The sequence below is a fragment of the Polyodon spathula genome, chromosome 34 (assembly GCF_017654505.1).
Source record: "Polyodon spathula isolate WHYD16114869_AA chromosome 34, ASM1765450v1, whole genome shotgun sequence".
NCBI classification, from domain to species: Eukaryota; Metazoa; Chordata; class Actinopteri; order Acipenseriformes; family Polyodontidae; genus Polyodon; species Polyodon spathula.
In genome coordinates this window covers 3,471,405-3,615,583 of record NC_054567.1, presented here as the reverse complement: position 1 = coordinate 3,615,583, position 144,179 = coordinate 3,471,405, and positions in this window count along the sequence as shown.

Here is a 144,179-nt window from a genome sequence, read left to right as displayed (position 1 = left end):
AATATTTTCTACTGGTGTTTTTGTGGATTTTTGCTGCTGCACGATACCTGGTGTTATTTAATCTTGTGTTCTACTGGATCCCCTACAGACAAGCATGCAAGCCGGTGAGATCAAGCTGATTTATTATTATTATTTATTGCATGGTCCAAGAAGAGCATTGTTTTGGATTCTTTGGGTATTTTTTGTTTTGTTTTGTTTCCTGTTTTTTTGTGGATTACAAATACGTTTGGTTATTTTTTGTACCTGTCCAATACGTATATTTTCTGCTGTTGGACTATTTTTTGATGAAAAGGGTACGAGACTATTATATTCGGAACATTGTTTGCATTTGTTTTGCAACGCTTCGGCCTTATTGATTGCATATATGAATTGCTGTATGTAGCGTGGCTAAAGTGTTTTAGCAAATATTGTTTTTTCTTTGACTTTTGTTCTTACCTGTGCCACAAACTTAATGGTCAATTTCCAACCCTCTCCTATTATACACTGATCTATTAGCTTTCTGGGTTTACTGGTGCTTATTGAGTATTCCATTCGTGTGTATGCTTGTGCGTGGAACAGAAATTAAATTGTTTAGCAAGCCTATTATTGCTGTCAAACTGCCTTTCTGCCATATACTTTTTACAATATTATTTAAAGGGTCTTTGGTAGTAACCTATTCTTATTCTGGGAATACCGGTTTGGCCTGGTGGTCAAAGGTTGATTGTTATACTTGGGTGAAGCAAGGTGGGCATCCTTGGGGTGAAGAGAGGCGGGCATCTCAGAGCTATGACATGAAGGCCTCCTTGGGCAGTGTCGTGCAGGCATCCCCGAGCGATGACGGAGTCAGGACAAGCTGGGGTGCGGGCTTTGGCCCTATTCGCAGCCACTGCGGTCGGGCGGTTCTTCCCCATGTTTCCCCATGCAGGGGCTGATGAGGACCACCAGCATCATGTCCTGGTCCTTCCTCTAATGGTAGGGGGGTGAAGCGGTAGGCAGTCTCCCTCTTGTGGTGGAGGTGGGAGCGGTAAGCAGTCTTCCCACGTTGATGGAGGCAGAACCAGCAGGTATTCACCCTCTGCTGGTGGAGGTGGCGGAGGCAGAGGCAGCTCCTGCTGCTCTGTTCCTGGCGGTGGAAGAGGTGGAGGTGGGAGCAGTATGTAGCCTCCTGGCGACGGAGGTGGAAGCAGCGTGTAGTCTACTCTTGATACAGAGGACTGGTGCGGCTCTCCCTCACTTGCAGGGGACTGGTGTGGCACTCCCTCACTTGCAGGGGACTGGTGCGGCTCTCCCTCACTTGCACGGGACGAAACCAGCAGGCATTCTTCTTCTGCTGGTGGAGATGGGTACAGCAGGCATTCTTCCTCTGCTGGTGGAGATGGGTACAGCAGGCATTCTTCCTCTGCTGGTGGAGGTGGAAACAGTAGGCATTCTTCCTCTGCTGGTGAAGGAGGAAAAAGCTGTCCCTTGGACTTTGGATTCCCACGTTCCCCCCGTCTGGGTGCTGGACTCACGCGGTCCTCCCATTTGGGCGCTAGTTCCTCCTCCTCCTCCTCATATAGTGGCGGAAGGGACAGTTGGCAAACAGACGGTCTTAGTCGCAGAGGGGGCACTCCGTAGATGGCTTGTTATATCGCTGTGGATGTCTGGCCAATATTTATTTATTTATTTTTGTAATCCAAAAATCCTTTTTTTTTTTTCCCCCCACACACAAACAAACAGCAGTCCTTTTTTCTTTCCCCAAAACGGAGGTTCCTGGTCTGCGTCTAGGAGGCGCTGGTAATCCCACGATAAAGGTCTCCACACACCAGATGTGATGTGATTTGTCCGGTGATAAAATTGTGTTTTTGCTGCTACACTACCTTTCACATCAGTGGCGATGTCATGGCAAAAAGCGGGTTGGGGATATTTTTATATATTTGTTTGAATAATTATGCATTGCTTGTTGGTCGTGATACCAAACAGACATACTCTGGTTTAATCAATCGATTATTATTGATTCAATACTCATTTTTTGTGTGTGTGTTTATATATAATATAGATATATTATATATACTATCTATACATATATTATAGATATATATATATATATACTACATACATATATATGTATGTGAACAATCTGTTAATTTGTTGGTAGGGGATACCAACCATCCCTATGAAAGAGGAGGCATACAGACAGAAAATAGCAGTCTTTTAACGTGGGCACTTTTTTTTTTAAATTTTGATAAAATATATATAAATATATATATATATATAAAAAAAATTATATATAATTTTATATTTATGACGTAAGCACACAGCAACACATACTTTAGAAAAAGCAAATAAATAAATGAAAACCTGCCCACTTGGGTCCTGTATAAACTTCTTGCAGGCCCTATGCTCGGCCTAGTCTCAATGCAAGTAAAACACTATGCAAAACAGAAATTGTTTTTGTCCACTATGGTCACTCTTCTGAGATCTCCAGGTACAGGTCCACCCAAGGTAAGTATCACGTTAACCAGTATTTTTGTAATCCACAAGGGTCTGTGTAGTAACTGTAGTTTTGTACGTTTCACAAACAAAAGATTTTGCCTACAGACGTCACAGAGATACTGCACTGCTGTACAGCTAACTTCTATAGAGAGGATGACTGTGCTCAGAAGACTTTGTTTTAATCATCTTACCAACAGAATATGTATCAAACTTATATTGTGTGTTTACAAGTAACTGAACTGAAGCCATGGTATTGATATTGTCACAATACGTAATGTGTGTCTGTTCAACTAGATGCTGAACATTGTACATGCGTACTTAGCCACGTGGAAGCTGGCGCTTGTATATGTAATGCGTGACTCAACCAAACAATGCATGTTGAACTATTAAGACTGCTTCACTAATGCAGAACTCTGACCAGAAAGCACAAAGGATTTATTGTGAACATTTAACAATGCATTACTTTTCCTTGAATGTTTTATTTTGTTTTATTTTATTTTATTTTTGTTATTTTGTATGTTTTTATCTATGAAACCTAACCTTGTATTCTTCTTCCGTTGAGAATATGAACAAATGTAATAATTTGGATGGGTGGGTTTATTTTTGTCTTATAACAAATGCACATTTATGATTGATTTGAAATACTTAAACATAAATAATATTAATTGTTAATATCTTTTCATCATGAATCTAGGGATAATTAAGCCAGAATTGCTAGTTCTTATTGAGGTGTTAATTATGGTTAATAATTACATTATGGGCTATAATACGTATTTTCTTTAATGGTAATGAGTGAGGACACAGTTGTGACATAAACCCTAGATATACAACGTAAATATGCACAACATTGCTTGTAGGAGTTACTGACCTCATACCTTGCAAACCACGCCCTGAGATCACAGGATGGGGAGCTGCTGCACATTCCTAGGGTCAACAAAAGCAACACAGGAGGAGGCAGGGCTTTTTCTTGTAGAGCTCCTTCATTATGAAATGCTCTGCCTTTATTTGTCAGGGAAGCTGGGACTGTTACAGTTTTCAAGTCATGACTAAAAACACACTTTAAAAAAAAAAATGGTTTACTTATCTTAGTGGATTTTAATGTAACTTTAAAATTGCTGCTTTTGTATTATGTGTGTACTGTTATTTAAATGGTCTGTATGTGTGACATGCTATACAAATGTATTGTGGTTTGTGTTTTTTATGCTATGTATTGTACAGTGTTTTGCGATACTTTTGTATAAATCACTATATAAATGCAATAAATAAAATAGAACATATAAGACATAGAACATGCAACTCTTTTCATATGGCACATGAGACATCCATCATGGTCCAGCAGTGCTGTAACAATGGATATACATGTACACTTCAACACATACACACCCACATCAGGCTGCAGAGCCATGTTCCTTTACCTTAAATACTACTGTGTCTTTATTTTCTTTACTTTAGATAACATACAGAATACTTAAACATGACAAATATTTGCAGGTACAGTCCTTCATATCTGACTGAAGGAGAAACCCTCCTGGCATTTCGGTAAACAGCATGAGGACAGTCTGTGCTGTGTTTATCTGTTAATTGGTTGTGCACTGTTTTCCTTCTCTCAGTAGCCCCCCCAGGCAATACTGTGTCCATCTCCCTGACTCCTGTAGACACCCTGTCTGTCATTCTCTTTACAGAGTTTCCAGTGCATTTTATTTCTGCTGAAAAGGGCATTGCGTTGTAATGGGGTCAGAGACGGGGGTGGCAGAGGCCAGTAATAAAAACCACACAAGGAGTAGAAAAAGTCTTCAAAGCAGCACACAGATTTGTTTTCAGTGTTTGTGAGGGGTACTACATTCATGTACTTACACTATCTTCTGCAGTATTCACTGAAATATATCATTTATGACTTGACCATGACCTGAATAGAAAACTATACACTGTCAATAGCAGTAAACTTTTTTTCATGTCAAATGTTTATAGCTTTCAGTTGTAGAGCTTTGTAGAGAAACTCAGCTGCTTGAAATGCTTTTTGTGTAAGTTTGTTTAAGAATCAATGTATCAATCTATTATTATTATTATTATTAAATACACCTCATGGGATAGTTAGGACCCATGTAAAATGAAATGTACAGCTCAAGGGTTCTATCTTGGTTAAGTTAAATACATCTGAATTTGGATGGTACAAGCTATTTTATGATGATTGGTAGTTAAAAATAAATAAATAAAAGACCTATTCAATTGTAGTTTATTATTTTAGTTTCAACTTAAATAGTGCAGATGCAACTCAAGTCACTTTTTCAAAGCGAGTATGGGCAGAGAAGACCAATGTAAGCGGAGTAAATGTTCAGAAGAAAAGGTATAAAGCACTTCAGGAATACTGGTAGGTATGAAAGTTTACTTTTGTTATGCTTGTCTTTGTTTTGTGCACCAAAAAAGGTCCCCTAAAGAAACAGTGTTTTTCTCAGAGGAGAGCACATTGTGTCCAGACCAGAGTGATGTGCGCAGCTCTACAAGAACGTATCCCCTCTGACACAAAATACAAGCACTGAGATATCACTATTGTAGAACAGTTTGTTTCCAGTTGTACTTTAAACAGCACTTTGCTGTAGTCATTTTCCACATACATATTGTGTAATTGTAGGGTCATTATGGACATTATTAGCTAGACAGGAAAGTAGATTTTTATTTTATTACGTTGCAGCATTTTTGTTCCTAAAACAAAAATTTTAAATTAAAAAAAAAAAAAAATTCTTTCAAACTACATTGTTGTCTTTTTATTATTTTTTTTTTTATACATCAGAGGTTACTTGTGTTGGCCCCGCCCATTGCTCCAAGGTTCTGAGGCTGAAAACCTGTTGATTTTGCAAGAGCAGGATGATGTATTATCGTTTTAATTTTCAAACTGCAGCCAATAAGCGGTGCATTAGAGTAAAGCTACACTTGCATGCAATAATGGTAAATGCTTTTTTTTTTTTTTTTTTTTTTTTTTTTTTTTAAACTGTCAGAGCTATTTATATTCCCTTTAATGAATGCAAGGAATAGTTTAACAGCAAAGTGTTTGTAGTGCTAACTTAGGACAACCCTCGCAGGAACCAGCAGCCTCTTCTCATTTCAAACATTTCTTGTCTTAATGTACCTGTATATTTAAAGGCTTGTTTGCATTTTAAATGATAATTATCCCCTGATGGGGATGAAAAATGTGGAGACAATTTGATAAAACATGCTATTAAAATTTACCATATGTTAGTAGTATCATTTCAAATCTCTGATTAGTAAATCACATGACCGTGCTTATATATAGCGTATAGCATGGCTTACATACTAATGAGCCGCGTCACACTGAATGAATCACTACGCACCACTGCATTCTAAATAACATGACAAACTGCCAGTTTATTTGTTATTAGTTACAAAACCAGAGCCAAAAATGACTGGCATTTCACCTATTTCCTTTAATATATTTGGGGATGAAACTCCACATAACTAGTACAACACCAGCTTTGAGTGAAGATAGCTGTCCACCTGAAAAAAAAAAATGAGGGCACCAGCAAGAGTAGACACAGAACAGTAGATAAGGAACAGCTAAATGAAATAGAAAAAAACTGCAGCATGGGCTGGTTAATGTACTTAAAGAAAAATATGGGCATTCATTTTATGGAAAAGTCCAAAAAAATCTCACCGACATTAACAAAATGTTATGCCAGTGCAAGAAGGTCAACTGAGGACCAGAATTCAGTCTCCAATTTTTATTAACACTGAGCGGGACTAAATACTGTGCATATTTTAACAGTAGTGAACATCTCTGCTGACAGCAAATTTAAAACCAGAAATAATGTATTCCTGTCAGTCAGGAAAACTCTTAAACAGCACCAGGCGCAGCCACTCGAATTACCGGCCCGGATTTTAGCGTCTCAGGAAACCGAAGTACTGTCCTGACACCGCGGTCGGACTGGTGTGTAAAGACTGGTTCGATCGTCAGCTTAATCTGGCATGACTTGGACGTGAGGGTTTTCGACAACTAACAAAAACATATTTTGAGATCCAAAAGGATGAAAACGTATTAGAATATGTGTGCCTTGCATATAACAGGTTCACAAACTCACTTCAAGATCCGCCTTCAGTCTCCATTGCAGCTGCTCTCCTTACTTCCTTGGTGTCATTTGAAACTCCGCTCATCATCACAGCTTGTATTCAGTCTTCCAGTTTCTAGTGAGATGGCCCTTTTGATGCAGAAATTCACAAAAAACTAACGTTTGCAATTTATTTTTAATAAGCGAACAATTAAATACATTTAACTATATTACACTGAGGCTGTATACACAATAAGTTTCTAATTTTGTTTTAATTTAAATGTGTTTACTTGTTATTTTTCTTCCCACAAGTGACAGGTAGCCGTGGTATAAACCACTTCGGGCCGTGCGGTTCTGATGATATATACCACTTCTAGGGTGCTTATCACCACCCCAGGCGTGGTATATATCGTGGGAACCACACAGCCCGTCATGGTTTATACCTTTCACATATATAATATATATATATATATATATATTATATATATATATATATATATATATATATATATATATATATATATATATATATATATATATATATATATATATATATATATTAGATAGAGAGAGAGAGAGAGAGAGAGAGAGAGAGAGAGAGAGAAACAGGCTGAAATAATTCAAACAAACAAACACCTAGCTCCCTCTGAGCACTAACTAAACTTCCCAGCAACAGTGAGTGGGAGAAGTACAGGTGTGGAAAAGTACAGAGCAGTTTAGAAGCAGTAAGGAGAAATTGCATCTTTAATTGCTTTAATCAGACAACACAGGACATTGGGGAAACACAGCAGCAGCTGCATATGTTTTTCTGATAACAAACAAGCTGAAACTCGGAGCAGATGATTCAAATTCAGCGTCGTTTTGAGACACAGGCGAGGTGAGGAGCCAACAGCACAGCAGAACAACGCAGTTAAACGAGGCAGTCTTCCCAGTGACAGCGAGTGGGAGAAGTACAGGCGTGGAAAAGTACAGAGCAGTTTAGAAGCAGTCTGAAAGCAGGTTGACGGCTGCAGAAGAAACTAAACTTAAAAAAAAAAACCCTCAACATGGTCTTCAAGCCAGTAATCTGTGACACCTGCTTGATGTGGGAAATCCGAGAAAACCCAGCGGAGCTAAACCAAGTGTGCGTAAAGTGCCGCGCGATCCAGGACTTGCATAAACTAGTAAGTATGCTAGAAATGGAGCTGGAAGAAGTGCGACAGCAACAGGATCTTGAGGAACTTGCAGACTTCCATGAATTGTGGGTGTGCATCACCCCTAACAGACTGAACGCCACCAGGGAGATAGAAGGTCAGAACAGCAGGAGTCAGGTAGGCAGAAACAGGGAAAAAAAGAAACTTCCTCAAACACACCCACCAGAAATCAAAACAACCAACAAATTTGAGTCACTTCAGAATTTTGATGAGCAGAACCAACAACAAGAGAACGAAAGGAACAACATCCAGGACCCCATTGACAGTGGTGACCAGACAGCAAAAAGAAGGGAGGTCATGATTGTTAGGGACTCCATATTGAGAAACACAGCAAGTTCAATTCGCAGTTTGGACCCCCTTACTACAACAGTGTGCTGCCTTTCTGGGAGCCTCGGTCAAGCACATCACTGAGAACGTGGACAGGCTCCTAGAACGAACAGGAGACGACCCGGTAGTAGTCGTCCACATCGGTACAAACAACATTGGAAGAGACAGACCAAAATCCCTGCAAAACAAATTCAGAGAGCTAGGAAGGAAATTAAAAGAGAAATCCAAAACTGTGGTATTTTCTGGTATACTACCGGCACCTTGCAAAGGACCATATGGACAGCTGGAAATAATTAATCAAAATGCATGGCTGAAGACATGATGCACAGGGGAAGGCTTCACCTATCTTGATCATTGGACCACATTCTACAACGAGGACTATTTGTATAGACGGGATGGACTGCATTTAAATAACAAGGGAACCAGTCTACTTGGAGAAAAGATCCTCGAGCAGGTTCAGAAGCATTTAAACTAGAAAGGAAGGGGGGAGAAATCAACAACAAAAAAACAGAAGGGAGACTGCATCAAAACAAGAACAACAACTCAGGTAAGACAACCATTAAATGTATTTATCTAAATGCTAGAAGTATCAGAAACAAAATTATAGAACTTGAAGCTACTGCACTAACAGGTAACTATGACGTGATAGGTGTTACAGAAACGTGGTTGTCTGAGAGTGATGGGGATGAATATAATATTTGTGGGTATACACTGTATAGGAAAGACAGGCAGGACAGAAGAGGAGGAGGGGTAGTGCTATACATAAGAAACAGTCTTGAAGCCCAGGTGTTAAACCTGGACAAAGAAAATAAAACCGAATCAATATGGGTCAGAATAACGGACAAAAATTCAAAGGGCATAATAATAGGAGCATGCTATAGACCGCCAGATTCAGATGGTGAGCAAAGTAATCTGTTATACAATGACATTAGAAATGCGTGTAGCAAAGGAGAAGCCATACTAATGGAGGATTTCAACTTTCCCCAAATAAAATGGGAAAACCCGATGGGGAGCACGAAGGATGAAATAGAAATGGTGGAAATGACAAATGACTGCTTCCTAACACAATTTGTCAAGGCACCGACTAAAGGGGAGGCATGCCTTGATTTAGTCTTTTCAAATAACGAAGATAGAATAACTAAAACAGAGGTCAGAGAACCACTAGCAAACTCAGACCACAACATGGTCTCATTTGAAGTGTTTTTTAAAACCCCAAAAGTAATGACTAAAGCTAAGGTTTACAATTTTAGAAAAGCAAACTATGAAGGTATGAAACAGAGACTAACAGAAGTAGATTGGAGTAAAATAGAGAAAACACCCACAGAAGAAGGATGGTTGTTCTTCAAAAATGTAGTACTAGAGGCGCAAAACAATTACATCCCTAAAGTAGACAAATCTAAATGTAAAACTAAATTGCCAAAATGGTTTAATAGATCAATTAAAAAAATATTCAGCAAAAAAAGGCACTTTACAAAGCATTAAAAAAAGGACCAAAAAGAAAGTATGCAGAAAGAGTACACAGAACTGCAAACGCAAGTCAAAAAGGAAGTTAGAAAGGCCAAGAGAGAAATAGAAATGAACATTGCTAAGGGAGCTAAAACCAATTCCAAAATGTTTTTCCAATATTACAATAGCAAGCGAATATTCAAAGAGGAGATTAAATGTTTAAGAGATACAAATGGCAAAATCGTAGATGAAGAAAAAAAATAGCAAATATATTAAATGATTACTTTTCACAAGTTTTTACAAAGGAAGATACTGACAACATGCCCCACATACAATGCACTAGTAAGACCTCATTTTGAATATTGTGTGCAGTTCTGGTCACCTCGCTATAAAAAAAGATATTGCTGCTCTAGAAAGAGTGCAAAGAAGAGCGACCAGAATTATTCCGGGCTTAAAAGGCATGTCATATTCAGACAGGCTAAAAGAATTGAATCTGTTCAGTCTTGAACAAAGAAGACTACGTGGCAACCTAATTCAAGCATTCAAAATTCTGAAAGGTATTGACAGTGTCGACCCAAGGGACTTTTTCAGCCTGAAAAAAGAAACAAGGACCAGGGGTCACAAATGGAGATTAGACAAAGGGGCATTCAGAATAGAAAATAGGAGGCACATTTTTACACAGAGAATTGTGAGGGTCTGGAATCAACTCCACAGTAATGTTGTTGAAGCTGCCACCCTGGGATCCTTCAAGAAGCTGCTTGATGAGATTCTGGGATCAATAAGCTACTAACAACCAAATGAACAAATTGGGCCGAATGGCCTCCTCTCGTTTGTAAACTTTCTTATGGTCTTATGTTCTTATATGCAGGTCCCTGACTAACATGCAGAACAGCTAAGCTGTTTACCTGACATATAACATGACAACAAAACACTAACACTGATTTTTATAAAACCAAACATAGGTTTTAAACAGACCTTACAACTTCCAGTCGGGCTCTTTACTCCACAGCAGCAAGAGTACTGAACAAACTGGCTGCTTTCCTTAAATACCCTGCACCTGGCTCTAATTTACAATGATAGCCAGGTGCAGGGGATAATTAACAATAAAACAATTAACACAATTAATACAATTAAAGAAACAAATTAAACAAAAGCAATTCAATTAAACAAAATGTGCATTTTCACATGTTTTTAGGCAGGGAGGAATCTGACCCTATATATATATATACGTATCGCTCTGTTTGTAAATCTCTGCCTATATATATATATATATATATATATATATATATATATATATATAATATATATATATATATATATATATATATAGATTTTACTTTTTTACATGTATAATTTTTACTTTTTTACATGTTTATTGTGTATATGGTAGTAATGTATTAAGTGTTCTAATAAATCAGCCCTCTTATAAAACACCAGTAGGAATAATACAGAGGTAAAGAGAACCAGTATTAAGATCTGCCACTTAATCGTTATAATAAACCCCATAAACTGATCTAGGTGTAAATCTTATGGTGCTGATACAGTACATGCAGGTTTGTACGTTGCGGATGTGGCCTGCATAAATGTTGATGCAGACATCAAGCTCCTAACGTCTAACCACAACATTATCTTTGATGACTAATTTATTGTTAAGTGAATGACTCCATCAAAACCTAATAGCTAATGTCCTTGATGTCACAAATTGCCTGCATGATTAATCATTAACACACAGTAATGGTAGCATTACACTATTAATGTGATACTTTCACACGCAGTGGTTATCAAATTCACAGTACAGTGCAACTATAATGAATGATGATTGCAAATTAAGTATTTCTGTAGGACCGCTAATGAAACCTAAAGGCAGTTACTGTAGGTCACTTGGGAGAAAACCCTGAATAAAATAAAACCGAAAAACAAATGTGATTCACAGTCTGTCAAGTGTGACATCAAGTTGAGTACTTTAAAGCTGTGCTTGGCATAGCTCTGCTCTCCCACAATAAGCACTTCCTCATAGTTTCAATGCACAATACTTGATTATTACTGTCATATTCAGCCATGGGGTTTTGCAGATCTGGGCAGCACAGTGAAAGACGTGTGTTGCTGGCGGAAGTAAGATTTAAATAAGATGACCATATGGCTCTGTTCAGCAGGACAGTTTGGAACAGTTCAGGCTTTTCAACTCACAACCCAATGCATTCTGGTAGGTGTAGTCCTGCTTCTCTTAAAGGTAAGATTGGTACCTGAGACAGGTAAAACATACCAGAATGCACTGGGTTTGAGATCTGGCTTTTCTGTTCCGTACCACATCCTGGATCGTTATTACTGTGTTACCAGTTTGACAATGTGGGTAATAATCCTGACATTATCAGGGCACTAGAGCGGCCATTTTGAAAAGAGCTTTGAAACAGACTTTAAAGTTTTTAGTGCAAAAAGTTGTCAGGAAGTTCACAATGAAAATGAAAAATTACAGGTCCATTATTTAAACACCTGCAGACATGCAACAAACCCTGTTACTTACTCTTAAGCACACATTCCACTTGATTTCATGGCAACAAAATACAGTAGAATAGAAGTATTGAAATATGTATTTACCATGTATTTTTACCGACCTCACTGTAATTAATACAAACTTATTGAACATTCATCCCAGCTGCTTTTTTTTTTTTGTCCTTAATTATTTTACCCCACTTTTCTCATGAATTTAGAATGTCCCATCATTTTTTCCATTCACTGCAGCAATTCCGCACACAGTTCAGGAGATCTGAAGGTTCTGAGGGTGTCCTCCGATCCCACAACCAAGCCAGCTTCCTCTTTTACACCCAGGAATTTGAAAGAGGTCAACGAGCTACTGGCCTCTGGAGGACAAAGGCCATCCCTGCCGGTGTCCGCTTGAGCTCACTAGGCACCTGGCCAATAGGGTCCGCTGTAGCACCATGAGGAGAAACGGTCCCTGCCGGTTTTGCATCCATAACCCACGGTAGCACCAGAGTCAAGGCCCCAACGGAGACTGATGATTTGCACAGACAGGACTCACCCTGCTATATCGTGCTGCCATCCTTCTACCAGGTGAGCTATTCAGTGACACCCTGGATTTAGTTTTTAGAGTGAACCCCTACTAGACAAAACATATTTAATTCGCCATCAACAGTTTGAAACAGGCTGTTTGTTTTTGATTAAGATTTGAAGTTTAATGTTGAACTTTCTGACTAACACATTACAGCACAGCTAGTGCATTAAAATAGTGGTTTAATTTGGTTTAGATTTCTGTTTCATCAAATGAGAATGTGTAGTACAGCACCATGAAAAAGTATTTGCCCCCTGTCTGATTTTCTGCATTTTTGCATATTTTTGACACTGAATGTTATCAGATCTTCAACCAAAATCTAATATTAGATAAAAGGGACCCTGAGTGAACAAATAACAAAAAATGTTGGTACTTATTTCATTTATTTATTAAAGAAAGTTATGCAACACCCAATGCCTCTGTGTGAAAAAGTAATCGCCCCCTTAGACTCAATAACTGATTATGCCACCTTTAGCAGCAATAACTGCAACCAAACGCTTCCTGTAGTTATTGATCAGTCTCTCACAGCACTGTGTAGGAATTTTGGCCCACTCCTTCATGCAGAACTGCTTCAACTCAGTGACATTTGTGGGTTTTTCGAACATAAACTGTTCGTTTCAGATCCTGACACAACATCTTAATGGGTTTTAGTTCTGGACTTTGACTAGGCCATTCCAAAACGTTAAATTTCTTGTTCTTCAACCATTCTGATGTGGACTGCTTGTGTGTTTAGGATCATAGCCTTGCTGCATGACCCAGCTTTGCTTCAGCTTCAGCTCATGGATGGATGGTCTGACATTCTCCTGTAGAATTCTCTGATACAGAGCAGAATTCACGGTTCCTTCAATGATGGCAAGTTGTCCAGGTCCTGATGCAGCAAAGCATCCCCAAATCATGACACTACCACCACCATTGGTTCTTACTGTGGAATGCAGTGTTTTGGTTTTCTCCAGACATAACTGGGCCCATGTTGGCTAAAAAGTTCCACTTTGGACTCATCTGTCCATAGAACATTGTTCCAGAACTCTTGAGGATCATCCAGGTGCTTTTTGGCAAACTTGAGACAAGCATTCATGTTCTTATTAGTGAGCAGTGGTTTCCACCTTGCTACTCTGCCATGAGTCCCATTTTTGTCCAGTGTCTTTCTGATGGTGGAGTCATGAACACTGACCTTAGCTGAGATGAGTGAGGCCTGCAGATCACTGGATGTTGTTTTATAGTTCTTTGCGACTTCCTGGACAATTTTACACATAGCTCTTGGAGAGATTTTGGGAGGACGGCCACTCTTGGGAAGATTCACTACTGTCACAAACTTTCTCCATTTGGACAATATGGCTCTGACTGTGGTTTAGTGAGCCCCAGAGCCTTAGAAATGGCTTTGTAACCCTTTCCAGACTGATAGGCATCAACAACTTTTTTCCAGAGGTCTTCAGGAATTTCTTTTGATCGTGGAATGATGTGCCTCTAGACCTGTGTGCTGACAACTTCACTGTTGATGGTAAGGGCCAAAGTTAGTCAGATTTATATTGGGTAGGGCTGGCCCAAATCAGGCCTGATTATTAACCAAAGTATTCAAACAGCTGAACCTAACTATCCCTTTAATTGGGTTGGGTTAACTAGGTGGGGCAATAAATTTTTCACACCTGAAGATTGCATGTTTGATTACCTTGCACACCAAACAAATGAAAGAAGCACCAAACTTTGGTGTCATTTTTTCTCTTAGACTCCCTCTATATACTACTTCAACCCATAAAAAGATCTAGCCATTTTGAAAAATGTTAAAAATGCAGAAAATGAGACAGGGGGCAAATACTTTTTCATGGCACTGTAACTTGGTTTAGCTCACGTTCCAAGTATATTACAAATGTGCAGTAACTAGTTTTTGACCCCTACGGAGTAGTAAAGATCGCCTTCCATAGTAACATGATCTTCAGTCTGTGACACCTACTGGTGAGCAGATGTATTTCACATATAATTCTCACAATTTTCTAGCGATGTAGTGCCCTTTATTGTGCAAAACATGTAATGGTTGGTTGCACCAACCTGTAATTGACTAAGCTACTGTAATAATTATATATATATATATATATATATATATATATATATATATATATATATATATATATATATATATATATATATATATATATATATATATATATATATAAAACAACAAAATCTTTACCTGTTATTAGCATGTGCCTGTTTAAACCCTTCCTATAGAAGGACCTTGTTCATACCTCCATGAGGGGTTTAGACACTTTCTGCTGGCATTTATATTGCTATGTGCTGTCTTAAGTAGGCATCTTTTTAGAATGTCTGAAATGGTTTGCCTTGCAATTTAGAATTTTTCACTTAGGTTTGGTAATCATTCAGCTTTTTTATTTCTTAGCAGGCAAATGTAAGATATGTAGATCAGCTGTGAAGAGACAGCTCTTAGTCTCGTCATTCTCGCAGTTTCCATCTGCACCATTCGACCCGGATTTGTAGATTGAAACTCATCTAGTTAAAGAGGCCTCCTCCTTGCAGGTTCAGTATACTGGCAGCTTGCACTCGGCTGGTAGATTTGATCAAAGGATAAGCCAAAGAGACTTAATTCTGCATGAGACAAGGCTGAAGGATTAACTTCTGAAGGACTGCTCCCACCAGACTTATCAGATCCTTTTCTTCATAACCATTCGCTGTTCATATAGAAAGACGAAGCTACATTTCTCAAGTTATTGCTGATTTTTCAACAACAAAAATGTAGATTGCCCCATTGCTTTTCTTGATTTATTTATCCATGCCTATTTTATCAGTTCACTTGCTACCTGAAACATCAAGGTTAGTAATCCTAACATATTGTACATTTATAAGCATCCAGTCACATGCCAAATCAATTTTTAAAACATACTTCAGTTGTTTTTAGGAGAAACACGTAGCTCGCCATTAAAAATGGACACGGGCACAGGTAACTGTTTTATCAGAAAGAATATTCAGTTTTTTGTTCTTTTTTTATTTGCTCCTCACTGAACTGAAAAGTAAAACATGTAGGATGATTACAGTTTTTTTAACAGCATGGAATTGGCATTACAGTGTCAAGACTTTCCCTCCTTTGTTGCTTAATGTCAGTTCTTCAGTTCTGATGCAGATACTTAAATAGATATTTCTAACTTAAAGCATTATTGGAGACCCAAAGACCGAAATGTAGATTTATTTAGAGAAAAAAAAGAAAAAATGGAATGGGAGGAAAGCCGAAATGAGCAGCAGCGTCAGCTGGGGGAAGGAGGGGATCCGTGGTGCCTCACCTGCCTGGAGCATGGTCACCTCACGGATGTGTACCCCTGCGAGGACCCCCTATGGTGGGCCTAGCATTTACACTGCTGGAATTTATAAAGCTAGCAGTTGCCCCTGCTAGAGTGCCCCATACAGATGTCAGCATTGTGGCTGCCAGAGTTTAACCCTAACCCTAACCCTAACCCTGCTGGAAGAGCCAGCCTTGCCACTGTCAGCATTGTCGCTGACAGCATTGCCATTGCAGAAGGAGGATATGAGAAGACCTCCACCACAGCCCCTAGCATCAACCCACTCACAAGAGTCCATGTGGGGAAGGAGGGGGTGGTTCTTTGGAGTGCTGCACACAGGGGAGGTATGGTAGTACGACAGGGTGAAAGCCCTGCTAGTACACAGGTGTGTATGTATTGGGAGTATTGGGTAGCAGAGAGGGGGTTAAATTCCTCACGTGGGGATGGCAGCCACAGGCGTATAAATAGGATGATCACAAGTGGTAGTACAGGTACTGTTGTGATGGTGAAGGCAGTGCGGTTTGTTGATTTGTTGTTTTGTATGTTGTGAATGTAAATAAAATGTGTGTAAACACTTAAACTACAGTGTTTCTGGTCCCTCAGTCTCCTTGTTAATGCGCACCCCTTCACATTTGCCAAATCAACCATCTGCAAATGTTCATATTTTTATATTATTTCAACATTAAGTATATAAATATATCCCTACCTTGTTAACTGATGATGACTTGCGAGCCTGTAGATTTTTAATACCCTTTTGAAATGTGTTCTGATCATCATCATCTTAGTGTAAATAGTACCAGACCAGCCACTCATTTCTTGCTGTAGGGTAAATTGTTCCACTCACAGCTGATCCAGGATCAGTTCCATCCTCATCACCAAATTTACTTTCCCTTTGCTTTTCTTTTGTTCCTTGTTTCAAATACTTACATGTGCCCCTTCCCAGATCCATTTTTCACCACATACCTTTGCATTAAGCTTAAAGAAGTTAAAAGGTAACCCTAGAGACCACCAGTGCCTAGCAACAGCTTCTTCGGCTTCCTCCAGCAGTGCAGTAGTGGACACCTCTGAAGAGTTCAGTGTAAGTGCTGTACTATTCAAATTTGTAAGATTTTAATTTAATGTATTTCAAATCCTCTTTCTTTCGGGAACAAAATTGACAATTGTACGCTCTCCCACCACAAACCCAGTTTACTACTTGACCACCTTGACTCTCCTCCGGTTGCCTCCTGCCCATTCCTCCTTTTCCCCTCTCTCCATTACTGATGTTTCCGGCTTATTGTTGACTGTCAACTACTGCCACATGCCCCCTAGACCCCTGGCCGACTGAACTTGTTCGTCTCTGTGTTTCTGATCTTGCTCCTTTCATTATGCACACTGTCAACCTGTTGCTGGAATCTGGCTCGGTTCCTGCTGCCCTTAAATTACACTGGTACTCAAAAATCCCTCCCTCGTTCCGCTGACTTATCTAATTTCCATCCCATCTCCAAGCTCCCTTTTCTCTCCAAAACCCTTGAAAGGGCTGTAGCATGTCAGCTGATGAAACATCTCATAGATAACAATCTACTTGAATCTCTACAGACTGGCTTCCAGCCGCATCACAGTACTGAAACTGCTCTGCTCCGGATTGTGAATGATCTCCTGCGCAATGCTGATGCTGGTGCTCCCTCTGTGCTTGTCCTCCTTGACTTAACAGCCACTTTTGACACCATAGATCATGGTATTCTTGACCGCCTTCAGAAGTATGCTGGGATCGCTGGAACCTGTCTCTCCTGGATGTCGTCTTAACTATCCGGATGCATGCAGTCTGTTCTCTATGCTGGATGCAGTAGTGAAGCAAACCCAGTCACTTGTGGTATCCCCGAAGGATCTGTTCTTGGGCCCCTTCTCTTCTATATCTACATGCTTCCCGTGGGTCACCTCATCCCCCAACACAGCCTCATGTTTCACTGCTATGCTGACGACACCCAGCATTATTTGAAACTCGACCCAGGAAGCCCTTCTGCCAAGGCTGGCTCTCGGCTTGCATTCAAGACATCGAGGCCTGGATGTCTGCCTTTTTTCTTTAGCTGAACACTAGCAAATCTGAACTCCTTCTAGTAGGATCGAAAACTCAAGAATCTCAATATAGCTGTCCTGAACCTTGGAAACTGTCTGCTGCTGCCTTCCCCCACAGTACGAAGCCTTGGTGTACTTCTTGACAGCAACCTCTCCTTTGATGCCAACATCTCCTCCGTGGTCAAATCTTCCTTCTACCATCTTCAAAACATCTCCAAAGTCCATCCCTACCTTTCCCTCCCAGATGCAGAGATACTTTGTCATGGATATGTCTCTCTCGACTCAACTACTGCGACTCTTTATATGGTGGTCTCCCAGCATGCACCATAAACCCAACACAGCTTGTTCAGAATGCCACTGCCAGGCTCCTTACCAGATGTAAAAAATGTGATCACATCACCCCTGTCTTGCCCAGCTGCACTGGCTACCTGTAAATGTCAGGATTATTTTCAAAACTCTCCTGCTCACCTACAATGCCCTTCATCACACAAGTCCCGTGTACCTCCTCAACCTGCTGACCCGCTGTGTCCTCTGACTCTGGCCTGCTTGTTATCCACTAGGAAAGGCGCTATATAAAATAAAAATTGATTAATTGATTAAAGTGCATTGAAATCTTCAGTTCATTTTAATTACTTATTAAGTATTTTGAAGGTAAAGCATGATGCTTTGGAAACATATGAAAGCAGTGACATTAATAAATCTATTTAAAATGAAGGCAGTGCAACTATCTATAGAAATGTTTCTGAACTCGTCCCAGTGAAGGTCAATCAGAAATAATAGGTCTCGCACAGCTAATACATTAAAGCTGTGTGTTCTCTCTGGTACTAACCAAACTCAATATAATGAAGTCTGATGATCACTTTTCTATGTGGCAGCTATTCTAAATCATAATCACAGACAATCAGCTATTTTGTGATTTCTCCCTCCAACAAACAGATAAACATCTTTCAAGACTTTTGACGTCTGCCAAATAAATTAATAATAATCCACACAAATTTGAAGCAAAATCAAATTCACACATATTAAAAATAAAACTATTTAAATGGTATATAACTAGCAAGAAACTACTATCTACAACTTCTTAGTCCAACAAATGCATTGCTTTTTTTTGTTATTGTTATACTATACAAATGTGTTTATTCCTCTGATAAAGATTGACTTTTAACTCTTTTTTTTTATCGTATTGGGTAGAAGTAAATTCAATCAAAGTTTTTCTACAGGTGTAATTTTAGCCAGTAATTATCTGAGTTGGGAATAGATCTTACTGGACAATTACAGCTTAATCCTCAGTTGCATATTGTATAATATCTTAGATGGCAGACCTACATACTAGTGCTCTTTCCGTCCATAGCAAAGCACAGTGTCTTTCGCAAGCAGATTTAAGTAACCCCAGTTTCCTGTTCTGGAATTGAGGAAACAGCTGTCAGTTTCTGTGTTTCGTTGCTACGGTGGCATCTGTGTGCATTTTTATAAAGTGACCATTCAAAAATGAAGAATTCAAATCTTAAATTGTAAATAAAAGGTTTGTAACATGCATGCAATTATTATATTCAAGAACATAAAATACCAAAAAAAGTAAATTAATAATTTACTCTTGCACCTGTGAAACAGATGTGATCACGAACACATTGGTTAACATGTTAGTAAGACAGTTATTGGCAGGTAATTAACTAAATAAAACAACCAATAAAATGTGTTGTTGACAACGTTTCTTAAGATGTCACTATTTGAAGATATGGGGAGATGTATGACTGCCTGCAGTCCTTTACCGATGCTAACCTGATTTATGTATGTATTTTTATAGAAGACTGGTGAAGTTTTCAACCTGTTTAACCCTTTGCAGTTTTATCACCAAATTCCTCAATAATGCGATCCAAGTCATTATTTTATTGCTATAACATTTCCAAAAAGCTCTGCAAATGTCTGTGATATTCTTTGAGTGCTGGATGCAGAAGCAGCTGTCTCCTTTGTTATGTCTGTGTTATCTCTGTAATGCATGGGGCTACTATACTTGTGGAAAAAAGAATTTTAAGTAAACGAGGATAGCCAAGTAAACCGGTAACTTTCCACAAAGAGACGAAAAAAGGCCTCCTATTTTTTTAAAATCTCTGGACTGTGAGAATACAAAAAAACTACTACAGCCTGTCCCAGACCTTTCCCTTTTAAAATTAAAGCCTGGACCAGACTGTATCTGACTACGTTTTCCCAATTTACACAATGGTAGATCTCCGGTGTATATATTTTAATGAATTTATTATTATTATTATTATTATTATTATTATTATTATTATTATTATTATTATTGTATTATCACTTTGATTTTCTATTTATGCACTGTGTATTTTCACCGTGTATAGTTTTTGCAGGTAATATGAGTATTATGCACCAACAAGTTTTTTTATTTTATTTTTTTTACTTTGTGCCCCATCTACTTGTAACGAATATTCTCTTGCAAATGCGGACTATGGAACCCTTTGCGTGCAGCAGCTTAATTCCCTCATTAAGGCAAGCTGAAGCACTGGAAGGACTTTCAATTAACTGTGTTTCATGACATAAAGGCTTGGCTGTTTCAGAAGGAGAAAAAAAAAAAAACAGTGAAGGAGCGTGGGACAGCGAACCAGACGGTGAAAGGGGTGATCAAGGCCGCTGAACCAAACCTGCTGTTTGTGATTCCAGTGAGGCGCGCCGGGCGGTGTAAAGAATTTTACTTCATGGACAGAGTTGCTACTGGAGGAAGCCTGGTAGACCATTGCTCATGCCGTTGCAGAGGTGGAAGAGAGGACCGAGACTGCAGTGACGAGAGGAGATGCACGGTTTGCATGGGAGATAGCAGGGATCATTCCGATTTCCCCCTTGTTAGTTAAGTAATTTTCTTTCTTTGTTTTTTTTCCTTTTATTTTTTTTTTTTTTTTTTTTTTTTTACTTATTTTGCTTTATTTCTTTGTATTTGGGATTCGACTTTCACTGCAGTTAAGCAGTTGCTGCCCCTCCCCTTTTTCATTTTGTGTTACACTACTGCCTGCTGCTCTGCGCCTGCCCTCCTGCTGTTGGTTCGGATTGCCCCCTAGTGGAGAAACATCTTTGCTCCTGTAAAACTATTTTTTAAACTGTCTTTGTCTTTAAGACAACTTGACGAACTGCTTTTTTGCACACCTTTTACATACATGTATATGAATATTGCTTAATGTCGACATGTTTTAATTGTTTTCACCACTTTTGTGGTTTATATTCTAATGAAATAAATATCTGTAGCCTATTTTTGTGTATTGGCCCAGTTGAATGAGAGTTCTGCTGGTTGGAGTAACTGAGATAAAGAACCTGAGCGTCTTTTGGTACAAATTAATTTCTGAAGGCGCAATACCTTCTGTAGTGTAGTTCGGCTATAAATTAAATTTCCCTTCGCCCCATGACAAATGCTCATGATTCTCTTTCTTCTACTCCACTGAACTAAATTCATTCTCAAAGTAAAAGAAACACAACTGTTCAAGCAGAGGATCCCAGAAGACTCGAGTTATTAAGAATACAGTACGCAAATAAGAAAGGGTTTCCCAAAGCAAAAGTTGTATTCTTTCAACACTTTGCAAAGTTAAGCATACTGTTAGGTGCTGGATACTGTTTGCTGCACTGACTGGGAATTCTTCAATGTAACAACTGTTGTCTGAAGCGATATCCTAAGCCCTGGATTTTGCAGCTCTCAAGTCCATTTCTTCCTTAAAAAAGTCTTTTGAAACTGCTATTGTATGGATTTGGTATTCAAGAAAGCAAACTAAGACAAAAAAAGGTACACTAGCCAAAACAATAGCATACACAACGCAAGCCACATAAGCAAGTTATTTGTCAAATGGCCCATAACAAGGACCAGTTTTAAACAAAATGCAGCCAGGACAACTCACATGATTTAATGAGAATATTTGCTATATTTCTTTGTTTTGTGTTTGTTTTACCTTTTCGTTTGCTGCACATTCATTTAATTGTATATCTCCCTTGAGTCCAAACACCCCAGTTTTCCTTAATAAATGTTGCAGTACACCGCATGCTCTTCCTGTAATGTCATTTCTTGGTGTTTTTCTCTGTCGAGACCAGTGATGCTAGGAGCACTGCAAGATCACATCCGCTCTGCGGTTTACAAAATGATATGCACACAGAAATCATATGGACTATAGAGATGTACTAATCACGTGATATAGTTTTCAAGATGTTTTGCATTGCTTTAGGTTTGTTTTGGCCTGGCTTACACCCACTCCATTCTCACCTGTAAATTAATATGTCCAGCTCCTGTCCTCAATGAATTAAATTACTTGTGCTCATGAACTTGTAACCAGTGGGTCCTCAGAATCACAAAAGAATGTGGGGTGGACTGTGCATACAATATATCTATTTTTAAATCCGTATCCTGACGCTTAAATTGGCTGGGTGGTATGTATGCAACACAATAACTAAAAGACATCGATGCCATTAGGCAGATACTCATAGATCTTTCAGAGAATTCATTGGTGTGTGTATCAGTTTTAGGCCCTCCTGTATATCAGGAACTTGAGAGTGAAGGCCTATGGGAATTGGAGTTTTAAGTAGCACCTTCTTGTTTTTAGTTCACTGTGGAACAGGTTCATTTGTTTGCTGGCTCACACTAGATTGAGAGTGATCGAACCAAGCGTGCAGCCATTAAACACATATTTCCCCACACAGAACACAAAAACACATTTCTGAAGCAGCAAAATGTGATGTAATGTGATTGGCTGAGTTCCCAAGCCATTACAGTGACACACTATGGAAAATAATCCTGTGGTTGAAACAGGTAATTTAATGCCTGTGTTCTTTTCACTGTGAGCTATAGCATGTATGCTTGTTTGCAAGACATGTGATTCTCTGTGAAGTCACACTGGATCTTGTGGTGAGGAGTCTTGGTTAGTGAGTTTGAGCTTGGGTTTAGTGGGTTTAAATATGGGTTAGTGGATTTGAGCTGGGGTTTAGTGGGTCTGAGCTTGGGTTTAGTGGGTTTGAACGTGGGTTAGTGGATTTGAGCTTGGGTTTAGTTGTTCTGAGTTTGGGTTTAGTGGGTCTGAGCTTGGGTTTAGTGGGTTTGAATGTGGGTTAGTGGATTTGAGTTTAGGTTTAGTGGGTCTGAGCTTGGGTTTAGTGGGTTAGTGGGTCTGAGCTTGGGTTTAGTGGGTCTGAGCTTGGGTTTAGTGGATTTGAGCTTGGGTTTAGTGGGTCTGAGCTTGGGTTTGGTGGGTTAGGGGATTTGAGCTTGGGTTTAGTGGGTCTGAGCATGGGTTTAGTGGGTTAGTAGATTTGAGCTTGGGTTTAGTGGGTCTGAGCTTGAGTTTAGTGGGTTTGAATCTCCTCCTTGTCAGACTCTACTATCATTTTTTGTGACTCGGACTCGAGTCGTGGCCTCTCGGACTCAACCTTGCGTGACTCAGACTCTGAAATTTGGGCTTTGTGACTGACATATTAATGATGAGTCCTTTTTTTATTTTCTATTACACAAGAAATTCTACCTTTCCAGTCCCGCTTCCCTTAACACTTCCACTAACAACTACATCCCTCCTTTACTAGGAAACTGCACAATAAAAAAACCCACCAAACAAAACATTCCCTGGTTAGCCTTGTTGTCTTTGCAGCCAATCATAGTAAGAATAAGAGATTGGAAGAGAGTTTGATTGTGGCGTAAACACCCCCCCATTCCAGCTACAAATCTAACTGCAAGCATCTCTTTCACATTACGTTTTAAGGAATAACTAATATTGGCATGGTTAACAAGTAAATAATTATGTGGCTTTTAATGAACTGTGTTCTGTTTTTTAAGCACTGTATAAATACATTTCTTAATGTTAGTCATACATTTAGAGGTTCCTAATTCATGTCAGAAAGTCGCTGTGTGATTAAACATTCTGTGCTTTGCTTCTAATCTCCACTTGTTCCCAACACATGCCATCACTGTTTGCAAGCAGATTAAATTAATTCACCTGTCAAATTCAGTGTAAAACTAGGCACTAAAGTCTCAAATCAAAACTTGTCTACCAGCAAACAGGCAGATATAAGGCACTGATATGACAGAAGGACTGATTTATAGCAAAAAAAAGAACCACAAAATAACTTGATATCACTCCATTTACCAAAATGAAAATAATTTATTAGTTATGGATGTTATGGATGAGGGAAAAACACATTAACAATACGCTGTGTATAAATGCAAAGAGCAAAGGAAAACCAGCAATATGTGAATATCCAAATATAAAGCAATAAAAATAACTAAAAGCACAATTATTGCTGCTTATTAGAAAACGACAAAAGTATAACCCCCTAGAAAGCCTCCTTCCATCGTCATTAAAACCGCTAAAGAATCCTAATGGAATACAAGATAATAAAGAAATATAGAAAAACAGAGACAGAAAGCAAGAGAGCAACAGAAAACCGTTCACACTGGACAATAATAATTAGGAGGAATGGTAGTTCCATATGTCAAGTTTTCAGGGTATTGGCACAGCAAAAGTAAATCATCCAAATGCACCATTTCACTTTTAATTTGTAGTTCCCAACACTTAAGTGAAGTTTAGAAAAAAAAGTTAATACTTTTGTGGCGGAATGTCCCACCCCTTTATGTCTATTAGTGTTTTATGTTGTCTGTAGTGTGTTAATGTTGGTGTTTATGTGTAAAATACATGGGATATAAATATGGGTTGCAACCACAAGTGTTTAAAATATATATTTTGTATTTAGGCACGAGAATTGCACAGCACTTCACATGCAAGTAAAATAATATGTGAGTACGGGGAATTGCACTTTTATTAATTCATGTGCAGTTGTACCGAGACTCCAATTGAATGATTGATTAGCAATCGAGTCTCGGTACAGCTGCATAAAAGCAACATTTTTCACTCACTCACGGTTGTGTGTTCGGTGAGTGGAGAACGGGTGTGGAGAGGAAAAAGCAAAAGCATTAAGTAGATCATAATTTCACTCGCCATGTTCATCTGCCGTTTGTTAGTGTTTCGTTTACTGTTTTGTCGTTTTGTTTGTCTGTTTTGTTTGGCGTCAAGTGCCATGTGCTGTTTTGTTTAAATATCATTTATTTTTTTACTAAATGCTGAGCACAGCAGCTTTACCAAACATCCACGTGTCTGTCCTGTGTTATTGTTCCAGGTCTGACATCACCCACTACAGCCGTCTTTGTCACAACCTGTCATACAGTAAAAAAAATAAGTTGCTAAAGTAAGGTAAAAATGTCGTCCTCTTTTTCTCGCTTTTTTGTAGGTTTGCAGACCCCAGGCACTTTTATCCATGCATATGTATATTACAGGACATCCGAGTTTAATGACAATTAACTTTTTTTGTCAACATGGAAATATACTATGGAACACATTTATTGGGACGTCTGTAACATTTATATTAAACAATTGTTTTCTGTTTTAAAAAAAACAGGTCTGGCATGCATTTTGGGATTTTTATGAAACTATTCTGAGACATTATTTCTGTTTTTACAATGGACAACTTGCCGTAATAACATATAAAAACAACTCTCGATAATTGTCATAAAACATGCTTTTTAATTTCCAAACTTAACTATTGTTTTGCTCATTAGTGCCAAGCACGGTTAGTTGAAAAAAAACATATTTAAAACCCATGAGTCAATCATCTACAATTCTCTGGACTTATTTTTTTGTAACATTTTGGATATGTTAGAGTTTTGAGTCATCAACTGATTGGACTGATATTAATCTCTAAAATGTTGGTCTCCTGCCAGTAATGGTCTTTAAAGATTGTGATTGGTATCATAGGAAGCATGAATATTTCCTCAACTCTACTTCTCCCTATTTGTTAATCCCCGGGTTTTGCATAACTATATATTCGTTTCTTGATTAACGACTGTGCTGCAGTATTTTTTGTTGTAAGTAAGACTTGTAATCTAAATACGACTTCAATAAACATAAAGTTTTATTTATGTTTGTTTGTTAATTATATGACTGTACTTGGATTCTTTTTTTTATGAGTTTCAAAGTAAAACACTGCAACTTAATACTGTACTTTTTAAACAAACATAATGTTACACTAATCATATAAACACTGCCATTTAATACTGTATGAAACAAAAAATAAATACTCAACAGTTCTTGTTCAGTTGTATATTAGTGAAGATTTTTGTGCCGTTTGTTTTTACTTTGGGTTTAAAATATATTGTAACAACCCGGACAATTGCTTTGTTGCAGGACTTGTTGTCAGTTTGTTTGTCTGGAGTTTTTATGTTACATGTATTGTAAGGGGAACAGGTGCCATTACTTAGCATGGGAAGGGGGAGTGAGTGAATGAGTGGGGAGAATGTGTGTTGCTGTTTTCGGGGGTTGCAGAGCATGGATGTGACTGAGTTAATATAAGCACGACAGTGAGCGGGAAATGACAGGAGGTTATATAAGGGGCTGAACTTGAATGAGAAACTCTGGGGACTGGAGACAGTCCAGTGCTGATACTTGAAAAAGACTAAAACTGTTATATTATTTTGGTGCTGAGTGTGTGAGCTTGTGGAAGTAGTTTCAAATAAAACAAACATTTCAAGAATAGTCTTAATTAGGGTTCCAAGACTAAAACATAGGGTGCTGTAAATTGGGTTTTGGTGAGCAATAACAAATTACAATTGCAAAGTTTATATGTGGTTTGTGAAAGCGCCTGAATTTTCTGTAGTTGCAAATATAAGGATTTTAGAATTCACACTGTCTCCTCGTAGTATATTTCATTAAACATGAAAAGTTGCAATATACTATCATTAATGGATCAATCTTACTTTATGAATATCAAAAATCAGTGAATGTATAAGTTACAATGTTTTAATCAATAGCGTGGAGCAACAAAATCTTGTTCACCTCGAAAGTTTTTAAAACTGTGAACTTTTCACTGCTATTTTACTTTCAATGTTTGTAAGGGCAAACTTTCTGACCCGACAAGCTAACGGCGTCTGCACCCAAGCTCTTTTGTGTTCGATTCGCACACAGGATTTATTTGCAAACTATAAAAAAAAAAAGTATGCGTGTATGTGGAGGATAGCTGGGAGGACAGAGACTCGGAGACGTAAAACTGCAGTTAAAACCTGTCAACAAAAATAAATCAAAAAGTCAAACAAAACACTGCTTTTTTGCCAAAAATACAAAGGTCAAACAAAAAACTGTTCAGGCTGGGCAGAGCCTTCATGAACTTTGTAACACAAAACAAATTTAGCAACACAGAAACATTCACCCCAAAACACCTCCAAGTTTTTATAGCATGTGGCTGGAGCCTAATTATCAATTACGGTTACGGACAGCTATCCAGCTACATTCTCACATGTGTTTGAGGGTACACAATTAACCCCATCCTTTCCATTGGGGTAGGACACCAAACACATGTGTTGTTATAAATGTCCTGCCCGGGCCACAGTGTAATAAATGCATTTTTTATGTGAAAAGCACTTTTTAGTCACAAAACATTAAATGACTTGGAACAACAACGTATTTGTCCTTGCATAACGAGGAAAAATTTGAACAAGCTAAACTTGATGATGTTCAAGTTTGGGAAGTTGTCTCTCTTCAACTAGAACAGGAGCAGTTTGATGTTGTCCTCGTCTAGAACCCAGGACACTATCTGACTTGTCTAATTTCTGAAACAGATTAAAGGCTTTGTCCCAAACTAGGTCAAAAAGCATAGTCGTAGTCAAAATCGTGTGTTCGAGTATCAGTTCTGCACACAAGCTCATCTAAGAAATGATTTTGAAAAGAGCTTGGACGTAACTGTTGGGTACCTGTCTGACTTCAACCAGATTGAATTACATTTTCTGAGATGTAAAAGATCTTTTGCTCTTGAAAACCACAAACCTACTGATGTTCTGTATTCAGAGCATAAATATCGTAATTACAGCACGAGAGATGCTCAATTTACTCATCGAGTCCTGGATCCTTTCCTGAAAGGCTACCCATGGTTGTACAAGGTCCACCAAGTTGTGAACTATATACAACATTGGACGTTGTAGCAAACTTTCGCTCTGCTTGATTCCACCTTGAAAGCGTCAGACGAAACGTCTTCAGTCTAAATACTGTGTTAAGATACGTACAAGAAGTCGTCTCTTAAACACGTCTTCTCCTTGCATGTTTGCGAGCAGTCAGGACGATGCAAGCAGAAGAGGACCTACTCATGTAGGGGTCCGTCGTCACAACTGAGAGTGTAAACCTAAAGGCACCTATGTTGGTACTACATTTACGTCGTTTATTCCATGATGTTCAGTCTAAACTTTGAGATGTAAGTCAATTTCCTAAGAACAATTCAGTTGGGTTCTGTTTGTACCCTAACTAAACAGTTGGTTGAATACTGAAGTAATGACACTGGAAAGATAAATCAGTTAGTCAGCTACACATGTCCACAAGAAAAAGCTTTTTTATTGTACAAAAATAACAGCTGCTACCCAAATCAGACATTTGGAAAGTTTTCGTCATGTAAACACTTTCAATTCAGAGAAGGAAATTGGTTTTGACAACAATCTATTAGGGGAGAGATTATAGTATAGTTTATTCTCTATCAGTATCTTTCTAAATCAAACACAAAAAGCAGTTACACAGAATAATTATTCTGTTTGCTTTAGCTGTCAGAGCTCGAAGTCCAGTGGTTCCGGTGCCCCTTTCCAACAGGTAGTCAATCAGGGTGCCTTTTACATGTATCCTCGTCACTCAAGATTAGCAAGTCGTTCATATTATACAAATTGTGTTTACACCAAAGTGTAACACTTGGCCAACCTGATAAGATGCAACATCGATAATGGATAATTGCAAAGCATATGACATGGTTTATTTAGATTTCCAGAAAGCTTTTGACAAAGTCCCGCACAAAAGATTAATTCTCAAACTTTGGGATTACATGTACATGGATTAGGGAGTGGTTAACATGTAGAAAACAGAAAGTACTGATTAGAGGAAAAACCTCAGAATGGAGTGTGGTAACCAGCGGTGTACCACAGGGATCAGTATTAGGTCCTCTGCTATTCCTAATCTACATTAATGATTTAGATTCTGGTATAGTAAGCAAACTTGTTAAATTTGCAGACGACACAAAAGTAGGAGGAGTGGCAAACACTGTTGCAGCAGCAAAGGTCATTCAAAATGATCTAGACAAGATTCAGAACTGGGCAGACGCATGGCAAATGACATTTAATAGACAAGTGTAAGGTACTGCATGCAGGAAATAAAAATGTACATTATAAATATAATATGGGAGATACTGAAATTGGAGAAGGAATCTATGAAAAAGACCTAGGAGTTTTTGTTGACTCAGAAATGTCTTCATCTAGACAATGTCGGCAAGCTATAAAAAATGCTAACAAGATGCTCGGATACATTGTGACAAGTGTTGAATTTAAATCAAGGGAAGTAATGTTAAAACTGTACAATGCACTAGTAAGACCTCATCTTGAATATTGTGTGCAGTTCTGGTCACCTCGCTATAAAAAAGATATTGCTGCTCTAGAAAGAGTGCAAAGAAGAGCGACCAGAATTATTCCAGGCTTAAAAGGCATGTCATATGCAGACAGGCTAAAAGAATTGAATCTGTTCAGTCTTGAACAAAGAAGACTACGTGGCGACCTAATTCAAGCATTCAAAATTCTAAAAGGTATTGACAGTGTCGACCCAAGGGACTTTTTCAGCCTGAAAAAAGAAACAAGGACCAGGGGTCACAAATGGAGATTAGACAAAGGGGCATTCAGAACAGAAAATAGGAGGCACATTTTTACACAGAGAATTGTGAGGGTCTGGAATCAACTCCCCAGTAATGTTGTTGAAGCTGCCACCCTGGGATCCTTCAAGAAGCTGCTTGATGAGATTTTGGGATCAATAAGCTATTAACAACCAAACGAGAAAGATGGGTCGAATGGCCTCCTCTCGTTTGTAAACTTTCTTATGTTCTTATGTTCTTAACCTGATAAATACAGGAAAATGCATTTATGCATTTTTTTCATGCTGGTAATTTACATATTTCCAGTTGAGAAAGTATGATAAAATAAATAAAGAGACCTGGTTACAAATAAGTCATTTGAGCTTTTTCTGAATCCTTCATTAGACAATGCAGTAATATTGTTCATCAGTTTAGTGAAAAATTATTTGAGTTTGTTTCAGGGACTCGGACTCAAGGCTCAAGGACTTTTACTTGAATGATAGTGACTCAGGTTGGGACACGACACCTGGGACTCGGACATGAGGTTTGAGGACTCGAGTACAAGCCTGCCTCCTAGTGATTGATATTAATACTGACATCCTCATAAGACACATATCTTTCGACTAGAGAGCTTGCTCCATTCAATTCAATGGGCCAAGCTATTATAACTGCATTTGCATCACACATAGTAGCTGCGCAGGGGACTTGCATTGGATAAGCTTTATTTAAGTGAAAAAGAAGCTCCCCTGATATAACCTAAAGCATTGATACAGTCCAATAAAAATAATAAAAATGACTGAATAAACAGTAACAATCACACAAGTGGCAATGGCATCTTAGCTTTCCTTTATCCAGGACACATTTTCACAACGTAATTCAAAAATATAAGCTGTCGCCACTAATACATTGCAAACATGTGGCTTTCCTGTGGCAAATCGTTTTGAGTGTATTTGTTTTTGTGTTTTGTATTAAACATGTTTTGAATTGCTTTGTTTGTTTTAATATATCTTTTCTAACACCATATTAAAGCATTAGAAAATGTTCTCTGATGCCACCAGCAAAGCAAAAATGTATTTTCTTGCACACAAACCTAAAAGCACCACTTTGTGACATCAATTATGTTCAAATACATTTTAGTGTTTTAATTTAAAGAGAAAATACTTGATGTTACAGTTAAGGATATGTTTATGTAACACCCCGGGCTTGTTTCAATTAAAAAAAAAAAAAAAAATATATATATATATATATATATATATATATATATATATATATATATATAATATATATATATATACTAGATCACTCGAGCACTGAAGCATTAATTTGCAACATGTAGATTTATGTAAATGTGTTTCTTTTGTACAGAGGTTATGGCGTATGCACATCTAATTATATACATTTAGCTGTATTGCTTTGGAGTGTAAATTATCAATCTGACTTCATTCTATTGTTTAATGTTAAATATTTATAAATTTTAATACAATTCTAATTGTCCCTTGTACCTCATAATTTCCCTGCTGTCCTCTTTTGAAACTTGCACAGACAATGACTTAATGTGATGCAAGAAATCAGAGCAGTTAAGCACTAATGAGTGTTAATGGTGAGAAACTGGGTAAATTAGTTCTAATGATAGTATTCTCATAAGTCAAATTGATGTTTTTGTTTTCAGCAGGTTGAGGTAACAACAAAATACTGTTGGAGTAAATGCACAGCAGTTTTATGTTAATTCTAATTTAATTATTAAAAATTGAAATAAATGTTTTTCAGTTCATGCAGGAGCTGCAGGATATGAATATTACATATGTAGTGTTTATATTATTTACTAAAGTTAAGAGAGAAATGCTGCAAGTTAAATTAAAGAGGGCAATGGGATGTGCTCTTTTTGGTCTTTGTTTACCAGTATTCCCAGCTTAGAGACTTTGTTGTTGTTAGAGACTTTCCATGGGTTCTCTAGCGACAAAATGTTGTCAAAAGAACTAGCAACAAACCTGAGCCATGTGCCAGTGATCAGCATCCTGAGCCATGTGCCAGTGATCAGCATCCTGAGCCATGTGCCAGTGATCAACAATGTGCCATCCAGTGATCAACATCCTGAGCCATGTGCCAGTGATCAACATCCTGAGCCATGTGCCAGTGATCAACATCCTGAGCCATGTGCCAGTGATCAACATCCTGAGCCATGTGCCAGTGATCAACATCCTGAGCCATGTGCCAGTGATCAACATCCTGAGCCATGTGCCAGTGATCAACATCCTGAGTGCCATGCCATGCCAGTGATCAACATCCTGAGCCATGTGCCAGTGATCAACAATCCTGAGCCATGTGCCAGTGATCAACATCCTGAGCCATGTGCCAGTGATCAACATCCTGAGCCATGTGCCAGTGATCAACATCCTGAGCCATGTACCAGTGATCAACATCCTGAGCCATGTGCCAGTGATCAACATCCTGAGCCATGTGCCAGTGATCAACATCCTGAGCCATGTGCCTGATCAACAGCCATGTGCCAGTGATCAACATCCTGAGCCATGTACCAGTGATCAACATCCTGAGCCATGTGAGCCCAGTGATCAACATCCTGAGCCATGTGCCAGTGATCAACATCCTGAGCCATGTGCCAGTGATCAACATCCTGAGCCATGTGCCAGTGATCAACATCCTGAGCCATGTGTGATCAACAGTGATGTGCCAGTGACAACATCCTGAGCCATGTGCCAGTGATCAACATCCTGAGCCAACGTGAGTCACTAGTTGAGCCAGGATCAACTCTTTGAGTACATGTGGCCACTAGTCTTAGGATCCTCGGTACAACCGGTGATCACATCCTGTTGTTCCCGCGTAAACCCATGAGCATACACCTGAGCCATGTGCCAGTGATCAACATCCTGCCATGCCAGTGATCAACATCCTGAGCCATGTGCCAGTGATCAACATCCTGAGCCATGTGCCAGTGATCAACAGCCTGGGCCATGTGCCAGTGATCAACATCCTGAGCCATGTGCCAGTGATCAACATCCTGAGCCATGTGCCAGTGATCAACATCCTGAGCCATGTGCCAGTGATCAACATCCTGAGCCATGTGCCAGTGATCAAGCCATGTCCAGTGATCAACATCCTGAGCCATGTGCCAGTGATCAACATCCTGCCAGTGCCATGTGCCAGTGATCAACATCCTGAGCCATGTGCCAGTGATCAACATCCTGAGCCATGTGCCAGTGATCAACATCCTGCCAGCCCATCCTGAGCCATGTGCCAGTGATCAACATCCTGAGCCATGTGCCAGTGATCAACATCCTGAGCCATGTGCCAGTGATCAACATCCTGAGCCATGTGCCAGTGATCAACATCCTGAGCCATGTGCCAGTGATCAACATCCTGAGCCATGTGCCAGTGATCAACATCCTGAGCCATGTGCCAGTGATCAACATCCTGAGCCATGTACCAGTGATCAACATCCTGAGCCATGTGCCAGTGATCAACATCCTGAGCCATGTGCCAGTGATCAACAACCTGAGCCATGTGCCAGTGATCAACATCCTGCCATGTGCCAGTGATCAACAAACCTGAGCCATGTGCCAGTGATCAACATCCTGAGCCATGTGCCACTGATCAACATCCTGGGCCTTGTACCAGTGATTAGCATTCTGAGCCATGTGCCAGTGGTCAACAAACCTGAGCCATGTGTCAGTGATCAGCATCCTGAGCCATGTGCCAATGATCAACTTCCTGAGCCATGTGCCAGTGATCAACATCCTGAGCCATGTGCCAGTGATCAACATCCTGAGCCATGTGCCAGTGATCAACATCCTGAGCCATGTACCAGTGATCAACAGCCATCTACATCCAAAGAAGGAGAATGGGATTGGTACGAAGACATTTACTTAGATATGCAGATTGAGATTTGGAGTAATTCCAGATCATATGTATTCAGGATCCTGAATCAGTTTGTATGTTTATGGGTAAAGATCCTTTCACACAGGATCAAAAATATTGTAACAAGATGTGCTAAAGCTGCTGGTAATTGCCACATAATTGCTTCAATTTCTTAAGACCTTTTAAACAGTTGCAATTGTTGCTGGCACTTCCCAGTCTGCTTTTCTCGTGTGTTGCCAGTTGTGCTCAATGCATTTTTGAGGCGAACACCCAACTACCTAATTTTCACTAAAGTCAGGGTGTACTTACAAGCCTTGAAAACAAATTTCTATGACATTTCTGATTTTCCCAGCTTGTTGAGAGCAATATACTTCACACATGTGCCACTAACCCTTCCAGCTCATTCTGAACATCTGTATAGGACTACGAGCTATTGTCTAGGCTATTAAGTAGACCAAGTTAATAATAATAATAATAATAATAATAATAATAATAATAATAATAATAATAATAATAATAATAATAATAGCATAATACCAACTGTAAATGTATGTGTGCGATTTTATTGTATTTTTTTTTTAAACTCGACACCTCCTTAAGTCGGACAGACATGTTCGGTTTAGTGAGGCGCTACTGAATGATCATGAAAATGTTTTTGGGGTGAAGGTTCAGGCCTCTTTATAGAATCTGATGAGATTAAACTGATTTTAATTTTGTATATATGGAACAGTATTAAAATAGGTAAAATGAAGACAGAATAGAATGCATTGTAAATATGATGTTTACATTTAACAAAAACAATGTTATTTTGATTCTTGCACCCTTGCATGTATAGATGTTATCCTTCGGGTACCCTCTGCTGCAGCAAACAACAACTCGGGTCCTGCTATTTTATCTGAAAAAAATGTTCACTAAGATGACACACATAATATTTAAATTAGTATATTGCGGCTGTCTTCATTAACATTTTTTCTTAGTACATATGACAAAATGTGCACTTTGCAAATTTTCATAATGAAAATGCAAATTGCGGTATATTTGCACTGCTATTGGCCCATCTTAGTACATCTACTCCTAGGTGCTGTACTATTTCATGATAATTAATTAATCACGTTCTTTGTATTTTGCAGAAATATGTTGAGTATGCATTATACATTTCATCTGTGTTTTGGAGTGCTGTTCTCTTTGCCACACTGTAGAACAGTCTTTCTTTTCCATATTTCTTCCATGTTGAAAGTTAAGGGTCTTCTTATTTGCAGCAGCTGCATTTGTCCCACAGCGGCCCCTTGCAAAGCTTCATTCCCTCCCCTATTCTTACCACTAATGTTACACAATGAACATGACTTTCAAACAGGGCACCAACATATGCTGCATTTTACTACAGCAATCCCCAAAAAACTCAGGCAGCGACAAAGTCTGCAGTTACAGCTGGATAATGTTGTCTTCAGCTAATCTAGTACATGATTGATATCAGCCCTAGTCCAGTCAAACGTTCCTGCATAGGAAGAAAATAATTGTTGATTAATTTCATGTTCAGGCAAGAAAAGCTTCTCTTCCCTGACGTTACTGTGACAGGCACAGTCAAACGCAGGCGCAAGTCAATACTGAGGTCTGGATACACGCCCAGTAAATGTCCCATGTAGATGTATTCTAGTATCGCATGAGACGAGGATGACATATCAGTTGGAAACGCATTTATATTAATTTGTTTCCTGGTTTATTCAAACACGCAGCTCTAGGCATGTGAGACACTTACATATAGTGTGTCAAAATGAGTTCATTTTTAAATGTCTTCCTGTTTTTAGCTGAAGTTGTGGTTTACATGAATCCACAGCACATACTGACAAACTAGGCTTTAAACCCTGCTTATTAAACGACTAATCATTCTGCCATTCATTCTGTTGCGCCCTTCAGGTGAACATCATTTTTCTATAGTAACTGAGCCACAACAACAGGGGGCCCTCTTGCTGCTTCAGGGCTGTATGTGCCTAAAACCGCTATTGCCTATTTGACACCCACACATACACTCGCAGCAATGACTTTATATGAGTTAACAAATTGACTACTTCCTACCTGCTGCTGATCAACTGTTGAAATTCCAAACACAGATTGTATGTTACTGTAACCCCTGGGTGTGATTTTCATACACACAGCACTTGTTAATTGATTTTTTAAACAAAAAAACATAGAGAACTAATGATTAATTAATACTCACACTTTATTACTTGCAACTTATTTTTACACAATACAGGGTACCTCGTGTATCTTTCTAACATTTATTCCCCTGGTCCCACCCCAAGTAGTTTGTTGAAAATAAATACAAATTGTCGCCAACATGAAACATTGCTCAATGAAATACTCTGGTTGGGTGAACATCTTTTTTTGTTTTTTAAACTGTAGATAAGCAAGAGGTTTATCTGCTTTTTAGTATTTTGTCTATTTACTTCTATCTTTCTGAAACACACTGTAGACACTGTAGGGGCCTGCCTGTGTGCTTTGACCTTACTTTTTTTTTTTTTAAGGGGCACTCCTGTAGCCCACTCAGAAACACGGTTTTATTTTGAACACGGTCATACAAACAATTATTTGCCATATTGATGTATATTCTTCATAAATAATTAAATACATTTACGCTGGACGCCCACAGAGAAATAGAAACACAGTCTATTCCTTTACAGTATTCTAAAAAGCAATACTACACTGGACGCTGGAGCTTTGACGCGACACGCTTTGTGTCAAATGACTTTAATACTTGGTAAATTGTCCAGCAACATTTTTGGAGGCTTTGTGGGGTCTACCTGATGACATTTAGTATCTTTTTGAGGTCTGTCTGGCAACGTTTCACTTTCAGGAGTTAGCAACACTGTTGCTTACTAGAACACAGCTCTGTAATAGAACTGATACTGCTGTAACTAAAACGGAAATAAATATATATTTTTAAATTGAACCGGACTCTGCTCTGTGCTGTTATTTCCATGACCACGCTACAGTATATTAATATGATTGCATTTGTAGCACTTCATTCTGATTCTCAGGTTGATTCAATCACCAGGCGTGTTCATTACAAAATGAATAATACAATGTTGACTGTTCTAATATAAATCAAATTCCTTATTCTCTTCAATACTATCACACTGACAATACAGACGAATCGGATGTTCTCTTATTTATCGAATTCAAACCTTAGTGATCATAATAGGAACATCCATCTTGAGGCAGAAGGATTTAATATGTTTCCCTCCTGACTTCTGTTATAGCCATTTGATTTTAATGGCTAAACTGCAGGCATCGTTGCTTTATAGAATTAAAGACTTCAGACCAACATAATACAGTACTGAACTTGAGTTATCTTCAACGGTATTGTTTTTTTCTTGGTTTCGTTAGAGAAGTGAAGCAGCTGTTGCTTCTGCACCGCAGAAGTAAAACAGTTTACGGGACATTTCCCATTTGTGTTTTGACTGATGTTGCCATGGCAGTCATTTATAAAAGTGATGGTCCACCCTGCTGCCTCATTTATAAAATGTATTATAGTTCACAGCAGTGCTCTCCCAGCTCTTAATACAAATTTATTTCATAAAGGTAGAATATTTCACTACAAAACAGATTCCATGGGATACCTTTCTCCATGCAGTACTGTCCATTTTAACAAGCCAAGCCTGTCCTACAGGGAGGTCCTATGGGAACCTACCTCATCACTTCATGAAGAGCTATTGTTGGGTTTATTCTCATCACCAGGCTTACCACTGTGTCGTGCCTGTCTTCTGAGCCACAGTGGTCATATCTCTCGTTATAATGAAGCAACTGCATTCTGCATGAAGGCTACACACAGAAAGATATGATAGGAAAGGGAACTATATTTTATTATAAATTGTATTGATTTGGTGGCGCTGGTTTTAGTTTGGTTTCACACTGACAAACAATGTCTGCTGGTTACGAAATAGTAACAAAGTGTAAGATTGTTTTACTTTGAATGTAGGCAGGCTCTTTCATCAAGGCCAGTGTTTTATATTACATTCTACCACACTGCAGCTGCCTATATTAGGCTATAGTTTTTTAAGGAAATCATCCTATTGGAGAGATTTCATTCACAATGTTCTTCATGGAGAACATTATTACAAGACATACAAGGATAAACACTGAGAAACTGAGATCTAGCAAAACACAATTATCAGCATATCCAGACAAGCAAGGTCCATTGTTGAGTTCTACATGCCTTCTCCCTGGTAAACCTCACTAGGTACATCTGGCTTTGGATGGCTTGCATAAAAGTGGACTAACTGAAGAGCAGCTACTCTCAAAGTAAACAGTAGAGTAAGCTTTCACCACAGCTGACTAAGCTTACTAAAAAAGTAAATCAGAGAGTTAGTTAAACCTGGGTAGAGGCTGATTTAGTAGAGATGTAGGCTACTTTCTTTCATTTAGTATTTGGAATATGGATGAGTATTTATTGGATTTCGAATAAATATTTGATTTTGAAGAGAGAAAAAGACCTGGAAGAGTATTTAGAGATCAGACTAATCCTCTTGACATGTACAGTGAAGAAGAATGTCGTCAATGATATCGTTTTACAAAATATGCAGTCCAGGGATTGGTGGAAATATACAACATCTAAGCAGTTTCAGGTACTTCTAACATTAAGGTTTTTCGCAACTAGAAATGTTCATAAAGTATCTGCTGACCTACAAGGAGTAAGTGAGGCATCAGCCTGCAAAACTGTACATGGGGTTACCAAGGCAATTTCCAGCCTTCACTTCCAGGTAATAAAGTTCCCAAGAGAGGAAGATCTACCTCCTGTGAAAAAGATTTTCCACAGAGCTGCTGGCTTTCCTGAAAAAATAGGGTGCATTGACTGCACAAATGTTAAAATATTCTGCCCCAGTCTTCTTGAAGCAGAACTATAACGCAACAGAAAGGGATATTTCTCCATAAATGTGCAGATAGTTGGTGGGCCAGATATGAAAATACTTGATATTGTTGCCAGATGGCCAGGATCCACTCATGACTCCAGGATATGGCAAAACAGCTCCCTACACGGGAGACTTGAAGCTGGTGAAATTGCTGGAGTGCTACTTGGGGACAATGGGTATGCCTGTACCCCATTTCTTCTCACTCCCTCTTCTAAACCCTAACAGCAGAGCTGAATATCGCTCCAATGTAGCACACTGCAAGACAAAATCAGTGATAGATAGGATGCTCGGAATATTGAAAATAAATTTGTCTGTCTTGGAAATTATTTAGACCAACTCAATTTGCCATAATAGTTGTGGCAGTCATAGTTCTGAACAACATGTCAAAACTAGCAGGAAAAGAGGAATGGGAAGAAGAGGAGCTCCAGGAAGCTGATGAAGATGTCGATGTTCTGGCCCAACAGGATAACAATGTATCTTGGAGAGCTTTCATCATTCAGCACATTTTGTAAAGTGAGTTTAAATATCTTTCCACACATGTTGCTTGAAATAATTCAATACAATGTACAATAAGTCAAAGAAACTTAAGTATTTACAATCAGATTTATATCCTTATGAGGAGCATTTATTTAAAAAAAAAAAAAAAAAAAAAAGAAAATCCTTAGACTCTGGATTGTCTGTAACATTTAAATGAATTTGTAGCACAGAGTATCCATCCAACTTTTTAAAAATGAATTCTAATATCTCAATTTTTAAGCTATGCTTGTTTCTTATTCATTTCTGCCTCTTCATTTAGTTCCTAATGCACAGTTCATGCCCTTTAGGAACACCTACTATACTACCTGGATCCTGAACAGTTAATTGGTCTTGAACTTTAAAACATACACACACACACACACACGCACACACGCACACACGCACGCACGCACGCACGCACGCACGCACGCACACACACACACACACACACACGCACGCACGCACGCACGCACGCACGCACACACACACACACACACACACACATACACGCATGCACGCACGCACGCACGCACGCACGCACAATTTGTATAATCTTAGCTGTTTTAAAATGTGTTGATAAAGATTACAATTTTAATTTTGTTCAGATATTTAAATATTTTTTTTTTAAACCTTTAGCTGACCCCGATTCTAGAGATGAGCATGCTCTTGGTATTTCTTCCTGCCTTATATCGCTAGCTAGTACATCCTGAATATAGGCACAGTTTTGGGGTGTGATCTCTTTAATTGTGAGTGACAGGGGGTCGGTCTGTCTTTCTACAGGTCAGCCTCTAGTTCTGTTTGTTTCTCTTCTTTCTTTTGCTGTTCCTTTTTTGTCTTTTGTTTCAATTCTTTCCATGCAACCTGTAGCTGTTTTACCAACCTTTTTGTAACCCTTTCATCCTCATTAAACTGCTTCTCTATTTCCACCCATGCCTTTTTCATTCTCTCCTCAGTTCTCACGACATGGTGTCTGTCCTCTGTAGTCTGTTCATGGTTTCTGTCCTCTGTAGTCTAATCTGCCTGATCATTTCTGCAAGAAGATTTTTTTCAAAATTGCTATAATTTTTCCCCTTTTGTCTTTTTGTTGCTGTTTCCATAGCTATATGTAGATACAAATAAATAAAGGCTGCTTGCCATGGTTAGCGTAATTCTACTAATTTATCCAAATTTGTATTTGGCAAGTTGATATTTAAATTTTATAGGCTTTGTATGCTACAAAAAGCTTGAAAATATAAAATGGATTTATGTTTTGTTATCGTCGCCTGCATTACAAAGTTTTTAAGATGTTTTCTCTTTATTACGTGTATAATCTCCAAATCGCAAATAGTCAATAAACACTACTTCAGATTACAATATAAAAAAAAACAAAACAAAACAAAGATACTCATCAAAGTGTGAATATAAATGCTAGAAAGTGCTTAGGCTACAGTGTGTCTATTATTAATTATTATTATTATCTATCCTGGTCTCTGGGACTAAGAGACATGTGGAAAAAAAAAGATATTCCTCTCCCTTTTTAAAATTAAACAATAATGAAACTACAGACTGACAGTAATGTTCTGCTTATGGGTCCCGCTGCACTGCTGAAAATAACTCCCACACACAATCATGGCTTCCTCTTGATTGCTCTCAATAACTTCCCATTCAAGAAACACAGAGCAGTAAAATGGTGTGTGTGCTTTCACTTTGCTTTATTACACTTTGCTGTGCTTTTATTATAGTGCACTTGCATATGGGTGGAAGCGGGACATAGTTATCAGATCGCAGTCTAGTGTTTGCCATTGTTCTACTCCCTGTTAAAGTTCTCAACTCCTGTTTACATTGAGAGATGATAGCGTGCATCAGAGAAACTGGGAGGGAGCGCTAGATAAAATGGAAGCTTGCTTGCAATGGTTGTATTGGATGCTTCCAAAGATGTCCTACAGAGGCAGGGTCACCATAATTAATATCCAGTGGCCTCAGGATTGGGGACTGGTTTTATTTGTCTGGAGCCCCACAGTCCCTGTAAGGAGGGGCCTCAATGCAAATAGATAGCATTTACCCTTTTTCATCAGGCTGGGGGTCTGTTTTTACTAGATCGTTGAACAATATGAAGTTTATAACTAAAGTTTGGTGGGGTGGGGGGGTCAGACACTAATCTCTGTCACCAAATTGAATCATTTAATCTACACATCCCGGGTCTGATTTATCAACTCCACGTCAACTTCGATCAGTGGTGTTTACTAATCTGCTGTCTGCTTCACAACAACCGGCTCGATCTCCTGTCCACCACAACAGCAGCTTGGCCACTCATTCCTCTGCAACAAGTCACTCATAACATCTGGAGATGGACAATATACAATACGTTATGTACAATGACAAATGTAACTTCAGTTTGGCTGCAAAAGCAAGACATTAGCCCTCCAACCTGTCTGATGTCTTTCCTTTGCCTTAAAGCCTGACAGGTTAATAGCAAAAGCTTCCCTACACCTTCACCTGCTAATTTCCAAGTAGGCGCTTAGAATGACAGGTGAAGCGCTTGATGATTGACAGTCATTTAAATGAATAAGAGCATTCTAGCACTGCTTCAGTCAAAGAGATCTGTCAGAACAGGATGAAATGACTAACAGTGAAACTACAGTAGCCTACTAAGACCTCTGAGATGACTGACAAAGACCCCTAGTCATTCAGAGTGGAACGGAGATGGGATAGACAGCAAGTACTACACAAACTAGAGATGATTTCAAAATGATTATTATTGGTAAGAAAATTTTAAAAAATAGTGAGTGGTTGTAAATTAATTTCCGTTGAACTCATATTTTTTTCAGAATTCGATGTTTAAAAGCTTTACTGATTAAAATCTAAAAGTAGTAAGCCTAAATATAATGAATTTGCATTGCAGGGTGTCGAAAGAAAAAATAAAGGTTTTGTGAAGTGAAGTTCTGTAGCGTTGAGAACGATTTGTTGACTGTCATGATCCCTTTGCCTGTATGAAAGTGCTATGACATTGTAATGAAAAAATTAAGCTGACAAATGGTTTTTGATTCAAAAACACTTTATATACAAGAAAGGCATACCTCCAATACAATCATATAAGCACGAGATTTAAACTGACTTCGGACAAGGCCTCAGTACAGCTCAGTGCATACCTTTGTATCAGAAAGCATAGGTATCTATGGAGTCATTTCGAAAGAGATGAAAAGACTGACAACACTTTACAATGTTGAGTATTTATACCTTTGCAAACGATTATTGACTCCACTCCCATTTGTCTTACTTCTGTCCAATGAGAGGGGTTTCCAATGTTTCATCATTGCACACTCCCTCTGCGGGGGAAAAAGGGGGGGCTGCATACCACAATGTACCTAGCATGGCGCATCCATCTTGTCTTTCAGTTCCCCTCCCCCATCTCATTCTATCTCTGCTAATCTCCTGCCTTTCGGCGTTTAGCTCAGACAGCTATCTGTGACTAGGTCATGTTAGACTATGCAAAACTGCACGTAGCTGGTTTTGCCAATGGGAAATGAAAACTCAAAAGTGTATAGAAAAAGAAACTTAATATAAAAGCATATTAAAGCAACTGAATTAATAAGCACATTAAAATGCCTATAAAAACACATCAATACAAAATTTAAACATAATGATTAAAAATAACTTAACTATAAAAGACACACATACACATTTTATGGAACTTACAATTAATAACCTAATTAATACCTCATGCAGAAAGCCATCACTACAGTAGTCTATGTCTACGTCTATATCTACCTGTATAGACTGAGCAATTTCATGCTGTGTGAATGGTTATTTAAAATTATTTTTTAACATATCTGAGGTGGCTCTGTAGCGACATTTGTGTGTGAAAGATATATTGGACATGGTGCCAGGATTTCAAGCAACAACAACACAATTCCCCCACAATTATTTGGGTGAGTCTAGTTTTGCATTTCTACAGTTTCCCCTGCCAGCTTGGAAGTCCATGCCGGGGGAGCTACCTAGCCTCCACTGTACAATGTAGCGACTGTGTGCTGGGTTTCCAGTGGTGGTGCAGAAAAGGCAGGACACCAGGGCTGGTTTTAATAGCAGTTAAAATTACTCTTTATTAGCTCTCTCTCCCAAAAAGTTAAAAGTCAAAAAGTCTCGCTCCTCCATAAGGGCAGGCAAACTCGCCACACACAGCTGGGTAAAACTGTCAGGTGCTGTGATGTTTGGCCTTAGCATTGGAAGACAAGCATAACCTGACCAATAAGTTGCCACCAGTTCCATCAAAACATTGCACACAAAAGATAATATTCCTCCGTCCAGGAGAGCAACCACCAAGAAAAGTTGTTAAAACCAAGCCTTGCCCAGGACAACTGAAAACTGCTAGAGACTAAGATGCTAGCAGATGTTGGTCAATGGCTCATTTTTCCACCTGAGATTGCCAATACTAACCTCTTGTGGTCTGGATCAGCATGCCTTGTTCATCTGGTAGAGCTGACAGTGCCGTGGGAGGATGCTGTGGATGAGGCGTATGAGAGGAAGAAACTTTGGTATGCTCAACTAGCTGCTGAAGCGGAACAGCGAAGATGGAGAGTCCGAGTTTACCCAGTGGAGGTGGGTTGTCGAGGATTTGTGGCACACTCTACAACCTGGTTTCTCAGAGTTGTCGGGTTCAGTGGCCAAGAATTGCGTCGCACAGTGAAGAACTTATCTGAAGCAGCAGAAAGGAGCAGCAACTGGCTGTGGTTGAGATGGAAAGATTCTGGATGGGGATCTCAAGTTCAATAGAAAGAAAGCAACGCTGATGTACAGGTAAGTAAGCTGGGCTGAGCTAAGTGGGGGACAGAGGGGGGTGGTGCAGGGATGCCAGAATCACTGTTGAGCCCTCTTGAAAGAAGATTTGAACAATTAGCATATTTCTGTCTCTGGTGTGTGTGTGTGTGTGTGTGTGTGTGTGTGTGTATGTGTGTGTGTGTGTGTGTGTGTGTGTGTGTGTGTGTGTGTGTGTATGTGTGTGTGTGTGGCGAGTTTGCCTGCGTGTATGGAGGAGCGAGACTTTTTGACTGTTAACTTTCTGGGAGAGAGAGCTAATAAAGAGTGGTTTTAACCGCTATTAAAACCAGCCCTGGTGTCCTGCCTTTTCTGCACCACCACTGGAAACCCAGCACACAGTCGCTACATTGTACAATGGAGGCGAGGCAGGTACCCCGACACACACTTGGAAGAAGGGGAGACCGTAGAAATGCAAAACTAGACTTGCACAAATGATTTGCCCAGCATCAGCGTTGAAGCTTTGGACAAAACTAGACTAACCCATATTAATGGCATGGGCAAACCAGATTGGCCCAGCATTGATTTTGAAGCGTAGAACAAAACTAGTCTCGCCCGGGCTACCCCCAAAATTTAATGAAAACTGTTGAAAAGTTCTGGGCGAAAGAAAATGTTAATTTCGGGATTCTCCCAGAAGCCCTTAATGAAACCAGATTGGCCCGGGCAAAACTAAAATTGGTAGACTAATATGTGTGTGTATGTCTCTCTCTCTCTCTCTCTCTCTCTCTCTCTCTCTCTCTCTCTCTCTCTCTCTCTCTATATATATATATATATATATATATATATATATATATATATATATATATATATATATATATATATACAGTGCTGTGAAACAGTATTTGCCCCCTGTCCGATTTTCTGCATATTTCTGACACTAAATGTTATCAGATCTTCAACCAAAATCTAATATTAGATAAAAGGGACCCTGAGTGAACAAAAAACAACATTGTGATACTTATTTCATTTATTTATTAATGAAAGTTATGCAACACCCAATGCCCGGTGTAAAAAAGTCTGGACTTTGACTAGGCCATTGTAAAACTTTAAATTTCTTGTTCTTCAACCATTCTGATGTAGACTTGCTTGTTTGCTTCGGATCATTGTTTTGCTGCATGACCCAGCTGTGCTTCAGCTTCAACATATGGACGGATGGCCTGACATTCTCCTGTAGAATTCTGATACAGAGTAGAATTCATGATTCCTTCAATGATGGTAAGTCGTCCAGGTCCTGTTGAAGCAAAGCATCCCCAAATCATGATACTTCCACCACCATGCTTGACCGTTGGTATGAGGTTCTTACTGTGGAATGCAATGTTTGGTTTTCACCAGACATAACGGGGCCCATGTTGGCTAAAAAAGTTCCACTTTTGACTCATCTGTCCATAGAACATTGTTCCAGAACTCTTGAGGATCATCCAGGTGCTTTTTGGCAAACTTGAGACGAGCATTCATGTTCTTCTCAGTGAGCAGTGGTTTCCGCCTTGCTACTCTGCCATGAATCCAATTTTTGCCCAGTGTCTTTCTGATGTTGGAATCATGAACACTGACTATAGCTAAGGTGGGAGAGGGCTGCAGATCCCGGGATGTTGTTCTAGGGATCTTTGTGACTTCCCGGACGATTTTACGCCTTGCTCTTGGAGAGATTTTGGCAGGATGGCCACTCCTGGAAAGATTCACTACTGTGCCAAACTTTCTTCATTTGGACAATATGGCTCTGACCGTGGTTTGGTGGAGCCCCAGAGCCTTAGAAATGCCTTTGTAAACCTTTCCAGATTGATAGGCATCAACAACTTTTTTTCTGGAAGTCTTCAGGAATTTCATTTAATCGTGGCATGATGTGCCTCTAGAACCTGTGTGCTGACAACTTCACTATGATGGTAAGGGCCAAAGCTAGTCAGATTTATATTGGACTGGGCTGGCCCAAATCAGGCCTGATTTTTAACCAAAGTATTCAAACAGCTGACCCTAATTATCCCTTTAATTGGGTTGAGTTAATTAGGGGGGGCAATAACAAATGAAAGAAGCACCAAACTTTGGGGTCATTTTTTCTCTGACTCCCTCTATATACTACTACAACCCACAAAAAGACCTAATCAAATTCAATGGGAAAATGTGCAAAAATGCAGAAAATCAGACAGGGGGCAAATACTTTTTCACGGCTCTGTATATATAATTTTAGTTTCAGAAATCTCTGTTAAACCCAGTGCAATTCAACAATTTCACATTTATTTTATATCCTGACTGGGTTTTAAGACTAATTATAGGTTTATCTTGCAAAAGAGATACGGTTCCAGGCACACATACTTCTGGAATGAATGTAATTTAAAAGTTAGGAACACTCGTCCATTTACTAAAGATGACTTGACTCTAAAAAGCTGGTGTTAAGATTGTATATCGTGATGCAATTTGCTTCACTCTTCATTTAGAGTATAAATATGATCCAGCATAATTAATGAACGCCTCCTAACAAATTGAGCCACTGTAGGTGATAAACAGGCATCTTTTAACTCAACTCTTTAACATGCATTTAATATATAAGTGGTTTAAAATAGCAGAGCACAAATAAGAAACCATATTAGATACAATCAACAGCAGTAGGTAATTTATAAGCTTTAAGGGAAAAGAAATACAATGGTTAGACAAAATGAATAAACTCATAGCACCTTTTTTATTTGCTCTACTTTTTATAAATGTAGCGTGTCCCCTGTTATTTTACCCCTGATTTTCAACCCAATTTACAATGTAGTGCAGTGAGGAGAAACGGTCCCTGACGATTTTCCTTCCTATGTGGAAGAGTCAGAACCAATGCAAGACTCCCTGTAGAATACCCAGCGAAGGCCAACTACTGTGCATGGCAAGGATGTGTACCTGAGCTCCTCTGTCTTTACCCAGCACTCCGCATGCCCACGCCTTCACCACATTAGCACTTTCAATAGGGTGTAGGACCATTATATCTAGTCAAGAAAGGACTAATTTCTTGTTAGTCTATAATATTGTTCTGGTTCTAGAATGTTAGTCCTCATTGATTGCAACTTCCTTCAGAGAAGTTTGAGATGAAAATTTGCAGCAAAGTTTTTTCTCTAAAATTACTTATAAGGTCATAACTGAAGGCACATACTGCACAGCTTGGATTCAGAGACTTGTACATCTGACAGAAAAAAAAAAAAAAAAACCCAACATATTTTACATTACATTGAATACTGGATATAGGATGGTTCTATGCGAATCAAAGTCAGAAGTTTGTTATGTCTTTCCTCATAAATTGCTGGCTAGGACTAGTCTCACATTTCCTCCTCACTAGCAGCAGTTTTCTGGAAAATAATGTAGGATCAATTGCATTAACACCTAAAACAGATCAATTCTTAAAAGCAAATCCTGGTAAAAGAGAAATTAAATTAAGTTAAGCAGTGTAGTGTATATGCTGAGGAAATGAAATGAATCTTTTTTTTTAATAATTGAAACGTTTAGTGAGAAGTTATTCATCTTCTTTCTGATTCCTCTGGAGTGCTTGGGAGTTCTGTGGTTCATCTTCCAGTCCCCCAAGCCTAAGTGATTGTCTGTTCTTTTTATCAGTAACCTGTAACAAATGAAAAGTGTCTATATTATTGTGGCCAGGGAATACCAGCAACACTATGTGGCAAGATCAGACAGTCAACCTGATTTGCATGCAAGGGTAGATGCACAAAAACACCTCCAATTGACTTAGAACGTTCTCTATAAACTGAAATGTAATTAACAATTCACAGAACTTGCCTCCTGATTTCTAAGCTAGTTCCCTGTCTTTTTGTCGAAACCTTGATTTTATTCTTCTTTAACCATTCTGAAGTAGATTTTGATGTGTTTTGGATAGCTGTTGTAGCGAAGGGTTTCAGATAATTGGTCAATATCTTTTGGTATTTTATGGAATCCAATTTACTATGTATTGGAAGTAAATTGCTGGTGCCATTAGAGGAAAAACAGATCCATAGAAGGATATTACCACCTCCATGCTTGATGGTAGGAATGGTGTTCTTTTCTTTGTACACCTCACAAGACTTTCTCCAAACCTAATGATTATCAAATAGCTTGATTTTTGTTTCATCACTCCACAAAACTTTCAACCAGAACTCATATCCATCATTCAAATGCCATTTTGCAAACTTTAAGCAATTGCCCTTGTGACGTTTTCCTAATACTGTCTTTTTCCTTGACCTGTGACCATTGAGACCTTCACCATGCAATACTCAACCTGTGGTTGAAATGGAAACCTCAGTCCAAATTGCAGTCAATTCACTTTGAATATCTTTGGCAGTCAATCTCGGATTGTTATTAACCTTCCTCACAATTCTTCTACTTGTTCTTGGTGAAAGAACCTTCTTTCTTCCAGACCAAGGGAGCGTTGTGACGGTACATGGGTCTTGTACTTCTTCATAATTGAAACAATAGTTGAAACTGGGATGCTCAAATTCTTCTTGTATCCTTCTCCAGCTTTATGACAATAAATAATTTTCTGCCTAAGGTGTTCAGATAGCTCTTTACTTTTTCCGATATTGACTTATTGGTAATGACAGCAATCATCCTATGCCTAACCCTTTTATACTCTAAAAGAATGTTCACCTACATACAATCTAGCATTTTCTAGTCTTTTCTAGAATTAGGTTTTGCATTATCATCCCGAAATGTCTAGCATACTATCATAGCATAAACGGGTATAAATATTTTTGAATTCGCATTTTTGGAGATTTGCAAAAAAATCTTTAATAAAAAATACATAATAAAAAATACTTTAAAAAAAAAAAAAACTGAAATATTAAGTTGAAAAAAAAGCGAAAAGTTTGTATGGTTTCCCAGAGTGTTCTTTTGAAAAAAGGACACAATTTCAAAGATGCTACTGTAAAAAGTCACCTGGAAACCAGGGGAAGCATCTCACAAAAAATATTCTTCCACTGAAATATTCTTAAGAAATAAAAATAAGTTATTTATCATTTTTATTTGTATTTCATACAAAAAAAAAATCATATTAACAAAACTGTACACTCTGCTGTGTGCCGGTATGTACTTTTCACCATGCACACAGTGCTGTGCATTGATTATGTCATGTGACTGTGCAATTTAGGCGGGAAATTGAAATACTACACACTGTAAACAAGAAAATGGATACCTCTAAAAAGGATAACAATGTGTCTGCAGCAGATTACATAAAAAAGTACCCAGCAGGCATTTAGATTCAAGTATTCACCGAATGAGAAAGGACAGAAATTCAGAGCAGTACCACGACTGCTTTACTTGCAGAAAAAACAAAAAATGGTGACTTCCATGTTCGAAAAGTCCACCAAAAACTATGAAGCACAAAATGTTAGTTTGCTCAAATATCCCTCTAGAAAAATTAAACAACCAAATGGTGGAGCGATTCCTTCATCAGCCCAACTGAGATTTGAATACTTACCAAAAGTTGCCGAGTATCACAAGCAGGAGATTATGGAGCTGGTAAAACAGTCTGGTTGCTTGTCAGTGGTCACTGACGAGTCGACTGATGCCCAAGATCAGTATGGGTTACACATTGTGTTTGTTTTGCAAGACCTAAATGGTGAATATGCATCTGATGTACTGGAACTGAAAGCTATCCTTGCAGATACACTTTACCTACAGGCTGTCAATTACAACAACGTTTGACAAGCTATTGTAAAGTGCTTGAATAACTTGGACACTGATTTTAATGATGTCAGTTTATTTATCTCTCTATTTGCTGTTTAAAAAAAAATAATCTGTACGCATAATTTATAAAATAGGTCTGCATATTCTGTGAAATACAATACTTTATCTGTGACACTGCTGTGAATAAAAAAAAAATAAAAAAAACATCTAAACCAAATGCTGTTACTGCAGTTGATAACCTGCAAAACTGTTTTAAGTTGGTGATCTTGCCTGGGGGCCACAGTGAGTGATACATTGGCCTTTATGTTTCTGTGGGTTGGAGAGAGGCATTTGCTGGGTATCATTTAGCTCATCGCGATCTTGCCTACCAGGCAAAGCCATCAGATTCACACAAATTAGATTGTATAAACATAGCGTTATGAAAACTGAATTCAGCTGATGTAGTAGTCAGTAAAAATTGTAATTTGCTTGTGGAAAACAATGCAGGTTCAGTGACGGTTAAGGGATTAAGGGATAATGCTAGCCTCTTGTGTGGTAGCTTTACACAGGCACTTTGCCCAGGGGCTGTCATGTTCTTCTTGGTCAAGCTTTGAGGCTGGAGGAAAGCTCGTCACTGTTGAGACACTCTCATTTTAACATGAGAATGCTTCAGAGTGCAGTGCAGAAGAACTCAGTAATGATCCTGGTGTTGTTTTACACAGTTGAGTACTAAACCACTCCAGGAATATGCCACTCAAGTGTAACATTAGTAGATAACACAAAGATTGCAGACTAAAAGTTAAATGGCTAATAAAAGACATATAATCTAATATAAGAAAACTTTGCAAGGATATTAAATGATACTCTCATAAAGTTCCTTTATAATTAAACACGCCTCAAACTACATATTTAGCATTCAAATGAGAAATAACAGATTGCAACAAACAAACTAATTAGGCAAAGATTGGGGGGTGCACTCTGAAGGGAAATTATTAGAAAATGTATTGAAATCTGTAGCTTGTAACATGGTGTGCTGGGGGAATAGAATTATTCAGAGTAAATTGGTTATAAATTATAATATTCAGTGTGGTAAACCTTTCTTCCCCTTGTTGATGGCTGAGATCACTGTGAATTGCAATATAACTCAACTGCTAACTAAGTCATGGTGACTGCAGGTTGCTGCAGAGCCCTACTCCTTTCCCTTGGAGTTGTACATTGGATCCTAGCCTAGAGCAAAGTGGCTTCAAATCATTCTGATGTGACTGAGCTGCTCCTGCAAGCAACGAGCGCATCACAAACCCATCACTTAGGCAGGATTTGTCAAGGAAAATTACCCTTTGCCACCACAGCAAGCCACTTAAAAATGTAAGTTTTTATGTTGTATTTTTCCCCTCAGGATGCAACTTTTTTCACAGACAGGGCTTTAAAATGCATTGCTTGTGTTGTAACTATTTCAAGAGGGTGCCCAAGAGGCTGTTTACTCAACAAACAACACAATGCCAAAAACTCATCAGGATCTTTAATTGTGTTTCTGCACCAAGAATATTACAATATTACATATTACAATATGACTTTACATTCATTGTTTCGCATTACAAAATGTAGTTACGATTTAACAAAGACGCTGATAGAATTATTTTTGCGTGTTAGTCTGAATTATTAGTATAGTACTGTAAACAAAACAAACAATCAAACTAGGGGATCTAATTTTTTTAAAGTATGGTAATAATTAATACAAACACATTGGATCAGTTTAGTGAGTTTTATGTACGATATTTCAAAGCCACATTTATTTTTATTTTTTTTTGTTATAGTAGCCTTAATTATATTTATTTTGAACTGCTGTTCTTCATCCTTCATCACACACAGCTCCAAACTCATAGAAGCAAGTTGGTTAATAGAGAGGTGCGACATAATCCCAGAAATGAAAGAGAAATTGTTCAAGGGGAAGATGAATTCCTGTTTTGTTCTCTTTAGCTTTGAAGATGTGGTTGGCGCCAATGCCACACACACTGTGTTTTTATGAATTAGACACAGCCAGTAAAATCAACACATAATCTGTGAGTTGAAACTTTGAATAACTGACTTTCTCTTGCTTGGCTTTTCATTCTCCAGCTCTAATTCTCTGGCTGATACCTACTTTGATGTTTACATAATAGCTGAAAAAACTGGGAACTTTCCAGAATTAAATATAACTAGCTTGTCATAGCCTGCTAATACAAACAGAAAATCAAGTCTTGTGTAGAACACAAATCCTCTTCACAGCAATGTAAAGTTGCTAGCTTAAGCTTCGTGAATATTGAATTGTGTGTCTTAATGGAGTCAAACTGTTTTTTTTTTCTTTTAAGGGTGGGTGAGATTAGTTGTTCCAATTTTATATTAAGTGACATTAATCTGTATCTGCTCTGCTTCCAGTAATATTTGGAATATCCAACAAAGAAAGTATAGGGATATGATCCAATTTTTATTAGCAAGATGACCTAGGAATATACAGTCCAACTCTTAAACCACTATCTGTCTGTCAATTTGGAAACAATATGAATATCTCTCTCTATTAGGACCATCTCTTATTAAGACATTTTACTTAGAAGATATTGACATCCAAAGTCCTGTAAGCAAGTGGCTTCAATGCACAGGTAAACAGTGTAAGTGACTTTTCATCTTTAAGTATCTCACTTTTCCAATCAGTAATACCATGCCTTATCAGAGCCGGAATCTGTTAAACTGTTTTTTAAGATAAGTGTGATTAATCAAGTGCATGAAAAAGTATAACCTACAGCTTTTGAAAGCTCCATAACACCGAGATGGGATTACGGTTTTTGACAAACTAAATTGCTTATCCTTTCCGCCAGGTCCACCTAATACTCAGCTATATCCCAAAGACTATCAATTGTTGTTTAATGACACTCAAATTCACAAGTAAGTTATGAGTGTTCTTCTCAGCCCTAGGAAGACGGGTATGAATGATCTTTTGCTGAATTCAGCTTCTTATGTTGATATATGAAACCTTTACTGGCTGTCGCTATAGGCAGCTGGGATGTATCACTGCAGAAGCAAGTCCGCTAGCTCTCATATATAAATGACACAGTGTACACCAGATCTCAGCCCGGCTGTTCTAAACCTTCCTCATGGTGTGATTTCTCATTAGCAAGCTGACAACACTTTGTATATCTTTCACCAGTCTAGTGCTTCCTGAGAAGCGCAATAGTTTTCATGGCAGAAATGTCATCACCGCGGCATCCATGTTAAAAGCACAATAAGGAGACACTGCAGTTGTTTGCAATGATTCAGTTATACATCTCTCCATGTGAAAACCATTTTGGAACCACCTGGATCCAAGAATACTTACTGAGGAATATGCAGCAGGAGATCTAATGACAATTAAGCTTAAAGACGTGTTCTGGGGGTTTCAAACTGGGTTGAAAAACAGGGGCCTGGAAACTAGTAATTACACTGTAAATACACAACCTCATGTGTAAATACAGCATAACTGAAGAACATGCTGGTAGCATTTTTCATATTGTAACTACACAACATATGTGTAATTACATTTGTATTACAGTGTAATTAGTCATTGTATATATCACAAGTGAATTGTTGCTCATATTTGCAAACCCACCTCAAACCTACTGCACTGTCAAGTGTTTTTTTTTTTGGTATCTATTTTTAAAGGGTAATAAAGGGGGTCAATAATTAGCATGGTGTGTATTTTTTTTTTTTATTCGTATCACATACTGGATTTTTTTTCTGCTAGATTCCAGTCACTCACTAGTGGTGGGTGGTAGAGGTCAAATTGGCAAGTGAGTCCCTTCAACAAAGCATATCTTAAAATGAAAATAAAAAGATTATACCAGCACAAGATTCAATTAGTTAGCCTGTAACCTGACATGTAGTCCTGTTGGGGTGTGCGTGATGACTTCATCCTGTGATCAATAGCATTTGATGCACAAGGACACACATTTCTGTCAGCCTGTTTGTTTTATTTAGAACTCATCATTGCACTGTAGTTGGTGGATGAGGCAATGTGTTTCCTCTGTCTGCAATATATTTCCAAGTCACTTGCGGTGCTGTTAGAAGAACACAGTCACAATCTAAGACCCAGTAGGGAAATTGTAAAGCCAAAACTGATCAGATGTAACAGGATTGAGACTTGATGACATTCTCACACATGAACAGTCAGCACTGTATAAAAAGACATTGTTAATTAGCACCAACGAGGAATGTGCTTGTTTTGATTCGTGAAGCTGGCAGTGTAATACACTGTTGAGGGGATGTTTGGTTATCGTGTGATTATTCTTAGCAAGATTAAATTATGTGCAGCTTTGGCCAAAACTTTTGCATTACCCAATAGAATTAACAAATTTTGATTCATAAAGTCAAATGAAACCCACTGAATAATGTTACGTTAACATATTGAATTACATACGGCTTTGTAGTTTTCCATATACTTAATGAAAAATGAATTAAGAAAATATGACATTTCAAAATCTAACATGAAATACTGTACTACTATTATGGCTTCCGGCAGACTTTTGCGATATTACTTTGTAGTTTCTTTGATTACGTGATGTTAAACAAATATCTACACTATGTTTACATTGTTTTTGAATTTTTTAAATTATGTCTCAGTTTTAACATTCTCGTCGTTGTAAGACTTTTGGCCACAGCTGTACTTTTAAATCAGGCAATTCAAACCCCTTGGTTTGGTGTTAAACATTGTTAAAGTTTGTACATTTTGCTAGGATTGTATTACTCGGCATGCTTATCACATGTTTTCAATTAAGTTTAAGTTGCCAGCCTTTTTACATTATAATATGGTCTAATGAACCGACTCTCACATTTACAACCCCCTGTCACTTCGGTCTCTATTACTAACACAGCATGATGATGATAGAGCTGACACCCATATACTGTCTCTTGTTAAAAGGTCACATTCATTATGGTCTGGACTTGTTTACATGGGCATTCAGTTTAATTGTAATTATAGCATGCTTAACCAGCCAGTCATCAGTAGCTCCTCAGTTTCCTAGAACATGAATTCACTGAAAAGGCAATGGTGTTTCCCCTATGAAAGCATGTAGACTATTCCCCCACAGAGGTGTGTTTGTATACATTATTTCATAAAGCAAGTGAAAGTTAGCGTGTCTGACCTACATTACGCCACCTATAGGCTAAATCCATGTTCCAGTGCAAGAGAATAGTTTTACTTTGGGTTACATTTTCTGGGGAAGGCGTAGTCTCTCAAAGCCTGTTAAGCTGGGTCCAACCTGAGCGATCAGTTGCACAACTCATTTGCATGCTTTTACAGGGCTTTATTTTTTCTTTAGGGAATATGGCATTTAAAATAACAACAGTTGAAAACATAATAATAGCCAACTCGTCCTCATTAATTACTGGACACATTACAACCTGACTGAAAAAAAGTGTCACCTCAGTTATCAAAACCAAAAAAAAATAAATACTTCACCTTGTAGATGGAATAAAAATGTAATAAAAACCTGTCACCTCAGTTATCTTAAACACATGAAACTTGTAGACGCGGGAACCTTGTTGCACATCAATTGCATCAATTGCTCGCAACTGTGTTGCAAGATTTCGGGAGCAATTGGGTTGTGCAACTGATCGCTCAGGAGTGGACCCGGCTTTGCACGTGCCCCCCCCCCTGAACCTCTTCATTTGTTTGGTAATGCACTTCCTTCATTTTGGATTCCAGCCATCGAGAAATGACAGACTAAACCATGACTGGCTAACTAAAAACCTCAGTTCATCCATAATTATAAACACTCAACCCTGAGTCTAACAGGAAGGGAGGCTTAATAGTTGCTCCCATGCCTAAAAATACCTTCACCAAACAGTAGAACACATTAAGGTATACTGGTATTGTTCTCTTCTCCTTTTCGGACGTTAACCCTCGTGTTATTGTTTCCCCTTGCGTGTACCACTGTCCTGTCCTGTCTGGGGTAAGTTTGATGTGTTACCATATAATGTATGTGAGTTTTTTGATGTGACCCCCTGTCTCTCCCCACTGTGTGCTGAATGACCTGACCATGTGTATTAATATTTCAATATGCTAGAAAATATTACAATATAAATCAAGATTTTGTAAAATTATATTATACTGTATATATTTCAAAGTATATAAAAGCATACTTTTAGTATGAAATTTTAATGGACATACCTGTATATATTAAATATATTTTTGACAAATTTATAAAATTTTATATGTAGTTACATCCAGATATAATATATATATATATATATATATATATATATATATATATATATATATATATATATATATATATAGATATATAGATATATATAGATAGATAGAGATAGATAGATATAGATAGATATATTTGCAGCCATTTTTTAAAATATTTCAATTTATGTTTTTGAAATATATTTATTGTATATTTGTTTTTCTCCGTATGGGCAATGCTAGTAGTTTCATACTAAGGTGTTGATTCCTGATCATACAGTTGCATGCTATTGTACACCACTAATAATTTGATACTGAGGTGTTGATTCCTGATCATGCTAGTGCACAATACTAATATTCTGATACTGAAGTGTTGCTTGTGAGCTCAGGTTTGCTGAGGCTGGGACTGAAGGTGTTTCTATGCCTCATGTTCAGCAGTAATGGGTTGTTATCCAGCAGCTTTTACACTGTAATGTGCAGGGCTGTCACCGTGGCAGAGCTGTGCTCTGAAGCAGGGCCTGGAGATGTGATTCTGTGTTAAGAAGTCTCATTCATCATCTTAATGAGCACTCCCCAGTCATATAAACACACTGTGCTTCTAATCGGAAACCAAGTCAAACGAGTTAAGACTGGCCTAATGTTCTGGTGAAACAATACCACTTCATTTAAATGTCACTTTTGTTTTTGTAGATTTTGTCATCCTTTATTTATAAGCAACATATTATTTTAATTTATTTAAAATACATGTATTGTACAGCTATTCAGCAACCTATTTATTACCTATTTATTTATTGCTTTTGTAAAGTTGTGCTATAAACTGTATTATTTCCTGATCTTTGATCTTTGTGATCTTGTTTTTTAAAAAACAAAACAAACAAAAAAACAATAACAATAATAATAATAAAAACAATTTAAAAAACCCAAAGCATGACCAAATTCAGGTCTCATTTGGGGGTTTTCCTTAATAATGACACTACCTCATTCAATGCAGACCTATACGCATTGACCTGTCTGTTGTTTTATCTGCCACACTCTCCATGTTGATGGTTGGCAACCTTCTCCTAACTTTCATCATAGATGCCTGTCTATAGACATTGAGATTGCATTCAGGTATCAGAAAAACTAGAATTATTATTATTATTATTATTATTATTATTATTATTATTATTATTATTATTATTATTATTATTATTTAAGAAGAACACATACAGATACATATATATATATATATATATATATATATATATATATATATATATATATATATATATATATATATATATATATATATATATATATATATATATATATATATATATATAAAGCAAGCAGGAGACAGGAACTATAGGTAATGAGTATATTTCTAAAGCTTTACAGAGTTCAGAATGCTTCCTGGGGGAAGAAAAACCCTGAGAGGGGTTTTGTTTCAATTAAACACTCGGAATGCTGGACCCCCAAGCTCTGAATAGCAGCACAGTCACAGCAGGGCAAACTCGAGATGAGATCACTCTGAGCAGCAGTACAGTCACAGCAGGGCAAACTCGAGATGAGATCACTCTGAGCAGCAGTACAGTCACAGCAGGGCAAACTCGAGACGAGAGCCCTGTGAGCAACAACACAATCACAGCAGGGCCAACTCAAGATGAGAGCCCTCTGACCAGCAGCACAGTCACAGCAGGGCAAACTCGAGATGAGAACACTCTGAGCAGCAGCACAGTCACAGCAGGGCAAACTCGAGATGAGAGCCCTCTGACCAGCAGCACAGTCATAGCAGGACAAACTTGAGGTGAGAGCCCTCTGAGCAGTAGTACAGTCACAGCAAGACAAACTCGAGATGAGATCACTCTGAGCAGCAGTACAGTCACAGCAGGGCAAACTCGAGATGAGATCACTCTGAGCAGCAGTACAGTCACGGCAGGGCAAACTCGAGATGAGATCACTCTGAGAAGTAGCACAGTCACAGAAGGGCAAACTCGAGATGAGATCACTCTGAGCAGCAGCACAGTCACAGCAGGGCAAACTCGAGATGAGATCACTCTGAGCAGTAGCACAGTCACAGCAGGGCAAACTCGAGATGAGATCACTCTGAGCAGCAGCACAGTCACAGCAGGGCAAACTCGAGATGAGATCACTCTGAGCAGCAGCACAGTCACAGCAGGGCAAACTCGAGATGAGAGCCCTCTGACCAGCAGCACAGTCACAGCAGGGCAAACTTGAGATGAGAGCCCTCTGACCAGCAGCACAGTCACAGCAGGGCAAACTTGAGATGAGATCCCTCTGACCAGCAGCACAGTCACAGCAGGGCAAACTCGAGATGAGATCACTCTGAGCAGCAGTACAGTCACAGCAGGGCAAACTCGAGATGAGATCACTCTGAGCAGTAGCACAGTCACAGCAGGGCAAACTCGAGATGAGATCACTCTGAGCAGCAGCACAGTCACAGCAGGGCAAACTCGAGATGAGAGCCCTCTGACCAGCAGCACAGTCACAGCAGGGCAAACTTGAGATGAGAGCCCTCTGACCAGCAGCACAGTCACAGCAGGGCAAACTTGAGATGAGATCCCTCTGACCAGCAGCACAGTCACAGCAGGACAAACTTGAGATGAGATCCCAGCTTAACGAAACTCTCTTTTTGCCTTGCTGCTTATCACCTTTCATTACCAATCTGTTTATCTGAGGTCCCTACACACAATATTGAGCTTATTAGCAACCACTAAATTAATTCACTCTATTATTAAATCCTTGTAACCTTTCGCTAAAGAAGTGACAAATGCAGCCCTTGCTTCCAAACTTGATATGAAACTGCAGTGTGTATCTGACAGACCTAATGGAATGTGTAAGCCTGTTGTTATTTACATAATTTGATTAGAGTGTATTAATGCACTGATGAACCCTATGCTAATGTATACATAAACAGCCCCCAGGGGAGTCTGGATCTAAACACATGTTACAGCTCTGCATGAATGAGAACCCTGATTTGATTTTCATTACATGAGAGTAGATGTTAAACTTCATGCTGATTTAAACTCTGCTCTCGCCAAGAGAAGCACCAACTAAGACATAGCTTTGCAGTCAACTAATGTGATCCATCTGCATCTCCATCCATTTGCTTTGCTTTCCATCTGATGATGTAGATATCCTTCAGTTTGTGTTGATTGCTGAAGTGTAATGCTGGCTCCAGGGATCAGCTCATTTTGCCTCCCCAGTGCATCAGCACACACAACGGCTGCGATGCTAGCTCCGGGAATCAACCCAGTGTGGTCTCCCCAGCGCATCAGCATGACAACCGTCTGGATTGAGCTAAGCAGGGTACATCACTGGTGTCTTCAAGTGGGCACCTTCCATCCTTGGTGTTTCATCGACTAGCCCGTGACACCTCAAGAGGGCTCAACAGTGAGTCTGGCAGCCCAGCATCACCCCCCTCCATCCCCCACAGCTCAGCCAAGTCAGCTTGCTTACTTTACATCAGCATTACTTTCTTTCTATTGTGCTTGAGATCCCCATCCAGGGTCTTTCCATCTCTACCACAGAGAGTTGCTGGTCCTTTCTGCTGCTTCAGATAAGTTCTTCACTGAGTGATGCAACTCTTGGCCACTGAACCCGACGTCTCTGAGAAACATGGTTGTAGAGTGTGCCATAAATCCTCGACAACCCACCTCCACCGGTTAAACTCTCCATCCTTGCTGTTCCGCTTCAGCAGCTAGTTGAGCATGTCGAAGTTTCTTCCTCTCATATGCCTCATCCACAACATCTTCCCATGGCACTGTTAACGCTACCAGATGAAAAAGGCATGCTGATCCAGACCACATGACAATGTCTGGTCGAAGGTTAGTGTTGGCAATCTCAGGTGGAAAAATAAGCCGTTGACCAACATCTGTCAGCATCTTCCAGTCTCTAGCAGCTTCCAGTTATCCTGGGCGAGGCTTGGTTTTAACACCTTTTCTTGGTGGTTGCTCTCCTGGAATATTGTCTTTTGTGTATAATGCTTTGATGGAACTGGTGGCAACTTATTGGTCAGGTTACGCTTGCCTTCCGATGCTAAGGCCAAACATCGCAGCACCTGGTCGTGGCGCCAAGTAAACCATCCTTGGCTAAGACCCACCTTACATCCTGTCAAAATGTGCCTTAATGTTGCAGGTGATGAACACAAAGGACATGAGGGATCCTCACCCACATGGAGGTTTAGCTTCTGTGGTGATGGGAGAACATCATATGCTGATCTGATGAGTAATCTGATCCTGCTCTGTTCCATTGTCCATAGGTCTTGCCAGCCGATGTTGCATTGTTCCACACTTTCCCATCTCATCCATTCTCCCTGCTTGGCCTGGGAAATGGTCTTTAAACACCTGATCCTCTCCTTCTTCTTTTGCACCTCATTGACTACCAGCTTCATCCGTTAAGCTGGGGTTGCCTTGTGCCATGTAGGAGGAGCTGAACTGAGACCAAAACCTCCTTTTCCATGCTGAATTTGCCCCAAAATATCTCTGATTCGAAGGGCAGCCTTAGCATCTTCCACAGCTTTCTTTGCCGTCCATTTTCTTCCAGTTCTCAACACAGGTGCTGCCTCCCTTACGCATTTGTCACCTGAATCTACTAATGTCATTTCCAGTAAGACTTTGGTGCACTTAAACTCCTCGGTTAGAGCAGAGATTGGTAGCTGCAGTATTCCTTTACCATAAAGTCCTACTCTGCTGAGGCAGCATGGAACTCCCAACCATTTCCTGACATATGAACTGATTAAAGCTTCCAGCTTCTCTACTGTTGTCAAGGAAACCTTGTACACAGTCAGTGGCCACAGTAGTCTTGGCAGTAGACCAACCTGAAAGCACCAGAGTTTCAGTTTGCCTGGTAAAGCGCTGCTGTCTATGCTCTTCAACCCTTCCTCTGCTTGCTGTCTAACTTCTCCCACACAGACTGTGTCCTTTAAATCTCCGTCGTACCATCTCCCTAGACTTTTCACAGGCTTCTCGAACACTGTTGGTATTGCTTCACCATTAATGTAGAACCTTTTATCTACTACTATTTTACCTTTAATTATAGAGATGCTCCTTGATTTAGTGGGCTTGAATTGCATTCGTGCCCATTCAATGTTATTGGTTAATTTGCCCAATAACCGATTAGTGCAGGCTACTGTTGTAGTCATTGTTGTCATGTCATCCATGTATGCTCGAATTGGTTGTAGTCGCATTCCAGAAGCCAAGTGCTCGTCTCCCACTACACATTTTGATGCCCTTATAATTACTTCCATTGCCATGGTAAAAGCCAGTGGAGAAATGGTACATCCTGCCATTATTCCAGCTTCTAGGCATTGCCATGTAGTGCTGAATTCTGAAGTTGAAAAATTAAATTGTAAATCTCCAACGTAGGCTTTCACTAAATTTGATATTGTCATCGGTAGAATGAAAAAATCAAATGCCGCCCAAAGAAGTTCATGTGGCACTGAACCATATGCATTAGCCAAATCCAGGAATGTCACATGGAGCTCCTTCCTCTCCTTTGTAGCTGATTGAATTTGTTGCCAGATTACGCTGATGTGTTCTAAGTATGCTGGGAAACCTGCAATGCCCTCTTTTTGTAATGAAGTCTCAATGAAGCAGTTCTTTAACAGGTAGGTTGACAATCTCTGAGCAATAAGCAAAAATCTTACCTTTTACGTTTAATAGGGAAATAGGTCAAAACTGAACGATGCTTGTAGAATCCTTTTCTTTTGGTTTAAAGACTCCACCTGCTCTGCGCCATGCTCTTGGTACAACCTGTTTTTCCCATGTCACTTTCATCAATTTCCACAAGATTCGAAGAATTAGCAAAGAAAAGTTATTTATGTCGGGTTGCACTTTCCATTAAGCGTCTCTAATTACTGTGTATTTACATAGTAGTTACTTAGTAAATACATGTGTACTTACACACAATTACAGTGTTATTATGTATAGTTATAATGTAATGTGTACATTTATTATGCATAATTACATTGTAACTGTGCATAATAACATTGTAATTATGTGGAAATACACATGTATTTACAATGTAAATGCACAGTAATTAGAGACACTTAATGTTAGCTGCAACCCATGTATTTTATGTTCTTAAATGCAGGGATTTTTTTCATGTCTGGTTGTAAGTTCAAAAGTGACCCTACACATTTATATTTAGGATTTATAAAGATTTTTTAAAAAGTTGCTACTTCAGTCTTAAGTAATAAAGCCTTAAAGAGTAAGAACAATATAGTGTTACACATCCCCACGTGCTGCTGTTTAAATAATAACATACCTGTCTTTTTTTTTTTTTTTCATTGTCATTTTTATTTTCAAGTTTCAAAGCTCTTTTCAAAGTGGCCACTCTAGTGCACTGGTAGTGTACGGATTATTGCCCACATTGTCAAACAGGTAGCACAGTAATAACGATCCATGATGTGATATGGAACAGAAAAGCCAGAGCTCTTGTTATGTTTCTTTTTTTTATCGCTCTTCCTGCAGTAATTTAGAGGACAAAGCCCAGTGCACTAGAAAGAGCTCTGAAACACTTTAAATGATAAGTGTAAAAGGTTATCAGGGTGTTGACAATGAAAATAAAAAGTACAGGTACGTTATTTAAGCAGTTGTAGCAACACATGGGGACGTGTAACTCTAGATTTTTCGGAACCCTGCTACTGAGTCTTTAAACAGTCATTACCTCTACCCACATAGTGATTCATTATTCTTGAAGGCTTATACTGGATTATAGTTCTTCAACAAACTGAATGGATACACTATTTTGCTAAACTAATCCTAAGGACCTATTCACAATTTGTTAGGGACTATTTGATAAATTAATGAAATGTACAGTTTAAAAACACTGTTTTACCTAAACTAATGTCTATGCATTAAAAAAATGAATCCAGGAATGTACAGCACTCAAAAGACAAGGAAACACATAATTATAAATGAAAAGAAAATAATTTCTAAGTGAAGTGACAATATGCAAGGACAAGGCTAGGGACTGGCTTGCAAAAAGAAGCTCATTAATAATTTCCATGAGCAGCGAAGCTTAGAGGTGTGACTGTGCACGGCCCACTATAGACAAGGACAGCTTTACTGAGCATAAGGGAGATTATTACCCCCTTCACAACACTCTGTATTGTTCATAGAATGCACTGCACACTGCTGCTGCCCTTTGTTACAATACAAGCATTCCCTGGCAAGCAAGCCTAGTTGTTCTTGAATACCAGTCATGTGGCCAAATCTCAGTAGTTACTTTTAAAATGTCATGAAATGTTAGCAATCGCTTCTTTATTTTTTTTCATTGTGACAAATTGCAAAGGCAAATTAATTACTGATAACACTACATAACACAAATTTTGTTCCTGGGTAGTAAGTGTTATTTCCTAATCGCTTATGCCTCAAAAGTATAGAAAATGGCTATTATTCCCCACAAACTTTGCTTTTGTGACCAGGACAGTGATATTTAGAAATTTACCTATTTCCAATGAGAAAACGAGCGAATTTGTGTCTTTTCGTTCACATAAAGTCAGAAAAAAACAACATATGAATCCAAATTAACATATATTTATACTAAAGTAATATAAAAATGACTACAAAAGATTTAGAAGTGAGTAGTTTTTCGAGATTTACGATTATACTGTAAGTCACTTTCATGAATCAGCCCCCAAATGTAGTCTCCCATCATGTTCTCGTTATACTGTCCTTGGTAGTGGCGTTCAAAGTCCAGTATATCCTGGTGGAAGCGCTCGCCTTGCTCCTCCGAGTAATCTCCCATGTTCTCCTTGAATTTATCAAGATGAGCATCAAGGATATGAACTTTGAGGGACATCCTATAGCTCATTGTGCCATAGTTCTTCACCAGAGTCTCAACCAGATCCACATAGTTTTCGGCCATGTGATTGCCCAGGAAGCCCTGAACCACTGCGACAGAGCTGTTCCAAGCCGCTTTCTCCTTACTAGTGAGCTTCTTGGGGAATTCATTGCACTCCAGGATCTTCTTTATCTGTGGTCCGACGAAGACACCGGCTTTGACCTTTGCCTCAGACAGCTTAGGGAAGAAGTCTTGAAGGTACTTGAAGGCTGCCGACTCCTTAGCTAGAGCTCTGACAAATTGTTTCATAAGGCCCAATTTGATGTGCAGTGGTGGCATCAGCACCTTCCGGGGGTCCACCAGTGGCTCCCACTTGACGTTGTTCCTCCCCACAGAGAACTCTGTCCGCCGTGGCCAGTCCCGCCTGTGGTAGTGCGCCTTGGTGTCCCTGGTGTCACAAAGGCAAAGATAGTAGGGAAACTTGGTAAAACCGCCCTGGAGACCCATCAGGAATGCTACCATTTTTAAGTCTCCTATGACCTCCCAGAAAAATGCAGATATGTATCCACTTAGGCAGCTGGAACTAAACTGAACTGGTGGGCTTAAGGCCCCTGTATTTATACTACTATTTATATTACTGGAAAGTTCTAGAAAGTTCTAGAAGTTACTCCAAGTTTAATCAGCACTGAATCTATCTGGAATGTTCTGAAAAATAGGTAAATTTCAAAATATCACTGTCCTGGTCACAAAAGCAAAGTTTGTGGGGAATAATAGCCATTTTCTATACTTTTGAGGCATAAGCAATTAGGAAAAAACACTTACTACCCAGGAACCAAAAAAAAAAAATAAATAAATTGTTACACGGTGTAATCATATTGCATATCACTGAAAAGAAACTCTGAATCAAACTTTAACAGAGGGATTTCAAAATAACTTTTCAACATCTAGGAGTGCTTTTACACTACCTTGTAAAAAGTAATATATTACTATACAGTACCTTCAAATTTGTTCAGGTATCTACAGTATTTTCTTATTGTAAACATAAACCACGACAATGTGTTTTTATTGTGACATCCCGCTCATACACAAATACAGTATATGTCAATGCCATGGAATCTGCTACATTCTGAATTGCACATAATCCTGCCAATGACACAAATACAGTACTGAATGCAGTGGTCTGCTACATCCTGCCCTATGCATGTTCCATCGTGTCGTGTAGGTGTCAGGTGAGAGTGTCAGATATAATAAGGAATCATAGACACTTGAAACATTAAGAAGGCATACATTTATGTCATGACAACAATGACTACAACAGTAGCCCGCACTAATCGGTTATTGGGCAAATTAACCAATAACATGGAACGGGCACGAATGCAATTCAAGCCCAGCAAATCAAGGCGCATCTCTATAATTAAAGGTAAAATAGTAATAGATAAAAGGTTCTACATTAATGGTGAGGCAACACCAACAGTGTCCGAGAAGCCAGTGAAAAGTCTAGGGAGATGGTACGATGGGGATCTAAAGGACACAGTTCATGTGAGAGAAGTTAGACAACAAGCAGTGGAAGGGTTGAAGATCATAGACAGCAGCGTTTTACCCGACAAACTGAAACTTTAGTGCTTTCAGTTTGGTCTACTGCCAAGAATGTTGTGGCCACTGACTGTGTACGAGGTTTCCTTGACAACAGCTGAGAAGCTGGAAGCTTTAATAAGTTCATATGTCAGAGTTGACTTTATGTTAAAGGAATACGGCAGCTACTAATCTCTGCTCTAACCAAGGAGTTTAAGTGTGCCAAAGTCCGACTGGAACTGACATTAGTAGATTCAGGTGACAAATGCGTAAAGGAGGCAGCACCTGTGTTGAGAACTGGAAGAAAATGGACTGCAAAGAAAGCTGTGGAAGATGCTAAGGCTGCCCTTCGAATCAGAGATATTTTGGGGCAAATTCAGCATGGAAAAGGAGGTTTTGGTCTCAGTTCAGCTCCTGCTACATGGCACAAGGCAACCCCGGCTCAACGGATAAAGCTGGTAGTCAATGAGGCGCAAAAGAAGGAGGAGAGGATCAGGTGTGTAAATGCCATTTCCCAGGCCAAGCAGGGAGAATGGATGAGATGGGAAAGTGTGGAACAATGCAAGATCGGCTGGCAAGACCTATGGACAATGGAACAGAGCAGGATCAGATTACTCATCAGATCAGCATTTCTCCCATCACCACAGAAGCTAAACCTCCATGTGGGTGAGGATCCCTCATGTCGTTTGTGTTCATCACCTGCAACATTAAGGCACATTTTGACAGGATGTAAGGTGGGTCTTAGCCAAGGATGGTTTACTTAGCGCCACGACCAGGTGCTGCGATGTTTGGCCTTAGCATTGGAAGACAAGCGTAACCTGACCAATAAGTTGCCACCAGTTCCATCAAAGCATTATACACAAAAGACAATATTCCAGGAGAGCAACCACCAAGAAAAGGTGTTAAAACCAAGCCTCGCCCAGGACAACTGGAAGTTGCTAGAGACTGGAAGATTCTGACAGATGTTGGTCAACGGCTTATTTTTCCACCTGAGATTGCCAACACTAACCTTCGACCAGACATTATCTTGTGGTCTGGATCAGCATGCCTTGTTCATCTGGTAGAGATAACAGTGTCATGGGAAGATACTGTGGATGAGGCGTATGAGATGAAGAAACTTCGGTATGCACAACTAGCTGCTGAAGCGGAACAGCGAGGATGGAGATTCCGAGGGATCTCAAGCACAGTAGAAAGAAAGGAACCCTGATGTACAGGTAAGTAAGCTGGGCTGGGCTGAGCTGACTGGGGAATGGAGGTGGGTGTTGCTGGGACTCCTGAGTCACTGTTGAGCCCTCTTGAGGTGTCGTGGGCTAGTCAACGAAACACTGAGGATGGAACATGCCCACTTGAAGACCCCAGAGATGTACCCTACTTAGCTCAATCCAAACGGTTGTCATGCTGATGCGCTGGGGAGTCCGCACTGGGTTGATCCCCGGAGCCAGCATCGCAGTCGTTATGTGTGCTGATGCGCTGGGGAGGCAAAATGAGCTGATCCCTGGAGCCAGCATTACACTTCAGCCATCAATAGCAGACAGAAGGATATCTACATTATCAGATGGAAAACAACGCAAATGGATGGAGATGCAGATGGATCACACTAGTTTACTGCAAAGCTACGTCTTAGTTGGTGCTTATCTTGGCGAGAGCCGAGTTCAAATTGGCATGAAGTTCAACATCTACTCTCATGTAATGAAAATCAATCGGCCCCAGTTGACATGGGAATTGACTTACTTGGATCCAGCTTCATGTATATCGGTTACAAGTCAATCAGTTGTGTTGCTGGAAGTTCAAACAGGGTTTAAAATAAGGTATGTTTTTATTTTTTTTTTATACCCATGTTTTGAGCTACAAGTGTCTTGCTGTTACAGTAATTATTTTCTGTAATGTGGGCTCTGACGGTGTTCCACACTCGCTCTAGGATTCCTGGGAGCTGTTTCTATAATGCATGGCTTCCACGTAGTATTGATGCTAAACAGCAACTCGATTCCCACTGACAACACGTTTGGAATTTTGCATTGGATTAAACAGCAACTCGATTCCCATTGACAACACGTTTGGAATTGTGCATTGGATTAAACAGCAACTCGATTCCCACTGACTACATGTTTAGAATTGTGCATTGGATTTATAAATATACAGAAATAAGGGTTTAAACAACGCATTTCATTTCAATGTGCAGGTGCTCCATGAATGAATTTGTTATTCAAGTTGAATCCCTGACATGTATTCTGTAATAATATAAAAAGGATTGTAGAACAGTTTTGTTGTGTATGACCACTATGTTGTAATAAAATACAATACATGCAAGCGCCTCACTTTTTTTTTTTAGCGCTGTAATGAGATTCATATATGTATTTTAGCATGTTGCTAGTTGTAAACGGCACTAGGCTGGGAATAATCAATCAATCAATCATCAATTTTTATTTTATATAGTGCCTTTCTGTGAACAGGCTGGCTGTAGGGTGACATCAGGCCACAAAGGAGTACTCATAGACCAGCAGTACTGGGTAAACTGAGATGCTGTGGCACTCAATGAGTTTATTAACACAGAAAATAAAAGGTTGAACAAACAGCCCACGGCTCTTGACGCCAAAATAAACAGACAAACAAAACGAATAGACACTAACACAGAGGGACGACCACTAAATAAACAAGTACCGTGCTGGTCCTCGAACACCACACAACAATTGCTCATGTATTATTTTCTTTACCTTTTAATTTTACTCTCCTCACTCTCTCCCGTTCTTTTGCCCTGAACACAGAACCCAGAGTGAGTGAAACAAGCACGCTTTTATGCAGCTGTACTGAGGCTCGATTGCTAATCAATCATTCAATTGGAGTCTCGGTACAACTGCACGTGAATTAATAAAGTGCAATTCCCCGTGCTTACATATTATTACATTTTACCTGCCCGTGAAGTGTTGTGCAATCCTCGTGCCTAAATATAAATATACATTTGAAATTCACTCGTGTTACACAGACCCAATTATTTCGCGTGTACCAATGACTATACACCAACATTAACACACAACATGCAACATATAGCACACAAATACACACAGGGGCAGGGCACATTGCCACACTTTCATAATGGAACACCATCACAAAGCGCTTTACAAGATGCAGTAACTAGAAGAAAATCCATAATACTTCAAATAGGGAGAAATACATAATACATGATATACACTAAAAAAAAAAAAAAGCATGATACATAATGCATGATATTATCATAATACATGAAATAGTACACTAAATACAGTGGAAAGTGCAAAACACATGAAATAGTACATTAAATACAGTGAAAAGTTCATAATATGATAGTTACAGTGGCTTGCGAAAGTATTGACCCCCCTTGGCATTTTTCCTATTTTGTTGCCTTACAACCTGGAATTAAAATTGATTTTTTGGGGGTTTGTATCATTTGATATACACAACATGCCTACCACTTTGAAGATGCAAAATATTTTTTATTGTGAAACAAACAAGAAATAAGACAAAAAAACAGAAAACTTGAGCGTTCATAAGTATTCACCCCCCTCCAATTCAATACTTTGTAGAACCACCTTTTGCAGCAATTACAGCTGCAAGTCTCTTGTGGTATGTATCTATAAGCTTGGCACATCTAACCACTGGGGTTTTTGCCCATTCTTCAAGGCAAAACTGCTCCAGCTCCTTCACGTTGGATGGGTTCCGTTGGTGTACAGCAACCTTTAAGTCATACCACAGATTTTCAATTGGCTTGAGGTCTGGGCTTTGACTAGGCCATTCCAAGACATTTAAATGTTTCCCCTTAAACAAATCGAGTGTTTCTTTAGCAGTATGCTTAGGGTCATTGTCCTGCTAGAAGGTGAATCTCCGTCCCAGCCTCAAATCTGTGGAAGACTGAAACAGGTTTCCCTCAAGAATTTCCCTGTATTTAGCACCATCCATCATTCCTTCAATTCTGACCAGTTTCCCAGTCCCTGCCGATGAAAAACATCCCCACAGCTTGATGCTGCCACCACCATGCTTCAATGTGGAGATGGTGTTCTCGGGGTGATGAGAGGTGTTGGGTTTGTGAAAGACATAACGTTTTCCTTGATGGCCAAAAAGCTCAATTTTAGTCTCATCTGACCAGAGTACCTTCTTCCATATGTTTGGGGAGTCTCCCACATGCCTTTTGGCGAACACCAAACGTGTTTGCTTATTTTGTTCTTTAAGCAATGGCTTTTTTTCTGGCCACTCTTCTGTAAAGCCCAGCTCTGTGGAGTGTACGGCTTAAAGTGGTCCTATGGACAGATACTCCAATCTCCGCTGTGGAGCTTTGCAGCTCCTTCAGGGTTATCTTTGGTCTCTTTGTTGTCTCTCTGATTAATGCCCTCCTTGCCTGGACCGTGAGTTTTGGTGGGCGGCCCTCTCTTGCCAGGTTTGTTGTAGTGCCATATTTTTTCCATTTTTTAATAGTGGCTTTAATGGTGCTCCGTGGGATGTTCAAAGTTTCGGATATTTTGTTAGAACCCAACCCTGGTCTGTACTTCTCCACAACTTTGTCCCTGACCTGTTTGGAGAGCTCCTTGGTCTTCATGGTGCTGCTTGCTTGGTGGTGCCCCCTGCTTAGTGGTGTTGCAGACTCTGGGGCCTTTCAGAACAGGTGTATATATACTGAGATCATGTGACACTTAGATTGCACACAGGTGGACTTTATTTAACTAATTATGTGATTTATTTAAGGGCTTAATAGCAAAGGGGGTGAATACATATGCACGCACCACTTTTCCGTTATTTATTTTTTAGAATTTTTTTAAACAAGTTATTTTTTTCATTTCACTTCACCAATTTGGACTATTTTGTGTATGTCCATTACATGAAATCCAAATGAAAATCGATTTTAATTCCAGGTTGTAAGGCAACAAAATAGGAAAAATGGGGGGTTAATACTTTCGCAAGCCACTGTACATACTTAGCACCTGATTGATAAATCTTTAAGAGGGTGCTAGCTGTGTTTTAGCTCATAAAGACATTTGTTAACTCCTTTGATGAAGGTATACCACATATTGTAAGGAAGTGTACTATCCTAACATAATTTAGAGGCTTTAGGACCCTGGGGTTAGGGTAGGACACTCCATTTTGCAAACACAATTGAGATGGATTTATAGTGGGAGGCAGTAAATTGTAAAAACAATATTTCTTATTTTAAAATTGTGTTCTTTAGAATTGATTGTAAGTGCAATACATATTTTATTTATGTTAGCTTTACTCATTGTAAGGACAATTGTAGTACATCGTTGTGAAGTAAACAGCTCTATGTTTGGGTATTTCGTGTTTCTCATGTTAATTTTTGAACGCTGTAATATTTAAAACACATGTATTTCACTGCCGTATTTGTACAACTACAGTATATATTGTTCCATATAAATACACTTGAAAACAGGATTTCGCTTATTGCCAACTTTCAGTTAATGACATCTTTTTATAAAAGTTACTTTCAGTTAATGACAACTTATATATATAAAGGGGTTGGAAAGTGCAGTGACAAAGGTAATTCTATCGTGGCGTTTATTAATTTTATGTTTTACTGTTTTCTTTTTTGTTTGCTGATTAATAGATATTGAGGAGTTTTTAGTTTTTGAAGTCATTTTTGAGACGCCTAGAGCAAGTAAAACTTCATAGAGGCATAAAACTTCTGGAAGTTCTATTTCTTAAACTAGACAGCCATCTCGAAATTATAGCAGCAATTCTTATTTCTTTTTTCTACGCTGATATTCAACATCCAAGTTTGAATTCCATCTTTGAACAAATTCACACAAATCTCAAATGAGCAGTTGAATCTTTATGCATTAATATTGACTCTATACAAGTAAATGCTTGTGACCTACAGGACTGTGGCAGCAAGACAAGGAAAAGTGGGAAGACCAAGGTAAAAAGTATAGCTTTCTTTACAAGGCAACACAAATACTGTATATTAATTTACATACACATATAATTGTATTGTTTTCAGAATTATCATACAGTTTTTGAACAGTACACACCATTATATACAATGTATTAGGATGGGAAAATATAAACATATCCATCAGCATAATTAAGATTAGGACCAGTGTGTATTTGCCCTTACCTTTACACTTACTGTACTATCATTGAGACTAACATTTGGCAAGTTTTAGCCTCTGTCCCTGCCCCGTTTTGTATTGTTTCAAAAAGGCATATTTTTTAAAAAAATCCGAATGTATTTCCGCACACATCTGTCTTTTGTAGATACATCACTCTAATCTGACCACCACTTTTTTCTGTAAAACATTAAAACACTCTTATAGAGGTTTTCTTGTAATACATTATGTAGGTGTAATAAGCATGTATGTTTCCTATCTTTCCTATATGAATGCCTAAGTAGACCTACCTATACAGGCTACATACAAAGCATCAAATCTTGGAACACCTTGTTGGCACAGCAGTAGATTTTTCTTTAAAATGTTAATCCACCCTGCAGAATTGAGACAGCCTTCAATAAACATCTAGTCTTTTGTGACCACAGTATGAGGAGGAATGAAGGCATTGAACCTCTTCCATGGGTGCCTCAAAGCACAGATATGAATACAATTGAGCACCTGTGTATGTGCCTGGATCGTCAGCTGACAGAAACCCATCCACGTCCCACCCACCAATGTGTTGGAGCTAAAGCAAACTCACACAGATCTGGGGAAACCTGGACCAAAGAATGATGCAACATCTAGTCGATTCAATGCAGGTTAGAGGCTGTTTGTACTGCAAATGGTGGCACGACTAAGTACTGCAACAAAGATTATCACTCTTGTTTTTATTAGTCAAATTCAGAACCAAACTAACATTAACTAACAATTCATCACCTGTAAACTGCAGTATGAGCAAATTGTTTAGATAACTAAATTCACAGTGCAAAACAATTATTTTTTAAATAAAACCATACATTTCTGTCCACTTATTGCTTTTGTTAAACTGCAATTGTGGCCAAATGCTTGCAATTGCATAAAAGGTAAATAATGTGATTGACATTGGACATCTATGAAAAAATTGTATTAAAATGAATATCACCATTTGCCTATAAGCAAATTTGTTACATTACAGTTCTTTTTGTTAACAAAAGTTTGCACACCCACATCTATAATTATGGAAATTATCTTTCATTTACAAAAAAAAAAAGAAAAATGTTTTTTTTAATTTGTGTGAATTACATTGTTGACAATATTACATTTTGCAAACAAATGGCCACTATTACACAAATATTTCTACGGTGGCTCATTGAGGACATGAGAATAGTGTAAACCCTTTCTATGAACATGCAACTGCTTTGTAGCTGCAGGTGCCTTATAAAATCAATGAAGATGCTCATTAACTTGCATTTACACTAAACAACCATGTCTTCAAAAACAGATTTACAACCGCATCTTAATAAATTAACTAAAGCAAAAAGAATTGTACAATAGTGTGGTTCTTCCAAGCATTTGCTCTGAACTGTTTTATACTTAGTGACCATATGACTCCATGTTCAGTGGGCCAGTTTGGGACATTCCAGGCTTTTTAACTCACATCTCATTGCATTGTGATAAGTGTGGTCCTGTTTCTCTTAAATAAGTAATGAGGTACCTGAGACAGGTAAAACATGCAAGAATGCATTAAGATGCGAGTTAAAAGGCATTAACTGTCCCAAACTGTTCAACTGAACATGGAGTTTGTAAGAGTATGGAGGATTGCCTCATGGGCGTCCAAAGCCTGGAGAGTTGAGAATAGCAAAATCCATCTGCCTCTTAAAGTCATCAAAGGAATTTAAGATGGGTATCTTTAAAGTATTACAGCACGTGTTAGCTTGTGGAAAGTTGGGAGATATATCCTTCATTATTCTTATGCAGGAACTCAACAGACGGCTGCGGCTGAAAACAAAGAGACACCTCTTTACCTGCTCCTGTAACGAATGCTGAAATCTGTCTTAATGACACCTTGGACTCCACATCTGAAAATAAAAATAGTAAAAAATAAAAGTAAATAATTACATAAATGCATAAACATGTGTTGTGCATCAAAGTAAAACTTGCTTTTGCAAAATAATTTTATACACACATGGATTACATCATATTGTTTAAAATCATACAATTACCACACTGTAAAAAGGGCTGTTAAGGTATTGGTGGTGTTTTTATATTCCAACACTATATCGGAATACCAAAAATGGCTTTATTCATTTTTTTAAATGTTAAATATTCCTAAATATTCCCCAAGATTTGCTGGTGGCTGTGGTACAGAAAACAATGCAGTAAAAATTGATGATGATGCTTTAGGTCTGGCCCCAGCCCTGCAACCGTTACCTTTATGAATACCATAATACAGTAATGTCTTTCAGTAGGTCTGAGCCAGAGTATATGGTGAATGATGAGTCTACAATTCATGGCCATGGCCATTCACCATAGGTGCAACAAACTTGATTCCTTCAATATGAAACTAATTACTTGCTAATTAGCAGGTGTGTATTAATAGGCTGCGTATTTGACTGCAAGCATTTGAGCGTGTTTGACATATTACAGATGGTGATTATGATTTTGGTTTGACAATTTGGTTCCGAAGACAGGTGACAAGTGACTTATCCTAGTATCGAGAAAAAGTTTGTGAAGCCCTTAGGATTTTCATCATATATTTCACATACTTCAAACCTAAAATGTTGTTAGATCTTAATCTAAGTCCTAATAATAGACAAAGATGATTGATTAACCTGATTAAACAAATGACACAAAAACATGATATTTCTTCAACATTTATTTATCCACAAATGATTCAATATTCAATATCCATGTGTGAAAAAGTATGTGAACCTTTAGATTCAGTAACTGGTGGCACCCCCTTGAGCAGCAATGACTTCAACTAAGCATTTCCTGTAACTGTTTGTCAGTCTCTCACATCGGTTTTGAGGAATTTTGGCGCATTCCTCCTTATAGAAGTGCTTCAACTCGGTGACATTTGAGGGCTTCCTTGCATGGACAGTTCGCTTCAGGTCCTGCCATAACATTTCGATGGGATTTAGGTCCTTTTTAGAGAGCAGGGGTTTCCTCCTGGCTATCCTTCCATGAACACCATTCTTGTTCAGTCTTTTTCTGATAGTTGAGTCATGAACACTCACATTAGCCAAGGTGAGAGTGGCCTGCAGATCATTGGATGTTACTCTGGGGTTCTTTGTGACTTCCTTGATGATTTTCCAGTTTGTTCTTGGAGAGATTTTGGTAAGATGATCGCTCCTGGGTACAGTGACTGTGGTCTTGAACTTTCTCCATTTGTAGACTGTCTGACAGTGGATTGGTGGAGCCCCAGATCCTTAGAAATGGTTTTGTAACTCTTTTTAGACTGATGAGCATTTATAAATGTTTTTCTGAGGTCCTCAGAGATTTCTTTTGATAGTGGCATGATGTGTTTCTACACACCTGTATGGTGAAGACCAAACTCACAAAGTTTCTGATCTCTATATAGGGTGAGGCCTCCCAAACTCACCTCTATTTATTCAGTGCTTGTCAGGCATGTCACTGCCAATTTATTTTACCTGTGCTGTTTAATTTTTTTTTCTCAGAGCAAAACAGGTTTAAAATGTATTGAATTGCAAAAGGACACCCAGTACTGTATCTACAGCCAAGCCCCACCTCTTGTTCGCTGTTTTTTTTCACATACCTTCTTATAGACGTGCACACTGATAAATTCTCTCCTGATCACTCATTTTATCACCAAACTCCTCAATAATGTGATCTAAGTCATTATTTTATTACTATAACATCTCCAAAAAGCTCTGCAAATGTCTGTGATATTCTTTGAGCACTGGATGCAGAAGCAGTTACCTCCTTTGTTGTGTCCGTGTTATCTTTGTAGTGGATGGGGCTTTGAGATACACCCTTTTTCGATTTCATTCGGCTCCTATCAGTCTCACTTGGCCATTGAAAGGTTTTCTATGCTTTTCACATATCCTGAATCTTAATTACTCATTGTTTGTCTAATTCATACATCATTTTGTTTCAAAACGCATGGAATTGGTTAATATAGATCCTATTGGATATTTAAGAAAAGACTGGTTTTGATTCAAGAAGGCTATCATGGTAAAATTGTGGAATTTCAATAATTATCATTGGGGTTCACAAACTTTTTTTCGCCACTATAGCTGTAGAGAGGGATTAGGGTGAAGGTAACCTTAAACTTCCTTGCACAAAAAGTACATCCATTACATTTAAACCATATCCACCTTGTCAGCAGCAGTGATCCAGCAGCCCATACACATTGCTGCAAGTAAATTATCCTTACCTTCCATATCCTGTAGGTAATCTCTCCAGCAGCCCACAGTTCTTTGTTCCTCACGTCTTTTATTACTTCCAGCAGTGCTGAATGATATTTTGAACAGTTCTGAAAACTGAGCACTTCCTCCCTCCAGCAAATTGAATTGGCGAAAAGAACAAGATGTGCAACAATGGCGTCAAGCACACCAAGCATCCTCAGTCCCTCTTTTACCCTAGGAGAAATATATCAAATAAATGAAAAACAGAATGGACCGCTTTTTTCATCATGTTAGTGACCGTTCAATTCATACTGTACTAATAAATGAAGTCAGTCATCACTTCAGATATTTCTTACAAAACCACACAGAATATTTTCTTCTCACAGAAACATCCACATACCTTTACCGTGACAGTGTACATAATAACATGTTCATAAATGTAAACCAACTATTACTCACAGTGCAATGTGACTATTGCTAATGTAAGCATTCATTAAATGGTTGAACAGGTATTTGCTACACTCTCACTCCATATTTAATATACTCTCATTTTTGCAATTGATAAGTATAAATATAAAGATCTACTGAAATGCATGACAAAATAAATGTACCTTTCCATTTCTTGTTCGGTCACAAACATACCACTTGATGAAATCTTGTACAAATACATCTCTGTCTTGCAGGTGTTGTAAATAGCGGTTACAGCCTGCCACATGCAGAAGATTGCAGTGCTTGGCTGCAACATCTTTAAGCCCCTCTAGTGTTGACACATTCTCCATCTGAAAAAGTCAACACATGAGCATGAACTCGGAATTCATAAGACAACATCATACAACATTCATGCCAGCCAAACCTTAATAAAAACTAGTGTGGAAAAAAAGGCGTATGAGAATAATATGAAGCATGGCAATCGTCACAAACTGCTCACACACAAACAAATCTGTGTAGAGAGGAATATTTCAATAATAATAATAATAATAATAATAATAATACATAATAATACATACATACATACATACATTAGTATTATTATTAGTGCTAATACACAGATTATCATTAAATGTATTCAAGTTAAAACTTTGAATGCACCTCCAGCTCTCTGCACTATCACAATCACAGATGTCTTTCACAGAAGATGTGAGCTGCTGAGGGTCACAGGCTAGACTGTCATGTAAAGTTTGAAGCTGGTCCTCCATGCACCAAAGATAGGGCTATAATCCTAACAGCCATAAAGTGATCATCAATACGTAATGCTATTGAAATAAATAAAAGAATGAAGCATGTGAAAAAGGTATAGATGAGTGTACTGGAAGAAAATTCAGATTAAAAAGTAAGTACATACCTAAAACTATGTAATTACCTTGGGAATCGCAGGTCAAATTTTTCCAGTCTTCTGAATCTTCAAATACTTTACTGTTCTGTCATGTTTGCATTAATAAAGTTAGAAATTCCCTTGTAGGACTACCTCTGTCCACAGCTCCTTCTGAGTTGCCATCTGAGTCAGTAAAACATTACTGCAATTCTATTTTCAGCATGAAGAATCCGCTTAAATGAATGGCAATGAATGAATGATGATGATAGCGATTGCAATTGCAGATGATTTATGACTGTGAAGGGAGCTCGGGGCCCGAGTGAAATATAAATTTGGTCGGAGGTCTCGTCCGCGGGTGCCCGACGACTACCTGCACAAGGCCGGCTGGAAATACATGAACAGTTACATGCATCCCAGTGCCGCAGATAGGACTTGGCTATGGGCCACCTCCCCCTAAAAGATGAGGCCGCCAAATCATGAACGGAGAATAATAATATATAATTAAAGCACTCCACAATTAGCGGATGAAATTGGCTGAAGGACTCGTCCGTGAGTTCCAGACGGCTACCTGCATGAGGCTGGCTAGAAAAGCATGAACAGTTGCAATCGTCCCAGTGCCGCAGATAGGAAGTGGCTGTAGCCACCTTCCCCCGAAAGACGAGGCCGCCAAACCAGGAATGAATAATAATAAATAATGAACATTCTCCACTGTGGCACTCTGCCACCTATCCCCCAAATAGTGAATTTAATGAAAATCAGCAGCTGAGACACGGCCCATCTCCCAGAGCATGACTGCGCTGGGGGAGAGAGCCCAGCCTCTCCAACCCGACCATGCACCCCACAGAACTAAATACAAACCGCACAGCACTCAGGTAAAGAAAAAAGCCTACTTACATATTTTTTTTTATTTTTTTTAAGGGGAAACCTCGGAAAATCAGTGGCTCAAGGCAGACCTTCCTCCAGGCTGTAAGCGGTCAACGCCTGTTTCGGCTTCCCAGAGCTTGACTGAGCAGCCGAAACAAAAACAAGCGACAAGAAAGAATAATACACAGATATTTTATTCTCCTTCCAAAAAAGCAACCAAGTTTACAATTCTGACTGTTGAATCCACGAAGTGCACCATCCGATATATTTATTCTATCAATATTGAACTTTGAAACTGCATCTACTTATAGGGCAAGAGTTACTTTGCAAAAAAAAAATTTGTGAGGGAAAAATGCAATCATTCTGACGCATTAGAAATAGTTTTAAAAAATACCCCTTGTGAGCAGACAGATGAATTCTCAGCAAACTGCACTCCTTCTTCATCACTTGAATTAAGCTCAATACAATCATACATAAGTGATGTATACTGCCTAAAATAAATAAAAAATAAAACTGATTTTATTGAAATTCTTCTGCTTGCATACACATTCCTCCTAAATTCAGTGGTAACAGAGCTGGTGACAAAATGAGAAAAATGAAGCAATATCTTACTTGTTACAATCTGCAACTTCTTTCTCAAGAACATTTGTTTCCAAAGTCATGGCAGATGAAGACTGAAACAATGAAGTAGTGTGTATTCTAGATGCCTCTACCCCAATTGATACCGGTGTCTGTGTTAGTACTGAGTCTGCAGAAACACAAACATCCTGTACTGCATGAAGATCACTACTATCGAAGCCTAGATAGTTTGGAAATGAGATTCCAGCATTATGTAGTCCATGTGGATTGGAAGCCACAATATTGTAATAACGTAGCTCACAATGAAACTAAAATATTAACTTTTTTCCATTACAAGCCTGTTATTAATGACCATTTTCGATGTGCATGCATGCACCAGGTTTATAGTGCCTAGGTGTAAAATAGGACACTACCATGTAACTTACAGGCCTATACACAAAATACTTGTTATTAAATGTAAAACATACTTGAAAATAATTAAAAATATATCTAGGTAATGCTTACTTTTTGGTTGGATGGGTTAATCTTTATGATAGTCGTACCGTTGACCTTCTGAAATAAGATGATGCAACACTCGAGGTTTTTAGGCCCAGCAACCAAAGAAGCAGGTCTCAAAAAAATAGTTTTTAATTCCTTTTCGACATTATTTTCATTTATGACTTCATGCATCCTGTTACCCCCGTTTTCGAAACCATTTACTAAAGATGTTAACAGGCTCCTATCACCTGCCAGTCTGTCGACAAAAGCCGGGCTTACACTGCATGACCCACTCATACTTATCAACTGAGCTACGATTTCTCACTGTAGATCAGGGATTGCAAGCTACACACACTACACAAGATATTTTATCAGGGACTGCGTCTATTTTCATTGCAGAATCGTAGACATCATTCGGGAGAAAGAAGAAAACGCGGAGAAGATCTATTTGGTTCCATTTGGAAATATTTATTTCCTTGACGTCTGTGCTGTGAACCAACTCGAGTCGAGGTGCATCCAAAATAATAAAAGCTAACCTGTTCAAAAAGTGCAACACTCGCTCGTAGTACAAAATATTTATTAGATTAAAAGAACAGCGTGGGAGATTTTCCATCAAGCGATCTTCATCAGAATACCAAATTCTAATGAATAATTTGAAGACTTTTAAACTAATAAATATTTTGTACTATGAGCGAGTGTTGCGCTTTTGAAAAGACTAGAATACAACTTTAATAGTAGGCTACTACAAGTTTGTCATAGGTTTAATTATGCAACAATGTAATCTACATTCTCTCTGTTTCTCAGACACACAGACACACACCCATCATATTTTGAATAAATTAGCAATACAAGCATACTGTAGGGGTTTGAAAGGGATATCGAACACAAGTGACTGTAGAAATTGATTGCCAGGAGAGCACACACTACCACACACAGTATGCTTCAGAGTTAACAAGTTATAACAATTATTTACTTACCAGGTACTTGAAGTTCCAAAGCAATTTCCCTCCGTCTTTGTTCCTTCAATGAGCGATCATAATAGGAAATGTTACTTATGTCAAAGAGACACGTGTGTTCCTGCCACATCTCCACCATTCTTTCCTCAATTTCGAGACTCCACACTTTGATGGGCACAACCTTTCCCTTCGTCGCTATTGTTGCTAGCTTGTCCTACTGGCTGCTGGCATCATTCGTCAAGAAACTGGCCCGTAGCCCCTCACACACCTCACGAATTGCTTTGTCAGGGACTAAAGTTTTCTGACCTGTTAGAAATTTGTCAGGATGTTGTAAGAGCGTCGGGAGATCACAGAAGCTATTAACGGGGCATCGTAGACCCTGTCACACTTTTCGACCATTTTGTCCCCAACAACCTAATTTTGTCCCAGATTTTAAGAAATTAGTCACCGACTCCTCAGCTCGTCAGCGATCAGCAAAACTTGGGCAGTGTAAGCCCGGCATAAATCAATTACAGATTTCGCAGACTCCGCTATTACTGAAGACAAGTATGAAGTGACGATTACAGACATGCATACGTTTGTTGCTGTGTCATGTTTCAATTCTTAAACAAAAAAAAAAAAAAGGTTGATGTACTGTGACAGAAATATAATTAGTTCTGGTGATAAATCCCCCCCCACCTGTGAGGGCACTAAAGAACGGGAGGAGAAGTATCGGAAGGGCTGGCCTGACAGTTCGTTTCCGGGACCGGGAAGTTGGTCAGCCTGGAAAGAAGCGAGACTCTGTTGTAAGACCGTATTGACATGAAAGGTAAATGAGGGGCAGCTACAAGTAATAAGGCAGCTACAACCGTTTACCAAGATGTCATGCAGGATGACATATAGGGACCAGGGTAACGCTGATCTTTTCATTCGTTTGGGTAAACGTTTGGAGAGAGAAGGATCGAGAGAGGAGCTCTCATTGTTTAAAAGAATTACATGTTGTGTATTGTGGTCTGTCTTGTTAAATGTTTGTGTTTTCACCACTCTAGATAGTTAAGCACACCTCCGGAGCTGTCGACAAGGGTCAGCTTTGTCCGGAGCACCACTCCACAGCACACAACCTGTGTTTGCAGTGAACACCAGCACGTCTGCACTCACCCAGGACTGGTGACCGTGTGTTTGTTTTTTGTTCGGGACTGTGCCCTGCTTTGTTATCCCCGCGCTTTACACATTGTTGTGTATAGCCGGGGATTTATTATTTTACGGTCACCAGACCTGGATTACAAATAAAGCACTTTTTCACCGGATTATAATTGTCTGCCTGTCACTCCTGCACCGCATCACTGCTACACCTGTTCCCCTTCACCGGCCACTTTGCCACATGTATGTAGTTTGCTGTAAATCCACACAAGTTTGATGTATCCAGTTTGCTGTATATAGACAAAGGTTTGATATGTTATACCCATTCTGTTACATGCTATATCCATTCTGTTATATGTTATACTCATTCTGATATATGCTATATCCATTCTGTTATATGTTATACTCATTCTGATATATGCTATATCCATTCTGTTATATGTTATACTCATTCTGATATATGCTATATCCATTCTGTTATATGGTATATTCATTCTGATATATGTTACATCCATTCTGTTATGTTATACTCATTCTGATATATGCTATATCCATTCTGTTATATGTTATACTCATTCTGATATATGCTATATCCATTCTGTTATATGTTATACTCATTCTGATATATGCTATATCCATTCTGATATATGTTATACCAATTCTGATATACGTTATATCCATTCTGTTATATGTTATACTCATTCTGATATATGCTATATCCATTCTGTTATATGTTATATACACATTCTGATATATGCTATATCCATTCTGTTATATGTTATATACACATTCTAACATAGGCTATATCCATTCTGATATATCTTATACCAATTCTGATATACGTTATACCCAGAAAGTTGAAATTTTGAATTGAATGGCCTCCCATACTGCTGGAGTATTATATAGAAACCATTAGGGGAAGATTGATGCATCATTCATTTCCTTGTATGTAAGACTCTTGCAGCAAAACTAAGCTGTTCAAATGTTCCTGCAAAAACTTGGGAAAACATTATGGCCATTTGCATTGCAATGGAAATTTAAAGAAAGCAATGCAGTACATGTAGAAGATACAATTTGATTAGATATGTCTCTTAATCTTGCCCTTAACAATACTGCTGATTTATCAAGTCATTTGAGGCACTGCTTTATTAAATAATACAGTTAAAGTTGTGTAGTGTGTTCAACAATGTGGACAAGGAGAGATAAGACAAAAAGGGTAAACGCTTGACTATAATGTTCAGATTTTATTTACAGAAAAGCAAAAAATCTTTATTTTATAGGGAGCCTTTCATAGTGGACCACCATCACAAAGCGCTTTACAAGATGCAGTAAAAACAAGCAAATCCATTGTACTTTAAATACAGAGAAATACATAATACGTGCTGTACGGTAAAAAAAAAAAAAAAAAAACAATGCATAATACAATACAGTAAAAAATGCATAAATATGTTTCAATTGTGGATCTCCTTATAGATGGGTTTAGACAGTACATGTTATCGTTACATACTTGGACACAGTTATCATAGCTAGCATTTTTTTGGTATTTTTTAAAAGCTGTTGTAAAGCCATAATTACCATAATGAAAATGCATTCCCTTTGTCAGTACATGTGCAATATGGTGGTTAAGTTAATTGGCTAAGGGTGATTTCTTATCGACGGTTTTACACCAAAATGCAATTTGTACCATTGTTGAAGAACAATGTGCTTCTACATCTTACACAATTTGCAGAATGCAATGCAGATTGTTAATTTAAGGTAGCATGTTGTTTTCTTTTGAGATAACAGTTACCTTTTTCCATTAGTCCTTTAAAAACGTGGCCCTTATTTAGGGGCTCAAGCATCTCTGTTTATTAAAAGTATTGTAGACTATAGACTAGTCCCTATAAGACCCTGTAAACAGGATAAGAAGTTGTTCAAACTGAATAGCTTTTTTTAAGGTATCTTCTGCAAGGTTGTCTTTTCTCTGTATAGAGAAGCTATTGATAGAATGCACACAGCAACACATCTCCAGGGTATCCAGCACGTGAATTGGAAAAACAATTCTCACTTGAGCGCTCGTACACATTTATTATAAAAACTAAATTATCTTCTAAAGCACAGCAGCACGCTGGCTAGTTGAAACACTACATTTCCAGTGAAGCAGAAGGGAATTCGGCAAATATTAAAATAGGACAAAGATAAGAAAAACGACAGAGATTACTATGCAATATTTAGATTTCCCATTAACAGTCTGATTTTGCTTGGGGTTTTCTTTCTGTTTGGCTAAACAACAGAGAGCACAGATGAGTGATTTATGTTTTTAAGAAACCAATATTTTAAATCCTATCAGACTGTGATATGAAGAAAAACTAAATATTAAAAAAAGAGGAACCGCATTCATTAAAATTGAAGAAAACAATTTAGCAACTTTGTATATGTCTATACATACAGTATAAAATATCAAAAGCAATTTGTTGAACTTGCTCACTGTTGTGCTAGATGGCACTGCCTGGAGCCTCAGCACATTCGGTTACAAAGTCAGTGGCAGAGGAAAGATGATGATGCCTTCAGTTGTCACTCTGCAGACCGGCAACTGACTCTGAAGGTACAGATTGTCACAGTGTTTGATGTTCTGTGCGCTGTGTTCCCTTTGAAGTGGTCTAGACCACTTAAACATGACACAGGCCTTGGATACTGCCGCAGGAGAAGCTAGTAAGCTATATCTGTCAAGCCTGGATTGTTATGTAACCACAGGGTCCCAAGGGCTCCTCATCAGGGTTTTAGTGTATTACTCCATTGCAATCTCCATTCTGGATGCGCGAGTGTTGTTCCCCTCTCCTCCGCTGAGCCAGCAGCAAGGGGATTCAATGATAGCGTCCTTTGTGCCTCCATTCTCTAAACTCGGAAACAAAAGTAATCTGCAGTTAATTCCAACAGTGCAGGTTTTGACCGTGGGCACTTTGTTTCATGTGTGCTTCTAAGGCCTCATTATTGGGTCAGCTGAAGTCACCCTCCTTTGAGCTTTACCCAGGTGATCTGGAACTATAAGTGACAGTTATGTAACACCATAATTTGGTCTGTTTGGATATTCATGCTTTGGCAGTTAAACATTTAATATTGTACTGGCTAATATTATCGACTTTTAAACTTCTTATTTGTCTGCGTTTGCTTTTTAGGGTCCTCAATCAATCCTTGTTCACTGGTTGTGTCCTTCCCTCCGTCTGTCTGTCTGCCTGTCACTCTTTTCATGGTGAACACAATAACTGCCTTCATTTTGTTGAAATCTTCAGCAAACTATAAACATTTTGGTTTGCATTTGGCTGTAATCTGATATACTTTCAATTTTACCTTGAATGTGTCTGAAATTATATTCCATTTCTTTGTAAGGGTTTAATTAATATTCATTAAGGGAATCTTTCCCTTTTAAAGATAATTAACCAAAGAGAATACCTGAAATACATGCTGCCTGATATACAGCATACATATTAACATATTTTTAAACTCAGTTTTTTCTCAAGATTATATTCGTAACTCATCAAAAAACAATTGGTATATGAGAGCTGACCAGTTGTGGTGCAGCACTTACAAAAGTGCTCCTTTGTTTCATGCAGAAGTTGGCTAGGAACACAAAATGAAAGGAAGGGAAACTTTTTTTAATGGCTGCACCCTGGCACTGCTGTTAAGTTTTCTGCTTTGATCAGTCAGTAATCAGATGAAAATGAAAGTTTAAAAATATTTTGGACTTGTGGTATAGAAGGATCTTAATAGATTCAGCCAGGTGTCTGGGGAATCCCTTTCTGAGTGATATAAAGCACAAGTCCTGCATATCATTCAACATCACTGTATATCCATTTAGATCCCATTACCTCCTACTGATGTCCTTAACATATGCGTCAAAGTCAACACCTCATTTAGCACAGGCCTTTCAGAAAGCTACCTAACAAGCCTTGCAGCAATATGTCAAAGCTTTGCTGTGTGATATTTAAACTATACTGGAACACATTCTAATCAGGAATACTGAAAAGGTTAGCTAGCTAATAAGAGTGTCAGCAGAGTCATGGCATTGCATTCCACGTGAAACACTGGCGATGCACAATGAGGATCTGACACAGAATTGGCATGTCGGTTTCAGGGCATGTCTAATACAGATTTGGCCTTTAAATTTCATTGCATTAATTGCCATTTCTTACTTAGTTATTGGTAAGGTCTGTCAAGCCAAACAAGTTAGCATGGATTCATTTCATTGAAAGGTCTTGTCCATCTAATCAAGAAAATGGAAACTAATGTTCACCTCACTTATGTTTGTTATAATCTTTTGACAAACTAAAACAATAGTGGTGTGCCAGGGACCCATTATTTGTATATGTGTCCATAGTTACCAGTTTGAGTCAAACAGAATGGAAGTGACACATGAAGTAGACTTTTTTTAAAAATTAAAACCAGGATATAAAACAGAAAGACCAACGTGCTTGTCAAATATTAACTATAAAACCTGGACCCATCTGGTTGCATACCTTAACTGCTGTGCACTGCATCAGTGTTCAACATTGTTGGAGTATATGGGTAGTGATATGCCAGGTGTGTGTCCAGGTGCAAATTTACTTGAAAATAACTAGAAAACATATTGTTACCCATATAATATTATATTGGAAGCGAAGTGTTATATAATTCATTTGACATTGTGTATATTAGGCACATTTTTTGTGCCTGTAAAATTACATTCACATCAAGACAAAAAAGTTATTTTTACTAAATGTATTGGATACAAACCCTGGCTTGGTGAAGAGTTTTCAATTCATACTTGTATACAGGGCAGAGTGTGCAATTTTGGAAAAGAAACTTGTTGTCCAAGAGACAAAATGGTAGAAAAATCTACTTGCTTCCCTCCCCATCGCACAAAACCATCCAGAAAGTACATTCTTCAAGATACACAAAAGGTTCACTGCAACCCCACCTCACCTCAACTAATTTATAACCTATTGTGCCATACCACAGTTTCTGCAGGGGCTTCTCACTGGGGCAGATGGGACAAGAATCCAGGACCTCCCAGTGTGAAGCATAGCACTGATACCACTGAACCAAACAGCTGACTCACTTACAGGAATAGATATGGGTCTTTTAGATTGTGTCACCTACCAGCCTGGCCCCCCTACTGTGCACGCTACAATACTTTAAGGAAATGTTCCTTTCAGTGCAGTTTGGAACACATTTGCTAGTAAATCTAAGTAACATACTAAGGGGCTCATTCACCTGCAGGGTGTCCCATCTGTTAGGCAACATAGGCATAATTGTCAATATTGGTTGTGTCTTTATTTTTTCATTCATTCATTGGTATGAATTCAGATCATTTGAATACATGGTGCAAATAGTGAATGGAGTGTGGTCGCCCATTTTAACAGAGAACATCCTAATTGGCATAATAAGTGGTACAGTATTTCTATGATGCCTGACTTATTGGACACCCTGTTGATCTAGCTTAGCAGTGCTTAAAAAGGAAACGTTGCAATTCTTAACATCCCAGATTTCAGTCACTGTCTTTCAGTGGTGGGTTCAAGGCAGCCTATTTGTGTGGACTGGCACAGCTTCTCTGTGTTTATCTCTTTGTTTGCACTTTCAATTGTGCACCAGTATTTTAGAAGATGTGTTTAAAATCTACTTGCTACGCAAGGGAGAAATCTTGAGCAAGAATACAGGGTGGGTGGAGGGCATGATTACTACTGTCCATATGAACATATTATACATTTTATATTTGATTTTCATTAAGAACACCACTTCAATAAAACAGGCTTGAAGTGTGTTTGAGGAAAACATGCTACTATGCTCCTAAAGCTCTTTTAACTTTTCTACCGGTACAGTTACTCCGTTGGTACTTTGCATGTTTTTTTTTTTTCTTCTTTCCACTCTGTGAACCAAACAGGCTTGCAAAAACAAAAAGGACCTGCCTTATTTTTTTACTTTGACATTATGGACTTTTTTTGTGTTGATCAGTGGCAAAAAACTCCTAATAAATTCATTTTGATTCCATGTTGTAACACAATAAAATGTGGAAAAGTCTAATACTTGTGAATATTTTTGAGAGCCACTGTGCCATCCTATGCTGATAACGACTCGCCATGCTGAAAAGTGTTTCAGCCAATCAGAGTGCTTATTTCTGTTGGCTTTCACGCACCTACACTGTCACCTTAGAAAATTGCAATCAAATTGCATCACTGTTTCCCTTTCTAAAAATACATAAATAGCGCACAGCCATCGAGACAAAACAGCAACAACACTGACAACCGCCTAATAGTCCACAAGAACAATATAATCTATTTGAAATACAGACTTAAACTAGGGGGAAAACTAGCTAACAAATATTTTATACTCTCACAATCACTACAACTAATGTAATCATTACTCACCCCGTAACCATGGTGTATGAAAAAAAAAAAATTGTGACAAAAAAGGCAGTAAAAAAATAAACCAATAATAATAATAATAATAATAATAATAATAATAATAATAATAATAATAATAGAACTTAGAATGTATGTGTTAATTATTAGGAAAATCTGTAATTAGTTTTAATATAAGAAAGACACTAATAAAATTTAAATACAAATAAAATAAAATTTAAATACAAGAGGAGCAGAATTCAAATAATGCAGTAGTAACTTTCAACACTGCCAGCATATTTCTAGTGCTTAAAACTCCACTGCCATTATTGCCAAAAACACAATTAGGTGCTTTTGTTTTTTTTTTTTCCCCCTCTGACATTCTTTCAGGATCATCAGAAGAGAGATTTTTGCTTTTTTTGAAGGCTTCAACCAAACTTATCTGCTTCCGTTTGCACATTTCTACCAATAAATGAACAGTACAATTCCATAAGACTAAAATGTCTGTTCTGTGTCATCCGATCGCACAAGGTTCCATGCAAGTTTCATGAAGCCAAAATTTAACAAACCAATGGTACTCACGGTGCGTAATGTGCATACGGCTTCGGGAGCCATTGGTCATGTGAGGAGTCCAGACCCAATGAGAAACTAAAATGAAGCATGTCTACTGGCGGCAGAATATAATGTTGATGGCGCTATATGAGGTAACCTGGTGCTAGAATCTAGCGCCATAGCATCAAATTTGCACCCCTGTCAGCAGATGTTGGCCACAACCTGCAGGTGTCTGCTTGAGTTCAACAGGCACCTGGCCAACAAGGGCAGCTGACAGTGAGGTACTTTTGCCTGCTAATCTGCAGGAACACAATGCGACTCTACCTGTGGAATCCCTTGACTGTGTTACACACCCTGTATACCATGCAGTCATGCCTCAATCAGATGAGCCAGTCTGGGGCCCTAGAAACACAATGCTCTGAGTGCAGCTATACTGTAGGACTACATTATTTATGAGCCTAGAATAGTGAAAGCAGATATAATAACAGGAACAAAGGTGCCCTTTTTGAGCAGTTAGTAAATAATCCAAAGAATGACAACCATTCAATGACATGCTAAATTAAAAGTGGATTTACAGTATATCAGACATTGTTAGAGTAAGCTAAATCACAAAAATGGAATGCACTTTCCTATCTGCTGGAATGGCACCACTCATTCTGCCTTATCTTTACATCTGACTGGAATGAAAATAGTATGATTGAAAGATTGGTGCTTTTTTGACATGTGCTTTTCAGTAAGCTCTGAAGTTGCAACAAACAATTTAACAGCAGCCTAAACTGGAATTAAACTGAATTTCCCTCACATTGAAGTTACGAAACGTCATCCTAATCTCAGATGTGGAACGATTTTCAGATTGGAGATTGCTAGAAATAGTCAGAAAACAAGTTATCATGGTAATGAAGTGTGCATGTGCTATTAAATCCAGGTGCTTCATGATATGGAGATACACATTTGTTGATATCGTGTTACAAATGTCAATTGCTCAGAGCTGAAAAAAAAATCTAGTGTCAGACAATCATTTTCAGTTTTACACTCAAATATAACGGCTTGGTGTTTATTGACAGCGCTTTGCAGTTAAGCTTCCTTTCTACTCCTATCTGTGAGCAGCTCTTATTGAGTTTATATTTCTCAAAGGTTTAGCTGGATAGACGCCGTTCATCCTGCTCTTTTCAAACCTGCTTGCTACAGTTCGGTCACATTCTTCTGTCCCTATTCAGAGTACAATTAGAATGAATGAAATTCTGTGTGAAATGATGGAGGTGTTTCATAGGCACAGTGATACAACATGGCAGTTGCTCTTTGAGTGGGGAACTAGAGGTGCCACGACAGGGCAGCTGCAACTAAATCATTCTGTGCAGCCCTGATAAGTGGATAACTTGTTTATCTTTCTCTGGATGGTGAGACAGTTTTACCATGCATGGCAAACCAGTGGTGACTTGTAAACCGTTTAATATGGACGCAGTCGTGGCGTCAGCATTGAATAGCCACATTTTTTTATAGTAAAATCAAGACTTATTTAGAGTGGAAAAATCCAAGAATCCAATGTTGTGGAGTATGCTTATTACTTCTAGGAATAATTTACACAGTTAGCTTTTTATAGAATGTATTAGCAAAGCCATCTATACCTACTAACTAACTTAACTTCTTAACTAACTTAACTACTATACTAACTAACTTAACTTCTTCCAACGTAAAGGGAGGGTCCTCTGTCCTTGAAATCTGTAGTATAGGCAGTTGATAAATCCGATTCTTTCAAATGGATTTCCCAGAACCTTATTCAGAAGAGTATAATGTGGAGTCAAATTTAAAAAATAAAAAAAATAAAAGCTTTATTTATACTATCTTGGCTATATGAAATGTTACCCTTTCTTGTTCTCACCCCTTTAATTCTATTTAATGCCCAACAACTTTTTAAAGCATAAGACAACAGTCTACATGGTTTGTCTCCTCTCTCGTGAAAAGAATACTCAGTGAGCCTCAGTCATTTTTATGTATTTTATTTTCTAAAATAACATTTAATTCCCCTCTGCTTTTACTCAACAGAGAAAGAGCATCTGGATTTTTGGTGTCTCTATGGTCTTTTCCAAGATCCCCAATCCGTTTCTACAAGACCGAGTCTAAAATGCTCTTTTCTTTTTTTAAAGCTTTTGCAAAGGAGACACAATCCCCTCTTAAGACATCCTTTATAGTATCCCATAATATTTGAACTGTTATATCTGGGGTGTCATTAAATAAAACACACTTGTTACATTTTTCTATAAAATTTACGAGCGTGGCAGGATTGCCCCAAAGAGAAGTGTTCAATCTCCCCAATTGGTTTTCTTTGTAAGGTTAGAAGAATGATACACTCCTAATTGCATTATTTGCTTTCATAAAACTTTAGGAGGAGGAAGAAAATAATCATACATTATTAAAAGGGCATACACCTAGACTAGGGAGGGGACGGTATAAAATGTGCACAATATGATAACCGTTAAAAAAAATACCGTAGTAACCTTAATATCACTGTGTACAGTACATCACGTAACTTATCAAATAAGGCTCAAAAGAAGAAAGACTAATGTAAATCACTTAAATTACCGTAATTCACAAAAATAAAACCAACAAAACACGCTTCCTTTCATGGAATGATTTAAACATTTGGTATTTAGTATTTTACTATGCCAAATAACTTGGTACGTTTCTTTTTCAGAATAATAATTAAAAAAAAAAAAAAAAAAAAAGTTGTACACTGTCAGTGTTACCCTACAACAGTATTAAGATCTATTATTTGCTCTGAATGACGTGGTGCTGTGGTTTGTTAAAACATCTGAATGTACAAAATTAAACAAATAAACAAACACATAAATAAATACTGTGTTTAGCTGATGGCAAATATAATTGGGAAATGATCGGTCTTTTGCTTAAAACACAAACACGTACCACAGGTTATTATTTAAGAGCAGAGATGAGTCATTTATTTTTTCAACTGGATAAATAAAATATGTATAGCAAAAAAAAAAAAAAAAAAAAAAAAAAAAAGCATTTTAATACTAAAACGTGTTACTGGATTTATGTATGCTTCCAATGATTATTACACATGTGGAGTTTGTAAAAAAAATAAATAAAAAATAAGCAGGTTTCCGCAGTTCTGCACAGCGCTGCACAGAATCGCGGCGATGCGCTGGACACGTCACTCAACACCCACAGAAACCTGTACAGATTCTGCAGAGCCCAGCGCAGCTTTGAAATGTTACTGCGGGAGGCGGGCTGCGGCTGTGAACCAAAGATCACGAGTGACCTGCTAAACGTAATGCAAATAACCACTAAAACTACTGCTGTTAGCGGAGGCGAACGACATTTTATCATTATCCAATGAAGCCGTGAACAGCCTTGTCCACGCTATATTAAATAAATCAATAAATCAAACGCCTTAGAAAAGGCGTTTCTCTAAAGGTCGCATGGGAGGTCAGAGAGACAGCAGCCAAGAGCAGCCGGCGCAGCAAGCTCTGGGTAACAGCATGCATGCAGCAATTCAAACGTGTGTTCTGTGTTGTTGACCGTTTCCTTCAAAACCATTATCAAAAAACAATATCAGGTGACAAAAAGATCTTCCTCAGACACTTTGCTCAGGCTGCAAGTACCATCGCTTGATTTAGAAGAAGCGTGTTTACAGTTGAAAAAATGAGTTAACCAGTGTATAACCAAAATACGATAATTGCAGTTTAGAATAAAAGCAACAATATTAATACCGTAATGTACCTAAACCGCGGTAAACAAAAAAAAAAAAAAAAAAAAAACAGTATACCGACCCATCCCAAATCTAGACAGAAAATAACTCCACAGGATGTTCCCAGCCTAGCCACATAAAAAATGCAATAACTTGTAGCAGATATTAAGTGCATCTGATAATCCATCCCAACACTAAGCTTACAAACGATTCAGATAAAAACGTTTAGAATTAACAGTTGCAAAAGCTGGACTCCAGGAAATTTTTCACTTAAGTCTAAAAATATATATTTATTGTAAAACACAAGAGCTGTCCACCAGTGATTAGTAGAGAGAATCTGCTCCAGCTTCCCTTGCAATGCTAGGAGTCCAAAATCTAAAGATAACTGCACCGTAACTTATTAAACCCATTAAAGCTAAATGAACATACTGTTACTTGACAGTAAGCACTGACAATTATTTTATTTTTTTTTTTTTAATGGGATCATGTTTAAAGTGAATTATATTCCAAACTAACACATTGTGGCAGAGTAGAGCTCTGCCCTTTATAGATTGGCAGGGATGGGGTTAAATTCCTCTATCTGCCTGGGTTTATTGTGTTTAGGTGGCTGGGGTTGATTGGAGTAATTAACGATCAATCATCACCCAGCCAACTGACATAAAAGGAGGCCTCAGCTGCCCATTAGGGAGAGGAGGAAGCTGAAGAAGCAAGCTGGTGTTTGTGCTTGCTGGTTTTTTTTGGTTTTCTGTTTTCTGTTTTTTCTTGAATTTCTGATCCATTAAAGGCATTGCCCAGCCTGTAAACCTTTATTTTTGTAAGTTTTGTTTTATGTTTAGTTATTTGTGCTTAAATACCTTTGTTTTGGCCCTTGTGTCCTTTTATTTTGTGCTTATTTATAATAAAACTATTATTTTTTTGAACTGCAGTCTGTCTCTAGGCCTCTATCCACTTGCCAGCCTGTCACACGTGGTGTTAGAGTGGGATTATAGCGCCTCCAGCAGTACTGCTGTTTTTTTTTGTTTAGCTTTTTTGGACAATTTTTTTTTTGTAATTAATAAAAAAAAAAGAAAAGCAGGCAGTGGCAAAGGCAGATGGAGATGCAGCAGCTGAAGAAATGTAAGCTGCTGCAACAGCCACCGCTGGACGACCCGGCCAGCCTCTTCCCCTGGTGTTCCTGGTGCGGGAAGGAGGACCACCGCTGGAGGTCCTGCCCAGCAGGGCCACCGGCAGACTGGTGTGGTGGTTGTGAGGAGGACGGCCACAACAGGGCAGGATGCCCCTACAATCAGGCCCAGGAAGAGAAGCAGTTCTCCTACAATCAGCGGCCACCCCACTACCTCCAGCACCATCACCTTCACCACCGTCCCAGGAGATATGGGACTGGCTAATGCACACTGAGGCAGACCTCTTCCACGACCTCCCTGTAGTTATTAACACGCAGTGGTGTCGAGAACGGGGGAGGTGGGAAGAGTGGGAGGAACAACATCACCCGACGTCCTCTGAGGAGGCAGCAGCTGTTACTACAGAGAAATGGAATACAGAAGCAGATGTGGAATAGCACCAAAGCAGCCATATTTTTCCCCTCCAAGCACCCAAAGTATTCAATTGAGTGCTACAAGTACTTATTCAAGAAATAATTGTGATAAGTTGAACACAACCCTAAGACCAGAAAGCTTTCCGCAAGAGGCTGATTTTTTTTTTTTTTTAACTTTGTGGCGAGCAAAATCCAGGGGCGGGACCTTCAGCAGCACGTGTTGTGAGAAATCACATCCCGGAACCAGTTGTAGATCCACAATCAATGTCCACCAAAGCCATCTTAGACAGAAATTGAGAGACTCGATGATTTTGTTCCATTTTATTTATTATTTTACTCAAGAATTGTAAATGTGTTTATAACTTGTTCATTTTTTAATCCAATTCTTTTTTTTCATAAGTTCAAAACAAGTTGCACTTGGAATGGAGCTGGCTAATGTAAAACATTTTCAAAAATAAATCATGTATTCATTGGCAAAGAAGAAACATAATTATTATCACAATTCTCTTTTGACAAGTGATGCGTCAAGAATTGTACTATTGTGTGCAGGATCACCATTAGCTACTATTTACCTTGCACACAGTGACACCAGCTGGCTTAACATTGTAATAGCACAAAGAAATGCACAGTGTACCATGTGTGTACACCATGTGACCTGCAGAATTATGAGACCATAAAGTTAAGTTTGAGGCCTCAGCAGGTGCTTTGAGCTTCAGCATTCACCAGGATGTGATGACTGAAAAAAAAAAAAAATTAGTCTAACCCATTCAGAGGTGCATTATAAAATCTTGTATCCATTCCTGCACTGGGTTAAAGAAAGGTCTCCATTTTCATACCTTACTCTCAGGAAATGTGTTACATTTTCACTTCTGTGGTCATTTCACCTCACATCATGTTGTTGGCTGGAAATGAAAAGCATTTCATATTTATGGAATTATACTTCAGCATAATTTCAATACTGTACAGAATCTAATTTTCCAGTGCTTTAAGTAGGAATATAGACTTTTAGCACTCGTCACCGTGACAACTCGAGGTCCCCCAGGATTCATAGGGGTCAGGATTCTTTCCCTTGACCGTCACTGTAATGAATTGGCATTCTCAGCCCATTGAATTGAAAGGCAAGGATTGGACACAAACCGCAAACCATACAGTTCAAAGATGAAAAATATACCATTCCCTTAAAAAGCAAGCTCTGTCGTCGAGTGGTAATTACGCGTCTCAGGCTGAAATCAGTATTATTAAAAGTAGTCAAACGAGTGTGTTTACATTAACATACCAAACCCAGTGCTTACCTTTAATTCTGATTTCCTCACTTGTATTTTCCCATAATTTCTTTGTAAATCAGAAGTTTTGATGCTGTTGTTTGTTTTCCTTCAGGATATTGTCTGTGATGCAGTTTTTGCAGCCTGCTTGTTACACGCGAGGGAAACCTGTTACAACACAAGCACTGACACGAGACTTGGGGGTGGTGTTGGAAGGGGACTTATGATTGCAAATGCTGGGCTATAAAACAGAGCGGTTTTAGAAGCTTAGAGACGACTTCTGACATGCAGCGGGAGCTTAGGACACTCTGTGAAGCAATAGAGAATAGTGCCGGAGATTTGTTTGTTTGATTGTTTTATACAAGTGTTTTCTGTTTACCCTTTTATTTTTTGACTCTTAGCTATTCAGTGGTAAGTTCTGTCTCCAGTCTTGCAATAGCTGGTTTGGTACACTATTATTAGCATTTTTTTTTTTTTTTTTTCAATATAATCACACCTAAGACTTGCTGTGCAGTCCTGTGTTGTATTGGTCTATTTATTATAACTAGAAAATACATATTTTTAAATAGAAAATAGGTATTTCTACAGCTGTTGATAGATAAAGCACGTCTGAAAATGTCTCCTGTAGCTATTCAAAAGAAGCGCGAAGCTTTCAAGTCCAGCACTGAGCCAAACCCACTGTTTCTACTATGACAGTCACAATGACAGCTGCAGTAGTTCCAGGTATAACGTATTATATCTCCATAAGTTTCTGTGGGTCTACTGATGCTTTTGAGATTTTCAGCTGGAATATATATATATATATATATATATATATATATATATATATATATATATATATATATATATATATATATATATATATATATATATATATATATATTCAGTGGAGAAAAATGCATTTAAAATATGTGATGCGCCAAAAAGACCGGTACTTCTAGTGTTAAAACATTTAGTGCCAATATGACTCACAGAAATTACAGTGGCTAAACAGATAGTTTCCATCTCTAGATCTTGAGATATTAACCCTTTGCAGTTCTATGTCACCTGGTTCAACATTACGATTTTCCCTTTCCACTCCAATGTGACATTGCTGGTTTATTTCTTCCTTGCATCAAAAAGATTGTTATTTTGCAGGTGTGAATTATCTGTTCATAGTTCAACTAACCCTAACCCTAATTCAGTTCAGGCACCGCTGGTCTAATCAGTAGGTCACACAGTTTAGTCTGTCTGCAAAACAGAGGCCCCCTTCTCAAGGCACAGCAGTTTGCCCTGTTTCTCAAGACACACAGTTTCATTAATGAATCCAGTTATATTTCTAATACAAGTTCATGTATTATCATATTCAGGGAATATGTCATACAAAACTAATTGTAAAAATTGTTCCACCATATCTGCTGGCAGCTCCACACATTAATTATTAGCCTCTTAAAGTAAAAATGTCAAACCAACCTCCAGGTAAAATGATTTGATTAGAAAAAAACAGGGCTTTTTTACACAATGATGTAATATTGCTTAAAGCACACATAATTTGTGGTGCCATCTAGTAGTTACGATTAAAACTGCATGAGTCCAGTTCATGAGGATAGACTGCACAAATATGCTGCAAAACAATAAAACCAGGACAAATTCACCAAGTTTAAAACAAGCTGGGGATCTCGTGTGGAATGAGAATTTAACCCAAATGAATGTCCTTACCCGTTATGATTTTGTGCTTCAGTTATTGAACGGAAGTAGCAATGGATCGCTGCAGCCAGGAGAGTGTATGGAAACAGAGCAATGTGATGAGTGATAGATCTACTGCCAATATCGGCGTGGAGAGATGAGGCTGTAATAGAGTCTGCTATGACGAGAAAGTAAACAGAATTGTATAATTCTGATATCGAGTGATTCCAGGTGATTATGCACCGAAGGACATTGTTGAGAGTTGAATAAACTTGCTGTCGTTAGAAATTATAAAAGGTCAGAAAAGATAATCTGCAGCTGCTGGATCTTGTACCGTAGTCTGAGAGTAAAAATGTATGAGCAGCTGGGGGAGGGGCTGCTGCTGCTTAAACACTGGATTGCAACAGACCAGAGCTTTCAGAATATTGTGAATGTGTCAATCTTTTAAAAGACGTGCTAGAAATGCGTGCCAAGGAAGATTTCATTTAGCTCTGGACACTGGAGTCAGTAGCAGCAGGATTGAGTACTGTACCATCGCAGCGGCTGATGTGGAAGGCCGGAGTTGGACGAGTCGCTGTGTTGGTAGGATAAAACAGGACAGTGGGCAGTTTCTTTAGCCATTTCATCTGGATTGGGATAGGATGAGGACGTTCGGGCTCCTTCCACTCAGGCACAGGATGTTGGGGCTCCTCCCTCTTGGGCTGTGGACGCACCGACTTTTCTAACTCCAGGACCCCTCTCCGGCAGCTGTAAGACCACTCTTCTTCGGGGAGGGGGCAATTAACTGGGAAATTCCCCCACTCCCCACAGATGCTGCAACAGTAGGTCTTACTTATGTTGTAGAGGAGGGCTTCCCAGCTGATCTCCTCCTTGCCTTCTGTTGCTGCTGCTGTTGATGCAGCTACTGTTGTCTCCTTCCCATTCCTCTCTTTCCTCCCATCCTTTCTCCCAAAAAAAATTATAATAAAAAATGAAAAACTGCAGTACCCTTCTCTCTCTGGCCTGAGCGGTGACGTCAGACCAGAAGAAGGAAGCACACACAGGTCAGGTAACTGCAGTTTACAGGCGCGGCGTGCGGCGTTTATTAAATAACACAAAATTAATAAAATATTTAAACAAAAATAAACAGTTGCTCACAGAGCACAGAAAATAAATTATTAAACAAAAATAATCACAAACACAATATAATAACTACGATCCTAAATCTTTTTTAAAATTAATCTCTCTCCTCTCGCTCTCCCGTTCTCCACTTCCAAACACCCACACCTAGAGCAGGGAGAGCTGCAGACTTAAATACCGTGGCACAAACTTATTAATTGCACGAACTTATTAATTGTGTGACTGCCGGCTAGTTTAACAACGCACTAGCCAACAGCTACACATTACCACAAGGTTTTTAAACACAAATAAACAGCTTCCCACCGTTATTTATATATTAATAAATTAAACAAACACAAAGCACAGTACAGGGTCGAAGGGGGAAACCCCGTTCTAAAATAAACACTGTGCAGGGCTGCTCGCCCAGTTACAACCATCAATTAAACTATTGTTAAAGATAGGACACGACTGAAACATCCTAATGATTTTATTTATCAAGCAAAAACTGTTTTTTTTTTAAACAGTGGTCAATATGCTTTCTAGAAAATACAAACAATGTTAATATAGCCATCAGAAGTAAATGCTGTATATTGTTTTAACATCATGTTATATGACTACATACAAATATAACCTATTTCATCCATTGATGTTGTTTCCATATACAGCAGTGTCATTGTTAATGTCTGCACATATGGTAGAGAAAACTGTGTCTACTTCAGCGCAACCATATAGGGTAGCGAATGCGAAGAATTACAATGCATATTATCAATCAGAAAACAGTTTTTTAGGAGCAACCAGTTCATGTATCAAACCCCTAAAGACCCTAAACTAACATTACTACAACATATATTGCAAAATGCAGATATACCACATGGAAATCATGTTGAAAACTATTACACTTTTTGAAAAATTGAGTCCTCTATTGTATCCTGTATTTGAAAAACACACACAGACTTAGAAAAATGTGCATATATATATATATATATATATATATATATATATATATATATATATATATATATAATACCCATTTACAACGTACCTGGGATATAACGTACAGACTGATATAAAGCCAACATATCTATATATTTGCCAACATATTATCACAAAGCACTAGGGGATATCAAAGGATACTGTGTAACCAGACTGGAACACGGGTCACATCCACACTACAGTTAACCAGTTTATCGAACCCAGTTATGCCGACAGCCAAGTCCAAGACTACCTTGTGAGTAGGTTTCAAACTCGGTTGTTTAACTCAGTTATGAACCGTGTTTAGTGTGGATGCAAATCGATTTAAACACTTTTAAACAGGTTTTGAACCCTTAACTCGGTTCTAAAACTCTAATGTGGCCAGAGCCTAAAAGACTTCTTAAAATATCGCACAGGCAATGATTACTGAACTGTACCTGAACTGTATGGTAATGTTTATTGACTTGTATATTATTTTTAATTTTTATTATCAGTTTTATTATTTCTATAATTTATTATTACTGTACTGTATTTTTTATTAATTTACTTATTTTACTAATTACATGTTTGTTATTTTTTATAATTCATTTAGCTGAACATCTTTATGCAAGTCAACATAGAATTACTGTATTAAATAATTTACAGAATGTATCATACTGTATAGTAATGTACAGTAATAGTTACATTGTTTTATATTGTTTCTTCTGTAATAAACATTTGTACTACATACATTGTATATGTACACTAATCAGTTAGTACTGTACTAGGTTTTGATTTTTGGCGGGTATGTGCATGTATCTGGTTATTACATACCTCGGTTATAACATACCGTTTCTTTAATAACACCATATGGTCATCTATGGCATTAACACACCTCCGTGAGAAGTCAATGAGCTTTTGTTCTTTTGGCTTGACTTCCTCAAGAGCATCACATATTTCTGGTGCAGCAATCTTCAGTTCAACAACTGGTGCTGTAGCAATCATAATGTTCTGATTGACACAAGGATGCAAAAAGCCCTAGATATGACTCTTGTATGCTAAAAGCAATTTTTTGTATCTCGGTATAACTTGTTCTGGATTTGAAAAAAAACAATTATAAAACCATGCTACATAATGCTTATCCAGCTATTACAGTGATTCAACCTTGAAGTTTTAAATCTACAAACAGTGCAACATAATGTCCTGCTGAAGGGGTTCATAATCTAAGTAAGACTCCCGTAGTTTGCTCATAATGTATTAATGTATTTTATAATTCCTTTGGTTGATGATACCTTGGAAGAATGGTTAGAGTAGTGCTTTGTGCCTTTCATCAGAAGATATGAGTGCTTCAGACATTTTTCTTCTAGTGTGTACTGCATTTCTCAAGGACAGAGGCCAGGATAGGATATATACAAAATAAGTATTCTTTAATATATTATCATACATTTCAGAAAACATTCAAAATATATTGCAGTACAATCCTACAAAAATACAAGGTATATTTTAAGATAACAGAATATTAAAATATATTTTGGATTTCAATACATTAAAACAGGCTACTTTCCCATATGGGAAACAAATAATATATCGCAGTATATGTCAAAGCAAAATAAATATATATATAAAATACATGGTAATATATCATTGACTCTTTCCTAAATATATGCTGTATAGTTTAATATATTTTTAAATATATTCTCATGCATTTCAGAAAAAATTCAATACATATGCAGTGATTTGCAGAAGTATTCACCACCCTCCTAAGTTTTTACATTTTGTTGGCACCTGAGTGTACTCCATGACGCTTTCTTTCAAATTAGACTTTACATGTAGAATCTACAAACTACTCCACACTGATAAAGTAAAAAACATGCATATAGAATATAAATAAGATTTACAGAGAAAAACAGATTAATCTCAGTTGCATAAGTATTCAACCACTTTGCTACTGAAGCCCTAAATCAACTCGGGTGCAAATTATTTGTTTGAAAGGTCACAAAATTAGTGAAATGGTTTCAGCCTCTGTTTACTCAAAGTGGTTTAACTTGTAGATAATTTCCCTCAGCTATATAAAGACTTTCAAGCTATTAATCACACAGTGATCCAACAAAGCCACCATGAAGACCAAGGAGCTTTCGAAACAAGTCTGGGATAAAGTGGTAGAGAGGCACAGTGCAGAAGAGTACAAGAAAAAAGGCACTGATTATCCCACTCAGCATAGTAAAGTCCATTATTAAGAAGTGTATGATGCATCATACCACCCAGACACTACCCAGATATTTCTTTTTTCAGAGTAAAACAGGTTTAAAAGGTATTGAATTGAAAAAGGACACTCATTACTGCATCTCCAGCCAAGCTTCACCCCTTGTTCGTTGTATTTTTCACATACCTCTTTATAGATGTGCATACTGATAAATCCTCTCCTGATCACTTGTTTTATCACTAAACTCCTCAACATTGCTATCCAAGTAATTATTTTATTACTATAACATCTCAAAAAGCTCTGCAAATGTCTGTGATATTCTTTGAGCGCTGGATGCAGAAGCAGCTATCTCCTTTGTTTATGTCCATGTTATCTCAATGGTGCATGGGGCTATCAGATATGCCTTTTTTAATAAAATTATTTTCGGCTTCATTCGACTCCTATAGATATCACTCGGCCATTGAAAGATTTTCTGGAGAAAAAACGACTACAGACATGTGCTTTATGTCTTTTTGACAGGGTCCGACAACGGACTGGAAAGGGAAAATTGTAATGTCGGACTTGGTCCGACGTAGGAGCGCAAAGGGTTAAACTTGGATGTCCTGTAATATACATATGCGTGGATAGTGCTCGGGGTCTGCAAAAAAATACGTTAGGAGATGGAGAAGGAGGAGATGGACATTTTTGCCTTCCTTTGACTCTTACTGAATGACAGATATTTACTTTTTTTTCTACATTTTACATAAGAGTGTTGGGAACTACAAATTAAATATGGAATGGTGCTTTTGGCTGATTTACTTTTGCTGCGCCAGTACCCTGAAAACACGTAAATATATATATATATATATATATATATATATATATATATATAGAGAGAGAGAGAGAGAGAGAGAGAGAGAGAGAGAGAGAGAGAGAGAGAGAGAGAGAGAGAGAGAGATGGCAGGATACTAAAATATATTTTGGATTTGATCCAAATATACTTCTTGACATTTTTAAAAAGGCTACTTAGCATGCCGTAATTTGTCCACACTGTTTCAGTTTTGATTTATTATTCATTTGAATTTATCCTTTCCTGAAGAGGTGTGACATTTTATATTATCACATAAGTCATTATTGTCTGTTAATGATATGTTAGAAAACTTGTAATATAAATCAAAATGTTGTAAAAATATATGGAAGCACACTTTGAAATACGTTCCCTTATATTTCATTTTATGGACGTTTTGTATATTTTGACATATATTCCGGACATATTTCAAAGTATATGGAAGCGTATTTTGAAATATGTTCCGTTATATTTCATACTATATGTTGGGATATATTTTAAAATATGTCAATGTGTGTCTAAAATATATTTAAATATATACAATTATATATTTTTATCATGTATTTCAATATATTTTTCAACCATTTTTTAATATTTCAATATGCGATTTAAAAGATATTTTTGAAATATATTTATTGTGTATTTTTTCCATATGGGTGTGCTGCATCATGTTCACTACTTCTGAGTAACTTCATTGACTATGTTTAACGTAAAATATGATGCTCCTTTTTAACTGCTAAAATCTACATAGCAGAGCATACTGCAGACAAGTATTGATCAACTCTACAATTTCTATTGTGACATCAAGAAAACAGTCTGCTGTTTGCTTATCTAATACCCACCTCTGTGTCCTATTCCTTCCTTTGAGTTTGTTTCTTGACTCTATTCTGTTTAATCATTTCTCATCACTAGATGCATCATCTTCATCTTCATCACAAGAGCATATGAAGTGCCTTTATCATTGCTTTCTGTAAAAGCTTTGCCTTTCTTCTTACTCTCAGGTCCTGAAAACACATAAAAAAAAGCAATCTACATAAAATAAACGCTATAGATAAAACTAACCTTGTGTCTGAGAGAGAATGCCTTTTGGTCCTGAAGAACTTTGCACATATTGAAAAGAGACGCTGAACTGGTGCTGCAGTAAGTATGGCAAATAAAGAGGTCATTCTAACGTAACTGATGAACTACATGGAGTATTTACAATCCCAATTACACAGCAGTGCAAACACAATTACAATTACAGCATAGTTGTAATTACTGGATTCAACATCCTGGTTTGAAGGATCGCCCCAACCCCAATTTTTTGATCAGTTAAATTTTCGTTATTTATTTCCGGTTTTTAATAATCACGCGCAAATAATAAGTCTATCTTTATTTTATATAACACCTTTAATAGTGGACCACCATCACAAAGCGCTTTACAAGATGCAGTAACAAGAAAATCCATAACACTTTAAATATAGAGAAATGCATTATACATTTTATACAGTAAAAAAATAAAAATAAAAAATGCATAATACATTAAATACAGTGGAAAGTGCATAACACATCGTAGTAGCATAATACATGAAATAGTACATTAAATACAGTGGAAAGTGCATAATCCATGATCGTAGCATAATACATGAAATAGTAGCAGCAATACAACAGCTAATAGCAGACATCAGGCTTAAAGAGCACGGAACGCAAGAGAGAACAGAACAGGTGGTTCTTGAGAGTTTAAAATAAGCGACGCTGGGAGAGAGTTCCAAAGAATCGGGTCCATGAAGCTAAATGAGCATTCTCCGAATGTGGTGCACATTTGTTTGGCGATAACAAGCAGCCTGAGGGGAAATATCGCGGCTCACGGGAATAGAACAACAACAAAAAATGCCTAGAAATAGTTGCTCTGTACAGTGAATGATTCAGGGTTTGGGTTATCTTCGGTTCACATAACTGTGAAAGCTTGTAACTCAGGGATACTGCAATAGATTTGCATTGTATTTCAGTCATTAAATATATTAGCTGCACTTCTTGATTCTTTATCGTCACTGTGCTGTGCTCTATGTTTGAATTTTAAGCATGCCTAATTGTAAATGTAATCTATCTGCCTAATGTTAAAAATACTCCCACTGCAATCATGCCTGTAATTTCACCCCTGGCTGAGACAACTTTATGCCCCCTGGGCTTTGACTCGGCAGAAGTCGGTAATTAAAAATGTATCAATTACAACTGCAATTGACCCCAGGTCTATTTTAACATAATATATCAAACGCAAATTAAAATGTTTTTTTTTTAAAAACTGACCTACTGCCTGAAGAGGATGCAGACCACTAGAGCTGTATGCAAAATATGTCTCTTTCCTTACTCATTCATGCCTCTCAGCATCCCATTCTGTTCACCCATACTGCCAGCTCAGATTGGTCTTTATAAATTGTAAGCTGATCAGTAGGAGCCTACTTGTCTTTGTTGGCAAAGTAAAATTGAGGAGGCAATTAGTTCCTCTAAATCATAAAGTTATGTCTTTTAGCTGTAAAAACATTACAAATAAATTTTAAAAAATCAAGTGCAAAGATTCACAGAAAAGTCTGATGGATACTGCACTTGAGATACACTGTGAAATATTTAACCCGGTAGTTTCTGTCGTGCCAAGCTTTTTGCAGTAGTAGGTCTTAACCTATTCACATGAACAGGATCATGTGTTACCCTCTCACTGGCATATGTATTTATTATTGTAATTATTATTATTAGACTATAATACATTAATAGTAGAGGTGATCAACAAATTACAACAGCGTGTTTAAACAAGCAAACTTCCTGTTCTACAATCATATAAATAGCAGAATTGTTGTCTGATTAGGGTTTAAAGTACTGAGGAAATGAGTCGCCTATACTATAGGCAGCAAAGTGACAGGTGTGCCAGCACCCAACAGACACTTCAGCAGGACAGGACAGGACGTGTGTCATTGTACTGATCTGTGGCACATCTCTTGGGAGTGTGTAGCAGTGATTAGGATTGGCATGCAGGGCCCTGTTGTCATCAGCAGGTAGTCAAGGCGGTTGCAGGAGAGAGACAGCAGACACAGTACTGAAGAGATGAGTTACTAAAAGAAGCTGGAGTATAAATAAATACAAGTATTCGTGTTGCTACTGGGTTTTTGGAAATAGCAATCCCATCCTCTGTGTTTATATCCAGGGGCCACACCACACTGATACTACTGGGGCATCCCAGACTTCACAACAATATTAACTTACTGGTATGTCAGGCTAAACATATGGCTAAAATAAAGATGTTCTTTAAAACAAATTACAAGCTGTTTGTGGCAGAGCAGAGCTCTGCCCTTTATAGATTGCCAGAGATGGGGTTAAATTCCCCTACCTGCCTGGGTTTATTGTGTTCAGGTGGCTGGGGTTGATTGGAGTAATTAACAATCAATCATCACCCAGCCACCTGACATAAAAGGAGGCCTCAGCTTCCCATTTGGGAGAGGAGGGAGCTGAGAAAGCAAGCAGTGGTGTTTGTGCTTGCTGGTTTTTTGGTTTGCGGTTTTGTGTTTTTTGACTTTCTGATCCAGTGAAGGCATCGTCCAGCCTGGAAACCTTTATTTTTGTAAGTTTTGCTTGGTGTTTTGTGTTTTTGTGTTAAAATCCCTTTGTTTTGGCCCTTGTGCCCTTTTATTTTGTGTTTATTTATAATAAAAGTATTATTTTTTTGAACTGTAGTCTGTCTGTGGGCCTCTATCCACTCACCAGCCTGTCACACTGTTCTTTAGGTTTTTTTTAAGTTGAGCTAAAATGACATTATCATCAATATTCTAGAGACGATATTCTAGGTTCTGATCTAAGAAAGCAAGCTTGTTTCTGTTTCTTGCCTGGCACTGAGCTGCCCTTTCACATGGCCATAGTAAATACAGTAGCAGTTTCTTTAAAGCGAGACCTCTGCTTTATCAACGGTGTCATATAATACATGATCAACAAGCATGTACTTCAATTACAATCACAATTTGAAAATGAGATGATTGTGCATTACACTCTATAGGTCAGGTCAATGTGGTAATTGATTTTATGTTCTAATTTAAACAGTCCATTGACTGCTACGCAGTGGCTCATTTTAGACAAATCAATTGAAAAAAGAATTGCCACACAGTCCACCTAATTAACTTTGTCTCAAGGGAGGAGTCTTAATTGAGCCCTAGTCACATAAACGTTGGAGAACTTTTTCAACTTACAACTAAGGCTACGATTTTGTCACAGATGTCACAGAAATCGTGAAAATTGTGATTTTGGGAAAAAAAGTCAGTGAAATCTTGGAAATGGATGTAAAAACACTTTTAATTAGGCAGCTTCCTTTATTTCCTTTAAAACATGCAGTATCATGCACTGGAAATATAAATCTGCGATGTTTGGGTGTTTCATGCAGGATTTACATGTAGCTATAGGTCAGCGAATGAGATAGCTGAGTGAGCAAGCATGTAAATCGACGACAGCTAAAATACAAAACAATTGTGACAGATGTTTTCTGTAAAGACAGAAGAACATATACAGTACATCAGAGAACAGAAGTTTACCAACGTACAGGGTCTTTAAAACATGCTGTTTGTTTCAGAATCGTGGAAAACTGATTTATACAGCACTTCAGTTGCAGATGAATGTGATGCATCAGGCACAGACAGCAAGCTGTACAGCTTCACTGTTTGCTGTGCGGGATGCATCGTGTCGCATACCTTTTGACTGCGCAAAGTGGTCGCAGCTGTTGTTCATATAAACACAATACTTTAAATACAAGCTGCATTCGCGTTATTGGATACATTTACATACAGTCGTTGCTCTGTCCGCTCAACCAACAGAGAACCCAAAAGGAATCATTTCAAACATTACTTAGTGATGGGGGGATGTGACAGTGAGAGAGATTTGAGGTATTTTAGAATGACTGATGAAAGGTTTGATGATCTGTTAAGGCTGTACACCTTTCCAAAAAAAGACGCACGTCACAAGATTATAGATTATATACAGCGTCTGAGACTCTCGACTCCGACCAGTAAATATAACAGTAAACACAGTTAAAATACTACACAGTTTCAGTTTAATTTCCGATTCATTAACACCTCTATTCCCAGCTGGTTGAACTGAGGAGTTGCTGCTGGGGGTGGCAGAACTGTAAGAATCAATCTATGAAATTTGGATATCTGTTAACGAGAGAGCGCATCAACTGCATTGTTACTATGCCTGGTAGATGGCAAGCTTGTACTAGAAAATCATTGGATACTGAAATCCATACTATCTGCCACCATAATTGCATTATAAGAGGGGTACTGGAATGGCCTTTATTTATAATATGAACTGTAGCTAAATTATCGAAATAAAGTAAGATCTATTTCTTGGACCAGAGATGACCCCATAGCAAGAGATGATGCCTCTATAAACAATGCCATGTTGTGCGGTGCTGAGATGAAATTGTCATAAAACATGGATAAGCCGTTCCAGTCCTGAATAAGAGAAGACCACATTTTAATATCTTTCCTAGCTTCTGATGAAATATTAATGTAAGTGCAAACAGACGAGATATAAATGTCCTCTCTTGGGGAATAATACGAATTGCAAAGTTGAAGTGACCCAGCAATGAAGCAGAGCACGTTTTCTGATTGTTTTACTAATCTGAAAGTTCTGAATAAGAAATCAAATGTGATTGAGTTTGGACTCAGGGAGGCTGGCTTCCAATTTTTCCATGTCCGGAATGATTCCAAGAAATTCCAGAGAATGAAGGAGCCGATTGTTTTTTCCTCTGACAGCATGACACCAACTTCTGCAAACAAACTCTTGAGTTTAGCAATTGCTTCTGCTGGCGGATCAGATGGGGGGAAATCAATTAAAAGTCATTAAGCAGGTGAAGCAGAAATGGAACATGGTAGGCATTGAGCAGTATCCCACATAATGCTTGAGACAGAGTGTCAAATATCTTTGGGCTGCTGTGGCAGCCAAAAGTTAATTGAGAGCCAAAGTAAAACTTTCCTTCCCAGCATATACCAAACAGGTGTGAAGAGAAGGATGGCTTGGCATTACCATAAATGCAATTGATATGTCTGCTTTTGCAAGCCAGGAACCACGACCTGCTAATTTAATTGAATGAATTGCATCTGAAATAGTAATGTAATGAAGAGAAAATTGATCTTGGGGAATAAGCGAGTTGATACTGCTGATGCTTGAACCCCGCGGAGCTGATAAATTAATGATAAGATGTTTTTTCCCCAACATTTTCTGGGTTGCTATGCCAATAGGATTAATTCTATAGACTGGAAAAGGAGGAGCTAAAAAAGGGCTGACTATAAATTTCATTTTCAATGAGAAATTGAACTGACTCTGGATCTTGATTAGCAGAATGAAAATTTTTACTTTGAAACGAGGAAGAAGGAATTTGGGTGAGAATCCGTCAATTAAGTCACTGGTGATATTGATATCAGGATGATTTTTTGATTTATTATATAAAGCCAGAATGTTAATGGGAGTGGAGACTATGAGCATCGGAGAAAGTCACTTGCGATTTAAAGGGCAGACTGAGTTGGCGTGAGCATCTCCACAATTGCTGCACATATGAATGAAATTCCATTGCCTGTTTGAACAGAAACCGGTGTTGAAGTTGTTACTAATATGTCTTCCTCCTGTGACTCTAATTATGCGCCCATATTTGTCTTGTCTTGAAGATTGATGAGGTAGAGCTGAGGAATGGATTGGACTGGGATGTTGAATGACCCGTGGAAGCGCAGACCCCGCATGTGTTAGCTCTAAGGCCGCCGGAAATCTGGTTAAATAAATCTGGATCAGGTTTAGCCCAATTGATTAAATGGTTGTCCGATGCCAATGTGGCTGCTGCTTTTGCAGAGAACGCTTTGATATCCAAAGAACATAATCCCCCCGTATCTGACAGACAATTCCACGGTATAATACTCGTAGGAGTCTAATTCAGCTCTGCGGTTAAGATAAACATACCATATGAGCATAGCACATCTCTAAATATGGAGAAAGCAAGGACGAATTCCCCCAGTGTTAGATTTTTAAGTAATCTGGGATCTCTGGACTTTAATGTAACTGACAGATCTTTGCAATCCACTACTCTGTGATCTAGAAATTTTGATGTTGCCATGAGTAAAGAAACAAGATTAATGTCCTTGCCTTCAATTATACTGTGCTGAAGTTGCAGAGATATTGAATGCCGCCTAGCTTTGGTTGGGGAGGAGGAACCAAAAGCTAGAGCAGTGGCGATGTTGAAGACGGGAGGATCTACTGAAGGTGCCAGTGATCGAGCGGAACCGAAAGCAACTGTAGCTGTGACTGGAGTAACTGCAGGATTAGAGGAGAAAACTGAAAGAGTTGAAATGTTCTTCTCTTGTTCAATATTAGACACCCTTTTACCTAAATCACTCAGTTGGGTATTGACCAAGGATTGAGTTGGCAAAGGGCTGCATAAACAATTTAATCTCTTGAAAAATCAAGGAGTGCTCTTGTTGCATTGATCTGGCTGAAGCAGGTTCCTGGTGTTTTGAAGTGTTGGCTGTCAGGATGAATTGTTCTGATGCAGACTCTCTTCTGTCTGGTTAGGGCTGCTGAACGGCTGAGCGTAGCTGGGGAGGTTTTTTTAGAAGGGAAAACATGTTCTGCAGAGATGGATTTGCAATAGAGAATAAATAGAGATTCTTGATCGCTACCTGCTGGAATCACATTTCCGTTTATAAGAAGGGACTTTATAAGTTTATTTAAAGTCCAGTCCTTCAAGTATAGTCGCTCTAGAGATGCTTCTTGAGCCTGGAGTCGTTTTGAATGCCGAAGATTAACTCCTTGGGAAGCTGGGATACTGAGAGAATCTTGGTTGGAAGGCAGCTGTTCGGATCTCACAGAGGCACTGAACGGAGACTGGAATGGAGGAGTGATTTGACCCTGATTTGAAGCTGCAGGAGAATGATCTGCTATAGACAAAAAATCCTAGAAGTCCTCTGAATCCGAAGAGAGTTGCTGTAAGTAATCCATTTTAATTGCTCTTTACTGGTTTAACAAAGAACAATGGGTCCTGCAGTCCGCTTTGGTTTACACCTGAACGGAAAACACAAGACAACTTGGAGGAGGTGACTAAGGTTTAAACAGAATAGATTTAATTGGCATAAGATGATAGGGCGCATGGGCGTAGTACCGCCCCCTGAACCTCACCTATATGCTGGGATGGAATAACAGTGGAGGGTGTAGAAAAATAGCTGGAAAATAAAACACAGATACTGTAAATCCTAACCATTCTTTTCGACTGAAAGCTTCAACATGGCAGTGTTTTTTTTCCATTAGCAAGCCTCGATTAAATTTTTTCAGCACTGTTTCTGTACTGAAAGACTAGTCTCGGAGAACTAATTAAATAGTTAAGTAAAAAGTACTGAAAAAATTATAAAAATTTGCATGAATAGACATATTAGTATATTAGATTAGTTTACTGGTGTGCAGATTTTGGTGGGATTTTCTTTCCTATATTAGAGGGTCCGTCGTTTTCACTGTGATTGTGTTGACCTCTATACAAGTTAGCAGTGTTCAGAGTTAATAAAATTAACTGAAACATCAATACATAGCTGTATATTCCAGTACACTATATGTTTAGTTTAAATGTGTTTTATTTTATTTTATTTATTTATATAGTTTTAGTGTAGTGTGTAGAACAAAGTGATAGATCTTTTTTTTCTAGATTTATTTACTGGCATTTCAGGGCCTTTTAATAGGGGTCTTGTCATTTTACTGCCCTTCCTAATGTGCCAATGTTGAGAGGTCTCGATGCGAGTGGATCATTTAGAAGTGACTGGAATGTATGGGTGCGTCTAAAGTCTGGGTGAAGTGAGCGACTCTACAGGAATAGAACTGTATTCTATTTTTCCCGCGCATCGTGGGCAACTAGAGTGAAATGGACCAATCAGAAGCAATGTCAGTAACATCAATAAACGTGACACAGGTCATAACACAAATATGAGATAAACATGGAAGATGAGAAGTTGAAGTGCAGCAGTATCCTGTGCTCTACCATTGTTCATTAAATGCATGCAAAGACAACAGTAAAAAGGTCAATGCCTGGCAGAACATTTTGGGCACTATTGCTATATGTCTGGTGAGTTAATTTAATGAATATACTGGGGGAGAGGAGGCTCTGGAAAAATAAAGCTGCTTATTGTTTTTTAAAATAACTTCATTGTGGCATTGTTGCATGCTTTTCTTTCTTCACAAACTAAGTAAAACACAAACTACAGGCTTGCTGTTGATTTTCATTCCTCAAAGCCTTTTTTATCTTCTTTGGCATCTACCACACAGGAAAGGTGTTGCAGCACCCCGCATCTGTCAGTGTCCATGTTTGAACTAGCTGTCAATAACAAATATGGGAAATATATATGGATAGGGTTACGTGAAAGTTTGTGAACTTAAAACATTCGCCTTTGATGTAGGTACAGCTATTACAGTTTGCTACAGTTACTCCCTTGCTTGCCTGGCTCGTCTCCAGTATAGAAGTGTCTTTATAGTTGTGTGCAGCCTATACAAATACGCATGTGATAGATTTTAAAACATGCACTGCCTCTGTTTGGCCATGTGGAGTCCCATCTGGTCGGGAAGCTGAAATCTTTTTAGATGGGTTTAAAAAATTAGAAATCATCTTTCTTACCATACAGTTAATATATAACAATGTGTAGGTGCTCAGGATTTGACAGCACAGATTCTGAAACTGACAACAAATGCAGTCCCAAATTGTTTGAATCTATATGTTAACAAGACAATGTTTTCTCTTAGGTTATACAAATAATTTGATGCTGTGTGTTTGTAAAAGCTTTGACTAAGATTTAAAAAGAGCAATGTACAAATGACATTTTTATCATGGCACAAAATAAATGTTCTGTTTGTGTGGCAGTCAAAGGGTTAGAAAGTCGTCATCTTGTAAAAACTTTAAATATATTTTAATAACAGCAACTGTTCAGTATTTTGCATCTTGCAATAGTAACCATACCTGCTGTAACTGTCACAGTCTAAACATGTTTAATCTCATAATACTGTACACCTCTGGCAGGAGTATAAAGTATCGCATTAGAGGCCACACATCTCTGCTGTGGTAATTAAATTGCTGTTCTGGATGATATTTCCAACAATCAAAATGAATATTCATCCTCAGATTATAGAACCCATGCAGAAAATTAAATACTCGTACAAAAATAATTACAAAATCCTCATAAATGAATATGATAAAAGGTGAGTTACATAAAGCTGAATAGGGGAGCTACTGCTTTCTTTAGGACTAGTTTAATCTGATGCGGTCAGATACTGGAAGCATTTCCAATGGTAACTCTATTTCTCAGTGTAGGACTGTGTCCTCTTGTTTCTGCTGTGCTATAGCATTACAGTGTTACAAGACTTTCCGACCAAATTTGCAGATCAGAATTTATACACACAGGAATCTCGGCTGTTTAAGGATTTAAGTTAAACTTGTTTAAATTATCAGATATTGAATCAATCAAAGTACATTGGCTTTGAAATGGTCAATTAGTTAGTAAGAATATTGCATGCAGTTTAAACTATAGTTGATTAATGCTTTTCCTCAGTAATTGTCACTGTTGAACTTTTTCATATGTGGGGTGAACTAAGAAGGATTGTTGAATACTGGAGGTATGTGGCATCCTTGTATTAAGTGAGATTAGTGCTATACACTTACTGTAATAATAACTGTCCTCTTTACCATTCTCCTTTCAATTAAACTTGTTGTTATGCCAAATATGAGCCCTGACTGTATCACTGAGACCTGTTCTCTCAAACCCCTGTCAACGCTAGAGGAAGCGACTGGACATTTCTCGGCTTTCTCCAAAACCACCGTGACAAAATAAAGAGTTTAATCCGCTTATTGAAACAAAACAGACATGGTAAGCTTAATGGTAACCTAATTAGGCTAACTTAGATAGAAGCCCTGAGGCGGCATTTAAAAGAATTGCAATGAAAAAGCGTTTAATGGATTAACATCTCAAAGTTAATTGAGTAGGATAAAGTAGACCTGACTCTGATTGTCATTTAGGAGGGGGGGTGGACCTGATCCAGCAACCCTTGGAAACAAGAAACTGCTGCATCATGGTGGAAGCAAAAGGCAAAACTTCTTGAGCAGACATGTATAACACTGTCTTCAGTATAGGCAAAATATGCAGCTGTGCGGCATAAAAAAACAAATGTCATTTATATAGAAAATGAGAAGCCTGGTCCATTGTAGGAAACTATCACACAGTGTAGGTGTATGCAGAGCATTCAGACACATGTATAACTTTAAAAAAGGAGGACAGAAGAACCTTATCAATAAAACTCTAAAATAAAGACTTAAAAGGTTTACATTAACAACAAAGACCCTGTTTACCAGTGTCTAACCACAATCAAATCTTCACAGTTGAACTTATTTGTGTGCCCTGCACCTCGGACTCTTGCCTTTCCATTACCTGACATTAGAAATCTCATTACTTCCATCCACTAATCAGGAAGGAGGCTGCTTTGTAGGACAGCGAAACATTCAAATCAATGTCTAGCTTTAAAAAAAAAAAAAAAAAAACATGAGGAAAGAAAGCAAGCAGAGCCTCTGTCAGGTGCTATTGCTTAGGTAGTACAGTAGGATAGAACCTTGAGGAACTTCCATTGAAACCTTATGGACAGAATAGTGACCAGTCTGTTAAGGGACACTTCAGTCGGTGATCAAGCCATTGTATTCTAGTCATTTTCAAGATGGGAAGGTGAGCTTGTGAATGAGACTTGAATTGAAGGTGGGTTGATGATATGTTGTATTGTCTTGGAGTTAGTCAATGATTAGGTTTTTGCGCAGTTTCTAAGATGCTGCTCTAGGGGGTGTTTTTAAGCTGAAGTTTGTGAGGGAAATGGTTGATTCGTATAGAGAAGGGGTCAACAACTGTAGCTATTTCACAGACACTTTAAAAATGAGTTACTAGGGGTTTGTGACCGCTGCTGTGAAAGGAAATAGGGAAGGCACAGTGTGGAAAGAAATATTTTAGGTTGAAGCCCAATTATCAAGATAATTACTTTATTCTAGTTTTAGACAGTGAAAATAGACAAGTACTATTTTTTTGTGTTTTGAGAGTTGGCAACTCTACAGCAACTTAAGTTCACAAAGAAAACAGTCAAAATAGAAGCCTTATCGGCACACGCCAGCTCCTCCAGCTTGGGTCTGCATTGTGCTTTGAAATCAAGCTTGCCTGGGTGTTGTACTGTGTAACACCTCTGGACAGCTAAGACCTGTAGTAGAGATACTTACCAGCCTTATTTTTGAAGTTTTGATGCATTTCAACATTTATGACCGCCTTGCCTGATGTTAGTATCAGACATCCAAAACTATTTTTCAAAAATGAAATGTTTAGAGTCTAGTCCTGCAGGTAGACATCAATGACTATGCTTACAGTGGCTTTTAGCCAACCAGAACAGTATTTTAACTTCCCACAATGCACTATTTTGTCACACACATAAGTTATTTTTTTATGAAGTGATGAAGGGTACGTGCTAAATATATAATACATGCACACATCACTCAATTGAACTGAATCATTATAATAGGCTATAATTACAGCACTGTGCTATTTTGCTTTGCTATGTGGTAAACATTATTATATATAATATATATAAATAAATATTTTATATTTATTTTTCTATACACTATGTCAAAAATGTATTTATTTTATGAAACTTTACACATTTTATCATAGTCAACCTCAATTAAAACAATGACGAACACCTCAGGCCACAGACATGTTTAAACCCTCCTAAAAATGCAGGTGAATCAACAGCTTTATTGTATTACAACAGTGCATCAGTCCCTTTTTTCCCAATGTAAGCATCGCCAGTGTGTGTGTGTGTGTGTGTGTGTGTGTGTGTGTGTGTGTGTGTGTGTGTGTGTGTGTGGCAGCTTTGCTTTGCCTTGCCTATAACACTAAAGTGATTATAACTAGCACAATCATTCTGTCATGCATTTATTTTTTCTATAGACAGTAGGTTTCAAATATGAAGTACTAAAAGAAATACATGTTACAGCAAGTACACATTTTCATTATAAATATGATATGCATTACTACACTAGGTAAAAGAAAGCTTTCAGTTTTCCTGTCTTCCTTTCAGAGTCTGTCACTGTTGCACTTCCTAAAACATTTCAACTGGGGTCTAAGCATATTAGAGAGTTCAGTATATTTCAATAAATAAGGTAAGCAGCTTAGATCAATGAGCCCAGTGTAGTTTCAGATATCACGTTTTGAAATGAAAATACATGTTTGTTATACTGTGTTTCTTTCAAAGCTAAACATATAGCAATTATAAGCACACACAAGCTGTATGGAATTGTTTTGTTCATTACAATCACTGTCAGTCACAGCTTCAACAGGTCACTAAAGAAGCCGAATGTTCAGCTGGCAGCTGCTTATTCAAGGTGACTTATATTGTAAAACAAACAAACAAACAAAAAACGTGCCTGGGGTTTATCTGACAAAAGCAGTCGACCACTAATTTCAGGAGACCATGAAGACCCGTTACCTGTTACTGTGAAGCACAAACCCCTGCTTTTGTTGCATTGTGTGATTTCCCTGGAGCCACCAATCAATGCTCTACTACTTCATGAAATAAAATTTTTCACTGTCCTGCCTCCTTCTCTCCCTCCCTCACTCCCCCATGCAGCTGGCCTTACACCAGAGGGCACAGAGTGGTCGTGCCACCTTCCTGCATCACTGGCAGTCAATGCACTGGCAGCATGTTAATATTATGAGGTGGCCCGGTGAGTTCCATTAGGAATAAGACAGTGGGCGAATTATATTACATCTGCACTCCATAAATCATTTATAATACACATGGGCACCGGCCTTTTTAGAATATACTTAATCCTTGCAATCCAGCACATATGCTATTTTTCTAAACTAATTAAGATTACATTCCAAGTTGCACAGATACAGTAGGTAGTAAGATATTCTGAGAGTAACTATGTTGCTTATTTATTATAAGGTGAACTGCCTGATATAAAAAATACAAAACTTTTTAAAAGATTGCAATTAAATGTGCTAAAAGTACTTGGACAGGTCTTTCATGTTTTCTTTGTAGTGATTTCTGCACCTTGTTGGGAAGATAAGTGAGTGAGTCATTAATTAAACTACCATCAAATGCTGTTGTTATCACAAAGGGACTGAGCAGAGGCAGTGATAATAAGTACACTTTATCAGTAATTGGAGATCACTTCAAACTGAGCATTGCAACACAGTATTCACAAATAAATACATTTATGTTCAATATAGAGTCAGTAAGAGACCTATAAGCATACCCAGTGTAATGTCTGGTATGCTGTATTGTGCTACAGTGCTTTGCAGTAGCCTTCAGGTGGGTGCACACAAGCAGTAGCAGGGCAAGGCAGGATGGGACTGGGATACAGTGAGAGAGCATGCTGGCAGGTGTTGCAGCTCAGGACAATCAGAGTGAGAAAGATCCATCATAATCACATGGGCACCCAAGAAAGGAAGATAAACTATTGGAGAGAGATTGCAGGCAGATAATGAAATTCCTATTTTTTTTTTTTTTTTGCAGGCTCTCATGGAAGTCTTCCACAGATTCAGCATATTCTGCAGCTACAGCATCATCATAGTTATCATAAACACACTGCTAAAGGGATATGAAATATAGAACTTAGTTGTTTGGTTCTGGTTTTGTTAAATTAACAAACAGATGGTTAGTCTCCTTCAAAACAGTAGGAGTTTATTAAAAACTGAAGTTAAGGCTGTAGCAGCAGCTGAAAGATGATCTGCATTATGTTTAAAATGTTAGAGATTGCGCCTATAATGATCCCCCACTCTTAAGTGCAGCGGTCACCCTACCAGCACAAAAGGACTGTGTGTGGATGCACTCTCTCTTCCTGATTCAACAGATAAGCAGTGCAGAGCAGTGCAGGAGAGCCAGTCACAGAGACAAGTGAAACCAACCAAACTCAGCTAAAGTTTATCAAGCACCCCAAAGGGAAGCTAGGAAGGTTCCAGAAACAGTGAAACTAAAACGTTCAATGAGCTCATGGACTGCTGTGACAGTGAATTAACTGGTTTCTACACTGGAAGAAGCCTAGATCTGGACTTAGTGAAATTACAGAGACTGAACTGATTTTAATTAAAATTCATATGACTATTTGCAAACGTTTTGTGTTGTTGTGTAAAGTATAGGTTATATAGACTGATTCTAAAAAGTGTCTTGTTGTTTGGTTTTATTTTAGAATTATTAAAAGGGCAGTTTTGCTGGAAAGTTCTAAATAAATTAAGACATAATTATCAGGTGCAGCTGCAAGTTGGAGACAGTCTAAACAAGTGAAACTCTGAATGTAATTGCTTTTCCAATGATAAAGGCTTACTGTGGATATCAGTGCACTGAATAGGTTAGTTGGATTTTATGAGGTTAATGTCTCATTGAATGTAACCAAGTGTAAACATGTGACTCCCAGATTCTGCTCTGAAGCAAAACACACACAGACAAATACATTGTTTATTTTATTTTATTTTATATTATTGATTTTATATTAAGTAAGCCACTTAATAATTAAAGTAACGGGGTTAAGTTTAATAAATAATGAATTTGTCTGACAAAAATGCTTGACATATTAAACTGGAAGCATTTAACTCCTAAATTGTTTGATATGATGACTTTTACTTGATTTACATTTTTATAAGCCATTAGTAATGCAAATACTAAACACAGAACACTGATATCTACTTAAAATCTCAGTAGTTGAGAGCTGTCCATGGGTACTGAACCATTGTGTGTGTGTGTGTGTGTGTGTGTGTGTGTGTGCGTGCGTGCGTGCGTGCGTGCGTGCGTGCGTGCGTGTGTGTGTGTTTTAAAGATGTTGGTGAACAATCCATTTGCTGTCCATGTTTGGCTTAAGGCAACAACAATTTCAGGTAAAAAGTCATCGGTAATAAATGGAAATGGAAAGATATCAGACCCCCTTTTTTCGCTAAGCGCCTGGTATTGGCTGTTCTTGACATTATCATCTTGACATCATTTCTTTAAGGGCAGCAGATATCAATAGGCTAACCTCTGTAATATATTGTGTATAAATACATAACTTATCGCAAAACCGTGCCATTTTCATTCAAATTTGGCCTTTGGAGCAATTCAAATAATTTTGGGTTTAAGCATATGAAATTTGTGCACTTGCACACATTTGAATCTAATATTTGTCATTATCAGAGGCATTAGCATGGCTAATAAGTTAAATATTTAAAGGGCCATCACAGATTCTACGGAATTCAAGCAGATGTGTCTGTGCTGTGCTGTTTGCTGGGAAGTGAGTTTATGGTTTATCCATGTCTGTATCCATAATTTTGACAGGTGTCACACAAATATGAGTGCATGTTATCTATTCTAATTAAGTTACATTTTTTAACTTTACAGTACTTTTTTTTTTCTGTTACAGTACCATCCTTTTTTTTTTTCTCAGTATTGGCTGTGATCCCGCTTATCAAAGCGCTGTTTGCTCCCTGTGGGGAAAATTAATGATTGAATGTAATTTATCATTTTACTAATACAGATGGCTGGAATGTATCTGTGTTTTGATTCTTCAAAGACACTGATAAAACCTGGAATGGATCTGGAACGTTTAGCTAACCATTGGTAATACTGGTAATGCATGCTTGAATAATAACTTGTGAGGGTACTGGGCCGTGTATAACCCTCTAGACATATAGAGCGTATTTATGCACGACAAGCATTCAAATTAAATAAAATTGCTGAACGGGCAGTGGAATAAGAAAGGAGCACCTTTCGTAATTTTACATTAAAAACGCAGACACAATTTACCAATACAGTAATCAGTAGCCTAGCCTACCACTGTATAAGCAGAGTCTGTGATATTGAAATATATGTGAATGCAAGGTAAGGAGGTGCAAACTGTTGTTGATATACTGCTGTCTGTGTCTGTGTGATTAGTTTTGTTTCAGTCCGAAATCACGATCATGATTGCAGCTTCCCTGTTTATTTTTTAAACATGTATTAACACTAGTGATGCTGCTATCACAATCGTTCTTTGCATATAATCATTATATAGATGTGGACGGAACCTTGTATGATCGCTGGGTGTTTTCCATTTCTATAGTACCTCTGAAAGCGCCTGCATTTCACTTCAGTGATTGGGTGAGTGAGTTAAGGCTTGCTTTTTAAAAGCGTTATTTTGTGGCTCGCAAAACTGGTTTTGTGCTTGGCGCATAGTTTTGAACATGGCAGGATCTCACAAATTGTTGGCCACTTCTGCCAATTGCGCTATGTGTACATTTTATTTGTGCACAGCGCAAGATGATTGTGGCACGCAAAAATAAGTTTTGAATATGGTACTGTAACGGGGCCAGGAGCCCTGCACATAGAAAAGGGGGCAGGGCAAAGCCCTGCCAATTTAAAATGTGTTTATTTTTTATTTGTATTGTTTATTTTTACAACACGATTCCCCCTCCACCTTGTGTGCTATTGTTTTGCACTGTTTCATTTTTTTGTATTGTGATTCTGTATATTTATTTTAGTTATTTAAAATGACGGCGTGACTGCATATGTGTGTGTGTGTGTGTGTGTGTGTGTGTGTTCTGGCAGAGACGAGGTTTGGCAGCTCGTCTCTGCCAGTAAATGAAAACGCGTGCAGAATGCAGCCGGGGGATAATCATCTAATAGGTATCTGGTTAATCCCCCAGCTGAGGATATAAATGAGGCAAGCAAGAGAGTGTGGAAAGGAGGATTGTGAGGAGTATTTGGATGTTGAGCGAGAGCGGAACTGAAATTACTTACCGTGTCATTGAAGTCTGTGACCAGCCTGACCGGTACCTTTTTGTTTGTGTAGAGAGCTCTAGATTTATTTTTGTTTCAACCTTTTCTTTTGTGCTCTGTGAGCAAGTGTTTTTTTTTGTTTTGTTATTATAGTAGAAACTATGTGCAGGGCTCCTGGCCCCGTTACAGTACCATATTCAAAACTTATTTTTGTGTGCCACAATCGTCTTGCGCTGTGCACAAATAAAATGTACACAAAGCGCAATTTGGCAGAAGTGGCCAACAATTTGTGAGATCCTGCCATGCTCAAAACTACACACCTGAAGATTGCATGTTTGATTACCTTGCACACCAAACAAATGAAAGAAGCACCAAACTTTGTCATGTTTTTCTCTGACTCCCTCTATATACTATTACAACCAACAAAAAGATCTGACCAAATTCAATGTAAAAAATGTGCAAAAACGCAGAAAGTCAGACAGGGGGGAAATACTGTAAGTATAAGGTTTTATGAAATTTGAACACGTTTTAGGGTTTAGACTTGTTTTTATGTTCAATTTAGAACTGTTGGTGTTTTGTTTGTTCTTATTTATATCTTAGTGTTTTACATTGTGTGACATGGGTTTATAAACTTTGAATGTTGAGTTGTGGAATCCATAAATGCTGAAAATAATGCTATAAAGATTTTCATTCTGTTCATATTTTCAGATGGATTTTATTTGCCAACAGAATTAAAATATTGCATATTTAAATGCCATACAATATAGTTTTTGATAAACCTTGATTTTATTATAAATACAATTTAAAAAATCTGTATTATGAGTACATATGAAAAGTTATCAATTAGATAATGAAATTTGCGCCCTGGCTCTAAAAGCTAATTTCTCCTTCAAGCAGATGGCTCTGAAAGACACCCAGTAATTGGCATTAACAAGGCTCGGAAACCCATTCCATACACCCACAACTGTCCTCAATCAAATAATAGAAGAAGCAAATACCCAACTTCATGTGCCAGGCACAGTAACATTTCAGCACTGACAATGACACTGTCACCATGAGACTTCTATTTTATACACAATGTGTGCATTTAATAAATAACTGTCCTTGAGGCTTAACTAAATGTAATTCCAGTAGAAAACAGGGGCTTACTTGTTCATCCTACCTCAATCCCCCAAGGAGTATTTCTGCATGACAAAATGTTGCCATTGTATAACTACTTTGATGGGATTTAAAGTGTCTGATAAACTGAAAGATCTTCAATTAACCCATTTGTGTAGCCATAGGACCAGCCATGAATGATTTCGCAGTTGCTTTTAGCCTTTCTGTATGAAGTTATTACAACCCTAGGCTCACTGTTGATTTAAAAAGCAATCTGATGTAAAAGAGAGCACATTGTTCACTCCTTTTCCTTACTGCATGCCTGAAGGAGTGATAACTGACTTTTAAATTGTTTGAACTGAACTAGTGTTTGCATTAGCATCCCCTGTCAGCGTGCTTCTTATTTTTTGTTCTTTACTTGTCTTGCTTTTGTAATTGAATTTGGGATATTTATATTTTCAAATACAATTGCAGACTAAACTTTCTCTGTTGACCGCTATTCTCATTCCCATGGTGTTAATAAACAATCTTACAACATAATTTCAGACATGCACTAAATCAAACTGTTATAAGTTCTAATTCTAATCTATAATTTTTTTTCTAATTCTAATCTATAATTTCTTCAATTTTTTTTTTTTTTAAAGAAAACTTAGGTGGGTTTGTTGTTCAGTAGCATATTTCACACGTCTGTAGAATTACGCATGGTAAGAGACTTTTCATTTGCTCTTGAATCAGTTTGTTTGCAGGACTGGACTTCATTTTAGTGACAATCATCAATCAAACCTAGCCACACTGGAGAAGTCTGAATTGATGTGTAGAGGTAAACATGCAGGAGCCAAAAATATGACTGCAGTAGATACTGTACCCACCATTACCCTTCTAAAAGTCCCCCACAGTAAAAGCATGGCAAAATCTAATAAAGCACAATGAAAGCCTTGTAAAGGGTATGGTAGAGCATATTAAAACATGGCAAACCATGGTAACCAATGGTAAGTACATAGTACAAACCATGGGGAAAGTATTGGGAAACTGCAACATGACTGTGCAAAGTTACTGTGATGAACTTTTATAAAAGTAATCAAGAAGAAGCACAGTGCTATTCATGGCAAGCAATGTCACTCTTTGGAAATAACATTCTTTGCAGCTGAGTTATAGAACTAGAGAGAAACAGAAATGTATGCCGGAGTTTGGCACTAAACTAAGCTGCCACCCCTGCTGAGCAGTAATAAGATAGCTGATTGGGGATGGGTTATATGGAAATGGAACAGCATGTCATCAGCTGCTCCATCTCTACTTCCTTTATATATCATACAATGTTTTTTTTTTTCTTTTTTTTTTTTTTCTTTTTGTGATCGAAAAGTTAAATAAAATCATGCATTTCCAAAACATAAGGGGCCATATTCATGAAGCATGTTTATCTCTTAGATGCATGTACAATTTTTTGCTGCTTTTATTTTTAGCCACTTACTCATAAAGCATGTTTGTCGGCACACGCTTCAGCCTGTCCTAAATTTTAGGCACAGCTACCAAAATAGCAGATTTTTTTCCCTTGCAATTTGATAGTATATTAACCCTTCATGAGTGCCAATGAAGTCAAATCGCCCCATTTCAGAAACCTGTGTATTGCAATAAGATGTGTCTTTTGAATACTGTGGGGTTACCGCTGTAGCACAGCTTCTGTGCATCTGCACAATAGAATGCTGAGCGGTGCAGGGGAGCAGGCAGACATGTAGAAATGGTATAATGCTTCTAAAATTATTTGTTTATCCCTACTTATACACATTTTTAGCCTTATGAAGTCAATTTCCAGTTTAGAATGATACAAACATGAAACTGTGCAGCTGTATGTGTGTATAGTACATTCATTTCCAGAACTATATTTGCATTCTTTACAGTATTGATGGTGGTGAGAGACGCTATTTGGAGTAAATAAACCAGACTGTATTGGAGTCTTTATACACACCTTTATTTACCTTGTTTTCTGTTATATTTTCAAGTTCTCTTTGGGCACTGTTTTTTTCTGTTATATTTGCAAGTTCTCTTTGGCACTGTGTTTTTTCTGTTATATTTGCAAGTTCTCTTTGGCACTGTTTTTTTCTGTTATATTTGCAAGTTCTCTTTGGGTACTGTGTTTTTTCTGTTATATTTGCTAGTTCTCTTTGGCACTGTGTTTTTTTCTGTTATTTGCAAGTTCTCATTGGCACTGTGTTTTTTTTTTCTGTTATATTTGCAAGTTATATTTCTTGTTGTTGTTGCTAAAAGACTTAACCAGTTGCACTTAACTCCAATTTGCATGTGTGTAATTCTTAGCTACTTCTAAAGTTAAATGTCTGGTAAACACCCTTTATGAATGTGGCTCATGTGGGTTAGTCTTATAATCATTGTGTTGCCATTTTCTTATTGCTGTAAGTCTCACAATGGTCCAGTGGATATAGCAACCTAGATTGGGTTTCATTGATTAACATCAGGGATAAAGAAAGAGACATATTTATATTTAACTGGTTTGGAGAAAAGAAAACAGGCAGTTATATTAACGATTCATACTCTGATGTTACTGTATATAAATATTTGAACAGAACATATTCCAGGAGCATCCTAAGGAAAGATGAATCTGTTTCTGCTCAGAAGCATCGTTTAGTTTATCTGCAGATACTGCTGGAGCCTCTCTTTGTTTCTAATCTGAAATGATCATTTCCTGTGACCTGTGATTGATATTCTCAAAGACTTGACCACTAATCTTCTTACATTTTGTTTGCTAAAAAAACATTTGAATTCAACCAGAACAAACTAAAAGCATACAACTCATTTCGATATCGTATCTTCATCAGGTGTAGCTCTACAATCGACCGATAACACGGCACCAGAGAAGAGGCTTCTAAGGTTGTAAAGTTTGCCTTTTCTGAACACAAGTACACAGGACTCCGATGAGCTTTTGTTTGGTCTGTTCAAGGAATCAAAAAGAAGACAACTTGGGGATTCTTAATAATGATGCAGTCAAACCCTTCAGCTTCAGTGCATTGCAGGCCAGTCCCATTAGAATACTTCACCAGGGGTTCAAGACCATGTAAAGGACGCCCCAGGACTACCTCACTGGCAGTTGCAAGAATCTTGTTGAATATGCGTCCTGCTGTTAAATGCCACAAAGAGTCACAATCCGACTGCAGGTTACACATATAAAGGAAAACATGTAGAACAGGCAATGTAGTTGGACAGGGGACATAAACACAGCCGTTTGACACTGTGCCAGTTTAGTTCATACCACATTTCTGATTCAAACAACTGTTTGTTTGTGTGAAGGTGAGAATGAGCTCATTGAAAGATATCATGCACACTGATGAAGTCCTGCAATCCATCATTAATGTTGCTGTAGACAAAACATGCCCTCCCCCTTCCCTCCCACCCTATTTCCCTTGTTTTTGTATTATTATTTTCTGCAACCCACAATCATATATTCTCTGCTGAGTATTGAACAAAGGAACCCTCTGCCAGAAACAAAGCATTGTGTTTAAACTGTTATTGAATAATACCTCATACATTTAACAACTTAGCAAGTGCATTATTAAACCTTGAACTAGTTTTCTCCTTTATAGGTGTAATAAAGAATTTATGGAGCATTAACACCGTTTTTGGTTGTATATATATATATATATATATATATATATATATATATATTATATATATTTGCCACAAAGACTCCAGGGCATTAATAATGAAAGAAAAGCACAGTAAATGAATTAATTAATTTAAATGAACTCCATAAGCCTTAATTGATTACGTACAACAGGAGCTACAGTAGGACTGCTGCTCAGTAAAGAACATATGTTCTGTATTCTTGATTTCTGTAATATATGGAGTGTATTTTAAATAAGAGTTAATGGTAATGTAGGTTTTTTTTTGTTTGTTCAGTAATAGCTGTAAAAAATACCATTAATAACGAAATCCACAGGGCGGTCCATTCATTCAGTTTTAATTATAAGAGTCATGGGGTATTGATATTTCAGAAATGATTAGATTAACAAATAATTAAAAAGAAAACCAATAAAGAAGGGAGGTTTATCATAGCATTGGTTAAAATGCAGAATGAGTTGCTTATATGAATTAACATATATGCCTATAATGCAGAAGATGTCCATTTCCTCTAAGTGATAAGGCAACACATAAATAAGATGGGTAGTTTTAGATAAGTATCTAGATAAATCTAATTTTAATCTCAGAGATTAATATTCTGACTCAAGACTACAACTGTCAATCAGAATATGATGGAAGTCAGGGAAGTGGGTCAGCCTGGAAAGAAGCGAGACTCTGTTGTAAGACCTTATTGATTTGAAAGGTAAACGAGAGGCAGCTCCAAGTAATAAGGGAGTTGCAACCATTTACCTCGATATCATGTGGGATTACATATAGGGGCCAGGGTAACGCTGATCTTTTCCTTCGTTTGGGTAAACGCGTGGAGAGAGAGGGACAGAGAGAGGAGCTCTCATTATTAAAAGAAAAGACGAGTTACGTGTTTTGTGTTTGTCTGGGTAATAACTGTCCGTGTTTTGCACCACCAGACAGTTGAAGCACAAATCTGGAGCTGTCGCCGAGGGTCAGCACGATCCGTATCACTACTGCACCACTGTCATGAAATACCTGTGTCTGCACTGACCACCAGCACGACTGCACTCACCCAGGACTGGTGACCGTGTGTTTGTTTTGTTTGGGACTGTGCCTTATTATTGCTATCCCCGTGCTTTACACATTGTTGTGTATAGCCGGGGATTTATTATTTAATGGTCACCAGACCTGGATTATAAATAAAAGCACCTTTTCCACTGGAAACTGTTGTCTGCCTGTCACTCCTGCATCGCATCACCGCTACACCTGTTCCCCTCCACTAGCCACTTTGCCACAATAACATATATTGTAACACATGTTTTCTCTTGCGTGTGTCACTCGGTGCAGCACTGAATCCAGGTTGAGCTGCAGCAGTCTGCAGCTTTGCAGTTTTCTGATCTAAATGTTTCTGCCGAAGCGCTGTGGCTAGCTTCAAGATGAAATCTCTCCTACTGATATTTTCCCCAGTGAGTTCCAAAACGAAGGAATTGGGGAAGGAAAGTCCAGTAGAGAAAACAGGCTTGTATATATAAATAAAAAAAAAAAAAACAGAATATTGTCGGTTATATTAAAAATAAAAACATATATTGTAAAGGCAGTCAAAATGACTTCTTTTGCGGTTCTAGGTGGGCAGGATTATAACTTCCTAATTTTCATGATCCTGCCTTTCAAACACGGTTAGGGTATGTAACCCTTAGTGGTCCATTTATTCAGTGCTTGTCAGGTGTGTCAGGTCCAATTTATTTTCACATGCACTGTTTATTTTACACATGCTTTTTTTCAGAGTAAAACATGTTTAAAAGGCACTGAATTGCAAAAGGACACTCAGTACTGTATCTCCAGCCAAACCCCCCCGTTCACTGTATTTTTCACATACCTCTTTATAGACGTGCTGTGGAAGGGTGGTGGGTAATTCACTGACACAGGAGACAGACAGGTGGACTTGGCAACACCGCACAGGTGCCCAGATTTATTTTGGGTGCTCTTTTTCTTTTAGCCCTCAGAGGGTGATGTTGGTCTGTGGTCTGCTTACCAACGACGGTAAACAGAACTACGGGAATACCAAGCGATGGTACACAATACTGGTGCACTTGCAGGTGCTTCGAAACAATAATTCAAAACAGAAGGCACAAAGAAACAGGGAAAATAAAACACTAACAAAACTACAAAGAAAAGGTGCTGCACTTGACAGCTATATCCTGGCCGCCGCTATCCGTGTGACCCGGATCACCGACCTACACTGCCAGCTAACTATCCTGCTTAGTTATTTTTCTCTGGGGTCTGCCCAAGAGTGCCCCGCCCTCACTGTCTCGCTGTGAAACGTTTAGTTTCCTTTTCTCTCCCGACTGGTTCTCGGTCCTGGACCAGCGCTTCCACACTCTCGGCACATCTATAAGGGCAGACCTGAGGAAAAAGCAAAGCGATAACTTATAGGGTTAACAATCTCCCCAAGACTCGCCTTCCAGCCATTCAGAGAGGGGGAAAGTCCACACACCCTCTTTCCCACCTCCCCGTGTCACTGCCATGACTCACAGGCGGTTGTTGGATGACTGCCGCCCTCTTCCTGCAGCACTGTGAACACACCAGCAGAGTCAGCACAGATCTCCCCCTGCTACATGTGCATACTGACAAATCCTCTCCTGATCACTCGTTTTATCACCAAACTCCTCAATAATGTGATCCAAGTCATTATTTTATTACTATAACATCTTTGAGCGCTGGATGCAAAAGCTCCTTTGTTTGTGTCCATTTTATCTCTGTGGTGCAGGGGGGCTATCAGATACGCCCTTTTTTTTTTTGGCTTCATTTGGCTACTATCGGTCTCGGCATTTAAAAGGTTTTCTCGGCTTTTTCCAGAGAAAAAACGACTAGAGACCTGCGCTTTACATATTTGTGATGATGTTGAAACATAAAAAGGGGTTATTTTCTAACTTTCCACATATAAAGCACTACTTAAAAAATGAAAAACTATAATAAAATAAACATTTCAAAAGAAACACAATCCTGCCTTTGAAATGGCATCAGGGTATTTAATACATGTATTTAGGAAAAGCCATAAACAGACCTTAAACCGTCAACATGACTGTTGTGGCGGTTCTAGTGTTAACGAATCAGTACACTGTACATTTTAAATTAGGAAAAGGCACACGACAAGGTTGTCCATTGTCACCATTATTGTTTAATTTAGCACTGGAATCACGAGCTGAGACAACAAGATGAAGACACTCCATGGTTGGTGTAATAATCCGAGATCCAAGATGCAAGAGTATAACTTTAATCACAGTGTCTTTATTAGAACAATCTCTGTTGAAACCTACACATTAGTGTTTTCTAAGGACTTCCTCGACCCCACGGTATCCTAGGTAGAGGGTAAATATGTAGGGCACTACTGACCTCTAGTGGCATAACTTGAACTGCATTATATACATAAACATTCACATTACTACAGTTGGTATACCCTATGGTAGATCCACTCACAAGCAGGCCCTATATGGAGATGGCATTTTGGTTTTCATTAAAGACCCCGAAATATCAGTTCCACCTTTGTTGAGGGTAGTAGACAACTATGACAGTCATTCAGACTATAATATGAATTGAAAAAATTCTAATGCACTCTGTCTCTTTCTAGCTTATGTACAAAAAATTGATGTCTCCCATCCCATTTAAATGGGCTTTAGACAGAATCAGTTACTTAGGGATGTATTTTACGCATGACCAAACTAACATGATAGCTGATAATAATGTATATCCTTAATACAATGCCCGTAATAGTACCAAAGAAGTTATTAGTTGAAATAGATCATTTAATTGGAGGCTGAGTGTTTGGCTGGAGAAACCCCCCTGAATTAGTATGGGTACAGTATAGCTAGAAGCACTTAAAATAAGCAAATCCTCAGGGCCTGATGGGATCTGTCCAGAAGTCTTCAGGGAAACTAGAGCACCTATTTTTAAATCAATATGTTATATATTCAACACATCTATAAATAAAGGAGCCATCCCACTGGACCGGAAAATTGGCGATGTTGTTCCTATAATTAAAAAGAGAGGTCAATTTGACCCTGGGAACTACTGACCTATAAGTTTAACATCAATCATATGTAAAATCGTGGAAAGACCAAAATGGTCTATAATATTTATATAGTAACAACATTATAGGAGACAGACAACATGGCTTTAGGAAGGGCAGATTACTAGATTTCTTTCAGGAGGTAACTGCTAGAGTGGACAAGGATAGTATGTATGACATCACCTACTTGACAAAGTACCGCATGAAAGACTATACCTAAAGATTAAATCAGTGGGAATAAACGTTAAGCTAGCAGAATGGATTCATAATTGGTTACAAGATAAAAAGCAGAGTTATAATTTGAGGCCAAGCATCAAACTGGAGTAAAGTGTTGTATCACAGGGATCAGTATTGGGACCATTGTTATTTCTGATCTATATAAATTACCTGGACCAAGACATAATCAGTAAGCTATGCAAATGTGCAGACAGCATAAAACTGGGAGAAGCCAACTCCCAATTGGTAACTCAAATAATACAAAGAGATTTAGACAAGATTCAATGGAATAAATGCAAAGTCTTGCCCATAGGTCACAAAAATCTTAGAGGCAAGTATAACATGAATAGTAACAAATTAGATGAGGCTATGTATGAAAAGAACTTGTGGTAGTAGTGAATGAAACTCTTAACCCTTAGCGGTACATTTATTCAGCGCTTGTCAGGTACACCAGGTACAATTTATTTTCACTCGTGCTGTTTAAAATATTTTTTTTCCATAGTAAAATAGGTTTAAAAGGCACTGAATCGCAAAAGGATACTCAGTACTGTATCTCCAGCCAAGCCCCACCCTTTGTTCGCTGTATTTTTCACATACCTCTTTATAGACGTGCATACTGATAAATCACCTCCTGATCACTCGTTTTATCACCAAACTCCTCAATAATGCGATCCAAGTCATTATTTTATTACTATAATGTCTTAAAAAGCTCTGCAAATGTCTGTGATAATCTTTGAAGGCTGGATGCGGAAGCAGCTATCTTCTTTGTGTCAGTGTTATCTCTATGGTGAATGGGGCTATCAGATAAGCCTTTTTTTTCTTTTTTCAACTTCATTCGGCTCCTATTGGTCTCACTTGGCCATTGAAAGGTTTTCTCTGCTTTTTCCGGAGAAAAAACGACTAGAGATCTGTGCTTTACGTCTTTTTGATGATATCAAACAGTGTCAGTGACTGGAAAGGGAAAACTGTAATGTCGAACCTAGTCCGACATAGGACTGCAAAGTGTTAAGCCAACTAGACAGTGCGGAGAAGATATAAAAAAGACAAATAGAATGTCAGGTTATATAGCCAAGACAGTTGAATTCAAATCTAGAGAAAAATATATTATGCACTGGTACAACCACGCTTAGAATATTGTGTACAGTTCTGGTCCCCATATCATAATAAAGACATAGAGCTATTGCAAAGAGTACAGAGGAGAGCAACACGATTAATTCCAGGATTAAAAGGCATGTCATATGAAGATAGACCGAAAGAGCTGAATCTGTACAGCCTGGAAAGAAAGAGAGCCAGAGGCAACTTAATAGAGGTATTTCAAATTGTCAAGGAGTTTAACACGGTAACTGCTGAGAATTATTTTTCACAGGTCACAGAGAACAGAGCCAGGGGCCACGGGTAGAAGCTGAAGAAGGGCATATTCAGAACCGAAGGGAGGAGCTTTTTCACAGAAAGGGTAGTGAACTACTGGAACAGGCTGCCAGACAGTTGTTGAAGCAGAGATCCTTCAAAAATAGACTGGACACCAAAGCAAGCAAGCACAGGTAGGCCGAATGGCATTTTCTCATTCTTGAATTTCTTATCTATATAAGAACAAATTAGCATGAGGTTTGAAATTCCCTAATTTAATCTAATGGAAGATGAGAGTGCCTCCCCTTGGAAAAAAAGAGAGAGGTCTGTGCTCTTTATTGTTTTTTTAAATTACCAGAGGGCTTACAGGAATACCCTACAATAAAAGCAACACACTGGGCGATAACTGAATTACAGAAAATGACTAAAACTAATGTATGTCTTACAGAAAACTCCGCAGCATGGAATAATCAGGAAATTATCATGAACAGAAGTAGAATTGTCCTTAAGGAATGAATGGGAGGAGAAAATAATTTGTAAATTTAAAGATCTTTTTCTGGATAATAGATTCAAGTCCTCTTTTAATTAAAATAGGGATTTGGTTTAAAAGACACACACTGTTTTAAATACTTACAATTAATGCATGCACTGTTTGATCAAACAATGAATTCCACACATCTAGATACAGGACGACAAGACCTAAATAAATTATTATTTAATATCAATTCTAAAAGGATTGGATCACATATAAAGGCCTTTCTGGTAGAACATGAAGTTGAAAAGAAAGATTCAGTGGGAGAAAGAAATTGGTGAATATTTAACAGAAAATAACTGGAAGGAGATCTGGAAAAACGTACACTCTAGCAGCTGAGAAGTTCACTTGAAATGTATATACAGTGTAAGATAATTCATGGGTTCTAGTGGGCCATAGATAAACTGGCAAAGGTATTCAAGGAAAGAGACTGTTGGAGGTGTGATATGAAGCCAGGAAATCTCTTACATTTCACCTGGAGCTGTCCTAGTCTTGCTGTGTTTTGGGCATGGATTATATACACTTAATGAGAATTCTGAGATAATACGGCAGCATGCTTAATTATTCTAGGAGATACCTTTAATATACATAATTGGAACAATAACCTAAATCAGTTAATAATGGCAATGTTGAAAAAAGTTGCTTTATCAGGACGCCTCGAGAGGATGTCCCAATTAAACGAGAAGCATTTGAGACGACCTCAGTCACACCTTTTTGTTTCTAAATGAAAAGAAAAAAATGAAATCACATCACTTTGTTTTTTTATTCATAAACAAAATTAGTTGCTGTTTTTTATTTCTACATGACCTGAAAAATAATTAAATCACTTCTTCTCACAAGATGAGGCCCCTGTGATGTTGACGCAAGCTTCAGTAACCCTATGAGACTCCACCAGCTCCTTTAGGAGTTCTACATGGTTTACGCAAGTCACAGCATAATCACATGCTAACTGCACTGTGCTACGAGAACCTGTCTTGCTCTGAAAAGTGATTTCCGTTCATCATTTGAAAATATCTCAATTAAACAAAGTGACATCCCGATTAAACCACTTAAACAGCATTGTGAAGGGTCGTCTCCCAGAGTTGTATCCCATTTAAGCAGAAATCCCGATTATCAGTATCCCAATCAGCCGTCGCCAACAGTACAGCAAAAAGAGCAATCGTTGGTAAATCGGGGTCAATCCAATCCTCCCACATATGAGGAATGGAAAGAATGAAATGTTGGAAACAGTGAAATGTGAGAATCTTGGCTCAACCTGCTGAGCAATTAGAAGAATATTTTAAAGCATTAGGAATTCAAGGAGATATAGTACAGGCTATGAAATTGGTTATTAATTATATTCTCTTCTGTTCTTGTATATTTATACAGAATATGACTGAACTTAAATTATAATAGGCTGGTTGACTAATTCTGTATTTGTATTTGTAAGTTTTGAAATGTCATAACAAAATGAATAAATAAATACACGCTTAACATAGTGCTTCACAGGAAAATGTCAATCTACGAAGTGATGGTGATATACATCAGGTAAGATTCACTGGAATTGTTTTGTTAGCTCTATGTGCTTTAATAGGTGAAGCACTTGTTCTTGAACTCTGCCAAGGCGATATAAAGAAGCCAATTGTAAACTGAAGTAAAGGCCTTTGATAGATAACGGCCAGTGTGTTTAACTATAGCTACATTAATTAAGCAGCATGTATGGTGATCATTGTAGTATCCCGTTAAGGTATGCATCCATTTGCTTCTTATTTGCATGTTCAAAAAGTGCTCCCAAGTTCATGATGTGCACTAATTTTATTTTAATTGCAGCATATACTCTTCAAGATGTCCTTGTTGATTAAATTGCAAACTGTGGCAACTGATTGAACGCTGGAACTCCACGATCATTTACAAATATTCTGAGAGTTCAGTGTTTCACAGGAGGCTCAGCTAATGCTTTTTTAAATACCTACCCACATTGACTCCTGAAATGAAAATCCTGTTGCTTTTAGTCTTTGTAAATGTGATGCTTATCAAAGATGAGGTATAATGACAAGCAGGCTTGGTATCAGTGAACTGACTCAATCTCATGTTGCCTCTTTTTGTTATGTCCAGGGAGGACTAAAGGCGGAATGAGAATGACTTAAAAATGTATTATTCTCTTACCCTAATTTATGTTACTGGGTGTTACAATGCTTGTCTTGTTTCTGTTATAGCATGATAGAAAATCAGGTTTAAGATCACCATGTTTCATAAGCACAAGCTTACAGATATACTCAAACATTACCTAGAATTTTAGGATTGAGACAATATATATATATATATATATATATATATATATATATATATATATATATATATATATATATATATATATATATATATATATATATTATAAAGTAGCAGGAAGAGGGACAGATTCCTCCTTGTCTAAAACAGGTGGAAAAGTATGTTTTGTTTAAAGTTAGTTCTGTTGATTGGTAATTGTTTAATTGTTAATTATCCCCTGCACCTGGCTGTCATTGTAAATTAGAGCCAGGCGCAGGGTATTTAAAGAAAGCAGCCAGTCTGTTCAGGGCTGCTGGTGTGTGAGGAGCCTGGGTGATGGTGATTCCAACCGAAACAAAAAGGAAGTGTGAAAAGGCCTTTTTTGTGTGTTGTGTTTTGTCAGAGTGTGTTACAGGTAAACAGCTCAGCTGTCCTGTGTTAGTGAGGTTCCAGTATGTAGTAATTAGACCTCAAGAAAGAGCTTGGTGTTTGTTTTGTTTATTTCTGTTTCTGTTTATTAAAAGCGCACGTAAGTGCTTGAAAAATACATTTCTGTGTTCTGGGTCTTGAATTAAAGGGGCAACGAACCTTGAGAGTTACAGAATTCATCACAATATATTAACATAATGTAACACTTTAGCATCCTGAAGAGATGGAGGTTGAAGTTGATTTGCTACCCCCTGCAGGCAACAGGATTTATTTACATATCACAGTGAACAGCTCATGTAACACTACCAGCAATGGCAGCACACAGAGTACATAAAACAATGTACACAAACTTTGGTAGGATCTGCAGTCTCTGAACTAATCTTCTCAGTTCAATAATAAACTAACATTGCAGAAGAGACAGATCATGCTGGATACACGGTGACTGGCGGATGCATGACGGATTACTGTTGTACAGTATTTTGTTAGATTTTGAAAAGTCACATTTTAAAATTTATCAATTTTTCGTTAAGTACTGGTATATAGAAAACAACAAAGTGTAATTCAATATGGTAATCTAACATTATTCAGCAAGTTTCATTTGACTTTATTAAGCAAAATGAGTTGATTCAAAGTCATATGAGAGCTGTTTGCATCATCAGTGTGAGACTAAAGGTAAGAGATTGATGTTGTTGTTCTTGCTGACCTGAAACTTTTTAAAACCACCTTTTAATAATATGATACAAGACAAGCATTGGAAACCAAACACTGTCCTGTAACATGAATGACACATGGGCATACCCAGACGGAATCTGCTAGGAATTTTTACAAATTCTGCAGATCATTTTAACTAAATTCTGCGGAAAATTAATATATTTGATTTCATTTAAAAGGTTATTTTGTGCTATAAATAAAAATAATATGAAACATACTGCAATGTACATGTTTGCAGTTTATTAACCTTTGTCACAAAAATGTGCATTTATCCATAATGTTGAAAACTTGAATTGTAAGATATTAAACAAGATTGTGCATTTTTTATTTATTTATTTATTTATTTATTTTTATATTTATTTATTTTTTATTACCAGTAAATGTCACATTTTAGGGTAATAATATAATAATAATAATAATAATAATAATAATAATAATAATAATAATAATAATAATAATAAATTCCCCACACTTTCTAATAATGCAATATTTATTAAGACAACGTTTCATAATGTTTATTTTTTAAAAAGCAGCAGGCTAAAACTATCAGCTAAACCCATTACAAAAATATATCAAGTTGTGTAAAAAAAAAAAAAAGCTTTCAATATTTAACTAAATGTAGACAATCTATTAATATTTAATTTATTATAATGGAGAACTCAACCCCCAACCAAATAACTTTCAATGTGTTTATACAGTAACTATACTAATTGTGAGTCATACAATGTATGCCTTACATAATAAATGTATACTATTCGAAACGTAGCTACTTGGAGGAATCTTTAAACACATGAAAATAGACATTAGCTGATCCATGATTTTGTGTTCTCTCAGTAATAATAATATTAATGCTGCTGTTGGCTAGTTCACAAAACTTAAAGACAATATTTCCTATCCATGTCTACAGTGCAAAATGGAAATGTAGTTGTATAATAATAATAATAATAATAATAATAATAATAATAATAATAATAATAATAATAATAATAATAATAATATATTGTGTATTCTTATCTGCTTGATTTTCACTTTTCTATTGATGTGCCGTTCAGATTTCATGTGTTCAAACATTGTCTGCTTCCAAAGGTAAATCAATTAAGTTCTGACAGAATGTACAAAAAAGCATACCCCATCTTCATAGAAATCACCTGGGAATTGTTGAGCACGATCTTGTGCACTAATTTTGGATGAAAAGTATTTTCCTGGCATCATCAGTGTTTTGCTTCTTGTTTTTTGTATGTTTTCAGCATTTGTTTCTTTTTTAATAACTACATTACTCAATACTGGTAGCTATCAATACTGTATTTCAAATCAAATTATTGTGCGCTGATCTTGTCACTGGAAATACAACTGCCATAGCCACGAACTCAGCCAATGCAATGGACAGTATAATGAATCTGGATGTAGTTCATTTACATGAATCTGTACTGGTTTTAGGTCTATGTATTGCATTATGCTAGTACTTTTGTAAAGGTTTTTTTTTTTTTTTTTTTGTAAAGGCAATACTTTATTTCGCACATCATTTGAATACATTTAATTCCATGAGAATTTGACTTTTTTTGTTGTTTTTACATTTTCTGCAGTCTTGAGTGAATTCTACGCATTTTCATCAAAAAATCCATGGGTGCTATTTCATCTGGCCCTGCACACGGGTAACAGAATAATCCATCGTTTAAGCCCTTTCAATTCCACCTTTAAGCTGACGCCACCAGCCATAACATCTTAAAAGAGTCAGAAGAAGCACTAACAGGAATGGATTTTAAATTACTCCTAGAATGATATACTTCAGTTGAATAGACTGCACTGCTGAGGTAATGCCATACTAACTACAATTCAATTACCATGAAGTTAAAGCAATTGCAGCTAACAGAATAGTGTCATGCACATCCCTTCGTCATGTAGGTCTCAGGTGTGCTGTTTTGAATTAGACATGTTGTAGAAATCATGTATTTCATTTTAAAACATGATACTGCATCTAGTATTACTTTAGGTATTACTCCTTATTCATGGGTTTTCTGGTTGCTCTTAAACTCCCTGGATCATTTCACCACAGGGCTGCCTTCTGGGTGAAAGCATGTTTCTGGGTGAAAGCATGTTTCTGGGTGAAAGCGTGTTTCTGGGTGAAAGCATGTTTCTGGGTGAAAGCGTGCCAGTCAATCGAGAAAGCAGCTGATTGGTTATGGATAACAAAGAAGCTGTTGAATAGGAGGGGACAATTTCATCTTTTCAGGTGAAATAACCCATCATGTGCAAGACAGTCTAAAAGCATGGCTTGCAAACTGATATTGATTTAGCGCAAAGAAGTACCAGATACCATGTGTTAAAGTGAAAATACATGTTTGCTAAAATTTTGTTTCTTTCAAAACTGTGCATTTGAGGCGTAATGCAATGAATGGATACGTTTGGTGAGGAATATTTATGGAACTATTTTGTCAGCTATGGTTACTTTACTAATATGTATTGATCCATTTCATACATATCCATATTAAACCCAAACCTGTCATGAACAGATTACTACTAATCCAATATGAATTAAAAGAGCATTAGGAAGTCATGAGTGAGTTCATACAGAATCTCATTGATCTCTAATTACTGCCACCTTTTACCCCATTAACCCCATTCTTTAATGATGTAAATGGGAACGGTTCTACTGTTCAGATCTACCGAATATACCAAAGTATCTTTTTTAAATGTTGATGCATTGTCAAAAGGATTCAAAGAAGAAGAAACAAGAAAAAACGAGGCAACTGGTAAATGTTTCTTGACACCTAGAAGGCTGTAATTAATTATCTGTTGCCGAATCAAAACCAATTGGAAAACAAAATTGCCATTAGATACCTCACAGCATTGTCTGAGCATTTAGAATTAATCTTATTCTTCTGAAACCTTAATATAATCGAATGCATGTGCCTAGCAATCATTTGTTTTTGCAGAACTTCAGATAAAACACTTAGTACTTGGCAAACACTCCACACCTGGGCATGTTGCCAGGGAGACACCTGGTAATGAGAATGGAAATACCTCTGGTAATATAGTCCAAGAGTAAGCACCTTGTTCCTTTTGTACTGGGGCCTGTACTGTAAACACCCTGCAGCTCCACTGTGCTGTACAGAGAATAGGATGAATCCTCCAAGCAAATAAAATACAAAAGCATTCCCCCTACAAGGTAATGTATAAACATGACATGCTCCCATACATCTAGACTGTAAAAAGGTTAGCATTTATTGAGGGCATGGTTATGTGGTTGCATTTGTTGCATATATAGGAAGGTTTTTTTTTTACTTTAAAAGCCCATTGTGGCAAATATGAACTTTATATGTGATTCTTGTACATTTTTTCAGTACAAGAAACCCAATTAATGCTGCAGATGGGAAGGGGTGGACTTGGACGTTGCGCGCCATTTCCCATCATTTGTGTTGGTTGTGTGTTCATCATAGACAGAATGGAAAAAGGAAATACTGCTGGACAGAAGCTAAATATTTAGTAATGCCTAATACATTTCTGTAATCCAATATGTAAAGATGTTCAGTTCATCAGCATCATCATCAAAAACAAAAAGAAAGAATTGTAACTGTCAGAAGCTGGCATGCAACTGATATGACCTAATCAATTTAGGCTGGATCAGAAGTCGTTCATGCCAAGTCAGTCTCCATCAGTTGATTAAACATGTATTTCTTGATTATACTGTAAATCCTGGTTTCGTCTTGGAAATAAAGAGCTCAGAGTGTTCACAGGGACTCAGACATGCCTTGTTCATTTAATGGGTTTCTTGTTCATTTTGATTGTATTTCGTGCTCAGGGGAAGAAGAGATGGGATTAATACTGCGTTAAGTGGTGGTGGTCATTACATCCCCTGCTTTTTTGTAATGCATTGACAGGGAACTACAGATATATGCCTCAAGCCTCAGTTAGAAGATTATTGTTAAAGAATGTCGCATTAACGTCGCTGTTTGAGGGCATTGTAGTTTTTATTTGCACTGAGGTTTCATTTTTGTCCAGAAAAGATTGAAGGTGAGTTGCTAATACAGAGTTTATGTTTTGCAGTCTGTTTCTACATCAATATTTTTTTTATAGAACTTAAGTTCTTGTTTTGTTTTGACACTTCCTCGCTTTTCTTTTTTTTCAATAGTGTAGTTGACCCTTGTGACCGAATGAGGTTGTTGCGGTGACGTCAGGCCAGAAGCAGGAACAACAACACACACAGGTACTGCAGTTCAAAAAGATGCGTTGTGCGCCATTTATAACAACAAAAATAAAAAATATATATATTTGAACAAAAACAAAAGACTGCTCACAGAGTAAAAATAAAAGATTTAAACAAAACCAAAATCAGGGACACCAAATTCATATGATCAGGCTGGGCAATAGCCTTCACTGATCTACTTTTAGTTTTAAATGAATCTCCTCTCTTGCACGCTCGCTCTTGTTCTCATTTAACAACGCACGCTGACAGCCACACATTACGACAAGGTTTTAAAAAACAAAACACACTGCTCTTCTATATATTATATATATATATATATATATATATATATATATATATATATATATTATATATATATATATATATATATAATAATATATATATATACAATAAACATAAATAAATCATAATACAAAAACCAAAATTAACTTCACAGGGGCGGTGGGGGAAACCCTGTTCTAAATAAATAACCTGTTACAACCCTGTTGATATCTTTAGTGTGGACTACTTCGTGTGGGCACAGTTAACACAATCATGTATAAGTGTATTGTCTGTGTATATGGAAATGTTGTTCCTATACTAAACTATCAACATCTGCTAAGTAAACCTGCATTCCTTAATAAAAATACAAATAAACTGACCTGCTCACAGTAGCATCTCTAATTTAATCAGATTCTAGATATTTCCACTTCCACGTCCTGGGGGACGCTTCAGTGCCCTTTTTAATCCAGGTGCCTATTTGACTTATTTTACTATTTTGGAACCTCATTATTCAAATCCGTTAATTGGTTTATGGTGAGAACAATGACTTTGGTTCCAAAAGAGAAGTTAATACGTCATATTTATTGAATAAAAACTGTCAAAATTCTTGTGGGTCTGGAAATGTCAACTGCAAAATTCTCAAAACTAAAATCACATCTCATGGCAGATTTATGCTACAATGTTTAACAATTTAAATACGTATATCACAAATGTACCATTTTTGTCAGTCACCAATTTGCATTGCTTTATATTGATATCACCTCAAGCTGTATACAATATGTATGCTCCAGGACCAGAGACATTGGGCCTTTTAAGTCCATGTGTGCTACGCACAAGGGGGGAGAAGTGTGACGGGCTACACCCCTCCCCTGTGTGTATTATATTACAGGCGATCCTCGACTTAACGACGCTTCGACTTATGACGCACGGCACTTACGACTCTCTTGCGTTATTACCTTGCTTCGACTTTACGACATCGATACTGCAGTACTTGTCGTGGTCGCCCTGACTTAGTCTAGCGTTTTGGGGTTTTTTATGCATGTAACTGTTTTTTTGGTTTTTTTACATTTATTTGCAGTTAACAATATCTGATAAGAGCAATTGACTCAAAACGAAACTTAAGCTGTGAACTCTGTCACATGATGAGGGGCTTAACTTCAGGCGATCGTATTTCCTGCTAGGAGTACCACACACACACACACTGAATACGTCATTGGAAAGCTCCTAGTCTGTAATTTTAAACAAGCCAGGTAGGGTGTCTGAGTAATATACGCGTAACAACCGGGCTGAGTGTAAAGAGTTAAATAAATGTTTGCATGAGTTCAATATAACCGGCATTTCTGTAAAACTATATTATCTGGATGAAAAGTCGGGAACGTAACCCCGATTTAGAACACTGTTCCTATGGGAAAATGTGCTTCAACTTACGACGCTTCAACTTACAACTTTCAGGAATCAATTGTGTCAGAAGGCGATGACTGCCTGCATTTGTTATATTATTATTTAAAACGTATTGTTTAATTTTGTAAAAATACTCTACTCATTTTATTATTGTTTACATCCTGGGTGGGTTTAAAATGCTCCACTCAGATAAAATCGAGAGAATGTGTGGTCACCAGTGAGTGCTTATTGATAAAACCCATGCCGATTGTGTTCGAGGGGTATATTGGGTAACTGATAGACAGTTTACCTCTCAGCCACAATATAAAAGACCTGCAGCTTTGGCTGAAATGAGTAGAGTGTTCACAGGTGGAACAAGAAAGCGAGACAGTAAGAACTAGAAACAAATATAAACAATTGCTATTCGTGCTGGCTTTAAACCAGCATGAGACTTGTTTTATTTAGTGTTCACTTTGTTTTGTGTTTTGTCTGTCTGTTTTGGCCAATGTGACATTTTTGCTTTACAAAAGTGTTTTGTTTGTTCAAACCTTTTATTTTGTTTATTTATAATTAAACTGCGCAAGCAGCACTTTCATTCAAACCCGAGTCTGCTGTTGATTTTCATTCGTTTCCTGGTCTGACGTCATCCACAAAGCCAGCTGTCACAAAGATGTACGTGCAGTTAACATCATCTGTTCAAACAAAGAATATCTTTGTATTTTTTAATGAAAAGATGAAGACTGCACTGTGGGCATGCACAGCGATGTGTAAATGTATTGGCCTTTTGCATCCTAAGAGAGGTCAGGAAGCAAGCACTGCCCTGATGGAAAATAAATAGATTCAGTTTCATGCAAACATGTCCCTCTGGAGATTGGGAGCTGTCATCGGCAGACACTGGCTGGAAGGCAGCTGGAGGCTTGAACATGACTGACTTTTTCCAGAGGTAGCTTGATACTGTGTAAAGGACAAGCATTGCCTACCGTTGACAACATCTAAAAATATAATGGGGGGGGGGGTGGTGGGTGGTGGTGCTTTTGTGCAAAGTAGTTTGACATTACTGGCTTTTACTTTAATGTATGCTATATTTAATGACATTTGGTATTCAGGAAATGGTTTGTTTAGTTGTTGTTCTGTTTAATATCATTCTAAAATGATGAAAACTCCCTTTTCGTAACATTTGACAAAAGGGGAAATCGTAATAGTGTCAATCTGCACCAGGATCTTGCCTTTCAGTTCAAATGGAGTTTCCATAAATAGAAGTGTTTCTGAGTGATACACTGGGAGGTGCTGTGGAGGAGGAGTAAACATCAAGCTGTTTTGAGAAAGGTCCTCTATTTAATGAACCGGGTCAAAACAATGATGTGATTGATAAAATGACTTGGTTAAACCAAACACCACTGCAGAAGAGGGTTTTCAACATCCCACTGTTGTACATATTTCAGAGTTTGTATTGTGTCTGTCTATATAACCATGTGTTCCTATTGTGATGGGACTCACTAAGGACATTCTTAAGTACAATATAGGAGACAGAATAATAATCTTGGGATATATGGAGTTGTCTGTTCTGTCTATCTGTATGTCACACTTATATTTCTATGTACAGTATATCTAGGGAACTGCTTCTCCTGTTATGATGAAACTTGAAAAGAACACTGTTTAGCACGATTGTTCTTTACTTTTTCAGAATACTTGGGAATCAGAGGTATTTTTACATGCTCATGCAGTGGATGTACACTGTCATGTTACTGGTTGCTTTCATTTTGTATTTACAACCATGGTGGGGAATAGGGGGGAATTGGCATGTGTGTTACCTACAGTGAACACTAACCAGCTACATTGTAATTCATGAATAATCTTCATTGATTTGCTATGCTGGTGTTATTTTCTTCACCATTTTCAAAACTATTGAGCCCCCTACTGAGCAGAAATGTGATTGATAAGATGTGACATCATGATGAAATCTTGCAATCATTGTCAGGACACTAAGGTACAGTGTACAACATTAAGGTCTGATAACAAGATGAAGTCTGATTGATGTACACACTCATCCTATGGAAAGAGCACTAGACCTCAATAAGTGAGAGGTTTTTGATTTTCATGTCTGTATTTATTAAATGGAAATATAATGCCAATGTCTCCTCAGGCAGTTTGAATATCGAAGACACTGCAAAGTTGTGCAACTTCTCTAATAAAAATGCCTCTGTCTCTTAACAAACAAAGTGGAGCTCTGACCTTGTTATTAAATTACCGGCACATGACTGCTCAAAATCTAAAACACATGGAGCATGGTGTCACTTGTGAATGACTGTATACAATGATCTGTTCTTTTCATCTTTAAAATGGATTACCTATTCCCGTAATGACAGAAAATTAGGCTTTCCAACAGTATTAACTTTGCAATTTGGCTCACTCCCCTAGCATGCAGTTAAAGTTGACTACCACCCCCACCCCCCACCCCCCTTGCAGCATCTGTTTAATTAACTATCTGCAATCTAGAATAAGCATTTGAATACCCGTGTGACTGGATCAGTTTCAAATTTGATAAATTCATTGTTAAGTGCTATCTTCCGAATTCACAGATTATCCATATGAGTCTTGACATTCATGAGCTTGTGAAGCTGCCATACATCTTCATAATGAACAAGTGTCAACCATGATTACGGTGAACAGTTCTTCAAAGATGCCAGGGAAATAACCGGAGATTTACTTATTATCTCAACAACTCTGAGTAATGCATGATTAATAAAGGCCTTTCAAACTTGTGTTGTTGAGGATAGTACAAACTTCTCGCTGAATAGCACCCAGAATTCTATATGATTCTCTTCTTGCGGCTGGAGGAACGAAGGCTTTTCTGGAATGCATTAGTTGTGACTGCTGGATCTTGGCCTTTATCTGTCTCCACTGGAACAATGCTGCAAGGGGAAGGGAAGATCATAGAGCTGGTACACATCCCCAGGATTCTGGGCTGGAATTTACTTGTATTAGAAAATAATTGGAAGAGAAGTGAAGCTGGCATTGTTATTTTCATGGCATCTGTTCATGGCATAACAGACACACTTTTCCAAACATGCACTGTCTGAGTTGGAATGTACAGTATCTAGGGACAAACAAAGTAATAAAGTGTTTGTAACTCACAAAATAAACCCTACCTGGTGTGCACTTCCATTTATTACATAGGTCTCACATGTACAGTTTTGAAATAAACTGAGCTCATAGTAAACATCTATTTTTATTTGAAAACATGATAGGTGGTACTACATTCGTTAAAGAAATCTGTGTTTGCAAGCCATGCTTTCAGTTAGTGTTGCATTTGCTGAGGTGAATGACCCAGGAAGTGTAAGTGTAACAGATATCATGTGAGCAAGGCTTAGCTAGACTTGTAGGTTTGCTGCTATCTGTTAAAAAAGTGATATTATACACAGAAGAAATCCTCCAGAAGGAGATACAGCCAGTAACCATTGGATCACATGCAGTATACAGCTGGTAATCATTGGATCACATGCAGCATACAGCTGGGGGTGTCATTTCATAAATGTAATAACACACTGCAGGATGTTCAAATATGGTCCACAATGCACAGTCATCTGTTTAAGGGCAATTGGCTTTTAGGTATGCAGATATTATCTGAATTTGAACACAGTTAATGATCTGACTTTTCGTCTGTGTCCATTGCAGTCTCTTCAGAGGTTATAATATATGGGCTTTCAGAGTGAGATTCTGTATAAAACTAGTGACAATGTTTATTCAGTGTAGTTTTTGCAACTATTGGTTAATTGGTAAACAGTTTGGTATGTGTACCTTTTAACCAGTATAAAAGCCGTGTGTGAGAGATACTGTGAGTATCTGTGCCTTTTTGTTTAATTAGTAGTTTTTTACAAAAGCTCCAAATAACAAAACCACTGTGATAAAGATAGCTCTTCTAATGTAAGGTTAACATTAAAGTGATTGAAACAGACAAAATAATTGCCTACATTTTCCACAACATGCACATTCATTTACCAATACACTGTAGGTCTTCAATGTGTAAATGTATTTTCATTTTAAAAGATGATACCTGGCTGACACTAATACAGAAGCTCTCAAAAGTATTCACCCCCCTTGGACTTTTCCACATTTTATTGTGTTACAACATGGAATCAAAATGGATTTAATTAGGAGTTTTTGCCACTGATCAACACAAAAAAGTCCATAATTTCAAAGTGAAAAATAAAATCTACAGATTGTTCTAAATTAATTACAAATACAAAATTGAAAATAATTGATTACATACATATTCACCCCCTTGAGTCAATATTTGGTAGAGGCACCTTTGGCAGCAATTACAGACATGAGTCTATTTGGATAAGTCTCTACCAGCTTTGCACTTCTGGTCTCTGCAAGTTTTACCCATTCTTCTTTGCAAAATTGCTCAAGCTCTGTCAAGTTAGATGGGGACCTTTGATGAACAGTAATTTTCAACTCTTTCCACATATTCTCAATTGGATTGAGGTCTGGGCTTTGACTAGGCCACTCCAGGACATTGACCTTTTTTATTTTTAAGCCACTCCAGTGTGGCTTTGGCTGTATATTTGGGGTCATTGTCCTGCAGAAAGATGAATCTTCTCCAAAGCCCCAGGTCTCTTGCAGACTTCAGCATATTTTCCTCCAGGATTTCTCTGTACTTTGCTGCATCCATTTTGCCCTCTATCTTCACAAGCTTTCCAGACCCTGACGCAGAGACGCATCCCCATAGCATGATGCTGCCACTACCATGCTTCTCTTCGAGGCTCTATTTTGGTCTCATCAGACCATAGAATCTTCTTCCACTTGGTCTCAGAGTCTCCCACATGCCTTCTGGCAAACACTAGCCGAGATTTGATGTGAGTTTTATTTATCAACAATGGCTTTCTTTTTCCCGCTCTCCCATAAAGCCAGTTTCGTGAAGCACCCAGGCTATTGTTACCATATGCACAGTGTGTCCCAGCTCAGCCGAGGAAGACTGTAACTCCTTTAGAGTTGCCATAGGCCTCTTGGTTGCCTCCCTGACTAGTGCCCTTCTCGCCCGGATACTCAGTTTTTGAGGACGGCCTGTTCTAGACAGATTCACAGTTGTGCCATATTCTCACCATTTCTTAACAATGAACTTGTACTGTGTACCAGGGGATATTCAGTGCCTTGGAAATGTTCTTATATCCACCCCTGATTGGTGCTTTTGAAGAACCTTATTCCAGATTTTCTTTGAATGTTCCTTCATCTTCATGATGTAGTTTTTGTTAGGAAATTTACTAACCAACTGTGGGAAATCATGTGAAACACCTTAATTGCACACAGATGGACTCCATTCAACCAATTATGTGACTTCTAAAGACAATTGGTTGCACCTGAGCTTATTTAGGTGTGTCATAGCAAAGGGGGTGAATACTTATGCAATCAATTATTTTCTGTTTAATATTTGTAATTAATTTAGAACAATTTGTAAATTTTATTTTTCACTTTGACATTATGAACTTTTTTGTGTTGATCAGTGGCAAAAACTTCTAATTAAATCCATTTTGATTCCATGTTGTAACACAATAAAATGTGGAAAAGTCCAAGGGGGTGAATACTTTTGAGAGCCACTGTACATCTTTGTTTGCAGGCCTGGCTTTCAGATCTTCTTGCACAGTCCTGGTTTTTTCACTGGAAGAGACTGGCACCACCCCATCAGAGCCGTCTTTAGAGATGCTTGCAGCCAGTAAGATGCCTTGACCCTGAAGGCCCTGCTGAGGTGAAATAACCTCGGATGTGCATGTGTCAGATCTCC